Below are 144,179 nucleotides of genomic sequence, written 5' to 3'. Positions count from 1 at the left end.
GGGTAGTGGAATTTCCTCAACTTTTTGAAAATAAGTTTTGGAATGATCATCTCTGTGAGAGGTGAAATGATGATCTTTCTATTAATAGCTTTTAAGTATTTTATGAAGTAATCTGGTAAAACTGACTTCTACCCAATCTCTGCTAGCCTCATTTTATTGGCAGCATTTCATCCGTGGGTTGTTGTTGAGACATTTTTACTGTTTAGCCAGATGGGGCAAAATTTTACATAACTTAAAACATCTGCTCTCATTGCAGTCCAATATGATCATCTATTTATATTTTTGAATTATATTATTCACTTCCTTTTAAATGATCATGAAAATGCTTTCAGAAGGACAAGTTTACATGGTATTTGCCAAAGACATTTAACTTTTTCCTTTTTTCTTGTTTGTCTGCTATTAGGATAAGCCATATTGTGAGTCAAGAATGTAGTGAAATATTTAGATCTCTCTACTACTTTTGAAATATTTGATTTCATAAGTTAACTGTTGTTAATTCTGCTTTCCTATACACACTTGCATATAATAGTTTCAATATTAATATAAAATACAGGAAGTCATTTTAGATTGGACCAATGATCTGACACAAAGTAAAAGTCTTCAAAAAACATTGTGAAAATAATACTGATCCAGAAAGAATGGAAGAAGGGAAATCTATGCAAAATAAGACAAAAGAAATAGAATCATTCCCAGTTAGCTGAAATACTAAAGAATCTGCTTGCAATTCTAGAGACCAGGGTTCGATCCCTGGATTGGGAAGATCCCCTGGAGAAGGGAGCGGCAGCCCACTGCAGTATTCTTGCTTGGAAGATCCCATGGACAGAAGAGCCTGGTGGTCTATAGTCCATGGGGTTGCAAAGAGTTGTACATGACTGAGCAACTATCGCTTTCATTTTTTTTTTTTTAACTTAGACATTAAACTGGCTAATGATAAAAATTACCATTGTATAACTTACAAAGCACTTTTATATATTATAATCAAATTTGGATCCAGATGTTACTATTATTGTCCCATTTCATGGAAAATGAAACTAAAGCTTAAGGATATTTGGCAACCTACCCAAGATCACTGTACTTGTACCACTGGGGCTTATGTTGTTATCAAATCCTCAGAAGACTCAGCTAACCACACACACATGTCCATGACCCCAAGAGGATGACAACCAACCCTTTGTTTTTGGGTTGGAATGCTGTTTACAAGGCCTGTTCCCCCTGCTAGGGAACCATAGTGCCTAACCAAGGGCCATGGTGCCTTTGCCAGTGTAGTGAGTTGAATTATGTTCCCTCCAAAAGATGTGGCAAGTCTGAACTCCCAGTACTTATGAATGAGATCTTGTTTGGAAATAGGGTCTTTGTAGTTGAAATTCCGTTAAGGATCGCAAGATGAGCTCAGTCTGGAATTAGGTGGGGCCCTAAATCCAATGACACATTTCCTTATAAGACACAAAAAAGGAGAAGACACAGAGACATAGGGTCCAGGTAGAGATGAAGAAAAACACTGAAGTTATGCAGCCATAAGCCAAGAAACACCGAGAATTGCCGACAACCGCTAAAAACTAGGTGAGCTTGGAGCTGCAAACTACCTTGGAGCTTCCAGAAGATACCAACCATGCCAACAACTTGCTTTTTTACTTCTGTCTCCAGAACCATGTTCACTGCAGCACCGCTTGCAATAGTTAGGATGTGGAAACAGCTTGGATGTCCACTCACAGATGAATGGTACACACGCGCAAGTAAGTCTTGGTGCATGTGTACAATGTAGTATTACGCAGCCATAGAAAGCAGTGAATTTGAAGCCACTCTAGTGAGGTGGATGAACCCAGAGCTTGTTTTACAGAGTGAAGTAAGTCAGAAAGAGAAAAACAAATATTGTATATTAATACATATATATATATGATCTAGAAAAATGGTGCTGGTGAGCCTATTTGGAGGGCAGGAATAGAGACATAAACACAGAGAGCAGGCTTGTAGACACAGCGGGGGGAGGGGAGGGGAGGGTGGGACAAATTGAAATGGCACTGAAATATACACATGGCTGTGTGAAAAATAAATACCTAGTGGGAAGTTGCCATATAACACAGGGAGCTCAACCTGGTGCTCTGCAGCAGCCTAGAGGGGTGGGCTGGGGTGAGGGGAGGGCTGGGGTGAGGGGTGAGAGGGAGGTTCAGTAGGGAGGGGACATACATATATTTATGGCTGATACACATTGTTATATAGCATAAACCAACATGACATTGTAAAACAATTATCCTTCAGTTATTAATTTTAAAAAAAAACTGTGAAAAAAAATACATTTCTGTTGTTTTAAGCCACTAAGTTTGTGTGATTTGTTTTCATGGCAGCCCTTGGACACAAGAACAGTTGGGTTTTCTGCTACAAACCATAGGAGGAATAGTATGCAAAAGTCATAATTTTGACTACATTTGTTGACTATAGAAAGCAGAAAAAGATGGTGAGATGAATGAAAAATACCAGTAGATCAAAATTAAGAAGCTAAGCTGTTAGTGAAGCAGGGAGTCTTCTTCTCCAGTGCTCCAAGGAGCCGGCTTTCTAGAGGCTGCTTGCCTGTTTTCCCTGGCCTACAGGTTTTGAAATAGGAGGGAATGTGATGGAGGAGACTATGATGCTAGGAAATCCACCAATTAATCAGGTGGCTCTAGAAAAGTCAGATAACTCTCACCTTCATCTATACAGTCAGGGCAGTGGGGTATCCAGCCAGCTTTGAAATTGGATGATTGATTTTCACACCTTGTGGCCTGTTGGTTGGCCCTGCCATTCATCTGGGAGTGAAGAAACCTAAGCTTTGGAACCAAGATCCCTGGTGCAAATCTTACCCCTTTCACCTGGTCAACAACTCTCGATTTTTTTTTTTAATTATGTGATATGATTATATGGTAATTATATAATAATGATTATTATGCTTATTTAGAAAGTTATTGAGTTGTTTAAATGGGGAAAATGCATGTGAAATATAGTTTTGGCACATAGGAAGTGCTCAACAGTGATTTTTATTCCTTACCCCATTAAATTTTAACTTTTCTTATTACTTCAGGACCAGTTTATCATCATATTAACTCAATCTTGTTGTCCTTTCTTGTGACTGACAAGCAAGTTTTTCAAGCTCTTTTTAAAAAATTATCCTTTTCTAAAAAAACTTTTTTTTAATCCTTTAATGAGCTTTCTGGCTCTGTCTTTATCATTTTCCTTGTTACCAACTGACAAGATGTGTATTGAATTCTCTTTAGTTTTGTTTTAAGAGAATAGGTTGAATATATTTTTTTGTTTCAAATTATACTCTCACCAAACCCTAAAACCCAGCCACTCTGTCTTTGAAAATCTCTGAACTAATATTGTAATTGTTGTTCAGTCACTCACTTGTGTCTGACTCTTTACAGCACTCCAGGCTTCCTGTCCTTCACTATCTCCCAGCGTTTGCTCAAACTCTGATTGTGACTTACTGGAAACAGTGCCCTGCTGCTGTCCAACAAATGCTTACAACTGGCATTTCTAACTGACTTTGGAGGTGTGAAGTGCGAGTGAAAGTCGTTCAGTCGTGTCCGACTCTTGGTGACCCCACGGACTACACAATCCATGGGATTCTCCAGGCCAGAATACTGGAGTGGGCAGCCTTTCCCTTCTCCAGGGGATCTCCCCAACCCAGGGATTGAACCCAGGTCTCCTGCATTGCAGGTGGATTCTTTACCAGCTGAGTCACAAGGGAGGCCCAGGAATACTGGAGTGGGTAACCTGTCCCTTCTCCAGAGGATCTTCCCAACCCCAAGAATCAAACTGGGATCTCCTGCATTGCAGATGGATTCTTTACCAGCTGAGCTCTCAGGGAAGCCCTGGAGGGCAGATTTTTTAGAGGAGAGCTTTTTAGATGAGATAACCTGCACCATGAGGAGGGCATGGCAACCCACTTCAGTATTCTCGCCTGGAGAATCTCATGGAGACAGGAGCCTGGAGGGCGCCCAGGCTGTAGTCCATGGGGTCCCAAAGAATCAGACATGACTGAGTGATTCTGTTGTTGTTCAAGCAGCTAGAATTACCCACTTGCATAAACTCAGGCCTGGCTAAGAGTAATACTATACAAACAAACCAGGAACTCATGGTGACAATGCGTAATACACTTTTAAAAGCCTGGATGAACTATGAAGTTCAGTCCTCATTGGTATTTCCCAGTTAAAAGAAAATTATTTTCAGAAGCCAGTGAACCTTTTTAAAATTTTTTCTTTTATTTTTTAAATTGGAGAATAGTCATTTTACAGTGCTGTGTTAGTTTCTGCTGTCCGGCAAGGTGACTCAGGTGTAAGGAAACATACATGCGGTCCCTCTTGAGCCTCCTTCCCACCCCCTCAGTCCCGCCCGCCTTGGTTATTCATAACTAGCACCGAGCTGAGCTTCTTGCCCCGTGCAGCAGCTTCCCACCAGCCGTCTGATTGACGCATGGTGGTGTACATCTGCCAGCGCTGCTTCCTCAGCGTGTCTCTCCCTCTCCTCCCCTTGCTGTGTCCCCAGGTTTGTTCTCTATGTCTGCGTCTTTATTCCCGCCCTCAGATAAGTTTATCAGTTCCACTTTTCTAGATTCCATATATATGCATTAATATACAACATTTGTTTTTCTCTTTTTGTCTTACTTCACTCTATATGACAGACTTTAGGTTCATCCACATCACTACAAATGATCCCATTCCGTTCCTTTTTATGGCTGAGTAATATTCCTTTCTATATATGGACCACATTTTATCCATTCTTCTGTTGATGGACATCTAGGTTGCTTCCATGTCTTGGATGTTGTAAATAGTACTTCCTCATAGGGGCACGACTGGGGTACACTGGGGGTACATGTGTATTTGAATTATGATTTTCTTAGGGTATATACCTAGTAGTGGGATTGCTGGGCTATACGGTAGTTTTATTCCTTGTTTCTTGAGGAACGTCCATACTCTTCTCCATAGTGATCATACCAATTTTCTTTCCTACCAACAGTGCGGTAGGGTTCCCTTTTCTCGACATCCTCTCTGACATTTATTGTGCTTAGATTTTTTAATCATAGCCATTCTGATTGATGTGAGGTGATACCTCACTGTAGTTTTGATTTGTATTTCTCTAATAATGAACGATGTTGAGCATCTTTTCATGTGTTTGTTGGTCATCTGTATGTCTTCTTTGGAGAAATGTCTGTATAGGTCCTTGGCCCATTTTTTTGCTAGGGTTGTTTATTTTTCTAATATGGAGCTTCATGAGCTGTTTGTATATTTTGGAGATGAATCCTTTATCAGTTGCTTCATTTGCAATTATTTTCTCCCATTCTCAGAGAGGTGTCTTTTCATCTTATTTCCTTTGCTGTGCAAATGTTTTTAATTTTAATTAGGTTCCACTTGTTTATCTTTGCTCTCATTTCCATTACTCTAGGAGGTGGATCAGAGAGGATCTTGCTGTGATTTACATCAGGGAGGGTTCTGCCCATGTTTTCTTCTTAGAGTTTTATAGTGTCGGGCCTTACATTTCAGTCTTTAATCCACTTTGAGCTTACTTTTGTGTATGGTGTTAACAAGCATTCCAATTTCATTTTTTTACATGTAGTTGTCCAGTTTTCCTAGCACCACTTATTGAAGAGGTTGCCTTTTCTCCATTGCATATGCTTGCTTCCTTTGTCAAAGGTAAATTACCCATAGGTGTTTGGGTATATCTGTGGGCTTCTCCAGGCTATCCTGGATTCTCCAGGTTGTCCTGTTGCATTGATCACTGTTTCTGATTTTGTGCCAAACTGTACTCTCTTGATGACTGTAGCTTTGTAGTATAATCTAAAATTAGTGAGGTCAATTCTTCCAGCTCTGTTTTCCTTTCTCAAGACTACTTTGGCTATTTGGGATCTTTTGTGTTTTCATACAAATTGTGAATTTTTTGGTTTTAGTTCTATGAAAATGCCATTGGTAATTTGATAAGGATTGCATTGAATCTGTAGATTGCTTTCGGTAGTATAGTCATTTTCATAATATTGATTCTTTCCATCTGAGAACATGGTATATCTCTCCATCTGTTTGTGTTGTCTTTGATTTCTTTCATCAGTGCCTCATAGTTTTCTGCATAGGTCTTTTGCCTCTTTAGGTAGGTTTTTTCCCTAGATATTTTATTCTTCTTGTTGCAATGGTGAATAAGATTGTTTCTTTACTGGTGAATAAGATTGCTTCTTTACTTTCTCTTTCTGATTTTTCATTATTAGTATGTAGGAATGCAAGGCATTTCTGTATATTAATTTTATATCCTGTGACTACTAAACTCATTGATTAGCTCTAACACTTTTCTGACAATAAATATTTCATTTCATTTCTTAGGATGGGAAAGCTGGTCAAATACACTGTCCTGAGCAGGGCTTATGAAACCCTATAATGTGTGATGGAAACTGAGAGGAAGGGAATTAGGGCTTTCATAAGCAATCTGCAGATTCAGTGCTTCTCCGTGATTCCCAGCACTTTTCCCACTCTCTCTACCTCCCCTACTCCACTCCTTTACAGTCCTCACGGACCTCTCTCAGCTCCAGCGATACACATGCCCTTCTGGAGAAGGCTGGTTTTGCCAAGGCCAAAATTCCCTTTCTTTGGCTAGGATAAAGGGTGAGAATTTCCAGTTTAAAAGGTAATTTTTAGACTTATCACAATATTAATTGATAAACTTTTAACTGTACTTTCAGATTATTATAACATTTCCTCTTACATTTTTTATGAGCTTCTCATAACACATTATTGCTTTTAGAAGGCTGAGACTTCAGAGTGATACCTGGCTTGCTTGAGGGAAGTGCAGAGGGGAAGTTTGAATTGAATGCTTTAACTCTTAGTTATATGTTTCTCTCGTTCATTCATATCCATCTATCTACTATCATCTGTCTCCATCCATCTATTCATCCACCCATCTATCCAATCTCATTGCTTTATTGTGACCATACTTCAGTGAGTAGATGTGACTCAGGTTCTAAGAACAGAACACAGGATGGCGTCGTCTTAGCTGGTTGACATCTTCCCAGCTGCAGGGTGCTGTGTGATGCACACCAATCCTCTTTCCACCACCACTGAAGCTGCCAATACCTCCTGAAAGATCATTACAGCCAAATGGAAACTATAAGAAGGGAGAACCACAATGGGAGTGATATGGATAATGAGACAATTTTATGGGGTGGATATGTTATAAAATTTTATTCTCACTTATTCCTAACTCTACCTTTACTGAATAATGTCTGACTCAAATGTAATGTAATAAAAATAAAATGAAATAATTAATTTCACAGTCCACAGGAGGAAATCAAGAGCACTTGGAAAAGGGAGATTTTCTAAGACCGAAAGCCATCAAAATAAGCATAAATTATAGCAGATTTTTATATTGACTAATCATTCCATTCAAAGACTTCTCTTGGGTAGGAATAATGAGGTTTAGGATTCATTAAGCCTTCTTGCAAGGCCAGCAGGGTCAGATTTTTAGTAAATGCTCATTGTAATCCTCATCCCAGTTATCATACTGAAAATTATTTTCGAAACACATGCTTTGTTAAACTTGAATTAAATAAAACCAATAAGATCACTTTTCTTATTTAGAGACTACAGAACTTTTTCTGTAAGAAGCCTGGGAGTAAATACTTTAGGCTTTGAGAACTATGTAATCTGTGTCACAACTGTTTAACTCTGCCTTGGCAGCTCAAAAACTGCAATGGACACAAATGAATAGGTGTGGTAGTGTTCCAAACAATAGTTTTCAAAGACAGGATGTGAGATGGATTTGGTCCACAGGCTGTGGTTTGATGACCTCTTTCTTGGATCAAACTGAGAAGATAGGAAGTGGACCATGATGCTGAGAAAAGCTGTGTTTTTGATGAACATAAAATGCAAGACATGTCTGTATGACTTCCTGGACTCAGCTCCATGAGCCTACCCTATTAATTAATATATATAAATGCCACTCAATGGACATGAGTTTGAGAAAGCTCCGGGAGATGGTGAAGGAAAGGGAAGCCTAGTGTGCTGTAGTCCATGGGGTCACAAAGAGTCAGACAAGACTTAGCTACTGAACAACAACAATAACAATATTAAAAACACCCCGAGCTCATGTTCCCCTCTCTGTGGTTTCAGAAATCTATTTATTCTTCCATAGCAAAGAAATAAAGTCCCAGTTCTTCTCAAGGCTTGGCCTGCTCTATGGGGGAATGGAAACAATTGCAATTGGAAAAGCAAATATTCTCCCTTATCAAAGTTTTAAAATAGAAAGCAGAGAAATAAAAACTTCATTAGTAGCCAGAACTGAGCCTTGGAGAGGCTCATTGGTTTTGAAAGCACCAAATAGGTGAAAAAATGAATGCATCAATCTTTCAGAATCAATGCATCGCTCTGCAAATAGAGCTAACTTTCTGTTTCAACCCCATTCTCCTTTCATCCACCACAGAGACACAAGAAATCAGATCCTCCCTGAGATAAACTACATTCTAGTGCCAAGCAAGGATTCTTGGTATATAGATTCTTAGCAAAATGACATCCATGCTGTGAACTTTAGAAAACGTAACATATGATCCATGGAGAAACCTACTAAATAGATGGGAAGCAAGCAGCTGCAAGCTGTCTTTTTTCAGCACCTGACCTCCGGAGATGCTTAATAAAATAGACTACAAAGTATTACTGTCTCATCAGTGCCAAGAGGCGTGTGTGGAGAGAGAAATAAAGCTATTTTCCAAAATGGGGAATATTCTGGTGTGCTGGTATTGAAATGACAGTTTCTTTATGGGATAGGAGATGGGCAGGAAAACACCAGCCAGGTAGCTGCCCTGGTGCCCACCACCAGTAGACGGTCTATAATGAGATTCAAAATTAGATTGCTGAACCTCGAAGACAAAGTGCTTCACATCTGTGAGATATTCAGCTTGACTTTATAATGAGTTCACCGAGCAGAATGAACCACACTTGAAATCAAATACTTTGCATTCAGGATAAAATAAGTGGGGATCAATCATAGTCAGGGAAGTAGCATTTGCTTAGAATGTAATGATATACTGAGCTTAAGAAAAAAAAAAAAAAGAGGAAAATGAAAGAGCATAGAAGAGTCGTCGGTTCATGGGTGACATGGGTGATGCCAGTGGGCAATATTTGCATGGGCAGAGCTTCATGTATGACCCTCTGCACATGGTAACTGATGGGGTGTGGTGAGAAGTATGAAAAGTTCACACTATCTACCAAAAAAATCAACATGTTTCATTACCAAACACACGGATCCAGTGAAAAAGGAACGCAAACAAACCAAAGCGTTGGCGTTTGGAGCCCAGAAGGGTTTACTGCAGGGCCATGCAAGCAGACAGATGGTTCACGCACCCCCAGACTCTCAGCTCGCTGAAACATTTTAACAAAGCACTTTTAATGGCAAGGTTGAAGGAGGAGGGTGGTTGTTAGCTGTTGCAGACTTCTTGGTGTTGGAATCCTTTGTTCTTACTAGGTCACGGCCATGATGTTTCTGTAAATTTTCAACAAGAAAAATACTATTCTTTGTTCTGCAACTTTTTATCTCTATGTGACTGGACTCTTAAAAGTCAGAGCCTTGAGAAGGATCTAGCTTGTTTATTTCAGGCTGCAGGCCACATTCATTTATAAAAGGGGCAGAACCCACATGACTAAGCACAGACAACAGAGCACAAAGGTTAAAGCAAAAAAGAACAGATCTAAAGTGGAGTCAGATTTGTTTTTCCTAATTACACACATGCCCAGGTTGTTGTTTAGTCTCTAAGTTATGTCCGACTCTTTTGCAACCTGCCAGGCTGCTCTGTCCATGGGATTCTCCAGGCAAGAATACCAGAGTGGGCTGCCACGCCCCCCTCCAGGGGATCTTCCCAGCCCAGGGATTGAGCCCGTGTCTCCTGTGTCTCCTGCGTTGCAGGCAGGTTTGTTACCCACCGAGCACGCAAGCCCAGGAAGCAGCCCTCAACACTACCAGGTTAGGGAGCATCTTCTGAGGTGCTCTTCTCAGAGACTTTGTCAGGTGACGGTCTTGAGTTCCCAAACAAATCAGTCTTGCTAACAAAGCTGTTTTGTTTTCCTGACAGTTAGATTCTAGAGGAAGCCAGGCACAGCCTACTGGTGGATGGCATGAAAGGGTCTGCAAATTCCCAAAACCGAAGTCAGAGGCACCTTCAGCCCTGCCAGGGTCCGAAGAACCAGAGAAATGCAGAGGGCCCAAGGAGACTGCCTCCTTCACCACACAGGGGGCTCACTCCTCAGATTCCTAAAGCATGAGTGTCTGTAACACTCTGCAGAATGGCATGGCCTACACTCCAACAACCCGGGACCTCTGATCCCAGCCAGCCTGCCATGATTAGTCCACCTGCCAGGGCCGGGCGTCCCTCAAGGTAGAGGTTAGCTGCTGGAAGTCCTCGGGTGTGGGTCCACCTCTCCTCTAGCAGAGCCCGTATCGTTACCTGCGCTGCTGTCTGGCGGGGAAATGTCACTGGAGGCCTCATTAACAGCAGACAGGACAGAGGCATCGTGTGACTTCTGGCCTTTCTGCAGGATTTGAAGTTTATATTACAGAAGGAAGGAAAAGAACAGATGTCATGACTTGTCTTTTCCTTTTTCCATCCCGTAGCTGTCACTCACAGGGTTCCAAACAGAATGAAAAGAGCCCAGAGGAAGCCCAGCGAGTCACCTGGCCTGGGACGGCATGCTGGGGTGTCACAGTCCTTGTTTTAACCAGAGAGGACAGTGACCCAATGTCCTTCCCTCCTTCTTTCTCTTTCAAGATTTTCCTTCGACTTGACACAGGCTTTTGGCTGCCGAGATCCCTCCAGATCCCAGCAGGTGCCTGCCTGGGCCAGTACTGGACATGGCCTGGCTGCTCGCCTTAGGCTGTCTTCAGGAATCCTTGCAGAGTCACAGGGGAGCAAGTGAGTACATGTCATCCCCTCTGTTCCTAGCTGTGTCTGCTAATGAAAGCTTTCTTCTCTGGACAGGGGATAGGCTGTCCCATCCAGGGCTCTCTGGCTTCCCAGGAAGATTACAGAGCAGAGGGGAGACACATTTTGGACAGCATCCTCTGGCTGACGCGGCGATTCCTTCTCTAGCCTCACTCTGCAATGCCACGCAGAGTTTCTCATCAGACAGAGGACTAGAAATGAGTTATGAGCTGGAAGAGTTTCAGGGTCAAACAGGATGGGGGTAAGTAGCATACAGTAGCAGTGTTAATCACTCAGTCATGTCTGACTCTCTGCAACCCCAGGGACTGTAGCCTGCCAGGCTCCTCTCTCCATGGGATTCTCCAGGCAGGAATACTAGAGTGGGTGGCCATTTCCTTCTCCAGGGGATCTTCCAGACCCAGGGATCAAACTCAGATCTCTTGCATTGCAGGCAGATTCTTTATCATGGGCCACCAGGGAAGCCCTAGGCAGCATATAACAAAGTAAAACAAGGCCCATGTGTGTCCACAGGAAAAAAAGTGTATCCCAAACTGCCTGATTAATGAGCTTATTCCAGGGCATCGCCCAAGATTGTTATTCTGCAAGGAACATGAAGGGTTAAATAGTGAGCATGATCGTTGCTGTCTATTACAGGTACATGAGGAAGTCCTGTACTTATAACACATACCAATAGCCACTGCTGTCAAGGAGACCAGGAGAGTGTGGTCTCTCATTAAGACAAGTACAGATTGATCCAGGGATTCAAGGGCAAATCATCAAAAGAAGTGCTAGTGTTTTGCTTTTTGTCTCTCTCTCTTTTAAATGTACTCACCTCCAGTTCATTGAATTTCAACCCCCCTCCCTTATTCTCAGACTCTCTTAGGAAAATCCCATGCACTTTTCTGAGTTGAATCTCATTCTGCTATTCTCGCCCATCTTCTTGTTCCCAGGGGAAAAGCCAGGGCTGGAATTCTTGTGTGACTGATAGAGGCTTTAGAAAATGAGATAATGAGGCAGAGAGGCCAACAGAGACTCCAAGGCTTTCCAGCAAAGACGTAACACAACAGCTCTGTCATCTCCAAAGAAACCCTGTCATTAATATGCCGGAGATGGGAGTCCTTGTTCGAGTGGTCAGGCAGGCGGGCAGCGTTTACCGGGTACCTGCAGTGCTGCAGACAACACTCCCTGTCCCAGGAGGAAATCATGTGGGAGCAAGGAACTCTAATAAACATAAGAGGGACAGAGCAAAACAAAGTATCAAAAATGCACTGTGCTGAGTATGCGACTGCAATGACAGGAGCAACTTGAGATCTGGGGCCAGGGGGATTGTCTGGACAGGCCCCATGGGGTTGGGAGAGACGACCCTTGAATGGGATGGCAAATATGAATCAAGTAGAGGGTGGCGCAGTGGTAAGGAATCTGCCTGCAGCGTAGGGGACACAGGAGACACAGGTTCAATCCCTGGAGGATAAATATCATTTGGAAGAGGACATGGCAACCTATCCTAGTATTCTTGCCTGGAAAATTCCATGAACAGTGGAGTCTGGGAGGCTACTGTCCATGGGGTCTCAAGAGTCAGACACAGCTGAGCAACTGAGTGCACACATGAACACGGAAGAAAAAAAACAAAAACACTGAACAAAGATGGTCAGGGGCTGGAGCTGTGAGGGAACCAAGCCCCAGGAAGGCCTTACCGCTCCATCCTGTTCATGCTCCTGTCCTTCTCTGGTCAGAGCCCTGCCCACATGAGATGTATGGTAGCTTGGAATGGGCTTTCTGATCACCGAGCGCCAAAGAACCTGAAGCTTTAGGAACCAAAGATGCCCTAGGTTTACTTAACACAGGTGCATCACCACATCCTCCGTCTTATGAACTGATACTAGAATGAAGTATATGCCTTGCCCTTGCCAACTTAAGTGCCAATCAGATTTGATCAGTATTTAATATCCTCTCAGGCCCTTTCAACTTGACCAGCAGTTCGGATGCCACGTGGCGGCTGACAAATGAAAGCCGGTGGCGATGAAGTCTTTCAGGGCAGCTGTCTCCGGTCGTCTCCCCATTTACGTGATGCACTGGCCATCATCCTCCCGGCTCTGTCCTCCTGCTTTTACCCATTTTGTCTTTGGAAAGTCTCTGGACTCCTTTAGGGTGTCGGGTCGCAACTCCTCAGTTCCTAGCTCACTTCCACTTCCTGGCTTCCCTGTTCCCCGCATATTCGGGGGGGAAGGTGGGGGACCACTGTCATTGGCCACTCTGCTTTCACACTCTGCCACCCCACCAACCTCCCCAAACACTTCATCAGGGGAGGATTCTGACAGACATCTCAGCCAGTAAAATGCTCACACGGACTGAGGGAAACTGAACACTGTGAAAATAACTTTCCACCAGTGATGAAGTAGTTTTTACAAAGTTAATTACCGATAGACTGGGAAGGGACAGGGCTAGGGGATTTCATTACCTTTCAATAATTCCAGGAGTCCTCCACCCGTGGGGTGACTCCTCCCTCATCAGGGGGTATTTGACAACGTCTGGAGACTTTCAATCGTTACAGCTGCATTGGGTGGAGGCAGGAGGTTGCTACCCACCTAAAAGATAAAGGTCAGGGATGCCCCCCAACTTTCTTCAACGGCCAAGACTCATCAGGCATAAAATGCCAGTTGTGTCCAGACAGGAAACAGTGGCTTGTTTGCATTGGGTACATGTAGGTATTGCTTACCTGGAGGAGAAAGAAATGCTTTCCTTAGCTGGACAAAAGGGTGCAATCACCTTGGAAGCAAATTTTCATTCTTGGATCCTCCCTTTACTCAATTTCTAAGAAACAATCTCTACTAGGGATCAGCAAACACTTTCTGTGCACAGTACTGAGTGCTTTTGGCTTGGTGGAGGACAAGAGATGAAACTGAAAGTACTTACACAGCAAGTGGCAGACTTTATTTTTCTGGGCTTCAAAATCACTGCAGATGATGACTGCAGCCATGAAATTAAAAGACGCTTACTCCTTGGAAGAAAAGCTATGACCAACTTAGATAGCATATTAAAAAGCAGAGACATTACTTTGCCAACAAAGTCCGTCTAGTCAAGGCAATGCTTTTTCCTGTGGTCATGTATGGGTGTAAGAGTTGGACTGTGAAGAAAGCTGAACGCCAAAGAATTGATGCTTTTGAACTGTGGTATTGTAGAAGACTCTTGAGAGTCCCTTGGACTGCAAGGAGATAGGAGATCAGTCCTGGGTGTTCATTGGAAGGACCGATGCTGAAGCTGAAACTCCAATACTCAGGCACCTGATAAGAAAAGCTGACTCATTGGAAAAGACCCTGATGCTGGGAGGGATTGCAAACAGGAGGAGAAGGGGACGACAGAGGATGAGATGGCTGGATGGCATCACTGACTCAACGGACGTGAGTTTGGGTAAACCCCGGGAGCTGGTGATGGACAGGGAGGCCTGGTGTGCTGCGATTCATGGGGTCGCAGAGTCGGACACGACTGAGCGACTGAGTGGCTGACACAGCAGGAGAGAATATCCCTGTTGCTCCCCACCAGGTAGGCTTGACAGAGGCAGCCTCGGGTGGAGGGTAAGCTTAGCCATTCCCTACAGGAAGAACCAGTCTCCAGAGGGGTGGTATGTGGGGCAGGTGGCTCCTGGACCGAGATGCCACTGCTGGATGATAGCAGCAAACACCATAATATTCAGATGGCAGTGTGCGCTTGTTCTGGGTGGTCCTGAGGCCCAGTTTCCAGGGGAGGCAGGTGCCAGGGCTGGAGCAGGGACCCCAGGGCAGATGCCTCAAGTTTAGTGTCAGCTTACAGTGCTGGCTGGTTCAAGCGGTACCCAGAGGGGTACAGAAATTGGAGAATTTGGCTTGTGGTCTATAGTTGGTGAACGCTTTACCTGTATCACTGTGGACCTTCTATTTCACCACCTTCATTTTTCTCTAAAAGGGTTATTTAATCTCCATTGGAAGGAAATTTCTAGAGGTTTTGGAAATTTTTAGCAACAGCAGAGTTTAATTCATTGGATTTCATTTAATTGGATAAATTCCTTAAAGGAAAAGCTTCAAGAAACCCTGTTTGGAATTAGAACCCAAATGGTCTGATTACAGAGCACAGAACACTCCCTGTAGCCCTCTCCCATTTCCAGGAGAGGGGTGGTGTTCAATAACACGATTTTTTCCTCCTTTTCTTCTTTCAGCTTCAGTTGTACAAAATCAGTTTACTGTTTGTTTTATGACACATTCTCAACATTGCCATGCATGAATAATTTGTTACTTTTAATAATGTAATAACACCCTCAAATGCCACTCAAAACATGAATTAAGACTTTGGCAATAATCTAAGTCTAAAAATACAGCTCATCTATTTATTTCTTTTCACTTCCCTGAAGTTACCAACATTCTACTTTTCTTTTTATATACACTTACTGCTATGGTATTTGTTCCTAAAAAGTATATATTTCTATTTTAGATGATTTTCACTTCAAAATGCTAGCACGGTATATGTAAACTTTTGGGATACATTATTGCTAAGACCTACAAAGGTTTGTCTAGTCAAAGTTATGGTTTTTCGAGTAGTCATGTATGGATGTGAAAGTTGGACTATAAAGAAAGCTGAGCACCAAAGAATTCATGCTTTCAAACTGTGATGCTGGAGAAGACTCTTGAGAGTCCCTTGGACTGCAAGGAGATCAAAGCATTCAATCCTAAAGGAAATCAGTCCTGAACACTCATTGGAAGGACTGATGCTGAAGCTGAAGCTCCATTACTCTGGCCACCTGATGTAAACAGACGATTTATTGGAAAAGTCCCTGATTCTGGGAAAGATTGAAGGCAGAAGGAGAAGGGGATGACAGAGGATGAAGTGGTTGGATGGCATCACTGATTCGAAGGACATGAGTTTGAGCAAGCTCTGGGAGATGGTGAAGAACAGGGAGGCCTGGCGTGCTGCAGTCCACAGGGTCACAAAGAGTTTGGACACAATTTAGTGAATGAACAACAACAAAAAAGAAAAAAAAAGCAAAAGTTAAGATCTTGGAGAATGGGATGTGAAGGTCTAGAAGATAGATGTTTTTTCTACCCTTTTTCTTTACATAGGTTTTTCTTTTCTAGGATAAAGTCCTTCCTAATTATTTAAACTTTAACCTGGCTTAAAGTTAAGAAAAACTGATACTTTAACTTTTAAATTCCTATTTATAAAGTTATAGCTTTCTATCTATTTATGAATAAAGGTTACATCTCTCATATCTGAGTTTGGTCTTCATTATGTTGATAAAATTTTTGATTGTGAAAGAGTCTGTAGACCCTCTCTCCTCTCCCCTCAGCCTTCCTGACCTGCACTATGATTTAGGATTACAGCAGAGAAGTCTACATTGATTTGCAAATAAAGTAATTGGAATTAGAGTAATGTCTCTCTTTTTTTCTCTAATTGAAGTATGGTTGGTTTACAATGTTCTAATTTCACATGTATAGCAAAGTGATTCAGATATATGTCTATGTATGCTCTTTTTCTGACAGATGCTGAAGCTGAAACTCCAGTACTTTGGCCACCTGATGTGAAGAGCTGACTCATTGGAAAAGACCCTGAGGCTGGGAAAGATTGAAGGCAGGAGGAGAAGGGGAAGACAGAGGATGAGATGGCTGGATGGCATCACCGGCTCGATAGACATGGGTTTGAGTAAACTCCGGGAGTTGGTGATGGACAGGGAGGCCTGGCGTGCTGTGATTCATGGGGTCGCAAAGAGTCAGACACGACTGAGCGACTGATCAACAACAGCAAATACCCCTTTTCAGTTTCTTTTCTATTATAGTTTATTATAAGGTATTGAATAGTTCCCTATGCCCTACATTAGGTGCTTGTTGTTTACCTATGTTATATGTATAGCAACTTATTTATTTATATATAGGAGGTCCTGTTAATTCCAAACTCCTAATTTATTCCTCTCCCCACCAGGACAATCTTTTGAGAGCTCTAAAAGAAGGTGATGTCCCAGGACCCAGAAAATGAGGAAAAGAGAATAGAGATGAGAGAGAAGTCTTCAGGAAAAGGGGCCAGAGTGAGACAGATGGGCTGTGAGATATTTCTGTGGTGTGTATAACTGGTCGCTGGACATGAAGCACACACCACAGTCTTATGTCCCTGGAGGCACGAACCTGGAGAGAGTTAGACGAAGGAGAACGTCAAGGCTCCTGGGATTGCTTTGACTCTACTGTCCCTGGGATGCCTAGGACTAGAGCTTTTTTGTTTATGCAGGGAAAGAAAATGTTATTCAAGGTGACTAGAGTTCTTGAAGACATTCATGTGGGAGATATTTGTATTACATTTAGAATTGCAATAGATATTTGTGATGGCATATAATGAATTGAGTATTGTTCAGAATACTAAATAAATCTAGGGTAGCCTTGAGACGTGTGAGTCTATAGGTGTAGTGATATCAGCATCACACAGATTATCTTCTGTTTCAAAAAATGCATTTTTTGCTTTCAATTATTTTAGAAATACATTCTGAAGTATTAAATAGAATTGAGAGGAGGTGACCAGAAAGGACTAATTTAATCCAATGACAAGTACAATGGAATATATATTCTTAAGAGTACTCATTATTTGGATACTGGAAATTCCACATCCAGACAAAAGCGAGACATTCATTGAACTTTTACGTTTGTGTCAATTAGAATAAGTTTGGCTGCATGTGTCTAAAATCCTCAAATAGCAATGGCTGAATTAACACAGAGATTGGTTTTCATCTCACAGAAATAAGCAGCCATGGACTGATATGGTACTGTGATTAGCAGTTTATCAGAGATCCAGTTTCTTTATACCCACTTTTTTCATTATTCCCAAAATATTTCTCCTACTTCGTGATCCAAGATGGCTCCTAAGATCCAGCGGGTATGTTCTCATTTCAGAATGTATGAAGAAAAAATGGGAAAGGGTCTTTTCTCTTTAAGAATATGCCTAGAATATTTGCCTTTCAATTTTGTTTATATTCAGCCTAATATAATATAGGCTAGGGAAATGTTGCTTTACTCAGGGGAGTCATGTGCCCCACCTTAAAAATCAGAGATTGGATGAAAATGTGTAGTCTCTTGGCATATGTCTCATATAGTTGTAACTCTGAGGCTATATTACCTTAATGGAAATAACATTGACAAGGAACAACCAAATGGTGAGCAAAACAGACAGATCTTTAGAACCTGGCCAGTATCCAGTGAATGGTTTTAGAATAGTAGCCAAACAGATGTTAGTTGTTGCTATGTTTTAGGTAGGACTTCACTAGTCCTTGACATTTAAAACTATATCACCCTGGGGACAAAATGTTCCTCATTGAAAGGAGGGAGAGAAAGAGAGAGAGAGAAGGGGAGGGAGGGAAGAGAAGGGAAAGAGAAAGAGAGAGGAGACATATTTAAAGAACAAGACACATTTCTTTCATTAAAATATTGATTTTTCATTTTAAGTTGGAGCCAAATATCAATATAGGTAAAATTGGTAGTTCCCAGAACTGATGAGAATTCACCGAGCTTAGCAAAATGAATGCATGGCTTGATCTTACTGCAACATATTTAGAGAGAAAAGAGAGTATTGATCAACTCGCTTTAGGACACCATCTATAAGTGACTATTGCTTGTAACCACCTTAATGCCAAAAGTTTATGTTTGCTATATTTTGTTCATTGTAAGGGAATTCAAACTTTCCTGGTTTTGAGAAATGGTCTAATATTAGGGCTGTCAAAAAGGTATACTTTAATATGTAATATATGAATTCTGGGTTGTTGTCTTGCTTCGTTGCTAAATCATAGCTTAGTCTTATATAAGAAAACTAGAGGATCCTCACCTCTATTATACTCTTTAAGTATACTTTTAAGCACAACAAAAGATAATGTTTTACAAAAATCATCTCATTGTTATACCCTTGGTACCAAAGGGTAAAAATCCAACCTTCCTAAAAGTAGAATGAGCCCTAGGATATCTTCACCACTTTTCCTCCTTCAACTTATGTTTAACCTTGTTGCTCTTGTTCAGTCAGTATGTCATGTCTGACTCTGTGTGACCTCATGGACTGCAGCACCTTAGGCTCCTCTGTCCTCCACTATCTCACGGAATTTGCTCAAATTCATGTCCATCGAGTCGGTGATGCTATCTAATCACCATATCCTCTGCCACCGCCTTCTCCTTTTACCTTCATTCTTTCCCAGCATCAGAGTCTTTTTCAATGAGTTGCCTCTTATCATCAGGTGGCCAAAGTACTGAAGGTTCAACTTCAACATCAGTCCTTCCAATGAATATTCAGGGTTGATTTCCTTTAGGATTGACTGGTTTAAACTCTTCAGTCCAAGAGACTCTCAAGTCTTCTCTAGCACCACATTTTGAAACCACCCATTCTTTCCCACTCAGCCTTTTTTATGGTCCAACTCTCACATCCATACATGACTACTGGAAAAACCATGACTTTGACTATATGGACCTTTGTTCGAAAAGTGATGTCTCTGCTTTTTATACACTGTCTAAGTTTGTCATAGCTTGTCTTCCAAGTAGGAAGTGTCTTTTAATTCCATGGCTGCAGTCACCATCTGCAGTGATTTTGGAGCTCAAGGAAATAAAATTGTCACTACTTCCACTTTATCCCTTTTTATTGGCTATGAAGTGATGGCATCAGATGCCATGATCTTAGTTGTTTTTTTTTTAAATGTTGAATTTCAAGCCAGCTTTTTCATTCTCCTCTTTCGTCTTCATCAAGAGGCTCTTTAGTTCCTCTTCACTTTCAGCCATTAGAGTGGGATCATCTGCATATCTGAAGTTGTTGGTATTTCTCCTGGCAATCTTGATTCTGGCTTATGATTCATCCAACCTGGCATTTTGCATGATGTTAAATACATTAAATGATGCATATAACTTAAACAAGCAGGGTGACAATATACAGCCTTGTTATATTCCTTTCCCAATTTTGAACCAGTCAATTTTCCCATGTCTGGTTCTAACCGTTGCTTTGTGACCCACATACAGGTTTCTCAGGAGACAGGTAAGGTGGTCTGGTGCTCCCATATAAGGAAGAATTTTCCTTAGCTGTCTGTGATCCAGAGTCAAAGGCTTTAGTGAAGTCTGTGAAGGAGAAGTAGATGTTTTTCTGGAACTCTACTGCTTTCTCTGTGATCCAGTGAATGTTGGCAGTTTGATCTCTGGTTCCTCTTTGAAACCTCTTCAGCATCTGGAAGTTCTCAATTCACTGCTGAAGCACTGCTGAAGCCTGGCTTGAAGGCTTTTGAACATAACCTTGCTAGCATGTGAAATGAGTGCAACTGTGTGGTAGATTGAACATTCTTTGGTATTTCCCTTCTTTGGAATTGGAATAAAAATGGACTTTTCCAGTCCTGTGGCCACTGCTGAGTTTTTCAAATTTGCTGACATATTGAGTGCAGCATTTTAACAGCATCATCTTTTAAGATTGGCAATAACTCAGCTGGAATGCCATCACCTTCACTAGCTTTATTCATAGCAATGCTTCTTCAGGCCCACTTGACTTTGTACTCCAGAATGTCTGGCTCTATTTGAGTGACCACACCATGATGGTTATCCAGGACATTAAGACATTTTTTGGTACAGTTATTCTGTGTATTCTTGGCAACTCTTCTTAATCCCTTCTGTTAGGTCCTTACCATTTATGTCTTGATCATGGTCCACTGGAGGATGAAATAGAAATCCACTCCAGTATTCTTGCTTAAAGAATCCCATGGACAGTATTAAAAGACTGAAAGATATTACACTGTAAGATGAACCTCCAGGTCAGAAGGTGTTCAGTATGATACTGGGGAACAGCAGAGGGCAATTATTAATAGCTCCAGAAAGAATGAAGTGGGTGGGCCAAAGCAGGAATGGCGCTCAGCTGTGGATGTGTCTCTCGGTAAAAGGAAAATTTAGTGCTGTAAAGAACAATATTGCATAGGAACCTGGAATGTTAGGTCCATGTGCATGCGTGCATGCTCAGCCGCTCAGTCGTGTTTGAGTCTTTGCAACCCTATGGACTGTAGCAGGCCAGGCTCCTCAGTCCGTGGGATTCTCCAAGTAAGAATACTGGAGTGGGTTGCCATTTCCTCCTCCAAGGGGTCTTCCCAACCCAGAGATTGAAGCTGAATCTCCTGTGTCCCCTGTACTAGCAGGTGGATGCTTTACCCCTGAGTCACCTGGGAAGCCCCTCTTAGGTCCATGAATCAAGGTAAATTGAAAGTAGTCAACCAGGAGATGGCAAGAGTGACATCGACATCTTAGGCATCAGTGAACTAAAATGGATGGGAATGCTTGAATTTAATTCAGATGACCATTATATCTACTAATGTGGGCAAGAATGCCTTTGAGGAAATGGAGTAGCCATCATGGTCAACAAAAGTCTGAAATCTGGTACTTAGGTGCAACCAAAAAAAACAACAGAATGATTTTGATTTGTTTCCAAGGAAAACCATTCTATATCACAGTAATCCAAGTCTATGTCCCAACCACTGATGCCTAAAAAGCTGAAGTTGACAATTTCTATGAGACCTATAAGACCTTCTAGGACTAACACCAAAAAGAAGATATCCTTTTCATCAAAGGGGATTAGAATGCAAAAGTAGAAAGTCAAGAGTTACCTGGAGCAACAGGCAAGTTTGACCTTGGAGTACAAAATGAAGCAGGGCAAAGACTAACAGAACTTTGTCAAGGGAACATGCTGGTCATAGCAAACACCCTTTTCCTACAACCCAAGAGATGACTCTATCCCGAAATCAGATTTTGTTCTTTGCAGCCAAAGAACAGCTGCAGCTGTTTTGCAGCTGTATACAGTCAGCAAAAACAAGACCTGGAGCTGACTGTGGTTCAGATCATCAGCTCCTTATTGCAAAATCAGGCTTAAGCTGAAGAAAGTGGAGAAAACCACTAGGCCATTCAAGTACAACCTAAATCAAGTCCCTTATGATTATGTAGTGGAAGTGAAAAATAGATTCAAGGGGTTAGATCTGGTAGACAGAGTGCCTGAAGAACTATGGACGGAGGTTTGTAACATTGCACAGGGGCAGTGACCAAAACCATCCCAAAGAAAAAGAAATGCAAGAAGGCAAGATGGTTGTCTGCGGAGGCTTTACAAATAGCTGAGGAAAGAAGAGAGGGGAAAGTCAAGGGGGAAAGGGAAACATATACCCAACTACATGCAGAATTCCAAAGAATAGTCAGAAGAGATAAGGAGGCCTTCTTAAATGAACAATGCACAGACATAGAAAAAAAAAAAAAAACAACCAATAGAATGTGAAAGACTAGAGATCTCTTTAAGAAAACTGGAGATATCAAGAGAATGTTTTCTGAAGAATGGGCACAATAAAGGAGCTTTTATTGTTTTGAAGCACAATTCATGAAAAAATTGCCTGTAGCTACAACAGAGTCTAAAAAGCACTCATGCTTTAATTGCTTCACATATAACATTTAGTAATTACTGAGTTGACACACTTCATTTATATAAATTTACCCATCTATAATGAAAGCTACCCACATAATTTTCTATTATGAATGACAAGCACACAGTTATAGCATAAGTCTACTTATTTTGGAGTGGCTCTCAAAGAAATCTACATCTAGGTTATATGTATCTTGAAACATCAGGTCACAAAGTGGTTCTTATATCTATTTGGAGTTACTGAAGATTGGAAAAAAATAGAATTTGTCTTATTGTGCAGGAAAGAATTAGCAGATAATCTATAATAATGGTTATAAGTGGACCTTATCTCAGGTTATATTGGTTTCTGTTCAGTTGATTTTGCAGAACTGTAAAATGTTAGATTCAGATAATAAATTCCAGGTTTCCAAATGCTTACAAGAGGAGTGCAAGATATTCTGTAGCTCTTTTTCCTTTTAAAGAGCCTTTTTTCTTTTTAAAGCTCTTTTTCTTTGTCCAAAATTCTAGAGCTCTTTTAAATGCTGTTGGGGAGAATAGCATTTGAAAGAATCGGCTAATAATTGACTCAGGTTTGAAGGATACTAGTAATGATCTTTTATAATACATTCACAGAAGTTTTATTAGTAGGCCAAGTGCCAAAGGAGTGCTGAAGATACCGGTACTCTAGGAAGTGAGTGTTTTTGTGGCTTGAAAGACTGAAGATCAAGAGACCTTCTTTGCAGGATTGCAGTGGATGGATAACTCAGATACAGGTGATGAAGAAAACAGAGAACAACTTTCCTAAGGGTGCAATGAGAAAGCGGGAGCTTGAAGGTAGAGACGAGCAAAACGTGTTCTGATATCTGAGAAAAACAGAGTATTCATCCTAGGGGATGGTAAAAATGGGACTGATTAACTTGATCAGAAAGGCATAAGTTTGGTCATAGATCCTGAATATGACTCACTAAGCTACAGATAAAATTCCAAGTGTTTGATCCAGAAAAGATATAATAAATGTGGTGTTGGGGATGATTAAGCTTCATGTGTTGAGGGCTTGGTGACGGGAGGTACCAGCAGGCTGTAAGGCTATGGTGGCATTCGGATTTGCAAAAGGTAAAATCACCTGGACTTATCGTTAAATCTGTAGTTCCTAGGACAGTGTCTGGCACAGAGTAGAAACTAAATAAATATTTATTAAAGTGAATTGAATTTTTACCAGTCTGGAGTCTGCCCTAATACGAGTATTATTTGTTCATGATTTATGAGTGATTTTCATCACAGATTTTGTGTTTTAATAGGACAGTCTAGAGGGCTACTAAATCTTTCAAATGAAGTAAGCCAGATAAAGAAAGGCAAATATCATATGATATGGCTTATATGTGAAATCTTTAAAAAAATGACAGAAATAGATCCACAGACACAAGAAAAGAAAACTTTACCATTACCAAAGGAGAGAGGCAGGGGAGGGTACAATAGGAGTTTGAGATTAACATTTACATGCTATTATATATAAAAATAATTAACCAGCAAGGACATGCTTTACAGCAGAGGGAACTATACACAATATCTGAAAAATTATATATATATATATGCATGCATATGGTTTACTATACACCTGAAACTAATACAACATTGCAAATCAACTATAGTAAAATAAAAAATAAAGTCATTTAAGCATAAAAGAGATTCCAATGAAAACAGTTGCAATGACAGAATTGATTGATCCATGCATTTATTCCTTCACTCATTAACAAATACTGAGCATCAACCAGGTAATTAGAACTCTGGGTTGCCAGGAGCAGAGAGGTGAGTGAGACAGGCAAGGTCTCTGAGCTCACAGTACAGCACTTTCCAGCATTCTATACACTGTTGTAGTGATTTATTTGGGTGTGGACATACATGACATGTGGGCTCTTAGTTTCCTGACCAAGGATCAGACCAATGTCTTCTGCATTGGAAGCACAGAGTCTCAACCACTGAATTGCCAAGGAAGCCCCTGTTCTAGTGAATTGTTGAACCTGAGGGGGCTGTAGGAACCTCTGAATTTATAGTCTGTCAACCAGAAATATGGGTGACCTGGAGACTCTGATACTGTGGCCGTTGTCTGAAGGAGGGCACTCTTGTGGAGGATGGAGCCCTCTGTGTACGGTGTCTGTACCACCTCTGGGTAGTTAGTGTTAGAAGGAGTTGAATGGAGGCACACCCATGGGGATGGAAACAATCTACAAATGGCGTTGGATGGTCCTGAGTGTTGGGTCAGCTTCATTTTAAGACAGCTTCCAAATGGGGAGGAGAAGGGGAGTAGTTTGGATCCAAAGTTGATGATTCTGTCTCAAATTACATCATGAAAAGGGCTACCTAGGACACCTGCATTCATGGCTCTCCCTTTGGGAGTGGGTTTAAGGAGAGGGTGGAGTGTCAGTTAGATTTGAAATAGAAGGACAGGCAGAAAAGGGAGAGGAAGGAGGGGTCAGAGTGCTGCTGAGTCTGGATCAGCCTTCTTGCATGCTCACAACTCACCGTTTTTAGCCATTTCCCTAATGGGCCACTCAGTAGGAGTGAGCATCCTGTTGAATTGAAGCAGTAAGGAGGGTATAATCTTTGCTGACATTATTATTACTAATAACTTTCATGTTTCTCACTTATTAGTTTCCCAATGTCTTTTGTTTAGTTATATTTGTATTTTTTATTGATGTATAGTTGACTTACAATGTTGTGTTAATTACTACCATACAGATACAGAAAAGTGATTCAGGTTATATGTACATCATACATTCTTTTTTATATTCTTTTCTGTTATGGTCTACCCTAGAATACTGAATACAGCAGGACCTTGCTGTTCATCCATTCTGTGTATCATAGCTGGCAACTGTGAATCCCAAACTCCCCATCCATCCTCTCCCATGTCTTCCCCCTTGGCACCCACCAGTCTGCTCTCCATGCCTGTGAGTCTGTTTCTGCTTCTTAGGTACGTTCACTTGTGTCATACTTTAGATTCCATGTTTAAGTGATATCAGATGGTATTTGACTTTCTCTTTCTGGTTTACTTCACTTAGTATGATAATCTCCAGCTGCATTCTCCAAGTCTTTTATATGTTGCAGCGTGATTCTTCCAATAGCATTCCAAAGGTAGATTCTTATTTTCTGCATTTTTACAAATGAAAAAATTGATGTCTGGAGAGTTGAAGAGATTTGCCTGTGATTTTAAAGGCTAGAAAGACACAGACAAATAAAACTTGTGTCCTTTGACAAGATATCCAGGTATCCTCTGCAGGCCCAAAGCTTGTCTTTAAATTTCACAGCCAGCATTTGCTTAGTTTGTTTCGCTTTTCCCACCCCAATTTACTTGAATCATAACAAAATTCTAAGACTTTATTCGACATAATTATTAATGAGTCCTGAAGGTGATACAATCTATAACTCCACCTTGGGAGCAGTGCCCTGCTTCTCCTCATCCATTTGAGTCCACCCCAGAAGGGCCTGAAATAATAGGAAGACTGTGACTTGAACACCCAGGGAACAAGCAATGAAACAGGATTTTTTTCAACCCCAGAAGGCATTTTATCAGATATATGTACCAAAAAACAATGTCTCTAATCTGTAATAAGGATTCTTTGAGAACTGGTATAATTAGGTCCCTTTTAAAAGAATGATTCCTCTAGAAAGCATTTTTTTTTAACCCTGTAAAATGTCCTTCAGTGAACATCTAAAGGAATATCAGTATACTGAACTTATGAATTTGTATGAGGCATTTTGAAACTGAGTGAGATTTTGCCGAGTGTCAGGGCCTCCATAGACTCATGTTGGCCATGATCACGATTGACTCCTCTCTGTTAGAAGATGGAAGGCACCTGTAATGTCCTCAGCTATTTCGATTAAAAGTCACAACAATTTCCCTTTGAATAACATCACTTTAAAAATATCTTGATGGTGAATTTTTCTTATCTTTAAAGCTCTTTGCTGCTGACATGAGGAACTTGGAAATGGTTTCCTTACAGCAGAAATTTACTTAACATTAAACATACCGAGTAAAGCAAATTTACTACTTTTCTTTAGAAATAAACACAGAAGCAAATGGAATGTGCTAATGTGCTCCCAATTAGCACATTCATTAACGATTATTTTGAACGCAGTAATGAACTTTTTGCTTCTGATTGAAGACAGAATTCACAATGATAAATTAGTGAGTATCTCTGCTGCAAGTTACCAAATTATAGGGCTGAGTGAATACTACTAATAAGATCGCTCACCACCCACATGAAAATGATAAATATGAATCTAAGAAACCTCAAAAATATCCTTCACACAAGAGAAGATCTTTCTTTGGGGGAAATAGCAGGTAAAATTTCATCTTCAACATTAGTGGGTCTTTGTCTAGTTGATTTGTCTGCCCAGTAGTTGGGTATGAGGCATTAGCTTGCCTGTATTTGGATGACGATGGCTCATATTAAACCTAAAGTAAAATGAGGAAATCTCTTCTTTCTGGTTTACGGGTGCTATTCAATGCTGTAGGAACGACTAAGCTTTTGGCACGTTCATCAGTGTAAATGTAAGCTGGTTGGAAGAAACGACTTCAATGAAGATCTCAATAGGAATGGAAGACCAGCAACTGCTACACATTACATTCATCTCTGCTACCGGTGGAAGGGATGGAGGCAACTGAAGTAGGTGATGAGGATGTTGAGAGTGGTGGTAATGATGATGATAGTTATTTGCAATTCCTTCCACTTGCTGAGTTCTTGCTCAATCTAACTATGTGTTAGATAAATTACCTTGCATAAATTTACAAACAATATAAGAAAAGTACAACTCTTTTGTTTCTACAGAGGAGGAAATGGGATGCATCAGATTATTTTTATGGCATTTAGTGCTGTCATGTTCATTTGATCCTCTCTACATTCCAAAACACTGAAAGGCCCCCCCACCCCCACCTCCATCCTTCTGTGTGTCCTTTTATATGGCTACTTCACTGCCACAACTGTCTACTCTCCGAATTAGTTTGCCAACTTTACTTTAGTTCAGTATTTTTGGAAAATATTACAGTTGCATATTCCCTCCTCTCCCTCGAAGTTCTTCAAAGTTAGAGAATGCCTTATACTGCTTTTGAACAATCCCAAGACTCTCTAGAATAGTGCTCTTCTTAGACTAGAAATCCAATAATCACCATTGGTAGGGAGATAAGAATCTACCATGTCTTTAATACTTCTGAAAAATGAGATTCCTTTGCTTCCCTTGGTAACACATCCTGAGGTCTATCAGCATCAGGAAATTTGCCCTTGGTTCTTATGTGAATACCTCCTGCCATTTCCCCTCTTCACTGAATCTTTCAAACATTCTCTGTGTGATGGCCCTTCATGCACTTGAAAGTTTGTTTCATGTCTTCCTTCAGCTGCTCCTCAAGACAAAACAAGGGGTCTTCAAATGATCATTATAGATTTTTAAAAAAATGTTTTCCCTTTAATTATGTTCAAAAGAATTTACATCAGAGAAAGCATAAGAAACTAAACAAGGTAAAACTAAGCTATTTTTCTAGTTTTTTTTTTCTTTGTATTTGTTCTTATAGAAAAATGATGACAGCTTAGGTCCTCTAAAATGGTTGAAATGATCACTTTTGACAGTGGTGACTCGGTTGCAAGGCTTTATGAGCTTGGGTTTTCTAAAAGTTACACTCATAGTTTTTCCTTTCTTCTGTAGAAATTTAGGTAATAGTTTTTTTTTTTTCCTAACAAATTTTTTATTAAAAGTTTGTGAGAATTTTTCTCTTTTTGATTAAAGAGGAAGAGGATGGATAAATCAGAAAGGTGCCAAACCATTTATAGTCGGAAATATTGATCTTTTTAGTCTGTTTATAGGTACATTTTCCCCCTAAGAATATAGAATTTATGTTTATGAAGCTGGGTTTTTTCATAGCAGTAGACTAAGGTGTTGGTGCTTTTAATAGATATGTTTCAGCATTTTCCCTGAACAGACCCAGCCCCTAATCCCTGTTTTAAGTGTTCCCTTTAGTGTCATATTGCAAAATTAATCTTTCCATTTGCTTCACTCCACACCGTTTAATACTGCTTGACTTCGCATAAAGCACCATGACATGAGCTTTAAATAAAAGCTGGCTAGGGCTCAGTTGTGTGTATATTGTGTTTGGGATTAAGAAACTAAATTCGACAGGTAACGGAGTCAGATTTAGCTGCTCCAGGAGGCTAAACTGTGAGGTGTCACGTCAATCATCTGTCCAGGAAATATAAGCTATAAAGGAAAGTGAGATGCATTTCAGATGCCTAATCACACAAGCAAAAGGTTAACTCCTCAAGGATGGGGAGTTTTCAGACTGCTACCTTCATCTCTCATGGGGACTCTGGGAGTTAAGGCCATCATACAAATAGGCTTATTTGCTTCAAGATTAGATAGGTTTCCTAGGAGACTGATAAAGAAACCACTGCCATAAATGGCCAGTCCCTCACATTAAATAAAGGGGAAACAAAACTTTAAAGCAGCGAGGGAATGGATGTGGGGTGTTTAGAGACTTTCCTACATATTGAATAGAAAAAAGGCATGTCAGAGATACAAAAGAAGCAGATTTTGAACTATTTCCCATCACATTAAATACTTGCTCGTAGAAAAAAAAAATTAATAGATACTTGCTCTTATCCCTGATGACCAGGAAGTTTTGAACTCATTTTTATATGCAATCAAAATAAAACTCAATCAATCTACTTTTTGGACAAATTTTATTCTGCCTCTGTGCCATCATGCTATTTTTTCAGCTGTTCTGTCTTATTTTTATTGTAATTCTTTTTATTAAAGGCAGTAAGATGCAATTAATAAAAAATAAAATGTCCTCTACAAATAAAGATTATCTACCCATCTATCTAGTCTGAAGGATGACACAAAGAGTGCTTGGAAATGAATTGCTAAAGTGTATGATTACATATTTAGTCCAGAGTCTCAGCTTGACGTGCAGAGCTTTTACTGTGTAATTCCCATTAATGCTGATTGTCCAATTTAGTGCTTCATTAATGAGCCATAGACCACTTGTACATTTCTGACTTACAGAATCAACCCCATTTAAAGTTTTATCCTCCTGGAAATGTCTTCACCTGACAAGCTGATAATAAATACATTGCATTCTTCCATCCACTTAACCCTCTGCCGTGCGAATCTTGGCTCTCGGCCATTGGCACTCTTTTCTTCAATGTATATAACATTTATAGCAATCATAATTATAAGAGGAGGCATGTAATGGAGCTTATTCTGGCCTAAATTTAGGTTTTGGCATCATTTATTGATAGCTTATGGTGTGCCGGGTGCTGTTTCCAGCAATCTACATGTACTCACTCATTTAATTTCACATAATACTGTGATGTTGCTCCTCTTACTAGCCTCATTTTATTGATAGAGTAAATAAAGCAGGCTACTTAAACTTGCTTCTGGTTATAGATCTGAAGTATGGGAGCTAGAATTTAAACAGGGGAGACCTAGCTTTAGACTTTGACTTCCAAAGCTCGATCTTACAGACTAATTATATATTCATTCTCAGGAAATAGAAAGAGTTTTACAAAGGAAGTGATGAATTAGCCTACAATATCCAAAGCAATTGTATCATAATCAACCTTTACATAAAACTTTTGCTTTTTATTTTCTTGGTAGAACCCTGAGTAACTATACTCAAAATTATTCTGTTAGGTCTAAGGCACCATTCTGTGTGCTATGTCTTTTATTCAGAAAAGTGACAGCTTGCAGAGAAATACTGACCAAACTGAGAATAGAATAATTGAAATTTTTGCCATGGAAAATCATAATGTTGTCATTTGAGTCAATACACTTCGACAGTAGTTAATAAATGATGAATATTCAAATATCACTTGCAGTGGCATCAGTCAAGTAAATAGAATGAATAAAAATATATAAAAATTGGTAGGGCACTTGAGAACTTGACTTTGCTAAGAGGAAAAGACAGAGAACTGTTTCCTGCCTGAAACCAGAAGAAAAAGTAATTATATCTGGAATGTGTTTTGCCCAATGCTGCCCATCAAAATCATACTCATTCTTCAAAGTCTGTATCTTCAGAGAAGCTTTTCTGACTCCTCTAGCCCTCTACAGAATTTTGGATTTCCTTGACATTGCCTCTAAAACAACGCCTTGTTTGTTAGATTTTTATGTATTTCGCTCACATACTCTTTCGTAAATTCTCTGAGGACAGGGGTTATATCTTCCCCATTTTTGTGCATGTTTATAGGCAATCAACAAATGTATCCCAACTGATTGACAGGCAGATTCGGGTGGTCCCAATAATTTTCTACCTTTGAACTAAGTCATTACTACTTTGGAGAACCAATCTGTAAATCAAATGCATTCCATGGGTTGTACCAAGGGGATAGATCTTAAAATTATTGGAGAAAATTAAAATAAAATAACAATCACATATAGACAGTCTAATAAGGAGAGTTGTTTCATTTGGCAAGGCAAGTTGAATAAACAAATTTTCAGTAAATGATCAGAAATCATCCCTTGCAAAATGTAGAATAAGAATATTTTTCTGATGAATTACAGATCCTTATAGCAACTAACCTAAAATATAATTTTAGGTTATAATTGGTTTCACATTATCGAATACAAACTTGGAATTATAGTATATTGTGAGGAATGAAAGAAAGTGATTGATGACAATGTAAACAAAAATAATCTTTATTAATATATTTACTATAATGAAAGCTCAAAGATGCTTCCCTGGTGGTAAAGAATCTGCCTGCAGTGCAGGAGACTCAGGAGATACAGGTTGGATCCCCAGGCCAGGAAGATCCCCTGGAGAAGGGATGGCTACCCACTCCAGTATTCTTGCCTAGAGAATTCCTTGGACAGAGGAGCCTGGTGGGCTAGAGTCTGTGGGTTCACAAAGAGTCAGACACAACTGAATGACCAACACTTTCACTTTCACTACAATGAAAACTGGAGGGTGAGACCATGTCAGAAATACCTTTTAATTATTTGAAAGTGAGGTCGATGTTACTTCATAGAAATAAATAGAAAGACAAACCCCGAAATCTTAAATATATTAACAATTATACATCCTATTTTACTAGTCATTTCTTTTTGTTTGGATTATTGCTTTAATGAAACACTTTCAGGCCACCAGTTTGGCTTTCCACAGCCTTTGATACTGTTTGTGGATGTCTGGATTTAATGCTTAATTGTTTCATTTCTACTTTATATTTATATCCTATTGATCAATACTCTGTAGGTTAATATCCTGATTTATCAATAATTGTCTTGCAGGAATGGCTACTGTGCATCAATTAACAAAATCTGTGCATTCTCAAGTATACAGATGCAAGTGCTGAATTTTGTGAACTTGCAAAGCTAAGAATTAATTAGAATCTTACTAGAAAGTTTTCCCCTAACCCATAGTGATGCTTGAGTCCTAGAAAGAAAGAGTTGACCAAGCGGATGGATCCCATTTCCTTACACCTCATTCTCTTCACTCACTTATGTGGCTTATTAGGTTACGTTGACACATGAGATTGTGGACTGTATACTAAATGGACACAGTCAGCTAGGCCTGCTTCGCCCTATATAGCCCTGTGGTAGATTGTGTCACTTTCCATTTATTTCCCCATCGCTTCTTTAAGAAGATTGCACCTCTCTACTGACTTCAGTCTTTGCCATGGGAACTGGTTTCATCAATGTGAGCTTTAGCAGCCATTGCTTAGTTCTGCAGTTGTGCTTTTCCCTCTGGCATAGAATAGCATGTGTTAGATGGGGTTGCTTCTTCATCCTGGATCCCAGAAGGGAGCCATAATCTGAGTGGTTTTGTAAAGCACTGGGATGCAGGGGCTCTTTGTTCTTGCATCTTAAAGTAATGAAATATAATACTAGCAATATTCCTGTAAAATTCATTTGACATTTATTATAATCCCAGTTGGGAAAGGAGTATGTCAAGGCTGTATATTGTCAGCCTGCTTATTTAACTTATATGAAGAGTACATCATACAAAACGCTGGGCTGGATGAAGCAGAAGCTGGAATCAAGATTGCAGGGAGAAATATCAATAACCTCAGATAAATCAGATGACATCACCCTTATGGCAGAAAGTGAAGAAGAACTAAAGAGGCTCTTGATGAAAGTGAAAGAGGAGAGTGAAAAGCTGGCTTAAAACTCAACATTCAGAAAGCTAGGATAGTGGCATTGGGTCTCAACACTTCATGACAAATAGATGGGAAAACAGTGATAGACTGTATTTTCTTGGGCTCCAAAATCACTGCAGGTGGTGACTGCAGCCTTGACATTAAAAGACATTTGCCCCTTGGAAGAAAAGCTATGACAAACCTAGACAGTATAGTAAAAACCAAAGACATTACTTTGCCAACAAAGGTCTATCTAGTCAAAGCTGTGGTTTTCCCAGTAGTCATGTATGGATGTGAGACTTGGACCATAAAGAAGGCTGAGTGCTGAAGAATTGATGCTTTAGAACTGTGGTGTTAGAGAACACTCTTGCAAGTCCCCTGGACTGCAAAGAGATCAAAACAATCAATCCTAAAAGAAATAAATCCTAGATATTCACTGGAAGGACTGATGCTGAAGCTGAAACTCCAATACTTTGGCCACCTGATGTGAAGAGTTGACTCATTAGAAAAGATCTTGATACTGGGAAACATTGAAGGCAGGAGGAGAAGGGGATAACAAGAGGATGAGATGGTTGGATGGCATCACCGACTCAATGGACATGAGTCTGAGCAAGCTCTGGTAGATGATGAAGGACAGGGAAGCCTGGCGTGCTGCAGTCCCTGGGGTCACAAAGAGTTGGACACAGCTGAGTGACTGAAAAATAAATAATCTCAAGCAATTTTCAAAAATTTTTTACGTTTTCAGTAGTTGTGCTTAATTTTCAAAATGTCTTACCTGTAGGAGATGGTTCATAGAGAAGAAAAGAGGTCATCAGGACATTCATTCTTAGATTTTTATGTAGCACAATAGCTTTACTTGAATTGAGATCTTGGTACATTAATTACAGCCTTACCAGCTCCCAGAGCAGGTAACAAAAGGGAGAGAGGACACAGGACACCAGGCAAATAGGAATGCCTGGTGACTAGGGTGACTACAAATCTTATTTGAGAAGAGTTCAGTTTAGTTCAGTTCAGTTCAGTCACTCAGTTGTGTCTGACTCTTTGGGACCCCATGAATCGCAGCACGCCAGGCCTCCCTGTCCATCACCAACTCCCAGAGTTCACTCAAACTCATGCCCATCGAGTCAGTGATGCCATCTAGCTATCTCATCATCTGTTGTCCCCTTCTCCTCCTGCCCCCAATCTTTCCCAGCATCAGGGTCTTTTCCACTGAGTCAACTCTTCGCATGAGGTGGCCAAAGAACTGGAGTTTCAGCTTCAGCATCAGTCCTTCCAATGAACACCCAGGACTTATCTCCTTTAGGATGGACTGGTTGGATCTCCTTGCAGTCCAAGGGACTCTCAAGAGTCTTCTCCAACACCATGGTTCAAAAGCATCAATCCTTTGGCGCTCAGCTTTCTTTATAGTCCAACTCTCACATCCATACATGACCACTGGAAAAACCATAGCCTTGACCAGATGGACCTTTGTTGGCAAAGTAATGTTTCTGCTTTTTAATATACTGTCTACGTTGGTCATAACTTTCCTTCCAAGGAGTAAGCGCCTTTTAATTTCATGGCTGCAGTCACCATCCACAGTGATTTTGGAGCCCCAAAAAATAAAGTCTGACACTGTTTCCACTGTCTCCCCATCTATTTCCATGAGGTGATGGGACCAGATGCCCTGATCTTAGTTTTCTCAATGTTAAGCTTTAAGCCAACTTTTTCACTCTCCTCTTTCACTTTCATCAAGAGGCTTTTCAGTTCCTCTTCACTCTCTGCCATAAGGGTGGTGTCATCTGCATATCTGAGGTTATTGATATTTCTCCCGGCAATCTTAATTTCAGCTTGTGCTTCTTCCAGCCCAGCGTTTCTCATGATGTACTCTGCATATAAATTAAATAAGCAGGGTGACAATATACAGCCTTGACGTACTCCTTTTCCTATTTCGAACCAGTCTGTTGTTCCATGTCCAGTTCTAACTGTTGCTTCCTGACCTGCATACAGGTTTCTCAAGAAACAGGTCAGGTGGTCTGGTATTCCCATCTCTTTCAGAATTTTCCACAGCTTATTGTCATCCACACAGTTGAAGGCTTTGGCGTAGTCAATAAAGCAGAAATAGATGTTCTTCTGGAACTCTCTTGCTTTTTCAATGATCCAGCGGATATTGGCAATTTGATCTCTGGTTCCTCTGCCTTTTCTAAAATCAGCTTGAACATCTGGAAATTCTCAGTTCATGAGAACAGAGAAGCCTGGCTGCTTCTCGGAAGCCTGCTGAAGCCTGGCTTGGAGAATTTTGAGCATTACTTTACAGGCGTGTGAGATGAGTGCAATTGTGTGGTAGTTTGAGCATTCTTTGGGATTGCCTTTCTTAGGGATTGGAATGAAAACTGACCTTTTTCAGTTCTGTGGCCACTTCCTGGTTTTCCAAATTTGCTGGCATATTGAGTGCAGCACTTTCACAGCGTCATCTTTCAGGATTTGAAATAGCTCAACTGGAATTCCATCACATCCACTAGCTTTGTTCATACTGATGCTTTCTAAGGCCCACTTGACTTTACATTTCAGGATGTCTGGCTCTAGGTGAGTGACCACACCATTGTGATTATCTGGGTCATGAAGATCTTTTTTTGTACAGTTCTTCCATGTATTCTTGCCACCTTTTCTTAATATCTTCTGCTTCTGTTAGGTCCATACCATTTCTGTCCTTTGTCAAACCCATTTTTGCCTGAAATGTTCCCTCGATATCTCTAATTTTTTTGAAGAGATCTCTAGTCTTTCCCATTTTATCATTTTCCTCTATTTCTTTGCATTGATCACTGAGGAAAGCTTTCTTATCTCTCCTGGCTATTCTTTGGAACTCTGCATTCAAATGGGAATATCTTTCCTTTTCTCCTTTGCTTTTTGCTTCTCTTCTTTTCACAGCTATTTGTAAGGCCTCCTCAGACAACCATTTTACCTTTTTGCATTTCTTTTTCATGGGGATGGACTTGATCCCTGTCTCCTGTATATGTCATGAGCCTCCGTCCATAGTTCATCAGGCTCTCTGTCTATCAGATCTAGTCCCTTAAATCTACTTCTCAACTCCACTGTATAGTCATAAGGGATTTGATTTAGGTCATACCTGAATGATTTAGTGGTTTTCCCTACTTTCTTTAGTTTAAGTCTGTTAGTGTTTCCTAATGCTAAGAGGAGAGATGAAACACTGAAGCAGAGATGGGACAAATTTGTGCGTAGCCACAATGAAAGCCTTTCCTCCTGGAGAAACTCTTGTGTATTAGACTAAATGATGCTTGAGGACATGCATAAATTGAGGAAGAGCAGGAAGAGCAGGAAGAGCAAAGGCATACCTGACCTGGATCTTTGTTGCTGGAGCTGTGAGCACCCCTTAGAGAAGCATAAGCTCTGGCAGGTTGAGGTGGAAATGTTTAGAGTTCTTCTTCTGTCATGCGAAATGATGCAGGGAGAGCTGGCAGGCATCAAATGGCCAGGGAAAGACACATGCCAGCATGCTGTGGACCACATGGGCAGAGCATCAGGGAAGCCCTCCTCCGTACCAGCAAGGAATGATGAGACGAGATGTGCCCTCTGTGATGCTTTCAGCAGATACACAGAAGCCAGCAGTGTGTGCTGCAAAGTATCCTAGGAGACTTTCACACAATGGTCTTCCTGTCCAAAAGCATTCCTTACCCAGGTGCTTCTACTCTTCGTGGATCTTTGGGGTTCTATATTTTATATGTAATAGAACAATGATCACTAAATGACCTTGAGTTGAAATGCTTTTTGGTTTTTGTTATATTTAGCAAACATAGATTCAAATTTGAGAGTAGGTTCCAAATAAGAGATCTGTAATGAAGTGTAAAGTGTAGTTGCTCAGTCATGTCTGACTCTTTGCGATCCCATGGACTGTAGTCTGCCAGGCTCCTCTGTCCATGGGAGTCTCCATGCAAGAATACTGGAAAGGGTTGCCATTTCCTTCTCCACTGTTAATGGAGAAGGGATTCCAGAATTTCTACTTGGGGATTATAGCTAAAGGAGACATTTTCCCTTCTCATATGCAAACCAACCAACCTTTATCTTTTTTTTTATCAATAATATCTCTTACTGAAAAGCTACACTTAATTTCTAGAATTCTTCAGTGAGATAGTTGATATTACTGAGATCCTACACAGTGATAAGCCAGCATCTCTGGGAATTATACTGAAATAATGAAATTTAGATCCTCTTGTAAAATTTACTCAAATGTCATATTGCATTGACCTTGGCTATGATAGTAGACATTTTCTTTCATCTTCAACCGAGAGATGGACCCATAGTTGGTTCTCTCTGTGTGTATTTAATGCTCTTTTCATAAACACAAAGAATCCCATCCTTGGCCAAACTTCTTGTCACAATTCTTACATAATGCGTCATTTTGGGGGGATATAGTTTTGGAAACAAGACATATGCACCAATAGTCTCATGAGATTTTTTTGTGTGCTTTAATATATATCCAGCCAGACCATAACAGTCACTCTCCCTTGGGCAGTTAGCTGCCAGATACCACTACTAGGCCTGGGTAGACTGTATGAGTCCTCTGAAGACAGTCTGTGAATATCATTTTGCTTTTACTCAAACCCAGATAATTTTCACACTCTTCATTTCTACTCTTCCAAATATTTCTCTCATCAGAGAGAGACGTGTGTTTCTCTCATTGCAATAAAACAATTTTTCTTCAAAGGACAGAACACATGTTCAATGCAAAGTTATGTATCTCAACCAAAGTCTATCTCTTAAATATAACAGACAACATATGTGTTCTATGAGCTCATATTTGTGTCCTTATTTCTGATCCCTTTTAATTACACCATTAATAATATTTCTTGATTTTAAAGAATTAAAGCAGTGTCCCATTAAGACAGGTTTCAGTTGTTAATAGCTGGATAGCCAGTGCTTGAAAATGGCTTCAGCAAAGATAGGACCAATGTGAATGATTCCTGAAGCTGTAACAAAAGTTAATGTAAGTCATGCAGAATTTTTGGAAATACCTGACAAAGGGTCACAGTTTTTCTCAATGAATGAGAGATGAGTTCCAGAAGAAGTAGGAATCTCTAAAGGTCACCCTTGCATTTGTATCTTGCAGTAGAAGATGGAGAAAAAGCACAATATTGATGTTATTAAAATTTAGATTGGTTATGTGATTTGCACAGAAAACATTGTTTTTTAGAGTTGAAAATCTCTGGGGATTAAGTCTGATGGCAGGAAGGATGTGTAATTTAGAAACAGAAATGTACACTTCCTTCCTACAGTGAAAGGAGGGGAATAAAGAATGTTTTCTGAAGTGACTTTTGCATTCATATCCTTAGGAGGCAGGAAAAAAAAAAAAAAAAAACAAACCACCCCTCCAATTTTTTGTCTGGTTCGTTAATCATATTAGCAATGTTCAGGGGAAACACAAACAGAAATGAAACGCAATTCCAACTGGCACAGTGCAGCATGCAGGGTTTTTAGAATACAACATAAGACTCAATAAAATACAGTATAATTAATTTCTAAGAAAGAAGAAGTGTTAAAAGTTCAATAGAATTCAGTGTTTTAGTGCTCTGAGTTCATTTTAAAGAAAATAAAGTTGCCAAACATATGGAGGTACAAAAATATTTGAAATTTTTATAAGTATATTAGGTAGCTAACACTATTATCAAATTATTCAGAAATTAGAAGTAGTTACTTAAAAGAAAATAAATATTGCATTTATGCAGAGTATAATAATCTATTCTTCTGAGTCAAGGCTTGGTTATCAGCTTTATGTGGCTTACTACTAAATCTATATCTCTAATTTGTCTTTTAAGACTCAGGTTCATGCCCTCAACTATTACTACATAGTGTCATGACTATTTCTCTCATTTCAAAGAACAACTCTCTACATTTTAGACATTACAAATTGACAATCTTCTCTAATTTCCTATCACTGGAAATGACCAGCCTTCCCCCTAGTTTGGAACCTTGAAGATATCTTTGACTGGTGACTTGTCTTCAGCTGAATCTCACAAATCAGTCACTGAATCTTTTCAGTTCTACCTGCAAATATTTCTTTGCTCTCTTTCTCTTTCTTCTCCCACTACTATTCTCTTATGAGTTATTACTGAAGTTTCTAAACTGATTTTTCTGATTCTCATCTTTCTTGCCCTTGTCCACTTTCCTACTGTCTTCTGTTAAATCTTATTAAAACATTAATGTCATAAAAAATCTCCTCTGGATAGATTGGGAGTTTGGGATTGACATGTACACACTGCTATATTTAAAATATGTAACCAAAAAGGACCTACTGTAAAAAAATAATACTATAATGATGAATCATAAATAACATTATAAGCATGCACAAAAGTACATTTATTAAGCTATTTATAGCTTTCTGAGATTGTACATGGAGGAAATTTGATAATGGATAATTAAATGTTTGGGAAATACTTGGGGAGAATAATGTAACATGAGTGATTAAGAGCATAGGCTTAGGAGTTGAAACTACCCAGATCTCATTTTTGGCTTTCCTTTGGAAAATCTAAACTTTAGTTTGTGCATCTATAAAATTGTTGTAATAACAGTATTATTACTGGCATGTAACATATACAAGTAAAATTTATTGTGATTTGTTATATTTTCTTAGATAATCTATAATGTTTACAAACAAAGAAGAGTAGTTATTAAGAGACAAATGATTGGAAACAGGTCAACATATATGCTGGTCAACTTACATTTCATCCATGGCTATTACAAATGAAAAATAAATGAGAGCAAAATTAGAAAATCCAAATGGAAATAATTTTTAATGATATTTTTGACTTATCAAAACACATTATAAAGGGACTACAGCTTTAATAGGGATAGCCTTGTTTTTATGCATTTTATTCATTCCATACAAATTAATTCATTTTAATTCAAATATATTCATTGATTACCAACTTTGTGTAAAGCATTCTAAACAGTGTCTGTCTTCAGGGATCTTGTAATTAAGCAAATATTGTTAAGTAACAATTCTAATCAGTGTATAAGGTGAAAAGCTGGGTGTTCTGAGAGAGTGTATGATGGGGATCTCCATAATCTGTGGGATCACAGATGGCTTTACAGAGGAAGCAAAATTTAGGTTGAAAATCGAGGATGAGAAGACTTTATTAGGAGATGGGAAAGAGTGATCCTGGAAGAGAGAACCATATATGCCAAGTGTCACGAGTGGGAAAGAGTTGAAATTCCGAGGGGCTGACAGCTGTGCTGGGACGAAGGGGAAGTGGGAGGGGGGCTGAGATAGGCAGGAAGGAGACAGAGGCAGGACTGGTTAGACACCACCATGTGATCCAAACCGAGGATTCGGACTTTGTCCTCAGAGCAGCTAGAACACACTGAAGAATTTTAATCAGAGGAAGGACTAAACTTTCACTTCAGTTCAGTGTTTACCAAATGAATGAATGGATGCTACGTCATCTTAGACAAGCCCATCCATTTTAGCCTTTTTTAATCTTTAAAATGGAGGTAAAAATGACAAATCATGAAAATCTTCCAGGGAGAAGATGGAATAATTATTGAAAATATTAGTAAACAAAAATTGAAAGAGAGTGAGAGAATAAGAGATGGAGACATAAAGAGAGAGAATGAGAATGTATGCAAAGCAACACTATAAAACCTGACCCATGGCCCCAAAATATTCAAAATCCTTATATATAGCATGTCTCCTGTCTTCTGCATTGCAGGCATAGTCTTTACCCACTGAGCCACCTGGGAAGCCCCCAACACTGTAATAGGAAAGAACAAATCTGACTCCATATTGGATCTGCTTCTTTTACTTTAACCTTTGTGTGATATTGCTTTAGCTACAAGTTAAGAATATTGCCTATAGCCTGAAATATACAGGACAACCCATTCTCAAGGGTCTGACCTTTAAAGGTATAACTCTTTCCTGTTGATATAAAGATAGAAAGTTGCAGAACAGAGTAACATTTGTCTTCTTGGACATTTACAGGAACATCATGGCTTGACATATGTGGACAGAAGCAAGAACAAAGGATTCAGACGTAAGAAGTATGCAACAAGCAATCACGTCCCCTCCCCTTTTTGTATAAAAGAAGCCTGAATTCTAGCTCAGCTAAAATAGTTACTTGGGATGCTATTCTACCATCTTCTCAGTCAGCAGGCTTTCTGGCTAAAGTCTCCATTCCTAGCCCCAGAAATCTGTCTCTAGATTTATTGGCCTGTCCATGTGGTGAGTAGTATGCGTTTGGACTCAGTAACAACACCATACTGCTGGACTCCTGAGATCAGGGATCACAAAAGGAATATAAAAATTTGTGAACAATGAATAAGAAGACAGTCATCAAAGTTTACCAGTTACGGAAACTAAAAATGGGAAAATTTTTGTATTATTACTTCAACAGATTTTAGATTTCTGAGTTATGTAATTTCAGTTTACAGAGTGAGAGGAAAATATGATGTTAAAAGGAGACGTTATGTCTGTATTCATCTTTCTTTCTTTCTTTTTTTTTTTTTTTTTTTGAATGGATACCCCTTGAAACACAAACCAGAACCTCTGTAGAGAGTCTGTCTGGCCTGCTGAAGGGCCTATTCAGAAAAAGTTTTTTTGTAGAACATTAACTTTATGTCTAGATTTTAAATCAGAAACTCAAGACTATAAGGAAGGACAATAAAAATATATTTACTCTGGGTTTCTGACCTGCAGTAAAGACAGCACCTAATTGTTTTGGTCAGATAAGTCTCCCTGTCCAGTTATAAAAGGTCTACTGAGCAAGACCTATTCTATTGAAAGAATTTTTGAGATGAACAGCCCAGTCAGAAGAAAGCACTAAAACCAAAGTTTAGAATAATTAAGGATAAAATCCTTGCTCTATAGAAGCAGGAAAGACCCCAAGAGAACAGCGTCAAAGGTCATGCTGATACGTTGACTTGTCCTGAAAAGACTGTAATGGATTTGACTGGAATAATCCAAGATGTATTTATTGAGCACCCATTAGGTGACTGGCATTGTTCCAAACAAACCTTCCAGGTGGTGGAAGACTGGTCGTTTTCTGCAGAGAGAAATTGATTTCCTACCTAAGATCAACTTTATGGGGAGCAAGCTATTTATTTTATTTATGGCTTGAACTCAGTTCCCTGCTGTAATAATTCAAATTCTGTAGGTACAGACTTCCTTCTTATTTAGATATTGACTAGAAAGGGAGCCAGCTTAGAGTTGGCCCTGCAGCTACTTGCAGGGGGTTTAGATTTATGCTAATGAATGGGGCTGAAGCTTTCAAGGATTTGCTTTCATTACTAAATCCTCAGGATGGTACTTTCCAACACTGTTGTTTGGGCTTTGAAATAAGAGTGGAAGTCTATATGTTCCATGCTGAAGGCTACTTATTAGGCTCCAAACAAAACTAAATCAAGAAACACCTAATGGAAAAGTTTGGTTTCTTAATAAGATTCTGTATCTGAGTAAACAGAAAGTCAAGCAAAAATATCCAGGAAATTCAGGAAGCAGAGTCATTGAAAGATGAACCCATGCTCATCAGATCATGGAGTCAGAGGAATTCAGTTTAAACTCAACTACATTGGACACTTTGAAAATGTTCTAATTATTAGCAATTGAGTTAAAGAGTCCAAGTTGCAAGATTTCAGGAAGCACAATCTCAGAAGAATTTCTATATTTTTCTGAAGTAAGAAACTTAACCGAAGCTTTACCTTAATCATTCTTGGAACTCATATGTTCCCTTTACTGACAGCAGGAAGCCAGAGACCTTTGTACAAATCAGTTCTCAATGGGGACAGACACACTGCTGAACTACAGCAAAGTTATGGACAAATCCACTTGGAAATAAATCGTAGCAGAATTCGAGAGAAACTACAGTCCTGGGTACATGATTGGCATGCCACCTGAACCATGGAGTCCTTCAGAAATGTAAATATGAGTATCATTGTGGTGAAAAACAAGTGCCTCTTTTTTTAAGACATAAAGTTGATGTTGGGCTTTTTAAAATGAATTTAGAATTAGGTCAAAACTTTATCAGTCTGGTCATTGAATTGTTATGAAACTATTAATACTATTCTTTTTTCCTGCTTATGAAATATCATTTACCTTAATGTTTAAATCCCTTCTCTGTGAGCTGTATGTAATAGCATCCTATTAAATTTGTTTGCATGTTTGTAAAATATGTGAGAATTTTTCAACCTCTTAAATTTTAGATCAGCTGTTAATACATTTAACTTACTCTTATTTTCTTAATGAACTCTTTTAAAGAGATGGTTGTGTCATGTTTTCTTCTAGCTCCATCCTTTATACATTTACACTTAATTAGAACATGGGCAATGCCAAAATTGATTCTTTTTTGTAACTCTCTACAGTACAGGAGACCCAGGTTCGATCCTTGGGTCGGGAAGATGCCCTGGAGAAAGAAATGGCAACCCACTCCAGTATTCTTTTTTTTTTTTTATTAGTTGGAGGCTAATTACTTCACAACATTTCAGTGGGTTTTGTCATACATTGATATGAATCAGCCATGGAATGGATTTACATGTATTCCCAATCCCGATCCCCCCTCCCACCTCCCTCTCCACCTGATTCCTCTGGGTCTTCCCAGTGCACCAGGCCAGAGCACTTGTCTCATGCATCCCACCTGGGCTGGTGATCTGTTTCACCATAGATAGTATACATGCTGTTCTTTTGAAATATCCCACCCTCACATTCTCCCACAAAGTTCAAAAGTCTGTTCTGTATTTCTGTGTCTCTTTTTCTGTTTTGCATATAGGGTTATCGTCATCACCCTTCTAAATTCCATATACATGTGTCAGTATGCTGTAATGTTCTTTATCTTTCTGGCTTACTTCACTCTGTATAAGGGGCTCCAGCTTCATCCATCTCACTAGGACTGGTTCAAATGAATTCTTTTAAATGGCTGAGTAATATTCCATGGTGTATATGTACCACAGCTTCCTTATCCATTCATCTGCTGATGGGCATCTAGGTTGCTTCCATGTCCTGGCTATTATAAACAGTGCTGCGATGAACATTGGGGTGCACGTGTCTCTTTCAGATCTGGTTTCCTCAGTGTGTATGCTCAGAAGTGGGATTGCTGGGTCATATGGCAGTTCTATTTCCAGTTTTTTAAGAAATCTCCACACTGTTTTCCATAGCGGCTGTACTAGTTTGCATTCCCACCAACAGTGTAAGAGGGTTCCCTTTTCTCCACACCCTCTCCAGCATTTATTGCTTGTAGACTTTTGGATAGCAGCCATCCTGACTGGTGTGTAATAGTACCTCACTGTGGTTTTGATTTGCATTTCTCTAATAATGAGTGATGTTGAGCATCTTTTCATGTGTTTGTTAGCCATCTGTATGTCTTCTTTGGAGAAATGTCTGTTTAGTTCTTTGGCCCATTTTTTGATTGGGTCATTTATTTTTCTGGAATTGAGCTGCAGGAGTTGCTTGTATATTTTTGAGATTAATCCTTTGTCTGTTTCTTCATTTGCTATTATTTTCTCCCAATCTGAGGGCTGTCTTTTCACCTTACTTATAGTTTCCTTTGTAGTGCAAAAGCTTTTAAGTTTCATTAGGTCCCATTTGTTTAGTTTTGCTTTTATTTCCAATATTCTGGGAGGTGGGTCATAGAGGATCTTGCTTTGATTTATGTCGGAGAGTGTTTTGCCAATGTTCTCCTCTAGGAGTTTTATAGTTTCTGGTCTTACATTTAGATCTTTAACCCATTTTGAGTTTATTTTTGTGTATGGTGTTAGAAAGTGTTCTAGTTTCATTCTTTTACAAGTGGTTGACCAGTTTTCCCAGCACCACTTGTTAAAGAGATTGTCTTTTTTCCATTGTATATCCTTGCCTCCTTTGTCAAAGATAAGGTGTCCATAGGTTCGTGGATTTATCTCTGGGCTTTCTATTCTGTTCCATTGATCTATATTTCTGTCTTTGTGCCAGTACCATACTGTCTTGATGATTGTGGCTTTGTAGTAGAGTCTGAAGTCAGGCAGGTTGGAATTCTACCAAAAATTTAGAGAAGAGCTAACACCTATCTTACTCAAACTCTTCCAGAAAATTGCAGATGAAGGTAAGCTTCCAAACTCATTCTATGAGGCCACCATCACCCTAATTCCAAAACCAGACAAAGATGCCACCAAAAAAGAAAACTACAGGCCAATATCACTGATGAACACAGATGCAAAAATCCTTAACAAAATTCTAGCAAACAGAATCCAACAACATATTAAAAAAATCATACACCATGACCAAGTGGGCTTTATCCCAGGAATGCAAGGATTCTTTAATATCTGCAAATCAATCAATGTAATACACCACATTAACAAATTGAAAGATAAAAACCATATGATTATCTCAATAGATGCAGAGAAAGCCTTTGACAAAATTCAACACTCATTTATGATTAAAACGCTCCAAAAAGCAGGAATAGAAGGAACATACCTCAACATAATAAAAGCTATATATGACAAACCCACAGCAAGCATCACCCTCAATAGTGAAAAATTGAAAGCATTTCCCCTGAAATCAGGAACAAGACAAGGTGCCCACTCTCACCACTACTATTCAACATAGTTTTGGAAGTTTTGGCCACAGCAATCAGAGCAGAAAAAGAAGTAAAAGGAATCCAGATAGGAAAAGAAGAAGTGAAACTCTCACTGTTTGCAGATGACATGATCCTCTACATAGAAAACCCTAAAGACTCTACCAGAAAATTACTAGAGCTAATCAATGAATATAGTAAAGTTGCAGGATATAAAATTAACACACAGAAATCCCTTGCATTCCTATATACTAACAATGAAAAAACAGAAAGAGAAATTAAGGAAACAATACCATTCACCATTTCAACAAAAAGAATAAAATACTTAGGAGTATATCTACCTAAAGAAACAAAGGACCTATACATAGAAAACTATAAAACACTGATGAAAGAAATCAAAGAGGACACAAACAGATGGAGAAACATACCGTGTTCATGGATTGGAAGAATCAATATTGTCAAAATGGCTATTCTACCCAAAGCAATCTATAGATTCAATGCAATCCCTATCAAGCTACGAACGGTATTTTTCACAGAACTAGACCAAATAATTTCACAATTTGTATGGAAATACAAAAAACCTCGAATAGCCACTCCAGTATTCTTGCCTGGAAAATCCCGTGGACACAGGAGCCTGGTGGGCTACAGTTCATGCAGTCACAAGAGTCGGACATGACTTAGCAACTAAACCACCAATATCATTCTTGAATATTAATAACTCTCTCATCCATTTTATGGGCTGGTAGGTTATTTAATTTTATCACTGACTTTGGCTTGACCAACAAACTTCAACAATCTAGTGAAGGCAATAGAAGACCTTTTCCATTTGAATGTTGAACTTTGGATACTACATGTTTGTTCAAAGATTTCTTTAAAACCTTTTAAAATCCTAGCAGGTCCACAGAAAACCGTGGTGACAACTTACCTAATAAGTGATTATGGAGTGTCTATTACAGTTACTCCTAACAGAAAGGTTGAGGAAGGAGTCAACTTAAACTTTTCTTTTTTAAGTTTTGATTTTGAATTTCTTTGTTAAAAGTGATGAGTGAAAGGAATCCAGTCATCTCCTCTGCCCCAAGATTTTACCACATCAGATAAAAATGACAGAAACAACTAGCTCCTAAGAGGTTCGAGTCATAGTAGCACTGTCCAACTCTTTGCAACAATATGGACTATAATCCCCCAGGATCCTCTGTCCATGGGATTCTCCAGTCAAGAATACTGGAGTTGTTAGCCATGCCCTCCTCCAGGGGATCTTCCTGACCCAGGGATTGAACCTGGGCATCCTGCATTGCAGGCAGATTCTTTACCATCTGAGCCACCAAAGAAGCCCCAGATTATGAGCATACATTCTCAATCTTTATAATTTCTGACTCATATAACAGTGGTCAGCAAACATTTTCTTAAAAGGCCTAGGTAATAAATATTTTAGGCTTTGTAAACCATGGGGTCTCTGTCACATCTCTCTGCCCTGGAGCAGGAAGGCAGCCATAGATGAAATGCAATGATGAGCTCAGCTGTATTCCAAAAGAACTTTCTTTACAGAAACAGACATTGAGCTGGATGTGGCCTGTGGGTACTAGTTTGCTGATCTCTGTGGTAGAATATCATATATCTTACTTAGAACTAAAAAAAAGGAAATATTGCTCTTGAATTGTTTCTGCTGGATCAGGTTTAGGAAGCATCCAGATTAACCATTAATAAGGGGTTCAAGTCTTACTTTCACTACAACTTCATTTTACTTCATTTTTAAATATCTCTCTTCCTTAACCTATATGAAATGTGATAATATGTCTGAAGGACACAGAATAACAGAGTGACAAGAAAGCATGTCAAAGGGTGAAAATGCTTAAGTTACTTTGCCAAGTTTTGCTCAAAGTGTGTTACTTCTCTGCAACACTTGGTTTTCATATTTTCATGGGAGCATTTACCATAATGCCTTATAAGTTGTGATTTAACTGTCTTCTTCTTTGGAATATGGGCTCTTCAAGGGCAAGTTCTATGTATGTCTGTCTTTATATCACTAGAACCTTATGCAATGTCTTCCTCACTCACTATTCTTTAAATGTATGATCATGTAACTCACCAGCTACCCTGACAGTCTTACAATTTCTTCTAGGAGCTTTCCAGGCATCTTCCGGGCATTTTCCATCCCTGTCCCCCTTTTCTGAGTTCTAAAATAGTTTCTGAAGTTACTGGCTAGAATTCATCCCATTTGAATAAATGTCTTAAACAGTAATTTAAAAGATGATCTAACTTGGGACAAGATAGTGAAGGGCAGGGAAGCTTGGCACAGTGCAGTCCACGGGGTTGGATATGACTTAGTGACTGAACAACAACAACAGCTTGGGACATTATGAAAGGTTGACTGAGAATGTCCCTTCTCATGCCAGGACAATTGAACACAATGTTCTAAATGTTTAACTTAAATAAAAATATATATAATGAAATGCAAATATATATATATATATATATATATATATATATATATATATATATGTATGTATGTATGTATGTATATATGGCATATTTTTATGCTACAGTCCATAGGATTGCAAAGAGCTGGACTCATGACTGAAGCCACTTAGCTTGCATATTGAGTTCACCAGGTGTAGTGGCTGCTCTGTCAGGAACCCCTTGGATCCTTCTGATTTCTTGACTTCCATATGCTTTAACTTCCAGAAACTCACATCAGTAGGCAACTCTCTTTGGAGGACTGTCTTCAAAATTCTAGAGCACTTTTGCCTGCTCTTGGCAAGAGCTGGAGAGGCCTGGGAACTTTCACCCCTCTTAATGTGACCCCAAGCAGATGATTAACTGGTATAGAAGCACAGAAACCCAGCAGGCTGGCCCTGAGAGGAGACAGACTCTAAGGTGTAATGTACACTCCAGAGCTTGGGGTCCAGCTTCTGGACCCTTGGGGTCCAGAAAGAGGCTGGGACTTTGCCTAAAATCATACCCTCCCTTGACTGTTGCCCACCACTGACCTACTTCCTCTACTCCATCACTGTTTCTCCAAGGAGCTTTTTCTTACACGTGCAGGCAAAATCTTAATCTCAGAGACTGTTCAGGGAAACTCAAAGATATCCAGCTAAAGAAATACTTCTATTTGGTCTTCTTTGTCTTTTTTCTCTCCCTCCCCGCATCCTTTCCTTTCTCACCCCTGCCTCTCTTACTCAGGCTGACTCTGCATCACTCATTGATATTTTCTGGGCCACACACCCTTCGTGACCTCTGCCATTTGGGGTTGAAATGGTCTTTCAGCACCTTAGCAGCAGGAAGGTTTTTACTGCTGCTGTTTCTTTGGCAGCAAGAGTGTGGCTTCTGCGCTGAGTTCAACCCAAAAAGTGCTTCCCTACTGGGTAGAAGCCATGGCTTGTGCAACGCTCCCTGTTTCACTCTATTAAATATCTGCTCTGGCTGTGTAGTGGTTCTGGGTTTCTATTTTTTTCCCCTTAAGTATACATTCTTATTTAAGTGTAACACACATGCTGAAAAGTGCACAAAGCATGGCAAACAGAGCTGAAAAATGAATGTTACAAAGTAAACAGACCCATGGAACTACCAGCAGGTCAAGAAATAGAACATTCCTTGCATCCTAGAAGTCAGCACCTTACTCTCTCTGTCTGCATGAAGTGAAGTGAAAGTTGCTCAGCTGTGTCTGACTCTTTTTGACCCCATGGACTATAGCTCACAAGGCTCCTCTGTCCATGGGATTCTCCAGACAAGAATACTGGTGTATGTAGCCATTCCCTTCTCCAGGGGATCTTCCTGACCAAGGGACTGAGTCTGGGTCTCCTGCACTGCAGACAGATTCTTTACCTGGCTGATACAAGCTCTTAAATTTAACTGCTGTTCTATAAAATAGTATCACTAATTGTACAGTAAGGAATTCATCTTGCCTGAAGAGGGATCTGGACTCTGATTTTCAGTATGAGGAGGTGATCTCTAGGCCCTGAATGTCCATCCTGTGAGCAGTGTCTTCATTTGCCTGGGAGCTTTGGTCACTAGAAAGTCTAACCATGTGACTTACAGTGGGAGCTTTGAGATTTGTCCCATCATATCTGATCTCTGGAGACACTGGAGAGTAAAGGTATTAGCCCAGACCTACAGGAGGGGTAAGACTAAAGGTCAACCTTGCAGGAAATATACAGCCAAGTCTCAATATAAATTCTGGACACCAGTGGTACCAGGAGGCTTCCCTCGTTGGTAATAGGTATTGTGACACACACATTCCAGGAGAGGAAAGTTCTGTGGACAAGGATGCTTCCCACTGGGGACCCTTCCAGATTCCTCCCTACGCTTCCCTTCCTTTGATGACTATAATTCATGCAGTTTTATTACAGCAAAACTGTAATCCTAAGTAGAGTGTTTTCTGAATTCCATGAGTCTTGCTAGTAAATTATAGAACCCAAGAGTAACTGGAGAGACTCTGGTGGAGACTTGAACTTCCTTGGTGGTTTGGTCAGTAAAGAGTCTGGCTGCAAAGCAGGAGGCCCCTTGCAATACAGGAGATACACTGTCAATCCATGGGTCAGAAAGATCCCCAGGAGAAGGAAACAGCAGCCCACTCCTGTATTCTTGTCTGGGAAATCCCATGGAGAGAGGAGTCTGGCAGGCTACAGCCCATAGGGTTGCAAGAGTTGGGCACAACTGAGCAACTAAACCCCCTGGAATTAGCAGCCAGTGAGTCTGAAGTGAAGGTGGGCCTGGAGACTCTGTGCTTGTGGCTGACCCTTGAAGTGACAACAGTCTTATGGGGACTCTGCCTTGTACCTGTGCAGTTTGCTGGCTTTTTACAACCATAGATATGTTTGGATTGATTTTTGAACTTCACAGAAGTGGAATCATACAACATGTGCATTTTTATTTTCTGTTTGTTTTTTTTAAAGGACATTCTTAGTCTATGTGATATGTAGCTGTAATATATACCATATTCTATATAGTAATTTCACTATAGGAATGCACTTTAACATTTTTATGTCTGCATTTATTTTACTGGTGATAGATATTAGGATTGTTTCTAATTTGAGATTTTTGGGAAAATATCATTATGCTGGGTATGTGTCTTTTGGTGGATGTAAACACTCATTTGGGCTTCCCAGGTGGCTCAGTGTTAAAGAATTCACATGCTGCCTCAACAGTGAAAAATTGAAAGCATTTCCCCCAAAGCCAGGAACAAGACAAGGGTGCCCATTCTCACCACTACTATTCAACATAGTTTTGGAAGTTTGGCCACAGCAATCAGAGCAGAAAAAGAAATAAAAGGAACCCAGATTGGAAAAGAAGTAAAACTCTCACTGTTTGCAGATGACATGATCCTCTATATAGAAAACCCTAAAGACTCCACCAGAAAATTACTAGAGGTAATCAATGAATATAGTAAAGTTGCAGGATATAAAATCAACACACAGAAATGCCTTGCATTCCTATACACTAACAATGAGAAAACAGAGAGAGAAATTAAGGAAACAATTCCGTTCACCATTGCAATGAAAAGAATAAAATACTAAGGAATATATCTACCTAAAGAAACAAAAGACCTATATATATAAAACTATAAAACACTAGTGAAAGAAATCAAAGAGGACACAAATAGATGGAGAAATATACCGTGTTCATGGATCAGAAGAATCAATTTAGTGAAAATGAGTATACGACCCAAAGCAATCTATACATTCAATGCCATCCCTAGCAAGCTGCCAACGGTATTTTTCACAGAACTAGAACAAACAATTTCACAATTTGTATAGAAACACAAAAAACCTCGACTAGCCAAAGCAATCTTGAGAAAGAAGAATGGAACTGGAGGAATCAACCTGCCTGACTTCAGTCTCTACTACAAAGCCACAATCATCAAGACAGTATGGTACTGGCACAAAGACAGAAATATAGATCAATGGAACAGAATAGAAAGCCCAGAGATAAATCCATGCACCTATGGACACCTTATCTTTGACAAAGGAGGCAAGGATATACAATGGAGAAAAGACAATCTCTTTAACAAGTGGTGCTGGGAAAACTGGTCAACCACTTGTAAAAGAATGAAACTTAGAACACTCTAACACCATACACAAAAATAAACTCAAAATGGATTAAAGATCAAAATGTAAGACCAGAAACTATAAAACTCCTAGAGGAAGACATAGGCAAAACCCTCTCTGACATAAATCACAGCAGAATCCTATATGACCCACCTCCCAGAATATTGGAAATAAAAGCAAAAATAAACAAATGGGACCTAATTAAAATTAAAGGCTTCTGCACAACAAAGGAAACTATAAGCAAGGTGAAAAGACAGCCTTCAGAATGGGAGAAAATAATAGCAAACAAAGCAATGGACAAAGAATTATTCTCAAAAATATACAGGCAACACCTGCAGCTCAATTCCAGAAAAATAAATGACCCAATCAAAAAGTGGGCCATAGAACTAAACAGATATTTCTCCAAAGAAGACATACAGATGGCTAACAAACACATGAAAAAGATGCTCAACATCACTCATTATCAGAGAAATGCAAATCAAAACCACAATGAGGTACCATTTCACGCCAGTCAGAATGGCTGCTATCTGAAAGTCTACAAGCAATAAATGCTGGAGAGGTTGTGGAGAAAAGAGAACCCTCTTACACTGTTGGTGGGAATGCAAACTAGTACAGCCACTATGGAGAACAGTGTGGAGATTCCTTAAAAAACTGGAAATAGAACTGCCATATGACCCAGCAATCCCACTCCTGGGCATACACACTGAGGAAACCAGAATTGAAAGAGACACGTGTACCCCAACACTCATTGTAGCACTATTTACAATAGCCAGGACATGGAAACAACCTAGATGTCTATCAGCAGACGAATGGATAAGAAAGCTGTGGTATATATACACAATGAAATATTACTCAGCCATTGAAAAGAATACATTTGAATCAGTTATAATGAGGTGGATGAAGCTGGAGCCTATTATACAGAGTGAAGTAAGCCAGAAAGATAAACACCAATACAGTATACTAACGCTTATATATGGAATTTAGAAAGATGGTAACGATAACCCTGTATGCGAGACAGCAAGAGAGACATAGATGTATAGAGCAGTCTTTTGGTCTCTGTGGGAGAGGGTGAGGGTGGGATGATATGGGAGAATGGCATTGAAACATGTAAATTATCATATGTGAAATGAATCACCAATCCAGGTTCAATGCATGATACAGGCCACTTGGGGCTGGTGCACTGCGATGACCCAGAGGGATGAGATGGGGAGGGAGATGGGAGAGGGGTTCAGGATGGGGAACACATGTATACCTGTGGAGGATTCAAGTCATTGTATGGCAAAACCAAAACAATATTGTAGAGTAAAATAAATACATAAAACTGGAAAAAAGAAAGAAAGAAAGAAAGAAAAGAAAATTAGGAAAACGATGTGCCACGAGGGGGCGCTCCTGGAAACCTTGTCTAGTATTCAGTTCAGTTCAGTTCAGTTGCTCAGTTGTGTCCGACTCTTTGCGACTCCATGAATCGCTGCATGCGAGGCCTCCCTGTCCATCACAAACTCCTGGAGTTTACTTAAACTCATGCCCATTGAGTCGGTGATGCCATCTAGCCATCTCATCCTCTGTCATCCCCTTCTCCTCCTGCCCCCAATCCCTCCCAGCATCAGGGTCTTTTCCAGTGAGTCAACTCTTCACATGAGGTGGCCAAAGTATTGGAGTTTCAGCTTCAGCATCAGTCCTTCCAATGAACACCCAGGACTGATCTCCTTTAGGATGGACTGGTTGGATCTCCTCGCAGTCCAAGGGACTCTCAAGAGTCTTCTCCAACACCACAGTTCAAAAGCATCAATTTTTCAACGCTTAGCTTTCTTCACAGTCCAACGCTTACATCCATACATGACCACTGGAAAAACCATAGCCTTGACCAGATGGACCTTTGTTGGCAAAGTAATGTTTCTGCTTTTTAATATACTGTCTACGTTGGTCATAACTTTTCTTCCAAGGAGTAAGCGCCTTTTAATTTCATGGCTGCAGTCACCATCTGCAGTGATTTTGGAGCCCCAAAAAATAAAGTCTGACACTGTTTCCACTGTCTCCCCATCTATTTCCCATGAGGTGATGGGACCAGATGCCATGATCTTAGTTTTCTGAATGTTGAGCTTTAAGCCAACTTTTTCACTCTCCTCTTTCACTTTCATCAAGAGGTTTTTTAGTTCCTCTTCACTTTCTGCCATAAGGGTGGTGTCATCTCATATCTGAGGTTATTGATATTTCTCCCGGCAATCTTGATTCCAGCTTGTGCTTCTTCCAGCCCAGCGTTTCTCATGATGTACTCTGCATATAAATTAAATAAGCAGGGTGACAATATACAGCCTTGACGTACTCCTTTTCCTATTTGGAACCAGTCTGTTGTTCCATGTCCAGTTCTAACTGTTGCTTCCTGACCTGCATACAGGTTTCTCAAGAAGCAGATCAGGTGGTCTGGTATTCCCATCTCTTTCAGAATTTTCCACAGTTTATTGTCATCCACACAGTCGAAGGCTTTGGCATAGTCAATAAAGCAGAAATAGATGTTCTTCTGGAACTCTCTTGCTTTTTCAATGATCCAGTGGATATTGGCAATTTGATCTCTGGTTCCTCTGCCTTTTCTAAATCCAGCTTGAACATCTGGAAGTTTTTGGTTCACATATTGCTGAAGCCTGGCTTGGAGAATTTTGAGCATTACTTTACTAGCTTGTGAGATGAGTGCAATTGTGTGGTAGTCTGAGCATTCTTTGGCATTGCCTTTCTTAGGGATTGGAATGAAAACTGACCTTTTCCAGTCCTGTGGCCACTGCTGCATTTTCCAAATTTGCTGATGTATTGAGTGCAGCACTTTCACAGCATCATTTTTCAGGATTTGCTCAACTGGAATTCCATCACATCCACTAGGCTTTGTTCATTGATGCTTTCTAAGGCCCACTTGACTTCACATTCCAGGATGTCTGGCTCTAGGTGAGTGATCACACCATTGTGATTATCTGTATTAGAGCCAACCATTTATGAAAGCAGCATCTCCTGGAGAATGGGTTCTGGAAAATAGGCATTTTTATGAAGGATTTATAGCTTCACTGGGCACATGCACAGGGCCCCACTTATTTAACCCAGAGTCCTGAAGTAGGAACACATCCCCAGTGCTGTGACAGCTTGCAGGCTCAGATAAGTTCAGATATTTGTCCAGAGTGCTCAAAACAAGATGTGATTCAGACCTAATAAGTAAATAAGATGTGGCACTGGCCCATCAGGGGGGATTTATAACCTCAAGGACACTGACACTGCCAGCACTAACCATGCGGGTCACTGTGTGTCCTTGGAATTCAGGGTCACGGCAATCTTCCTGCCAGCACTGTGCTTCTGGTTGAGTAAGGAAGTTTCAGGAAGTTCCTGAGTGTGGGAGAAATAGTCCCACCCTGATCATCAAGGGTCTGTGCCCAGCAAGCCCCGTTGTTGGGGAGAGAACTTGTTTATGGGAAGGGGGTGTCTAGAGTTCATGGCTTGATACCTGTCCCCAGACTGGGGAGTCTTTTATCACAAATAAATAACGTGGTATTTTACTTTATATAACATCTTTGACATAATTTTGTCACATGAGTGTGTCACCAAAAGTATCCCTTTTATTGAAATATTGTGAAGATTTAGAGCTCTGGGACATGAAGTACTGGGGATGACTGTCGACTCTGAGATCCTTCCTCTTGGAATAAAGGGAACCCTGAAAATAGAGTTGAGAAGATGAGAAAAAAAAAAAAAAACAAAAGAACTCACCTGCCGATGCAAGAGAGGTGGGTTTGATCCCTGGATCTGGAAGAGTGCCTGGAGAAGGAAATGGCAACCCACTCCCATGGGCAGAGGAGCCTGGCAGATTACAGTCCATTGGTTTGCAAAGAGTCAGACATGACTGATAACCACCACCAACCACTCATTTATCTTGCACTCCTACCAAAGAGCACCAGTGCTGAATCAGAACAGATTTGTGATGCCAATTTTAAGCAATCCCACCCAGCATTTTCCAAATAATTTGTATCAGTTTCCACTCCTGCCAGCATGTGATGAGAGTTCTGGTACTTCCATATTCTAGTCATTCTTGTCAACACTTGGTATTAGCTTCTCCTAAATTTTAGGCCATTTTACAGAGCAGGAATACACTCAAAACTGCATGAAAGAAATGAGAACACTGTCTTTTGTTCAAGTGTAACAATTCAAACAACTTGTGCACAGGAGCAGCAGTGAAATGGCTTGTTACCTGGGAACGGTGGGCTGGCAGAGAGTGGACATCTCCTTGGAAACTCACCATGGAGAACTGAGTGATTTGCAAATACAAATTCCTTGGTGGTCTATAACTGATTAAATGTGAAGATGCTGCTCAGAGATATTACAGCTCACAGGAGGTTGATGGGGAAGCTCTCTGGTACTGATTTTTTTTTGGCAAGAATATAATATTGTATATTGTACATTCAAGCTGTAATAAATATAGAATTACATAAATAATAATTTACATTTATAGTTGCATTATAAGACATAATTATATATTAAAATATAATTATATTGTGTATATATATTATTCTCTCTTTTCTTTTGTCTGCATTTAAAATTTTTTTAGCCCTTTAGTCTTGTCTCTTGGCATTTCTGGTATTTTTTAAAATCAAATGTTGAAACTCGTGAAGAAACATTTCAGAAACTCTAGCTGCTATTTTTCTCCAGAGAGTATTTAATTTCTGTTAAAATTAAATACTATTAGAGTAGAGGCAGGTCACCTTGCTCTAATCAGGAATTGCAGCAATTTGGGGGTAGAGTTAGCCTTTGTGAGCACCTGTCTATTTCCTGCTTACCCTTTTTCCTAGGCTTAGCCGTCACTGCTTTTAATTGAAAACCTGGGTGTTCACCAGGGCCCCTTATTAATGGTGGATGCTGACCTCCAGTTTCTATCCCCCAGCCTTGTGAGTCTTCTGAAAAAGCTCTAGGTTAGCTTTTTAGCCCACGAGCTGATCCATCGGCTTGGTTCAGTGGCCCTTACTATCACAAATTAGGGATTCGCAATGTCCTCACTTCCCTGAGGTTATCTTTTCTTTCTAGACTTGGCTCCTCCATTACTGGTTGTTTTAACATGGACACTCCTTTTTTTCCCCCCTCTAGCTCAAAGGAAAGACTGAAACTCTGAACCACTGCCTTCTGCCTAGAAGCCTTGTCTCTGTACTAAGAAAACTGTATAAAGGAGAAAAAGGGGCTGAGAATTTGGGTTCTGCTCAATGTAGCTCCTTTTATGGGATCTCAGCAAATTTTGTCTTGTCTGCCTCTCTGCTCACTGAATGACCTCAAAGAATGGTTTGGATTTGTTTTGTATGTTATTCAGCTTGTCTAGTGGCTCCCAGTGGAAGAATTGATTGGATACAGTCTACTCTGTCAGAATCAGAAATGGAAGTCTTGTCCTTTTAGGCTTTCCCTTTTTTAACCTTTTCATCTGTTCTGAAGTGCAAACTACTGTTTCCATTTCAAAAGTAAGTTACTTTACGTGGTATTTATTTACCTATTTATTTATTGGTCTCTCTTTTTCAGACCACACTGTTCCCTTTGAGAATCTTGGATATCTCACTTCTTCAAAACAGACCCAAAGTACTTCCATTTTATTAAATATGTGACACTTTTCTGCTTTAGAATGATGGCCCACTATTGTGTGTGTGTGTCCCTTTATGTGTTCTTGGATAGGATGGGAGCTTTTCTTAGGGTAAAGTGTAAACTATATAATTGAATTAAGCTTATCCTTAGCCCTAACCAGATACCTTAAGTACACTTACATTTGTCCTGTAGTTTGTGTACACTAGTTTCAATTCTTTTCAGCTCCTGGTTTGTCTCTATTTGAAATAACGATTGTAATTTAAGAGTTTGCATTAATTTCTACTCTATATACATAGATTTTCCTTTATTTATTTTTTCAGCACTATTATTATGCTCTTGATTAGATAATGCAAGTATAATATAAAACATTTAAAAGATATAAAACAGTGAAAGGCAACTTTCTTTCATTATTGTTCACCTAACAGTATTTTTTCTACCAATAATATTATTGTTCTATCAATAATTTCTCATCCAGGAGCCAATCATTCCTACTTCTGTTTAATGTATGCTTCCAGAAAATACAACATTTGTACTACTTTTAAAATAGTAAATACAAATTTTAGACTGCATCAACATTACCTTGTATTTCTTTTCTGTTTAACAATATATCTTCGAGAAAGTTCCATGTTGGTACATAAATATGTTGCCTTGTTCATTTTAACTGCTACATAGCATTCCATTATTTATATACATGTACTGGGTGAATTTAACTAGCCTTTTATTGTGTTTATATTGTTCCTAGTATGCTATTATGAAATACTACAATAAATATTCTTGAATGTTCATTTTGGTGACTGCATTAAATGATACCCATAAATTTAATTCCTATAGGCTTGATTGTTGGGTCAAATGTTACATGTGTTTGCTCATTCTATTTCTATGGCATCTTTAGTTTTCCAATATTGAATTGCTTGATAAATCTGCTTATGTTCTAGACATGATGAAGCTTAAATCAAATTTGACTTCACAAAGACTCTAATCAAGAATTCTGTTTTACTGAAGATTATTTAAAAATTTTAACAAATCACATATAACCTAGTTTTTCTTTTCAACTTTAAAATACTATTAGAAAAGTGTTTGCAGAAAAGAGTAATTTTATTTATTTTGCTGTTCTTTTTTTAATTACCTTAAATTTTGGTATATTTTTAGCTGAAAGTAATTGTGTAGGTTATTCATGTCCAACAAGGCTACCCTATTATCTTCTCATATTTTCTCAACCACCCAATATGTTCCAGATCTAGCTTCACATACTCAAGACTATTTAATTTTGATCCAAATAAAATTTCACTAGAAACAAACTGGAGAAAAAAAAAAAAGTAATTGGTCAGTGATTGGAAACATGCTGAAAAGCAAAGGGTTCAACAGACCCATATACCTCACCAGAAACTGGGGGCAATTTATTTCCAAGCTTCGTGGTAGACAGAAATCCAATAAAAAAATGCAGTCTTGTTTAGAACGTTCTAATAGACTTTTAGCTTTCAATTGCACAAGAGACTGCAGACAAATGACTGACTCCTTTTTTTTTTTTTCCTATGGTGTTTAAAAAGTTATGGTCCTCCAGCTAGTAGAGAGCTGCCCATGGAAGGATGAGGGAGCTGGCTGTGTGCTACCTGGCAGCTGGGGCTGGGGTATCTCTGTGACAGGGCATTCCCATCACTACACTGGAATAATACCGAGAGTCACCACACGCCTGTGTGCTGTTAGTCACACAGTGGCTTTCTGTGCTATTTTTAGTCATAGTTTTCTCAATTTGCACTCATTTCTCAAACAATATGGTATTTATTGCATGGGGTGTTGTTGCCACATTCTTGGCCAGTTGATGTGTGTCTGTTATGCTGATGAAAAGAAAAGACAGTTCCTGCCTTCAGAAAGTTGTCTTCTAAAGAAAGTCAGGGCTGGATAAAGAAACACACTGCATTATGATAAAAGCTATGGCAGAAGAATAGAGTGTTCTATAGGAACACACAAGGGCCTCTGGGGTTAAGTAGAGGAAGCTTCCCAGAGGAACAGAGGGAAACTCTAATTACTAAATTAAAGACTTGGCTGAAGAGAAGGAGAAGGGATGACAGAGAATGAGATGTTTGGGTGGCGTCACCGACTCAATGGACGTGAGTTTGAGCAAGCTCCGTGAGATGGTGAAGGACAGGGAGGCCTGGCGTGATGCAGTCCATGGGGTCAAAGAGAGACACAACCTAATCACAACAACAACATGGAGAGTATTTTAATAAATTCTAACCTAATACTCCCTTGCCCTAGCTGCAGACCTTAAGATTTCCAAAGAAAGTGACAGTGTTAGTTGCTCAGCTGTGACTGACTCTTTGAGACACCATGAAGGGTAGCCCACCAGGTCTTTCTGTCTGTGGGATTTCCCAGGCAAGAATAGCAGAGTGGGTAGCCATTCCCTTCCCCAGGGGGTCTTCCCGACCCAGGGATCAAACCCAGGTCTCCTGCATTGCAGGGGGATTATTTACCATCTCAGCTACCAGGGAAGCCCACAATATGCTATATTTTATTCTCTCCGCAGTATCAGTGAGCTTATCATACCAATTACTGGATGTCCTGGACTAACTGAAGAATTACAACTCTTCACCCTTCCCAGTAGTCATGCTCTTTGCAATGTGACTTGGAAGTCTTCCCATCAGGAGATGTAGTCTTTCTCCCTATATCCTGTATCAGGGTGAACCTGCTTTGGCAACATATTTTGGTGGAAGAAAAGGTGCATTAGTTCCAAGCCCATGATTCCCTTCTCTTGGAGCACTGCCTGCATCGCATCCAGCCCGGGTTTGCCCATGGAGAATGAGACGCCACATGGAGTGGAGCCAGCTCAGCCCCGTTGTCCCAGCCAAGGCTCCAGGCATGTGAGTGAGCCCAGCTGAGATCAGCTGGCCCAGAACAGCTTGGTCCTCGATTCATGAGACATAATAAGTGCTCACTGTGTTAAGACACTCTATTTTAAAATTTATACAGTCATACTAACATCGAAGAATTGATTATGAGGATGAATAAATATTATATGTGAAACATTCCATTCAAGGACTACCATAGTAAACAATGAAAATTCTTACTTTTGAAGATCAAGTTAAAATCTGAAAATTAGTTTTCTTTTCTTGGCTTTAATGTGCACAAAAAATTCTGAGAAACAATTTGATTAAGTAGCTCAGTGTCTTCAATCTGATTTGAAAGCCCTCTCTGTGATTTTCCTAAGATATTTTTATTATTAAAGTAGTAATATTGTCGTTGTTGTTGTTATTTTTAATTGAAGATAGTTTAATTGTGATCCTTAGCTTGAATTCCACTATAAGGGTCCAGGGATGAAATTAATCTTGTGGTCCATGGCCAGATGGTCACTCCCTTTTTGCCTTATGTCCTTATTAGCTGGAGTCTGCTATCATGATCAACATTCAAATGTATCCTCAAAAGATAGGCTTTACATTGCCAAGGGAGCTGGTTGTGAACATAACAGATAAACAAACTCCTTATAATCTTGAAAATCCCTTATAACCCCATACTCATTGCCCTGAATTTTATATGGGAACCTATATACTATACTGCATTTTTATATAATCGACTGTCCTGAAATACTGGAGAACAGAAGGAGAGGCCAGTTTTTACTAGGTCTGAAGTAACAACAGGAGTCTGGGCTTCTGTCCTAGAGGAAGCATCAGCATTTGGCTTTTTACAGCTTCTTTAAGCTCCTTCAGATAATTTACAGATAACATCTGCTGTGATCTTCAGGTCTTTGCTTGGCTTTCTTAACAGTCCAGATGACTTTTGCTTTGAATCTAGTTATTTTTCACTTTATCCAGAGAGCTACTCTCAGTTCTTTTTTTTAGACTGGAGAAAAATGATGAATTCTTTTTCCTCCAAGTTTTATACTGGAACAATCTTTAGACTTCCCCTAGAATCTGAAACAATCATTAGGGTTCTCCTGGAAAGCTTAATTTCTTTAGTAGGCATAACAGTTTTCATCATGAATTATTAATTCATCAAAACATTGAGGGCTTAGTATATGATAGCTGTTGTAACATGTCTTAGTTTGGGTTCTTTCAAAAGCCGACCCTGAGATAAAGATTTGCTTTCAAGTAGTTTATTCCTAGAAGTAAAACGTGGATGAAACTTAATCTCCCAGAAAAATCTGGTCAAAGGTATAAAACCAAAACTTCAGAATTATTTTATTTAAAGGGTGAAGAAGCTGACACATTTATGGTCAACTCTGGAGTTGTGGGCTGGGCTTCCCACATGGCTCAGTGGGAAAGAACCTGCCTGCTGTGCAGGAGACTCAAGAGATGTGGGTTCAGTCTCTGGATTGGGAAGAGCCCCTGGAGGAGAAAATGGCAACCCTTTCCAGTACTGTTGCCTGGAAAATTCCATGGACAAAGAGCTTGATGGACCACAGTCCATGGGGTCACAAAAAGTCTGACACAACTGAGTATGCATGCACCACGTAGAAGGCAGAGACGTATAAAATTTTCAAAGGCAAACCTACTTTCCAAGATGTTGAGAGAAAGTCCTCAGACACGAAATGCAGGCACTGTCGATTGGAAATCTGTCAGGGGACACTGGCAATGATTAGTGAAATGGGTGGAGTACCAATAGCTTCAGATACAACAAAGCCTTTTATATTTACTATCTCATTTGATCCTTACCATTCTGCGGGGTAGCCACTGTTATCCCTATTTGTTCAAAGATGAAAACTGAGGTTTAGATTAGTTTTGTAATAAGCCCAAGGTTACATGCTAATAAGAGGCAGAGTCAGGATTTAGATCCAAGACTGGAATTACCAATTTCTTAAGAAAGTAATGGCTTCCCAAACATAACACAACTACTATTCAGCAGACCCAGGGCTATGACTCAGGTCCCCTGACTTGCAGATTAATGGATTTTCCAAAGACGTGTCTGTGTCTGGCCATTCTCATTTCCCGCACACCTGCCACTTCTAACTCTGTACCGTGGGAATTTGACTGCCTGAGTCAGTTCTTCTAATATCTGCTTTATTTAGACACTATGGAATCACCAAGGGAAAATCTGTACGTTCCCCTTTCAACTTGTCATCTACCTGTTAGCAAGTCCAGTATTTCTTCTGGGGATATCCCTTCTGGCTGAAGACACTCTATTATCTTTATTGATAATTTTATTCCCTTGAAATTGCTTTGTTTGCTCCCATAACAGAGTCTTTTTACCTGTGGTTTCCTCTTCCTGAATGCGCCTCTTTCTCCTCACCACCTGACTGCCTCTTGTGGGGTTCTTCTGATTTCACGACTTTTTCTAGAAAGCCTTCCCTGACCTTCTTGACCACATTAAATGGAAGCATCATGTAGTTCTCCTTTACAGTACTCTTCATGGTTTCAGCTTAACTTCTCTTCCTGTGTTTCATCAAAGACTGAAAACTCTACCGGAAGAGGGATGATGACATTTTTTGTTTACTATTGTATCCTCCTCACCTAAAATACAGAAGGTGCTCAGTAAATATTGCCGAGTAAATGGATGGATGAAAGGATGCATTTCTGTTACAAGGCATCCAGGGTGTAAAGTTTTGTACTTCACGTGCTAGAAAAGAAACTTGGCCCTTGCTTTAGCAGATCTAACTCTTGGTCATAGCTTATGCCTAACGCTTGAAAAATGCAGCTGTGACCTGGGCCACATCCTTTCCTCTCTGTCAGCATGTCCCTATTAATCCCCCAAATTACCCCAGGATGCATTAAGCTAAACATGCAGCAAACCTAGTTTGTTATTATTTGGTCCCTAAATCACGTCTGACTCTTTGCGACCTCATGAACTGCAGCACGCTTCCGTTGTCCTTCACTATCTCCCAGAGTTTGCACAAATTCATATCCAGCAACAAATCTAGGTGAATCTGTAAACATTTAAAAGGGCGAGTACTTTGTCTATTTAAATTGTTCTGTTCAATTACAAGGAAAGAATATTATCATACAATACACATCAATTAACATTAAAAACACTAATGATTTTCTGAAATACTCAAATTGAAGCTTGAGGCTAGAATTTATTCTCTGATACATCCCCTCACTTCTGCCCCCACCAATGGAAATTTTGTCTCCTGGAGTCAGCTGGGCTCTTCTCAAACCTGTTTATGCCACTTGAACTTAACACAGCACTTGCATATTTTAATTTATTGTAAACCATTGAAATATAGCTCATCAACGGGAAAAAGTGTTGTCTCCTTAAACACTAAGTTGAATGCTTTGAAAAGACTCAATCAAGTCCAAGTGGCTAAATTTATTTTTAAAATGCTGTTGAATTAGTTATGAGCAAGATGATTGTATAAGATGGAAATATAATCATAAATACCTAGGTGGTTTTTGACATCATGAGTTTTCTTAAGAAACAGCAGCTGGAATGATGGAATCATGCATTTTGGTGCCACAAAAATCATGAGGGAAACTTCCATTTAGGAAATGCATATTTCATTTTCTTCTTGTCTAAAATAAGTATAGTAACTCTCAACAGAGAGTTTTGAAGATTTAGATATAGTAATGCTTGTTAAGAGTCTGGCCCAGTGCCTGGCTTGTGGCAAGTGGTTAGTTTATTTTGCCTCCTACTGTGTGTGGAAACATTTTGTAAATGCTGGTGAATGAATCTCAGTTATTGTTCCATGGGTCCAGGGAGGAAGCAGCCAGGAAGGGAGACACATTTGGAAAACCTGAAGATGAATCCAAAGAAGAGAGAGAGATCTGAGGTTATTTGCAAATGTTCTCCAGCATATGGGTTAAATCTACACAAGGCAAGAAGCTTGCAAAATGGTGCTTTTCCCCTTTAACCCAGAAGCCAGTGGAAAAGCTTGATCAGCTTCACCAGAGGAGCAAATAGTTCTTTCCCCGCTGGGTGGGTTCTCAGCAAAGGCTGTAGCCACTGACAGTCTTTATTTGGAAGACGAGGTACAAGGCACAACCCTTGATGAAAAAACAGGTGAGGAGGCTAGTGATGCGTTAAACGAGACAACTCTCCACAAGCCCAGAGAAAATCTTTTAAAAAGTGGAGCGTTTGAAAGTAAATTTAACAAATTCCTCTGGGTCAAGAGCTCAGCCCAGATTGCCGATGAGAGAGGCTTCACTTTTTGCAAACCTACTCAGTTCCAGACTCTCGATGGAGAACAGATCCTACGGGCTCTTCCTGCTAAGAGCATTTAAGCGCTCAGTGGAGGCGGAAGGTTCCGCGGTGACCTCCTCCAAGCCTAACCTCTGGAGGATGGCAAGCAGGCTACACTGGGGACTGACATTTTTGCATAGCTCCTAGGATGCAACATCAACTGTTTAAAACACTGCGAGCAGTGTTGGTCTCTGAGGAGAGTATAGACTGTGGGCAGAAAGCTGGCACTTTGATGACTGCACCTGGCTTGCCCATGCAGTGAAGAGGATAGACTCTGAAAAAAACGTAAATATGAACAAGTCAGCCCACTCTGCTGTCCACTAAGAGGAGGACACGGGGAGGGAAGGGTGCAGCCTGGTTTGTAAAATTGCTTTTGTGCTGATTTTGTGTTGTGTGCTTTTGTGTTGATTTAAAACAGTTTTTGAGGACTTCATGAATTAGTGCCTTAGTCAGTTTGGGCTGCTGTAAAAAATTAATTAACATAGACTAGGTGGCTTACCGGGAACCGGGGAGCCTGGTGGGCTGCCGTCTACGGGGTCGCATAGAGTCGGACACACTGAAGCGACTTAGCAGCAGCAGCAGCAGGGGGCTTACGGGGCTTTCCAGGTGGCTCAGTGGTAAAGAATCGGCCTGCTAATGGAGGCTACTCAGGAGATGCAGGGTCAGTCTCTGCATCTGGAAGGTTCCCTGGAGAAGGAAATGCCACTCCAATATTGTTGCCTGGAAAATTCCATGAACAGTGGAGCCTGGTGGGCCGCAGCCCATGGGATTGCACAGTCTGACATGACTGAGCCACTGGATGCCCCGTGGCTTGTAAACAGTAGAATATATTTCTCCTGGCTTTGAAGGTTGAAAGTTTGAGAACAAAGATGCCCTCGTGGTCAAGTTCTCATGAGAACCTTCTTCCAGATTACAGACCACGGACTTGTTAGGAGGCCCTGGCAGGAAACCCGTGTCTTACTTTCCTTTAAAGAGCAGTAATCCCATTCCTGAGGGCTCCACTCTTATGACCTATTTACTTCTCAAGGGCTCCACCTCCTAACACCATCACAGTTCAGAGTTAAGATTTCAACATATGAATTTGGGGAGGGAGGGATAAAAATTCAGTTCTTAACAATCAGAATTTGAATAGGAATGAATGAGGAAAAGGGAATGAATGGTCTGAAAAAAAAAAAACAACACATCTAATTCTGAATTTTCATTGTTTTAATTTTTCTTTTCATTAAAAATTTTTTTAAAACAGCTTTTTTCTCTGTCTTTCATCTTGCCATTTTTGCCTTAGCAATGAATTCCTCTGCTCCACCGTGAGGGCTTCCTGAGGAACGGGGTGTGTTTCACTTGCCCATGTTGAGCTAGCACCCCACAAGATACGCAGCATGCCCTGCAGCCTCAGAGAAAGAAAGAACTTAATAGGAAAACACTCAAATTAGTCCTAAGGAGGAGAACCTTAACCAACAAAGGAATTATGGGCAAAATCTATGTTTATAAAACCAGTTGTTTAGAAAGCACACCATTCTGAACACTAATCCTTTGTCCATTAAATGCTTTGAGACTATCTTCTCCCAGTCCTTGGTGTCTCCCTATAACACAATAGCCTGCAGAAACACTGGTGTAAATTAATCTGCTTCTACATTTGGCCTGTGCTGAGTCTGTAACCGTCACATAAGAGAGGAACTGAGGGCAGAGACCTAAGTTCTGTTATCTGCTCTCAAGAGTCATGCAGTTCAGGAATCGGGAAGAGAAAGAAAGAGATGATTCCCACCACCCGCCCCCCATCTTTTTAACATCTGGTCTGACCACGAGGCAAGATAGTTGAGTCAGTGAATTATCTTTGGCACTTTCTCCTCTGCTTGTTGCATCTAGTTTGCCTAATTTCCCATTACTTTTCATTTCTCTGTATATTCACTTCACTCTTTTCATATTCCAAAATTGTTAGCTCCCAATTCTCTCCCTTCTGACCCCATTACCCTCCAAGAATAACAGAGATGGTGAATCAACCAAGACATGTTTGCACATTTAGATTCTTAATCTAGATAAGTCTTTGACTGGTAGAATTTTAAGCCATGAAATCAAGTAGAAATTGTGTGTGTGTGTGTGTGTGTGTGTGTTATTTTGGTCCGAGGACTTCAGTACAGAGACAGGTCAGCTTTGCCTAGAATATGATCCAAAATTCATTTTTCTTAATGTGCTTCTGAATGTTCAATATTCCATTTTTCATTAATAATTCAATTTAACAACCATTTAAATGTTCAAATAAAGTTTGTTCAAAATATTTGCCTTCCCTCTTTAAATTCTGAAATGCCAGTTTCTCTGAATAATCCACAGTTTTTTCAAAGTGGTTTCCAAAAGCAAGGGAAATGTCTGAGGTCTGAGGACAGTTTGGCTGGCACTGGCGGCCATTCTTACAAGAGTCTTTTCTATGTTCAGTATTTTGTAGTTGGGAATGACTTGCAAAAATCATATTTGGAATTTTAGAAGCGTATGCACCTCTGAACCCATGTCTAAGGTAACTAGAATTTTAAAATGCAGCAGCACGGTACAAGGGATGAAATAGATCCAGGTATTGGGAAATACACAGGGAATTCATGATAGAAGTCCATGAAAGAGGAAATGGGGCTCCATCCTGGAAAAGTAGGTGATGAGAGAGAGGGACTCACCATGACCGAAGGGAAGAGAAGAGCTGTGAGGGCTGAAGTGCTGAGTGCTCCAGAGCTCAGTAGTGTCCAACTCTCTGCAACCCCATGGGCTGCAGCCTGCCAGGCAACTCTGTCCATGGGCTTCTCAGGCAAGAATCCTGGAGTGGGTTGCCATTTCCTCGTTCAGGGGATCTTCCTGACCCAGGGATGGAACCTGCGGATTCTTGAATGGCTGAGCCATGATAGTTAATAGACAAGGTTAAAATATACATCTGAAAGCTAAATTTGACTTATTTCATAGGAATGATAGTGTGTGTGTGTGTGTGTGAGAGAGAGAGAGAGAGAGAGAAAGAGAGAGAGGGATGGATCTTATTTTCTCTGGAACTTGACTAAAACCACCTGTGAGAAGTGGAATGGCACCCAGCAGCAGTCTTCATGGAAACATCCCTGAGATTGTTTCAGCTGGTCCTTGGGGTCAGAACCATTCTTGCAATAATACTTGGTTGTTATTTAGTATTACATGTATTTCTGTTTAGTATTATGTGTTGACATTTACGCTGATGGTGCAAAAGCAATGATGGGTGAAATTGATGGTGCCATAGCACAAATTATGGCAGGGGCATTATACTCTTCACAGCCATATACTGTCAGCTAAAAAAAAAAAGTACCAGTTTTAGTTAAGAATGCCCTTGAATGGACCTGGTGGGACCCTGGCTAAGGCCCTGAGCTTGCAGTGCAGGCTGGCCAAGTTTGATCTCTGATCAGGGAACAAGGTCCTACATGCCGCAAGTGAAAGATCCCACATGCCACAACTGAGATTTGACAGAGGCAAGTAAATCGTATTAAAGACAGAATGCCCTTGAAGGAGTGAAAGAATATCAAACTGATCAAATGTTGACCCTTGAATATGTGTCTTTTTAATACTCTGTGCGACAAAATGGCAGACTTGCTTAAGATAGCACTGCATACAGGAATGTAGTGGTTGTCTTGAGAAAAACTATCTGTGCTGTTGTTTCAGTTGCACGGTGAACTGGGAGCTTCTTCATGCAGTGCTGTTTTTACTCAAAAGAAAAATTGGCAGATGATTTATGGTTATTTAGACATATTTTGTTAAGATTCTCTCAAAAGTGAAGAAATGAATGGGTCTCGTCCCGAAAAACAATTAACAGTATTTACTGCCAGTGATAAAAATGGAACTTCCTAGTGAAACTTAGAATTTTGGAAAATGTGTACACACCATGGTGAGATTCCCTAATAATTAAGAATTTCTAATGAGATGGTAGTATATTAATGAATGCACTTTTTTGATATTGTGTGGTGAATAATGTCAAGATTTTCCAGATAACTAATACATGTTACAAAGTTGTGTATTGGTCAAAGCCTGTTCAAATTGCAAGACAGAGCAATGAGTTTTAATGTATCAAAAGATAAAAACTTCACTCATATGGTTTCATATACCACGTTGCAACTCATCTTTTTAGAAACATCACTTGTTGAATTTTATTTCTGTTGAGGAAGCAAAGTGGATAGAATATCAGGGAAGAGTGAGAGGGAGCTTACAGCTCTAAAATATATGTGTAATCTTCATAAAGTCTACTTTATCAATATTAATAATGATGAATAAACATTACTTTTTGTTTTCCTCTATTTTCAACTTTTAACTTAATCAAGTTGGTTAACCTGATGTTAATTCACTTATATTTTAAAATTTCTGGTGTATTTTAATCATCTTTTATTGTTTTTGTTTCACTCAGTATTGTTTTCCTTTCTTATCAGAGAGTAGCAAAAGTATTATTGATCCTTTTTTCATTTCCTCTGTTTGTAATATATATATACTCCTTTAATTTTCTTAAAGATTTTTGTTACGTCTCTAACATTCCTATTTGCTCTTTTGTTTGAACAATGGCTATAGTACTCAGGATCTCTTTCCTCTTGTAAAACTAAGACAATGAACAAACCATTTCAAATTTTGTCATCACAAAATTTTATTTGCAATATTTTAAGATCAATACAATGTAATAATAACAGCTTTTTAAATATAAAAGTTATTAGTTATTAATAGATTTGACATTTTCAAACTAATTTATTTACTATTCATTGCTCCTTTTACCAAGTCTTTCTTCTAGATTTATTTCCTCATGTATACTATGAGAAATCTTAATTCTTTTTGCCTTGTAACTATCTACCCCTCTAGGTTATCTTTTTGTTATCATTTTTGTTTCTATTTTAATCTGTCCTGTATTTATTTTTGTAGTTGTATACATATTTTTCTGTCTTTCTAATATAAAACTTTGTATATACTCTTTATATTCTAGTGTGTTTTTCACTATATAACACATCGAGTAAGTAACTCCGAATAAGTTCATAGAGATTTGTTAATCTTTTTAATAGCATTATAGTATTCTATTCTATAGGTGAACATTAGTTTATTCAAATAGTCTCCAATGGATGGTTATTTCTAATATTTTGATAAGACAAATGTCCACCATGAATAATCTTGTACATACATTGTTGGGTTTTATTGAGATATAGCCTTAGGATAAATTCTTAGTAGTGGAATTGCTGGGTCAAATAATAAATACACACTTTATGGTTTGATTTATTTTTTAAATACCCTGAGGTTGAATTGTGTTACTTAAATCTGAATATTTATGTTCTTAATTTTTTCCTAAAATGTTTTAGCTATTATTTCTTCAAATACTGCTTCTGTTTATACTTGGATCTATAGTTTATTAGAATTTCCCAATACTGTAACACTTTTCTTTCATATGCTTTAGTTTATTGTCATTATGTACTGCATTTTAGATGAATTCATTAGGCATATCTTCCAATTTAGTAATTTTCTTTCAGTTGTGTCAATTCTATATTGGATATATTATATATATATAATCTATTATAATTTTTTCAGTGGCTATATTTTTGTTTTTCTGATTTTCTAATTGATATATTTTTATAACTACTAATATTTAATCCATCCCTGCCTCTTCCTTCATAACTTCTTGTCCTATTTAAATGTGTTCTTTTTTATTGTGGTAAAAGTCATATAATATAAAATATACTATTTTAACCACATTTAACTGTACAGTTCAATAACACTAAGTATATTCACTTTGTTTTATAACTCTCACCATCATCCATCTCCCAAATTTTTCACCTTCCTACACTGAAACTCTGTCCCCACTGAACACTAATTCTTATCCCCCTCCCCACACCTCACACCTCAGCCCCTGGCATATACTATCTGACTCTGTGACTTTGACTGTTCTAGGTAACTCATATAAATGGAATCAAGTAGCATTTGCCTGCATCTAATGTATACTGGGTTGCATTTTTACAGTTAATTGTCCTGCAGGCAGATCGCACCTTTCATTTCCCCTCCTTGTGCTATACTGCAGCTTCTCCTTAGTCATCTGTTTGATGCCTGCTGGTTCACACATGTCCAGCCCACCCTCCCAGTTTACCCAGCCCACCCTTCCCCCTCTGGTGTCCATGTGTTTGGTCTCTACATCTGTCTCTGTTTCTGCTTTGCAAATAACCTCTTGTTCTTGATCTTAAGCATTTCATCTCTTTCAGGTCTTAGAGTATGTATTTTAAAATTGTTTCCAAGCTTGCTATTTTAATTTCTTGGGACATAAATTCTTCCATTTGATGAGTATTCTGTCTGTCATAAAGTTAGTTTCTTCTTGTTCTTTGAAGTATCTGTTGTAGCTACTCCTGAGTAGAAATTTTATTGCTGTTTGCTTTCCTACCTTGGTCTCACCCGTCCTTGTCTGAAGGTTCTGATACCATGTCACTCAATTTTTGGGGGGTTTCCAATACCAAATTATGTCATGTTGCAAATTGAGAGCCTTTATCATTTGGGAATATTGCTAGAACCCATCTTTGAACCATCATGTAGCAAATTACTCAACTTCTCTAAGATTATCTTTTTTAATCTAGATAATGTAAGTATTAAAAGCATACATCTCATAGGATTGCTGTGACGCTTTACTTTGTTACTATACATGAAGAACTTAGAACAGTCCCGGCACACAGGAGTCACCATGTAAGCATTCATTATTATTTTATCACCATTATCACAATCCCTGGCATATTGTTGGCACATAGCAGATATTTCACAAATGGGCATTCTGGGTATTACTTCTACTCCTTGGACTTCTGGTGTCCTCTAACTTTCAGGTCATGTTACTGCACCTTTAAAGATTCCTGTTATCACACACTGTCTCTGTTCCTTTTTGAACTAACCCTGATGAGACAAATTAGGTGGTTTCAGGGGACACATATCAGGACAGTATTGTCTTCCAAAAGTGAATCTCGGGCTCTAGGAAAGGAACAGTGTTCTTCATTCTACTGAATTCAAATCTCTTTGCACTCTGAGCCAGCATAAGTCAGGAGACGCCAGTGAAGAGTGGGCGATGGTAGTTGAAAAACAGATGCTTTGTTGGCCTCATGTATCCTCAGTTCCTAAGAATTACTTCAGTTCCTATTGTATAATTAAAGCTAAATATTAGTTTCTATAAAGCAAGTAGTAGAAATTAGAAAATTAAATTCCCAGAACCAAATACCTGGCCTTACTATTAATGTTAGGCTGAGAAAACCCTCTTAGACAACAACGTAAACATTGAGGGTAATAGTTAAGATCCTAAGCCTTAAAGTCAGTCTTCAGGGTTCACACTAAACTTTTTTACCTCTTGAGGTCTATGTTTTCTCAGGAGCAAAGTGGAAATGATAATAATATGGTTATTTTGAGTTAAAATATGCAAAGCACTTGGAACACTAATTAATATAAGTTAAGTACCAAATAGATGCTTATCATTATCTTGCTATAGATTTTTGGCCAGAGGAGGACTTTGAGGAAAATATGGGGCTTTGAAAGAGGAATTCTAAGGACAATGATTTAATTGATAAGAAAGAAAGCCTATCAGATTAGTTCAGTTGTGAACAAAAACCAGGGAGTCTGCAGATGGGTGTTTAAAGATGAGGACTTGGCTGAGTGCAGCATGGCTTTCCTTTTAGATGAGACAGATCTCTCTTGGCCACAGGGAGGTTGATGGGAGTGGGGCCTTAACTGGTGCTGTTCACATGTGGGGAGTCTCTGCAATTTTTGTCTGGATCTCCTCCACCACTTTTGGTCCTTTCCTGGGATTGTCTCCCAAGGTCTTGTGTGTTGAGGCAGTGTTTCCCCTTCCCAAGCCATACAAATGATCATAGCCCAGGAATATGAGCAGGTGTGAGTAAAAGAGGAACCACTGAAACCAGTGGACAATTGGAAGATTGCAGAAGATACAGCTGAAGTCCCTACTGAGAACTTTTGAGGATGAATCACACAGTTCCTGCTATTAGTCACAATGTCACTGGTGGGCAAAACAATGTTTCTTCTGCTCTTCTTTAAACCCATGGCATAGGGAAGTTTGTCACCTATTTATAAATGCCTATTTTCCATGTAACTGAAAGTCTTCTATGGAATATATCTGGTAGACCCTAAGTTTTAAAATAAAGTTTGCATATCTGCGGGGGAAGTTAACTCAGGGTTCTACATTTTTTAGCACTTCTAAAGTTTTCAGCATCAGAATTGAGTGTGTTGAGGAAACCAAAATTGAGAAAGATACATGTACCCCAATGGTCATTGCAGCACTATTTACAGTAGCTAGAGCATGGGAACAACCTAGATGTTCATTGGCAGATGAATGGATACAGATGTTTGGTGCATATACACAGTGGAATATTTCTCAGCCTTAAAAAGGAACACAGTTGACTCAGTTCTAATGAGGTGGATGAACCTAGAGCTTATTAACAGAGTGAAGTTTCAGTCAGAAAGAGAAAGATAAATATCGTCTACTAACACATATATACAGAATCTAGAAAGATGGTACTGATTAATTTATTTGCAAGGCAGCAATGGAGAAACAGACGCAGAGAAGAGACTTATGGACATGGGCAGAAGGGAGGAAAGAATGAGATGTATGGAGAGAGTAACATAGAAACTTACATTACCATATGTAAGATAGATAGCCAATGGGAATTTGCTCAGATGCAGATGTCTCAGGCATCTCAAACAGGGGGGTGGGATGGGGAGGGAGATGGGGGGGAGGTTCAAGAGGGAGAGGATATGTCTACACCTGTGGCTGATTCATGTTGATGTTTGACAGAAAACAATAAACTTATATAAAGCAGTTATCCTTCAATTAAAAAAATAAACAAATTTTTAAAAAATATTTTAAAAATACTTAAAAAAAAGAATTGAGTTTGGCTTATTCAGCAATTAATTTTTTTTCCAAATGGAAGGTATTAAGGAAGAAGATTATGTATTAATCAGCATGACAATGTTATATGTGAAGAAGTATCATGAAGAATGCTAGAAAGGAATTAAGCTCAAATAATTCTGTAATCTGTAGGCTGATTTTAAGGTTTCCAATTCCAGGATACTGAAAACATCAAATACTTTCTATGATACAGGGCCAACATCCTCATTCAAATGTAAGTACACAATTGCATTCTAGGGCCAAATGTAAATACTTTTGGATTGCCCACTCAAGCAAGGTGGATCAAGCTTTTCAAACTTTCAAGTGATTGATAATGGTATTAAAATTAAATATCCCTCCTCTAAATTCTCTGAACCCTAGATTCTGTTTCTGGAGTTAAACAATCAAAAAAAAAAAAAAAAAAAAAACCAAAAAAACAAAACACCCAAACGGACTTGAAAATGCACTAAAACCACCAGAGTTTCATGTTGAAAAATTGGAGTTAAATATTTCTTATTCAAGGATGGGGAGAACCCAGACAATTTCTTTTGGCAGATTTTACTTTAGCTCATCAACCAGAGAACCTGAGGTCTTTGCCAAAGAAATATGCAAATAAGTGTTTGATTAAATAAGACGGAAACTTTATTGCTGAGGTATGGCTTTTCTTTCCGTTTCTAACTTCCTTCATTTCATGCCCACTGAACCAATTCTAACTAAGACCTCCACGACTTTCTGTAGGACAGTGACCCTCTGTTTCTAAAGGAAGCCTGCTAGTTTCCTGTGAATACAAGACCAATGGGTGAACTTCGGTCATCCTCCTGCAGGTGTGAGGGGGACAGGTGTGGGGGAGAGGCATGGAGGAGGGGACATGGGGGAGGGGTGTGGGGAGGGGCGTGGGGAAGGGGGCGCCAGGGTTCCTCATGGATATGTCCCGAGTGAGACACTTCAGGAGAAATAAGAAAAATCCATCCTGTCAAAACTTCATGTGCCGCTGCTTTATCACCGTGATTACACCGAGGTTTTGCTTTAGAGAGCCCTGGATTTTAAATTGAAAGTCAAATATAATTTGCCATGAGAAACATGAAGTGAGTGACTAGAACGTCGCTAAGGAGGCCCAGTCAGGGGGATCAGTGCCTGTGATAATGAGCCTCAGTGCAGGGTGGGTCTCAGCGGGGTGGGAAAGGCAGGTTGGCAGCCCAGGGTTTGCTCAAGGGCCACAGGCTCTGGATTGGTTCCGATGGTGAGATCGCTAAACTGGGGAGAGTCCATTCAGTTCTTTGGCTGTTGGGGGGGCAGCGATATTATTTTAACTCCTATGTAAAAACTAAACAATGCAGCAAAAGAGAAACAGGTTGAGTTGAGAAACAGCACTTTAGGGATATGAACACATATTTACTGAGTGCTTCACTGGTGCCTGGAATTGTGATTGGTCCTTTCCATATCATTTCTTAATTAATACTCACTAAAGCTATGATCAACCTAGACAGCATATTAAAGAGCAGAGACATTACCTTGTCAACAAAGGTCCGTCTAGTCAAAGGTATCATTTTCCCACTGGTCATGTATGGATGTGAGAGTTGGACTATAAGGAAAGCTGAGTGCCAAAGGATTGATGCTTTTGAACTGTGGTGTTGGAGAAAACTCTTGAGAGTCTCTTGGACTGCAAAGAGATCCACCCAGTCTATCCTAAAGGAAATCAGTCCTTAATATTCATTGGAAGAACTGATGCTGAAGCTGAAACTCCAATACTTTGACTCACTGGAAAAGACTCTGATGCTAGAAAAGATTGAGGGCTGGAGGAGAAGGGGATGATAGAGGATGAGATGGTTGGATGGCATCACTGACTCCATGGACATGAGTTCAAGTAAGCTCCGGGAGTTGGTGATGGACAGGGAGACCTGGCGTGCTGTAGTCCATGGGGCTGCAAAGAGTCAGACACTATTGAGCAACTGAACTGAACTGAACCAATAGGTTTTATGTCCACATTTTGGAAATGAGGAAACTGAAACTTTGAGAAAGGAGGTGACTCATCAAAAATCTTACATTTAGAGCAAAGTGAGGGGAATTAACTTTTTCTGGGCCTCTATTAAGCAATTCTAGGTTGTCTTCTGGGCCTAGTACAAGCATATATTATATCTGAAAGTTGGTATTAGGGTCATATTTTTTGCAGGAGAACCAACTGAATCTCAGAGAAAATAAATAGATTAACCCAGGGTGAGAGAGGCTAGTCAATGAAGAATTAGGTTTTGAACTCAACTTCACTGATAGGGAAGCCTATCCTTTTACTTTTACTTTTATTTCATGTTTAAGAGAATGATGGGATGCTGAATAGAACAGGGAGCTCAGTTCAGTGTTCTATGATGACCTATCTAGGTAAGATGAGGGAGGTGGGAGAGAGGCTCAAGAGCAATCAGCTATATATACCTATGAGATATGTGTATATATGTATATATATATAGCTGATTCATGTAGTTGTACAGCTGAAACTAACACAACATTGTAAAGCAATTATACTTCTATTAAAAGTAAATAAAAAAGAAAGTGATGGGTAAGCCGAGGATGAATTGATTTTTAGAGAGCCCTTCATCTTCGAAGTTGTCCTGAGTATCTCTTTTTTTAATCTCAGAAGATAGCTTACTGCTAAAGCATTTCTGGTCCTTCTTTTTGGACTATCTTACTTGTTACATCAGGATTTTATAGCAGGCTTGATTTGACCCTAATAGGTATAGCAATGAGGTACATAGCAAATGCTATTAAATTTTCTCTCAGGTTACCTCAGAAGGCAGGTTGATGCACTCTTCTGCCAACTTTTGTTCCCTCACTGACCACCTCCAATCCCTTCTGGAAATTTAGATAGCCTAAATGCACACAGTTCACCCACTTGATGTTCAAAGAGGGTTTGCAGTCACATGACCAGTATGGAAGAGATGAGGTGGGTAGTTGCTCTGGTCCCATTAAGTTGTTTGAAAGACTTGGTTTTGTGTCGGGAAGGCTGAGCTCTTTCTGTTTGCTGTGTGCCTTGCAGGAGGCCATCTGGGAATTGTGCACGTAAACACAAATCCTCTCTAATTTTGGTAGCATCTCAGTGGGGTTTGTTCAAGTGCTAAGCGCTTCAGGTTTATGATTCACTGTGGTTGCTCATAATTCAGCAGGAATTTTTTTTCCCCTAGGAGTCTTAAATATGGATGCAATGGCAGATGCAAAGTTCCAGTAATAGAAATAATGAAACAGGTAAATGTCAGAATTGTCTGTCCCTTAATTCTGTTTTGACCAAACTGGGCTTCAGTGACTAAGGACTCAGAACTTCCCTCTCAGGCCCTAGCAGGGTGGATGGGAAGCCTGAAAACCCATACATTCAATTCAGAAAGCCCAGGGCTTCACTCTTGAATTGGTTGAATTTGAGTAACTTAATAACTCCCCTGAAATGATATTTCTTCATCTGTAAAAGAATCCTTATCCCTTTCTCAAAGGTTAAGAATTAACATGACACATCAAACGTGGAAGCAGCTAGTTAAAGACTTAACATGCATTAAAGGTTGGATGAAAGATTCTCTTGTTTGATGAAATCTCCCCTTGTTAATTGTGTGACCTTAGGTGAGTTACTTAACCTTTCTGAGTTTCGGATTCCTCTTCTGTAACACTGTGAAAATAATACCTAATTTATAGTGTAGTTATGAGTATTAAATGGCAGAGTCTAGGTAAAATCATCTAGCATTGCAAGCACTCCTTTATGGCAGCTTTTATTGTTTCAAAGCCTTCCAGATTAAAGTAGAAAGGGCTCAGGTCTTACTAGGGTAAGCACAGCCTCCTGGTTGCCCTGGCCAGAATCTGTTCTGGCAAAATTATTCATGGAACATTCTTTACACTCAAATAATTTCATATAAATTCTCTGATCATTTAAAATATAATTCATATGTGGAGAACAGGCTGATCTAGGAAAAGGAGAGAGCATAACAGTAATTTCTCACCCATGAGTAATGTTTGTCTACCCGTGGGGTAGTTTGTTATTAATAATTTGGTCTTATGAGGTCATTGCTTGTTATTAAGTAGATAACCATCTGTGAGTAAGAAACTAAATGCAGAAAAAAATGCACCGGCAGAGTACTTGCATTTTTCCTCATTTTCCACCTAATAATATCCATTTTTCAAGACCACAGAGCTTTCAGGCTGCCCTGTGCCTGATAAAGATGCCCTCCTGTTGTTCAAAAGGGGGAAATGTAAGTCCGCTGGCTACCTGCATGGCATCCTGAACTTGCCAGTGTTTCTAAGAAGGTGGCCTCTCCTCACCCACCCCTCACTCCCAGCGCCCATCCCTTCTCTGACTTTTGCTTCTGGAATCTCCTTGTTCTGCCGATAACCTTCAAACGGGGAGAGTGATGGTGGTTAATTTCTTCCTCAAGATCTTAGCAAACTCTCCTGCCTCCCTCCTGGCGCAGGGGTACAGAAAGGCAGGCACCTTCGTCTCCAGACGGCGTGAGGGCAGGGAGGAATGCGCTCCCGACTCTCCCGTTGGCACTCTGCGCTGGTCCCCGCCCCGCCACATCCTGTCTTCCTCATCCGGGGAGGAGCGAAGGAGAAGCAAGTGGGAAACAAAATGGTGGTTTTATATCCTTAAGGACCACCAGCCTTTGATGAGGCAAATCTCAGGTGAGCTGGAAGCACCAAGAGAAGCAGATATTTGCTTTCACTCTCCACGAACCCTGACCCTCTCCTTTTCCTTTCCAGTCCCTTTAAGCTTCCTCCTCTAGAGAGGGAAGAGAAGTCAGTGATCATGGGGCCCACTCTTATTGCCAATGATCATTGTCCCACTCCTGGAGTGGAGCCCCTGATTTGGTCCTTTGAAATGTAGGTTGTCTTTCTTAGCCATCACTGTGTGGAGCTGGTAGGATCTCTCTGTTACACATGTAGTGGACCTTCCATTTAACTTCCTTCAGCATAATAGAGACTAGGCAGTAAGTCTGAAAATGTGTATTACGAGATATGTTTTTAAAATATCAGACCATCCACAAAAATAGGTAAATCAAGAGTTGGCAAATATGTTTTGGTAAGGGTCCAGATGATGGATATTTTAGACTTTGCAGGCCACAGATAGCTCCACTGCATAGCTTCCTCCTCTTGTCTTCCTCCTCCTTCATTTTAAGTTGTTTTGCTATTGCTCTGGCTGCACTGGGTCTTTGTTGCTGCTCGCGGGCTTTCTCCAGGTGCAGTGAGTGTGGGCTGCTCTCTAGTCGCCGTGTGCTGGATTCTCTCGCTGAAGAGCATGGGCTCCAGGCGCAGGCGCTTCCCTGGTTGCCCCACAGCATGAGGGATCTTCCGGGGCCAGGGACTGAACCCGGGTCCCCAGCACTGTCAGGCAGATTCTTAACCACTGGACCACCAGGGATTAAATCCCTTCCTCCTCCTTATTAACGAGACCTTTAAAAAGTAAATATATGTATTCTTTCAGGCCATAGATAAGCTTTCTGCTGACCAAATTTGACACCTGGGGTGTTATTGGCAGCTCCCAGTATAAAGGATAATAATAAAAAAAAGCACCAAGAGTATCTCCCTCTCAATTCAAGAAACAGAAGAATATCATTAATATTGAAACTCATCTGTATCTATCTTTACTGTATCCCTTTTCTTTACTCTGGGAGTTAAGCACTAGTTTCCCTTCTGAGTTTATCATTCCTTTGCTTTTCTTGACAGTTTTACCTTTCATACATGTATCCCTTGTATTGTCTTTTATGTGTGGCCCTCGGTTGTGTGAACATAGCACAATTTATTCATCCATTTTCCTGTTGATGGACATTTGTTTCCAGCTTTTACCATTTATAGAAAACACTCTTTTGTACATCTTTGTAAATATGCTCAGCCTATAACTTTTATTGTCTTTTAAAAAAGTGTTTGAGAAACACAGAAGGGAGATGTGACTTAGACAGGAAGTAAAATTGACATTAGATGTGACCTTTCTTAGAGTTCCCAAGTTCAAACCCTGACTGACACCTTTCCTTTATAGGACAGCCCTTACTTATAGAGTACCACTTCTAGACCTTCCTTCTGGAATATTTCCAAGGAGGGAGCAGTGTATGGGTGTATCCACTCCCTTCCAGGCACGTCCTGCACACTGACCCTGAAGTGTGGACAATGCCTTTGGCTCTAAAAATAAATTTAAAGGAACTTCCAGAAAATAACTATACAATTTTTGTGGGTTCTGATATATTTGGTCTTAAATAGCATGAGAAGTACAGACCATGTGGTATTTTAACTTCGTCTGGATTGAGTTGTAAACAAGCTCAGTCTAATATTCTTCCTTTTTACAGTTTCCCCTGGAACATGCAATGAAAAATCACATAGACAGGAGTATGCCTTTTTTTCGGAATATGCCCGTTCCTGTTCTACATTGGTTTTAATTGTCAGTTATATAATGTCTTAATATTAGGCAGGACAAATCCTTTCTTCCTCAATGCTTCTTTTAAACTGTGGTATCATATACGTTTTTGAAATGATATGTAGTATGTTGCTTTGTTTGTAAAATCTCTTGTTTTTCACTGAATTTATGAATCTATTATAATCCCATTTTTTTCCCCACACAGTGGATTTGTCTTCTACATCTTGACAATTGAATTGTCCACAGTGGTTTCCTATACCCCAAATTCTACGTCTGTCAGTCTGAAACTGAGAACTGTTCTATTAAGATGGTCTTATGGTAAATGATCAAAACGGCTGCCCTCTATTTTGCTGGAGTCACAGAATCAGCCTTGTGCAGTCAACTCCTTTCCAATGGCTATTTGTTTCTTTTCTTCAGAAACGACTGGACAGGGACCAGTTTTGGTCTGGGTTGTCTAGATTCAACATACATAGAGTAAAGGTATACTGGGTTAATTTTACATTGTAATTCCAGTGTTAAACTCTGCTTAAGGTGGGTTTGATTCTTTCCTTAGAAGCCAAGCTAAGTGTCACAGGATTTCTGTTAGGTCCAAATTAATACCACTCAACCTGATCTCATGTTACTTCTTCGCTGCCACATTTGCTATTTAAGAAGTTAAGGGATGCAGTGTAAAGATTTCTGATCCAAATCCTGCAATGACAAAGTTATATCTTTAGGAAATTCCATTTTTCCAAGCACTGGAACATAGAGATGTTACTTACCTTACTTCATACTCATGGTTATTTTTCATGCATTTTATATCACTATGCTAACTATTGTCTTGATGGACTGAAATTCTTTTCAATACCAAAATAATACCAGTTGAGAAACATCTGTGAGCAAAATATACACTCGTATTTTTTTGCCTACTTTCCAAACATAATATTTTTTTTTCCTTTTGTATTAACATCTAAACACCTTTTGTTGATTGGTTCTCACCTAATATTGATAGTGATTCAAACATCCAATCCATCTTGGCAACCACAAAATAAGCCAGTGCCTAATATTACAGCAACTACATGTGAAATCTCTTCCAGTGCAAAAGCTTATTAACATTTAAAAAGAACTAGATCATTTATACTTTGGCTACAGAGTCAATGGCTGCTGAGCAGAGCTCACTGTCTGCCATTCGCAACCTTTTCCCCTCTTTTGCATTTACCGAATCCCTTAAATACCAGCAGCCTACTAAAAATTCTCACATAAATGCACCAAAATGAAATCCCATCTTTAGCTCCAGCCCTCCCAACCCATTTCCCTCGTGTTCATATAACACTGAGGGGGCTCATTTTCAGCAAATTGTCAAAAGGAAAGGTGACAGTCCATTTAGCAGTCAGCTAGTTGCTCATTGGTATCCAATGAAAATGCATCAAAATTTGAGCACTCCCGATTGAACTCTTTGAAAAGTGAGCATTCTACTAGTTTAACTCTGCTGTAGGTGGAGCCCTGATTGAGGTCTCACAGCAAGATGAGCCATCATCCAGGGCTTTCTATTTTTTTTTTATTTTATTTTATTTTATTTTTTTATTTTTTATTTTTATTTATTTATTTTTATTATTATTATTATTATTTTTTTCCAGTAGGTTTTGTCATACATTGAGGGCTTTCTAATGTTGATTCTTGGCCCAGAGCTTAAAAAAAAACAAACAACTCTAAGTTCACTGTTTTTCTGTCTTTGATTTTCTCCTACAAGGGGTACAAACTTGTGAGACTGTAGGCAGTAGGTCATCCATCATATTCTGACCCAAGAATTAAAAAAGGACTACCTTTTACCTTCTTGTGAAAGTCCCCCAGTCTTGTCTGACTCTTTGCGACCACATGGACTGGAGCCTGCCAGGCTCCTTGTCCACGGAATTCTCCAGGCCAGAATACTAAAGTGGGTCAGTTCAGTTCAGTTCATTCGCTCAGTCATGTCCGACTCTTTGTGACCCCATGGATTGCAGCATGCCAGGCCTCCCTGTCCATCACCAACTCCCAGAGTTTACTCAAACTCATGTCCATTGTGTCAGTGATGCCATCCAACCATCTCACCCTCTGTCGTCCCTTTTTCCTCCCACCTTCAATCTCTCTCAGCATCAAGGTCTTTTCAAATGAGTCAGTTCTTCGCATCAGGTGGCCAAAGTATTGGAGTTTCAGCTTCAACATCAGTCCTTCCAATGAATATTCAGGACTGATTTCCTTTAGGATGGACTGGTTGGATCTCCTTGCAGTCCAAGGGACTCTCAAGAGTCTTTTCCAACACTGCAGTTTAAAAGCAGTGGGTAGCTGTTCCCTTCTCCAGGGACCTTTCTGGGGCCTCTACATTAAAAAAAAAAAAAAAAATGACGGGGAGGTAGAGGAAGGTGTGAACATCAGAGAGAGGGAATTGTAGTAAGAAGTGGTGATTTGTCATCAAGAGAAGCTGACCTTGGTGTGATCTTTCCAGAAAGAGTTATGCTCCTTTTCATACATTGGTGCACTCAGCCTGGGGACTGTGCCTGCCTCTGAAAGTAAGCACAGTATTCTTTCTGCAGAATTCTACAGAGCTCGACCAGACTAGGAAGTCATTTCAGTGTAAAGATTTGAATTAGGACTTTCTCCAAGGCTCAATCCAACAAAAAAAAAAAAAAAAAAAAAAGAAGAAGAAGAAGAAAAATAAAGGGGGTGATTTTTTTTTTCTTGAGGGTAACATTTTTAAGCACTTCCTACTAAATGCTTTTTGAATGGGTTGTAAATAGTAATAACCTTAAGACAAATGTGGTGGTGTTCACCCAGGAGCCTGGAAATATATCACTTATTCTACCTTTGACTCTGAATCCCAGGTTCTCCTCACCATTGCACCCTGAACTCTCCAATTCTTAGTACGAAGAAGTCCCAAAGTACTAATGGTGTCTTGGAAGGAAATAGTGTTGTCCTAATTTTTCAAAACGGAACAGGAAAATAGGTCAAGATGAACCTTCTGAAATCATTGAATTGTAACCATTCAAAGGTTTTTGAGAAAGGTATGGAAAAAGTAAAGAGTGAGCTAGCTTTAATGAGGCTAAAGTGACTGTGCAAATCTCATTTGCCAGAAATATTGTATCTGATCTGAGAAAGGGACATTACTTTCTTATAGCTGTGGTTCTTTCATGCCAAGATACTGTGGCAACATGGTGGGTGAGGTAGAGAAGACACCTTCTTGAGTGTTAACAATATCAGTGCATAATTAAGAAGAGTTGAATTGGATCTGTTAGGTGTCTCAGGGTTGCTAGAATGAATACCTGGGGAAGGAAGATGTAGAAAATAGAGGAGGCAAAGTCTTTGGAGATGGAGCAAAGAAGCAAACTTTGTACCTCGGTCAGTTGTCTAGTTCCTAATTTTACATCTAAGTAGATTTGGAAAGGAAGAGAAAGAAAAAATAGGATCTCAGAAGCAGCTAGGTTTAACTATATGAGCACACAACTTCCCCTTTCTTGACCCTACTCTTTATCCTCAGAAAAGATTTCTCTATGTCTGAGAATAAGGAGGCCTGGCTTCTATAGCTCTCTGCTTACACTTAATCAATTCCTTTATTTCTCTGTGATTCTGTCCTTCATTTATTTAATAAACATCTTTAAATATTACCTTTGTTCCTCTGTGGTGATTCTGTGCTTCTCATGTTCTGTTAGAGCATATCCTCTGTGAGGACAAGGCAGGTTCCTAACAGTGTGTGGAACACAGTTGGTACTCACAGGACCAATAGTTGCATGCATGGGTGATGATTTTTTGTGGGATTTAGTCATCTATTGTGGTTTTCCCATTTGTAGGTCAAGTACAGTACATAATATAACATATGTGGGCTAATTGTTGATTGAATGAGTCCTGATTCTGTAGTTTTCAAAAAATGCTTATAGATAGTATTATAATAACTGGGGCTTCCCCAGAGGCTCAGTGGCAAAGAACCCACCTGCCAAGCAGGAGATGCAGGCTCAATCCCTGGGTCAGGAAGATCCCTCGAAGAAGGAAATGGCAACCCACTCCAGTATCTTGTCTGGGAAATCCCAGGACAGAGGAGCCTGGTGGGCTAGAGTCCATGGGGTCACAAAACATTTGAACACAACCTAGGGGCTAAACACAACAACAAAAGTAATAACTACTGAATTTCCTCTTGTACATGGTCTTGACCACATATGTCCCTATTGGTCATGATATAAGTTCCCAGCATGGTTTGCATGCAGTCAGCTCACCATGAAAACCATGAAGGTGAAAAAGGCCAAGAAGAGACAGACAGCAGGGGAGAGGGAACAGAGCTCCGGCTCTATGCTGCCCACTAGCAGGGGATGGGGTGAGATTACCTCATCTGTCTGCATCCACATCACTCATCCTGTTGTTCTATTTGTTCCCGCAGTCCTGCTTTACTCGGGGGCTTTATATTGACTGTTTTGAGAATCTTAGTCCATTATGCTGGCTCTATTTTCCTATGGCTAATCTGGACCTTTAAGACCCTGAAGGGTCCTCTTCAATTTTTCCTGTAGGTTTCAGGGGATAGCTTTTGTGCTTCTCAACAATTCCGTCAGTTACCATGTGGCATCTGTCATGGGCCACCCTCTCCCTGGTTCACCACTCTCGTTTCTGCTGGTAATCCCTTTGATGGCAATTCTCTCTGCTTCTTGTGTTAGTTGATAGAGTTGCTGTCACAGAGTACCACACCCTAAAGTGACTTAAACTACAGAAAGGTATTGTCTCTTACTTCTGGTAATTAGACGTATGAGATCAAAGCCACACTCCCTCTGAAGGAGCTAGAGAAAGAGCTGTTCTTAGATAACTTCTTAGCTTCTGGGAGTTCCTCCGTTGTTGCAGTAAAACTCCAATCATCACGTGGTATTCTTCCTATGAACATGACGTTCTTTTTATAAGGAAATAGTTGTAATGGATTTAGACTCCACTTTAATGATCTCATATGAACTTGAATACCTGCAAAGACTGTATTTCCAAAGGAGGGCACATTCATAGGTACTAACCTGATGTGTAGAGCCGACTCACTGGAAAAGACCCTGATGCTGAAAAACAGAGCAGGAGGAGAAGGAGGTGACAGAGGATGAGATGGTTGGGTGGCATCACCAACTCAATGGACATGAATTTGAGTAAGCTCCAGGAGATGATGAAGGACAGGGACCCTGGCATGTTGCAATTCATGGGACCACAAAGAGTCGGACAGGACTCAGTGACTGAACGAAGAGGGGTTTGAACCTCAACATACTTCAGTTCAGTTCAGTCACTCAGTTGTGTCCAACTCTTTGTGACCACATGGACTGCAGCACACCAGGCCTCCCTGTCCATCACCAGCTCTCAAAGCTTACTCAAACTCATGTCCATTGAGTTAGTGATGCCATCCAACCATCTCATCCTCTATCATCTGCTTCTCCTCAGGCCTTCAAAACAGCATTAGCTGTTTTCCAATGAGTCCACTCTTCACAACAGGTGGCCAAAGTATTGGAGCTTCAGCTTCAGCATCAGTCCTTCCAATGAATATTCAGGACTTATTTCCTTTAGGATGGACTGGTTGGATCTCCTTGCAGTCCAAGGGACTCTCAAGAGTCTTCTCCAACACCACAGTTCAAAAGCATCAATTCTTTAGTGCCCAGCTTGCTTTATGGTCCAATTCTTACATCCATACATGACTATTGGAAAAACCTTAGCTTTGATTAGACCGATCTTTGTTGGCAAAGTTATGTCTCTGCTTTTTAAAATGCTGTCTAGTTTGGTTATAGCTTTTCTTCCAAGGAGCAAGCATCTTTTAATTTCATGGCTGCAGTCACCATCTGCAGTGATTTTGGAGCCCCCAAAAATAAAATCTCTCACTGTTTCCATTGTTTCCCCATCTATTTGTCATGAAGGGATGGAACCCAATGCCATGATCTTAGTTTTTTGAAGTTGCATTTTAAGCCATCTTTTTCACTCTCCTATTTCACTTTCATCCACATATTTGGGAGGATACAGTTTGACCCACAGTGCTTGCCTTGGTTGCTCCCGGGAGCAGAGTTACAGCTGCGCGGGCACCTCATTCCTTCCCCAGTTTGCAGGCCGCACTATCTGAGTCCTGGTTGGACCCCTTCCTGTCACTGCAGGCTCTTTAGATATCTTAAAGTAGCAAAGGTGTACTGTGTTCTCTGGAGCCCCAAACTTGTTTTGAGGGGGAATGCTTTTCTCTTCTTTTGCACAGCTCTTTGTTAGCAGTCTATCCAAGGAGTGAAACTTCAGTGAAATTGTTAGCTTCTTATTCTCCACCCTCTCTTTCCTGAGAACCCAGATATCTGTCTATAGGATTGTTTGAAAGGCAAAATTTGAAGGACAGACTCCTGTGGTCAGCAAAATGACCCTTCATTTCTGACACTGATGCTTTGCAACTGTCTAGTTTCTTTCCTTTCATGGATTCTCTGCCAGGATGTCTTCATCCAATAGACTTCTGAAAAGCTTGCTGCTCTAATCCGTCAACTACAATCACCAGTTGTTACTATTGTTCTTGTCCAAACTGGGATTCTTACCACACGTAAAACTGAGATTACTAAGAAATATATAAAATAAATTAAAATATTATATAATGTATATAATAAATAAGAATGTATATATTTCATTAATAGAATACAAGAGAAAATTTATTCTTATGATTAATCCAATAGCTATAGGAAGCATGTTTGATAAGTCATCATACATTTTTGAAAGAAAGTAATAAACTAAGAATAGGAGGGAACTTCGTTAACCTAATGAAGTATATCTTAAAAAAAGAAATCCAGCAGTAAACATTATACTTAATGGTCAAGTGTTAAAAAACATTCCTTTGAAACTGGAAACAAGAAAGGCAAAGGGCAAGCATCAGTTTTACTTGATGTGTCCTGGGCTTCCTAGCCAATGCAGTAAAGAAGAAAAAAAAAAAAAAAAAAAAAAGAGATAAGTTATTAAGGATTACAAAGAAAAAAATAGTAATGTCATTATTCACAGATGATATGCTTGTGCTTTTAGAATATTCAAAAGAATTTTTGGAGAGTTTGCAAGTTTGCTGAGTATAAGCTGACATTTAATAATGTATTACACATTGGCAATAAACAATTAGAAGTAATAATAAATAATTAGAAATTACAAATGACTGAGGATCCCAGATGGTGCCAGTGGTAAAGAACCTGCCTGCCAATGCAGGAGACATAAGAGATGCAGGTTCAATCCCTGAATCTGGACAATCCCCTGGGGGAGGGCATGGCAACCCACCCCATTCTTGCCTGGAGCATCCCACGGACACAGGAGCCTGGTGGGCTAGTCAGTGGAGTCACAAAGGATTGGACATGACTGAAGCAACTTAGCACACGCAAGAATCAATTTAACAAAGGACATGCAAGATATGAATGAAGGAAATACTAATGGAAAAAAATTAAGAAGATATAAATAAATGGAGTGATATATTTGTGGGGCTTCCCAGGTGGCTCAGTGATAAATAATTCACCTGCAGTGCAGGAGTTGCAGGTTTGATCCCTGGACCTGGTAACATTCCCTGGAGAAGGAAATGGTAACCCACTCCAGCACTGTTTCCTGGGAAATACCATCGACAGAGGAGCCTGGCGGGCTATGGTCCATGGGGTCACAAAGAGTCAGACACGACTTAGCGACTAAACCATGACAATATTATGTTCACAGATGGGAAGACTCATTACTGTAATGTTGCCAGTTCTTTTCAAATTAGTATCCATCTTTAATGTAGTGGCAATAAAAACATAGACAGATTTAGTGTGTGTGTGTAACAGAGAGAGAGGGGAACAAGTTGATTCTAAAAGGACACGAAAATGCAAAGAGCAAAGTGTATGAAGCAAATAAGTTTGCGAAGGACTTGCCCCTCCAAATACCACTTGATTTAAAGATGTAGCAATTCAGACCATTGGTTTTTGGCATAGGATAGACAAACAGGCCCCTGAAAGTGAGTAAAAGTCGACCTACACATCTATGGACACTTGAATTATCATAAAAGTGGAGATAACTGGGGAAGGACGGCCTTAATTAGTGGTCTGGGTGAACCGGACATTCACACTGGAAAAAGTTAAACTTGATCTTTATTTCATATGATAAGGAAAATTTGTTTTCAGCAGGGTGTATATGGCAATGTAGAAGACACAACAATAAAGCTTATAGAAGATAATGTAAAAAAGTATCTTCATTGCCTCAGGATAGAATGCGGCCGTTGCTGTTTAACTGCTAAGCCATGTCCAACCCCTGGTGACCTCATGGACTGCAGCCCGCCAGGCTCCTCTGTCCACGGGATTTCCCAGGCAAGAATATAGGAGTGGGTTGCAATCTCCTTCTCCAGGGAATCTTGCTGATTCAGAGATTGAACCCACATCTCCTGCATTGGCAGGTGGATTCCTTACCACTGAGCCAGCAGGGAAGCCCCGGGATAGGACAATCATGTGGAAAAAGATGAATAAACTTGACTATACTAAAATTAAGCATTTCTGTTCTTTAGAAGAAACCCTTAAGGGAATGAAAAAGTAGGCATTCCCTGGTGGCCTAGTGGTTAGGATGCGAGCTTTCACTGCCTGGTACACGTACTATCTCTGGTTTGCGGATAACATCTCTGGTTTGCGGATAACATCCTGCAAGATGCACAACATGGCTAACAAAAAAAAAGAAAAAAGAAAAAGTAAGTAAAGAAGGTGAGAAGCTATTTGAAATTACATATATAATGCAGTGTCATTTAAATTAATAAAGAAATATAAAAATGGACAGAGCCTTTAACAAGCATCTCAAAAATATGACATCCAGTACCTTGTTCAGTCTCTCAGTCGTGTCCGACTTCTTGTGATCCCACGACTGCAGCATGCCAGGCCTCCCTGTCCTTCACTGTCTCCCAGAGTTTGCTCAAACCCACATCCATTGATTTGGTGATGCTATCTAACCATCTCATCCTTCGTTGCCCCCTTCTCCTCCTGCCCTCAATCTTTCCCAGCATCAGGGTCTTTTCTAATGAGTTGGCTATCTAATACCTGGTGCACATTGAAGAGATGTCAATCTCACTAGTAATCAGAAAAATGAAAAATGGCAGACACCTGTGTGAATGGCTGAAATGAAAAAAAAAAAAAAAAAAAAGACTTGCAGTACTAGGTTTATTAAGGCAACAGGAACTCTCCAACACTGTTGATGTAAAATGGTACAACCGTTTGGAAAAGAGGTTTTCAGTATTCACTTAGACTGAAGATACATGTCATGATGACCGCCAAATTCAGCCATTGGTTATATAACTGACAGAAATGCACGCCTACCTGCTTCAAAAGACATGCATAAGAGGGCTCGTAGCAAATTATTTATGATAGTTCTAACTCAGAGCTCCTCAACAGTAGGATGGGTAAATGAATGGTGATACAGTCATATAATGTAAAATAATAAAAGTATGCTAGGCAATGAAATGAACAAACTACAGTATCAGGAAAAAAAATGTACATCTTAAATATAACTTTTTAATTGAATGAAAGAAGCCTCATATAAAGAATTAGTGTTTCATGATTCCATGGGTATATAGTTCAAAACAAGCACGACTGAACTTGGTTTTCGAACTCTAGAAACATGTGCTCTTATGAAAAACCTACAAAGAAAAATGAGAAAGGGATCGATACAGTGATCACCATAGTGGTAAACTTTAGGGCAGTGGCAGGTGGTTCTGAAGCTGGATGCAGTAGCCCTCCAGGTTTGGGCAATATTCTGTTTTATGAGCTATGCAGAGTTGCAGAGGAATTTTCTCATTCTACAATTTTCTGTAATGATATGAATTTCCCCAGTAAATTTCCTTTTTTCTTCTCTTTCTTTAAGGAATGTATGCAAAATTCCAGGCCCCCAATAAGTGCTACCTACACAGATAAGCATTTCCCTACCTCTTCTGATTAGCTCTGCACAGCTCATCTTAAAAAGCAATGAATAACCTTGGTGTGAACACACAACACGACAGACACCCATTCCCAGAAGAAAAGTTGCTGGGAGCATTAGCAGATTGCAGAGACGAAAGATGTTCATTCCTGCCTCATCTGATTGCCTCTTTCACTAGCACCAGAGTTGTCACACCGATGACTAGGCCTTTCAGAGCCAGTGAGCATCCCTGTGCTTCATAATTACTGAAACACATGTGCTAAGTCACTTTTTGCTAAGCCGCGATGAGAATTCTCGGTGTTCAATCGCCCTCAAAATTTCTCATCTCTTCCCTGGGGTGAGGTGCTTTGGTTTAGCAGCTGCACATGGGGATTGCATTTAAATCATTTAAGGTCTGAAGTTCAATATCTCCTGAAAGCAGCCTCCCTTTTTTCAGCATCTCTCTTCAAGAACACCTGGATTTTCTTTTTTTTTTTTTCTTTCTTTTTTTTTTTAACTTCAAAGTGAGGGATATCCTCCTAGGAGGTAAAAAGCTTTGGAAATGCATTAATTCTTTGAGGACACAGTATGTCTCTGCTTGCCTCCTCCCAGACTGTTAATCAGTCCTTGTCAGTAGCTCTTTTAAATCATTAGCCATCCATTTCCCATTTCAGCAACAAGAGCAGTGACATGGTAAATCAGGTGTGTGGACAGCAAAAAGTCAAAAGTCATCAAGGAGAGTACCTGAAAAGTCAAGGCCGGTTTTACTTTTAGACAATGTATCCCCTATGATGAGGCTTCCCAGGTGGTACTAGTGGTAAAGAACCCATCTGCCAATGCAGGAGACAGAGATGTGAGTTCAATCCCTGGGCAGGGAAGATCCTCTGGAGGAGCAAATGGGGACCGCCCCCACCCAGTATTCTTGCCTGGAGAATCCCATGGACAGAGGAGGCTGGCGGGTTACAGTCCATGGGGCCACAAAGAGTCGGACACTAAAGAGATTTAGCACAGCACAGCCTTTATGATACAACATAGAAGCCCCCTCCGAAATTTCTCCAGTGACCACGCCGCTGGTCCAGGGGGTGCTCAGCTCCTCATGAAACGATTAGAATTATGTCCCGTGCCATGTGCCTGGCTGCTCAGTGGTGTCTGACTCTGCTGCAGCCCGCCAGGCCCTCCGTCCATGGGGTCCTCCAGGCAAGAATACTGGAGCGGGTTACCAGGCCCTCCCCCAGGACATCTTCCCAACCCAGGGACTGAGCCTGGGTCTCCTGTACTGCAGGCTGTTTGAGCCACCAGGTAAGCCCAGGATTACGCCTTATGATATACATTTCCTTAGAGTCCCATCACACTGACGAACATAACTATGCTATAGATGCAGGGCATCCGAGTCTTTCCTGAAAGCAGTTTTGCTGTTGTTGTTGAAAAGAGAGAAAGAAAAGCTGATGGTATTTGTGACTGAAGCAGAAAGGACATATTTTGGATGCCCCAAACAAATCACATCATTTAATGGTCGTACTAAGATCTAACTCATCCATTGTGAATTGTGACTGTCTGTTACTCTGACTGGGCTGGGAGTACAAGAGGTCACTGTCCATTACTTCAGAATTAAATCAGGAGTTTGGGACAGTGGAAGGGGACTTGGAACAACAGAGGTCATCATACTGAATCAGTTTTAGGAATTTCAGAAATACTGTATAGAGGTGATAGAACAAGCTCCCATCTGTACTTTCCCATGATGTGACGGAATAGCTTTTCGAGGCAGTATATTTTGATAAGTATTTGTCAAGCACGCACTGTGAGTCAGGTCCTCCCTGGTACTGTCTAAGGACTTCCGAATGGGTGGCTAAGTCTGAGTCACTGCACTGCCTCGCTCATCACTGTGCATGGAGTACCCAGGGCCTGGGGCTGTGCATACTAAACACCACAGGAGTTTGGATGGAGAGTGTCAGGAAACAGCGAGGAGCCTGGACTCTCCCCAAAGTGAATCTGTAGGCCTGCCTCCCAATGTGCAGGCAGTTCATTCATCTTGGGATGTTGGCTGTAGTTTGCCAGTCTCTGCAACTCCTCTGCTTTTTTTTTTTGTTTTGTTTAATTCCACAGAGCTATCTGCAACTGGTGAAAAATGACCCACTGAAGCTGGTGAATGTTCTCCACAGCTTTCCTCTGACTTCACACAGCTGTGACAGACGGTGTCCCAGTGGGGTCGGCACAGCTCATCTGCCAAGAGGAAGTGTTGCCATGATGGTCCCCACTTCAGGTCTGGGGCTCAGCGTCTGTCTGTTCTCACCAGCTTTTCATCCCCCTCAGGAGCTGCACCTGGCTGGAACTTGGCAACAAGAGCTATTGACTAAAAGACTGGAGAAGCTTTTACAGCTCATGCTATAAATCTAAAGGGGGTTCCAGGGGGTTGAGGTATCACCCAAGCCAACCTTCACACTTTAGAGAGAGAGACTCTAAGGCACAGAAATGGAAGGTCATGCTACTAGTTGGTGAGGAGATAAGACTGGTCCCTGGTCAGTGCTATTACTGTTGTGGGTTCCTTACGTGATTATTCACCTATTTTGTTGGCTACCCGTGAGATTTGCTGAGCAAAAGGTTATCTATTTTGAGGAAACTTTCTACTTAGCACTTAGTCCCATGTAATACTCCTGTTGCTTATTATTGCTGACCTTTGGTTCATTGTGTTAAAAATGTTCTTAAGCTTTTTAAATATATAAGATGATACATGCTTTGTATTTCCAACCAGACTGCCTCACCCAGCGGTCAGTACCAGAGGCCATACAGAGTAATGGGAAAGACTTTGGATTTGGGGCCTGACACATCTAAAGTGGAATTCTGATTTCTCATTGACCAATTATAACGATTTTTACCTGTCCTTCAAAGAGAAAATGTCATCAATTTTTGTGAAGTTCCATTTATCATCATTTTAATAGTCTGTGTTTTTGTGTCTTGTGCAAGAAACATTTGTGCAATCCAAAGTCACAAAGCTTTTTAATATCTTATTCTAGAAGTTTAATAGTTTCAGCTGTTATGCTTAGATCTGTTATCCTCTTGGAGTTAATTTTTGCATATGCTGTGAGGTAAGGATTGAAGTTTACTTTTTTCCCTATAGATATCCAGTTGTTTCAGAGTCATTTGTAGAAAAGACTTATTCCTCATTGAATTACCTTGGCACCTTTGTTGAAAGTCAGTTGACCATAAGTGTGTGGGTTTACTTTTGGACTCTGAAAATGTTTATGCCACACTGTCATGCTTACTTACTTACTGCAACTTTGTTGTAACTTTGAAAGGAGGTAAGAACTCTAACCTCACTCTTGATTTCATGATTATTTTTTGGCTGTGCTAGGTCATTTTCTCTATTCATATACATTTTAAAATTAACAAGTCAATTTCTCCAACAAAGTCTCTTAGGAAACCATTGGAACTATATCTGTATACCCAATTTGGGATAATCGCCATCTTACTAACCTTACTAACCTTCTGACCACAAGGATAGTATAGCTCTCTGAAAGAGTTTGCATAGTATTGGTATCATTTTTTTCTTGAATGTGATTTTCAAGTTCTTATGATAGAATTCACCAGTGGGGGCATTTGGGCCTGGAGGTTTCTTTGTGGGAAGATTTTAAATGACAGGTTCAGTTCTTCAACAACAACAAGGGCATTTGCCTTCTGCCTCTGTGGAGACAGGACCCTGTGCTGCTGCAGCTGCTGACCTTCAACACCCCTTGGAGGGTATTCAGGGTGAAGAGTGAGGCACTCTGTTCCCAGGGGAATTGGTGGAACAAGTCTTTAGAGCAGTTCAGTTCAGTCACTCAGTCATGTCCGGCTCTGCGACCCCACAGACTGCAGTATTCCAGGCCTCCCTGTCCATCACCAACTCCTGGAGTTTACCCAAACCCCTGTCCATTGAATTGGTGATGCCATCCAACCACCTCATCCTCGGTTGTCCCCTTCTTCTCCTGCCGTCGATCTTTCCCAGCATCAGGGTCTTTTCCAGTGAGTCAGTTCTTCACATCAGGTGGCCAAAGTATTAGAGTTTCAGCTTCAACATCAGTCCTTTCAATGAACACCCAGGACTGATGCCCTTTAGAATGGACTGGTTGGATCTCGTTGCAGTCCAAGGGACTCTCAAGAGTCTTCTCCAACACCACAGTTCAAAAGCATCAAATCTTTGGCGCTCAGCTTTCTTTATAGCCCAACTCCCACATCCATACATGACTACTGGAAAAACCATAGCCTTGACTAGACGGACCTTTGTTGGCAAAGTAGCGTCTCTGCTTTTTAACATGCTGTCTAGGTTGGTCATAACTTTTCTTCCAAGGAGTAAGCGTCTTTTTATTTCATGGCTGCAGTCACCATCTACAGTGATTTTGGAGCCCAAGAAAATAAAGTCTGCCACTGTTTCCACTGTTTCTCCATCTATTTGCCATGAAGTGATGAGAGTGGATGCCATGGTCTTAGTTTTCTGAATGATAGAAGATCCCAGACCTTGCTTCTCTTCATATCTAGAAAAGCACTAAATCCTTTCATGGTGACATCAGCTCCTGGTGACTAGCAGACAACCTTTGTAAAGTAAGCGCTTGGTTACATTGAACTCCCCCTTCATCAGAATCTTATACATTGACCTTTCCCAACTGCATCTTTGGAGTAATCTGTCAGAGCTATCTGAGGTGCTCTCTCTTGGGATACAGTACTCATTTTGCCCCCAAGGAAACTTAACTTGCAAAAAAAAAAAAAAAAAAAAAAGGTCAGTTCTTAAGTGATATAGGGTATTCAAGTTTTTCTTCCTTTTGTATTTCCTGTATTGTAAAAAAAATTATTCATCTCACCTATGTTATTACATGCATTGTTATATTGAGTTTTTCATATCATTCTGTTATCTTTTCTATGTATGTAGGCTCTGTAGTGTGGAGAAGGAAATGGCAACCCACTCCAGTATTCTTGCCTGGAGAATCCCATGGACAAAGAAGCCTGGCGGGCTACAGTCCATGGGGTTGCAAAGAGTCAGACACAACAGAAGCAACTTAGCCCCCATGCACGCACACAGGCTCTGTAGTGATAACCCTCTTTCAATGTTGATATTTAGATGTGTGTTTCTCTTTTTTCCTTGAGCAGTGTGGGTAGATGCGTATTAATTTTACATATTTGAGATAACTAATTTTTGGTTTTATTGATTTTTGTTTACTTTTCTGTGTGTTTTCTATTTCATTGATTTATTCCTTTAGCTTTATTATTTTCTTCCTTTCACTTAGTTGGGTTCATCCTTCTGTTTGTCTAATTTTTTTTTAAAAGATGAGAGCTCAGGTAATTAATTCTTAGACCTTTACTTTTAGCATAGGCACTTACACGCATCACTGCCTCTCTGAACACTGCTTTAGGTTCATTCCATAAATTTTTATACTTTATATTTTTATATTTCTCCTCAGTTTTTTCAGTGGTCTTGGGTATTTGTGTGTGTGTATATATATATATATATATATATATGTTGTCATATATATGCATATATAGAAAGTGCATTGAATATGTAACATTTTATATTTTACTTACAAATAATATTTTATCACTTACTGTAAAAAAAATTAAAAATTTCAATTTTATAAAGGAATTAATAGCTTTTTTTTTTCAATTGTTCTTTTTCAGTCATACCAGTATGCCTTAAAGAAGCAAGAACAGTAAAACTTTACTCTTTAAAAATTATTTTGGGGTAAGCTGATAAGCTGGCACCTAGGAGAGAAGTCAGTTTGGTATTCTGTCATTGAATGGGCTGACTATGGGGATTGAGGAAAACAATTTTGGCTGTTGCAGAATCTCAGTAAACTCTATGAATCCGACCGTGACATATCGATGGTTGGGCATCTCTGTGGAATATCGCAGGGTCCTCCATCTGCACCTCCACCTTTGCTCCCTTCTCTCATCTGAATGTCTTGGGAGGGACAACTGAGTTCAGTAAAAAGTCCATGGAGATGGTAGGTCTGCTTTCCACAAGTTGTTAAAAGTTGAAAAGAATTTCCCCTATGATTAAACTTTAATCTCCTGGAATTTAGTTTAAAAAATACTTATTGGAATATGTTATGGCTATTACACAGCTTATTAGAATATCTGTACTTAGTGGAGAGTGTGAAAGTGGAAAGAACATACACAATATAGGCAAACAGCTCATGCTTTACTCATGTGATGAAGGTCAAGAGATCTGACTTTCCTGAGCTTTAGCTTCCTCTCTGGTGAACAGAAGTGATACTTTCCATGTTATTGCTTAAATTTTTTTGGACATAGTTTAGGTATCAGACATGTCAAAGCTGCTATTTTTGTTGTGGAAACTTCCAGTTCAGTTCTTAGACTTGCCTGCTTTTGAAGCCATCCCTGCTTTGTAGAATTTCTCAGTGACTATCTCTTTAGGAGGAAGTCCTAATGGTACACTCAGGACTGAATTGACAATGTAGGGGGCAAGCTGTTTGGCTACACGAGATAGCAGCAGGTGTTGGAAGCCGCTGGGGCACTGTCATTATAGGCAGGTGGCGTGATGTAGGAGTTAAGAGCAGGGCATCTGGAGCCAGCTGTGATCCTGCACAGGTTGTGTGTTCTTTCTCTGTCTCAGATCCCTTGTTTTAAAATGAAAATAACATCATTGCCCTTATTGACTGTTGCAGAGATCAAAGAAAGTAATATGTGTAAAGCAGTTATATTAGTGTTTGGCACATAGTAGGCACTACGGACTTGTTAGGGATGATGGCAATCATGATGATAATGAGATGACAAGTAAATTTCTGTTGTCTGGTTATATGTTGTCTTTTCCTTCATATCTATTTCTAGTTTTCTTTTTAATAAACTAGACCATGTGACAAGCAAGTAAGTTAAGAGAGACATACATGGGTGACATTTTGGAGAAATCCTTGACTCAGCTGGCAGTTGGGATTTAATACTGAACAAAGGAACTGGCAGGGTGGACAGGTCTGCCCTGACTTGTGGGAAAGCACAGTCATGAAAAACAGGGGCAGAAAGAGGATTGATGGAAGGGCTAGCATGTTTGAGGCAGCTTCATTGTTTGTTGAGAAATCCCACTGGGAGGAGAGATGAAGGGTCTTGCTGTAGCTCTCACTACTCCAAAGAGAAGAGGTAGGGAATAAGGGAAAAGGATTAAAGGCCTCCCTCATACTCCTGAGGGATTCAGTTTCTTCATCAGCTCTAAGGTCTTGGGTCTGGCGCAATGCCCGGCCTTGGGACTCAAGAGAAAAACCGAAGTCAGCTGTGCTTCTGGAACAGGCCACTTGAAGGGGATGAGGTGACTCTTGTATAGCTAAGACCCTCCCAGAGTAGATGCTCCCATGTGGTTTCCAGAACCACAGATCCTCTCCATGATTGGGAGGCAAATCAGAAACCTAAATAGGAATTAATGAACCAAGACAGACTTCACAGTGGCAGGCTAAGTCAGAGGCCAGGGCACAGAAAGTGGCTGTAGAATTCGAGGAGAGAATTAAACATTTATGGTAATCATTGGTGAATAGAAAGGAAGCAGAGAATATCACAGATGACCTAACCTAATCAGCCACAATCTATGGCTGCTCTAATTTTTGAAGATTTCCATTGAGTCAGGTCTTGGTTTGAAGATATGTGGTTAAATCACTGTAAATTGGCTTGAAAATCTCATTTTCTCCTAAATTTGAAAGCAGATATGAAAAAATCTATATACAGTTGTTTGCATTATTTATTAGTGATTTCTTGTTTCTTTTTTTGTGGGACAAAATTCAAGTTAAATAACTTAAGGAAACATTTTTAAAAAATCAGAAGTTTCATGGAGAGAGAACTTGACAACTTTGAACGACTGTCTCAGATAGGTTTACACCCCCCGCCCCCCGGTTTGGGCCAAATTATTCAAGATATCCTTAGCATAAGCTGACGGTAATAGGAGTGGAAAAAGCAGCAGCCTGTTGAGGAGAACAGTTATCTTTCTTCCATCTATTGTTTTATTTCTGTTCTCTGAAGCTTCGTCAGAACACCAAGGACGAAACATTCTAAGAGTTTTCTCTCCACTGTTGTGGGCAGAATGAGTGGGCTCACCTGCCCTTGTGGGTGACCTGATATGTCTGCTCGCCGAGGCTGGTCCTCCCATGTGTGTATTGGAGTGAAGAGAAGTAGATTCCAATACGGTGGTGCCGATAGTCCATAACTGAGCCTTAACTCCTGTCTCAGCCCTTAGATAGGGTTGCTACATAGTTTTACTGAGCAGAAAAGCTCTGGAATTCAAAGACTAGTGCATAATTGAGCCTAATGTGAATGCGAAAACGTGCATGCGAGTCACTTTATAACATGGGGCCCTCTTTCAATGGCTAACTGAAGCATAAGTGGAAACTTAGTTGCTATGAATTGTACCATCAGACACCACAGGAAAGGTTTTTAAAATATCTGATGCCGGGAAAACAGATGAAATATTTTGGGCAAAAAATTAAATTATTTATGTTATATACTAAACCAAAAATTAGTTTCATGTAAATTAAATAATAACCACAACTGATTGTGTGTTTATTACGCATGCTATATTTTAAATATATTGTTCATTTAATATGGACAACAGCCTTTAGAGGGCACCATTAACACTTTGGGGCTTCCCAGGTGGTGCTAGCGGTAAAGAACCCGCCTGTCAAAGCAGGAGATGTAAGAGACATTGGTTTGATCCCTCCAGGAGAAGATCCCCTGGAGGAGGACATGGCAACCCGCTCCAGTGTTCTTGGCCAGAGGATCCCGTGGACAGAGGAGCCTGGCGGGCTACAGTCCATAGAGTCGCACAGAGTTGGAGACGACTGAAGTGACTTGGCATGCACACACGTTATGACCACATGAGAGACAGGGAAATAGACATCCCGCCTAAAGTCACTCAGCCAATAAAGGGCAGGGTCAGTATCCATACAGTCCATCTCGATGAAGAATGTACATGCCGCACACCCAAGTGGACTTCCCTAATGACTCACGGGACAACAAAGGAGATCAAACAAGTCAATCCTAAAGGAAATCAGTTCTGAATATTCATTGGAAGGACTGATGCTGAAGCTGAAACTCCAGTACTTTGGACACCTGATGCAAAGAGCTGACTTCTTAGAAGAGACCCTGATGCTGGGAAAGATTGAAGGCAGGAGAAGAAGGGGACGACAGAGGATGAGATGGTTGGATGGCATCACCGACAAAATGGACATGGGTTTGGGTGGACTCCGGGAGTTGGTGATGGACAGGGAGGCCTGGCGTGCTGCAGTTCATGGGGTCACAAACAGTCAGACACGAATCAGCGACTGAACTGAACCGAATGACTCGTGGAACAGTGAGAAATCAACTCACAGGTATTTATCCTTTCTTGATTGGGAAGGATTTTTGTAAGCATAAGGTAATTGAAGAAACAACTGAAGAAAAGACTGATAACATAAAAATCAAGCATAATGAAAAAAACCTAAAATCTGTAATTCCAAATTTAAGGTAAATTAGGCAAACTGAGAAAAGTATTTGAAACATGCATGATAGCTAAATGATTGTAGCTGTTATTTAACATATTCAGTACTCTAAAAATCAACTGTAAGATCTCAGAAACATTTTCAAAATTCAAGGAAACATAATTCAGAAATGAAATACAGATGGCAATTAACGTGAAAATATTTTCCAACACAATGAGATGCAGTTTATCACCTTCAGACTTGAGAAAAGATGCCGTGAAAAAGGCATTTTCATATACTTTTTGTAGGTTTGTAAATTAAAAAATATTTCTGGAAAGCAACTTAGATATAGGCATCAACAGCATAAAAGAATTAAAATGTTTTGAACTTTTGACTCCACTTCTGGAGTTTTTCTTCCTATGGAAATAGAATTATGTATAAAGTAGGGTGTCAGAGAATTAAATTTTTGGTGAAAAAATTATATAATATTCTCTCAGTTTATTAATCTCTAAAATGAAAATGACACATTTTAAAAAATTAATTTTTATTGGAGTACAGTTGATTTACAATGTTGTGTTACTTTCGCTGTACAGCCAAGTGAATCAGTTACACATATACACATACCCACTCTTTTTCAAAGATTTTTTCCCATATCGATTATTGAGGAGTACTGAGTGGATTTCCCCCTGCTGTATGTTAGGTGTTTATTAGTTACCAATTCTATATATAGTAGTGTATATGTCAATTCCAATTTATACTTCTTTTACCTTATTAACTATAAGTTTGTTTTCTACATCTGTGACTATTTCTGATTTGTAAATACGTTCATTTGTACCATTTTTTAAGATTCCACTTATAAGCTATATCATATGATATTTGTCTTTGCCTGACTCGCTTCACTCAGTATAGTCTTTAGATCCTTCCATGTTATTGCAAATGGCTTTTTTGTTCTTTTTTATGACTAACTAATATTCCACTGTATATATGTACCGTTTCTTCCTTATCTGTGAAACTAATACTGACGGACAAATCTGCAAGATATAGTGATGTGAAAGAGTTAGCCTAGTACATGGAAACTACACACTTGTGATTTATTATTTTTTTGTTCATTGTGTTATTGTTTTAATCATAGTTTTATTTATGAACAAAAATAGTAGAAACAAATATGAATGACATTTAAATATACATCACATATTCTAAAATGTAAAAGGCAGTTATCCATTTGATTATAATTTACACTGTACTCATGGAAGGAAGCATGCCAAAATGATAATATTGTTAATATTTGAGGATTTACTTGTATGCTTTAAAAAACCTTTTTCTAAATTTTCTAGCCTTTAAAAAATGGAAATGCATTTCTTTGCCATTGTAAAAAGCCAAGTATATTTATTGGTGGGGCAGAAAGTGAAAAATCAGTCCTGACTTTAGCTTTCGGAAGCAGAACTGATAGGAAGACTGCAGCTGAGGGTGTCTGGCTGGAGTGGGGTGGAGCGATCTCCATCTTGGTATCTGTAGGTAGAGGCACACTGTGTAGACTTGAATCTCTGGACATTGATTAAATCTTTAATGAGAGAAGCTGGAACTCTAGCACATTTATTTTTCCATGAAGAATTGGAGAAGCCAAAGGGAAAGAAAGATGCATCTTTCAAAGTCTCCAAACTCAGTGGTCCAGGAGAGATCGTTGGTAGTAAGGAAATATTTTTAGATTCTTACTACATGCCCGACGTTCTTAGTCTTGGTGGCAGTTATTCAAGGCATGTGTCCTACTTTTAAATTTGGCATGTTGTGACTTATAAACTTAAAGGATCTAGTGAGCAAAACAAGAATGACACTCACACAGACATACACACAACACATACGTACTGTAGGGTTTGGACTGAGAAAGAAGAAAAGAATTGGTGGTATCAAAACCAGAGGGTTGAAATTAGGTGTATTCTGTCTTCTAGGTTAGAAGCTAAATGTTGAAGAAGAGCGGAAGATTCAAGCTGGAATCATTTCCAATTACAGATATGGGAATAGTATAGTTTGAAATACAAAATTATACTTTTATTTTTTATAATTCCTTATGTGGCACTATTTCCTAATTGCTGCAAGAAGGATAGATATAGGCAGGGATGTTAGGATGGGAGCACAAAAGGGAAAAAAAAATTACTATTTAAATTTTTACTAAAAATGAAGTTTTTTGTCTCCACTGTGAGAAAAACATTCTGGCATTTACTGACAAAGATCTTTCTGAATTCCAAAAATCTGCCCTTTGCTTGCCCAGAGAGGAGCCGAGGAGACTTGGATCACAGAGCATCCCTTAAGCTACAGCGTAGGAAATGTTGAGGAAGTAAGCTAAGGAAGGATTATAGAAACTGGAGGAGGAGGCAGCAGATTTCTGTCCAAAGGATAGACGTGCGTGGAAGGAGGGGAAACTAGATGAGGTGCCCCCGTTTCCTCTGAATGAAACGAAAACCCCCTCTTTTAGGTCTCAGCCACGAGATGACGGAGATCTGACCAGAGTCCCCAGACGTCCAGGAGCAGCAGAAAAGCAAGAGCAGAAGGAAGGGGATGTCTAGACAGATTGACCTGCAAAAGAATCCCAGACCCTGTGGCCTGCACAGGGTCTGCCAGGGTCCTGGTGGCTCAGACGGTAAAAACTCTGCCTGCAGAGCAGGAGATGTGAGTTTGATCCCTGGGTCGGGAAGAGCCCCTGGAGAAGGAAATGGCAACCCACTCCGGTATTCTTGCCTGGAGAATCCCATGGACAGAGGAGCCTGGCGGGCTGCAGTCCACGTGGATGCAAAGAGTCAGGCACAGCCGAGCAGCTAACACTTTTCACACTTTTCCGATGTACCTGGTGTTGACGGTATGTATATGCGTGGGCCAAGAGGACCAGTGACCATCGGCAGCCTAGGTGTAAAGATGCAAAGGCTACGGAGCAGCCTGGGACTTCGCAGCCGGAGGTACGTGTGTGAGGGTGTGCTTCGGCGGCACATCCAGCCAAGTGTCTACACGTTCAGGTGGGACTGGGTGTTACTGGACTGGCAGCCAGGCAGGGCTCACCGCGGATCCACATTTCAGTAGGCAGCAGCGCAGACCGCCCAGGAACCAAAATAGGCCACCTCCACGACAGTGGAGAGGAGGGAAGCCCCCAGACTGAAACCCATCACTGCGACAAGTCACACGGTCCCCTTGTGCCAGCGGGAGGGGGACAGAGGCGAGGAAGGAAATAGCTGCTGAAAAGGACTGATGCTGCTCCTACAGGGGCTGTGAAGATGGGCAGATGATTTACCACTGGCGGAGCAGTTCTTAACCTTGGCTGTATGTTAAAATCATCTCGGAAGCTTTTAAAAGTTCTTATGAAAAACAAATAAACTCCTTATGGCCAAGCCCAGTTAAATGAGAATCCCTGGAGGTAGGATCCCGGCCTTAGTATTTTTAAGAAATCTTCATGTGATTCAAAAGTGCAGCCAGATTCCAGGACCGCTACAATGAGGAAAAAGAAATTTGAAGGACTTTTGAAAGGAAGTTATCTTTAATTGGCAAGTTTAATTTAACTTAGTTTTTCCTCCATTGCTGAAGTTGTCCAGAGCACAACTTTTCTAAAGAAAATCAAAAGAAAATGAAAGTCCCCATATCTGCATGAGACTATCTTCTGCCCTGCTCCACATAATGAAAATGAGCTAATGCAACACCGGCTGCTTTCTATTTGCCACCCATCAGTTCAAGTGTTTTATACCTAACAATTCATTTAATACTCATGACAATGTAGGAAGCAGCACACTTAATATTCCTACTTAAGATAAGAAAACAGTCTCAGAAGGTTAAGTACCTTTTCTAGTTCCATCCCATTAGAGTCAGAGTGAGTATTCTGTTTCTACAGCCTGGTTTTTGCCCCGCCAGCTGCTACCACACATCACTCAAGTGATACAGTATCCTTCTATGCTTTACTGTGTGATGGGAATATCTCTGCCCTCAATTTATAAATTGAACTAAAACTTTCACAACAATTGTGTGGCTTTTTAATAATGACAGTATGTACTTCTATTAGTATGCATTTGTTTATGCCTACATCTATCAAAAGTTTGTCAATTATTCTAGGGAAAAAAATAAAGCTTTCACACATCCTGGTCATGGTCATCATTTTTATTTCTGCTAGTATTTTTCCAGCCTTCAGTATATTAGAATATTACTTGATAATGCTAACCTGTTGATCTTACTTTAATGATGCCAAACTCAAATGCCACCACCTCCGTGAAGCCTTTTCCAGCTGCATAAGGTGTCAAAGAGTGAATCTCTCTGCTGTGTTGACTGTCACAGAACTTTGCTCTTCTTTTATCACATTCATACACAGTCCATATTATGTTACTAGATAGTATTATTATCTTAACACCTCTCCCTTTTTTTCTTAGTTCTTCTGATACATATTTCTTTGAGTAAGAACTATCTAACTTAAATTATTAACACATTGTCTTATTCGTGTTCAATACCATATATTTTAGTGAAATGCCATGCAAATGGTTGTGATTCAACTTTAACATATATGAGAAAATAGTTCCCCTTCAGAACAATAAATACTGCAAATATAGAATTGAAAGAATTTCTAATGGAAGATATTGAGTGCAACCTCTAGCCAAACAGGAAAACTCTAAGGTGAATAGGTCAAAGTATTTCGTTTTACTTTTCATTTCTTGAATAACTTGAGGTACCTTCAACTATTTCAAAATTGTGTGTCTCTCAAAATAACATGCTTCAGACTATTTGTCTTAAGCTGCCATATGGGAAAAGACAATTTTAGTTGAAGTTTCTTGTTCTTCCATATTCTCATGACATATTCTCCTTCTGAATTTCAAAAGGCAGCATTGTCAAACTTTACCAGACAAATACATATTTAAAAAGATCCCGTGATTAACAGGTAATTTTTTTTTTCTCAAAATTTAAAGGGTTATATTTTTAACTGAACTGACATTTGAATCGCTACCTTCGGATTGTTGGGCTTTTGTCTATGAAAATCGCGTTTGGGTTTTTCTTGGGGCACAAATATTGTTCACTGTGATTTCTAAATTCCTATTTCCCGGGTTGTCGCTGGTAAAGAAACTGCTTGCAGTGCGGGAGACCTGGGTTTGATCCCTGTGTTGGGAAGATCCCCTGGAGAAGGAAATGGCTGCCCACTCTAGTATACTGGCCTGGAGAATTCCATGGACTGCAGAGTACCTGGGGTCGAAGAGTCGGACATGTCTGAACGACTTTCACTTCTCTTCACTTCAGGATCCAATTCATTTTGATTTCATATTTTCTGGATATTTCCTACCTTAAAGAAGTAACAAGAGGATATGTGTTTTCCTTTTTTTTACCTTTTAGGCTTTGGAATTAATGCCAAAAGCATAGCAAGTTTAAGAGTAATTTCCCAGATTTGTGCATGTGTCTGTGGATACACTGATATTGAAACAACTGGTGCTGAATTGGCTGGGAAATAACACACTTCAAATTTAATATCTACATGAAGTCACAGATATTTGGTAAAAAGACAGATTAATCACCTGAAGGTCAAAATTTTCCTTATGACTTATGCTACAGACCAAGAAAAAATAATTTTAACTTCTGTAAATCTCTGCATCACTTTAAACATTTTAAATCTTCTTCTGCATTTTTCTTGTACTATTGATGTGCCTTTCAGAGATAACTATGCTACTAAAGTTTGAGAAATATTTGCTAACTCTCAGAAGACAGCAAGGGCTCAATGGTATATTTTGAATTCTAGTTCAATTACTTTATGATAAGGAATTTTCTTTATTTGCAAATGAGTGCTGCCAGTTGAAGGTAGAGTTCAGCTGTTTATATACTAACATGCAGCAATTATGATAAAACAAAACTCATTCTAGAACTCTGTCGTATCTATGGCAACCAGAATTAAATGAGTTCTCTTCGAAATACAAAAAGCCACCCCAGCAGGATAGAGTAAATATTATCTCTTACTGATTTATGAAGCTTCCAGATGATGAAAAGTGGTTAATACATTTCTGTCATGAAACACATTTGTTAGGGCTTCTTCTTATTGGTAGAGCCATTGTCTATTTAAATAATGTCAGCCAGATATCATTAATTTTTACATCTTTTTTTCCAATCACTTTTGCCTTCATTACAAGAAGCTCTCAGCTTTCCAATTATTTTCTGTATTTTATTTGGGAGTAACAAGAAGAATGCTCGACTTAAGGGGCATTTTTGATTATGTTTGGCTAAAATCTGACTTGACCAAAGATTGTTAGTACAAATGGACTGTACATTTATTTTGTGAGAGAATTAGTTGATTTTGATGTTTTTTTTTTTTTTTTTTCACTTGCTTTTGGACAAAACCTACAACTCTCTTGGCTTCAGGTGGATGGTGCTTGCAGTGGGATTTGTTGGAAAAGGAAAATTAAACTTTTGGTAATTTGTTCTGTAAGTAGACTAATTTAAAATTCAATTCAAGTAATAATGTGAGGCTAAAATGGAACAGCATTATGTAGCAAGATTAGAGTTTCTGTGTCCCAGAGGCTTTGGTGTGCAGGTATCAGTGGGACTCTGCATGCAAAATACCAGCACGTACTGTACCCACTTCTGCCTTTTCCTGAAAATCAACTCAATACTTTGTGTCTTGATTAAAAGGAAAAGGTCACTGTGGATTTTTTTTTCCTCCAAAATACTGACAGCAGTTATTAAGAATGGAGCATCTGCAAACCAGGGTGTAGGAGGCAAGACACATACCAAGGTCCTAAGAACTTTAGAACTTGCTGTTTCATTATAAGTATTTTCCCATGATTGTTTCTAGTCATGTTGTGTCTCAGTGGAAACGATGTGGTGGTAAGTTAGGAAATGTGTTTTCTCAAACCAAATCACTCAGTCATAGTAACAAAGCAGAGAACTGTAACTCTACGACACTTAACTACTTTTCTACTCTTGTGTCTCTTAACTTCTAAAAAGACTCAGTTGTTAGGTTGAACTTTTAGGTGTGTCTATATCTTAAGAACTGGGGTTTATTTAGCGTGTCTGATCTGTCTGATTTGTGACTAGTTTTTCCCTATTACTATAAATATAGACATTCCTGAAATAAACTACAGTCAACCCAAGCATTTGCCCAAGAAAGAAAATACTAGAAGAACCACAGGATTGCCTTCTCTGCTCCTGATGCTGCTGTCCCTGAAGTTTCTGAGTTTTACCAGGGCCTCTGTCCACCGTGTCAAAGCAGTCTCCTAAATGCCATTGCAATCTGATCCTTTCTGCCTGTCTTCTGAGGATCACAGAGCTCCAAAGTTTTATAGGCATTTTTATTACATTTCACAGCATTGCCATGTCAGGTTGACATTCTGCTTCGAACCACAACATATGAGAATTGGAGGGGATTTCAGAGATCACCTAGTCTAAGCTGTTCATTTTGCAGATAAGAAATTGAGGCTCAGAGAGGTGAAGTGAATTGCTTAAGGTCACACAGCTCATTAACAGCACAGCTGGAAAAAAAGACCCATGCTCTTCTAACTCCTAATCCCAAATTCTTTCCATCAAACCTCACGACCTTAGATTTTCTCTTCTGTCCACAGGAAGGCACTTCCAGTCTACCTTTAGCCCACGAGCCTACAGATGGAAGGTAGAATTACCCATGCCCAAACCAGAGCTCCATCCATTACTGCCCATTACATATCTTCTCAGTTTTAAAGGGAAAAAAACTAGCCTGCACTTTCTGCTTTTATATTCATTATCTCCTCTGTGTCTGTTAGTTGCTCTCGTTTTTTGGTAATGCTTTTACTGATTAACTTGGTCTCTGCAATATAAAATGGTGAAATGCATTATCCTGGGTAAATGTGATGTTATTAATGTGTTTTATTCTAGTTATGGGTCATTATTTCCGATAGATGTAATCGTCCCAGTACTGAGACCTAGCAGGTGGTCTCACTAGAAGTTATAACAGTTTTCTTAATGGTCTGGTAAGAATGTCATTTTCAGGGCAGCAAGGGCAGAGAGAAATTGGTCCCAGAGCTAGCTTGCTTCTATACTCATGCCCAAGCTTGAGCAAGCAAAAGTAAATACATATTTTCCTACTGATCAGCTGAGTATTTTTTCTGCCTATCTATTTTCAGTAAAAGTCATGAGGATCTATGTTTATTTATTTCCTATTTATTGCCTCCCCTCCCCCAGTACTACTACTAATAAACCTGGCAAGCTTTGCTTTTCTAATTCTTAGAGGAGACAGGTCTCATTGCCTCCTGAGAGGAACCAACACCCATTAAAGCAATGAGATATGATTAAATCCATTTGACCAGGTGAAAGACAGGCTGCTGGGAAGTAGAAATCAAGAGACAATTTTTCCATTAGAGGTAGCTTACTCTTGAGAGAAGCTATGATAGCTATTGATGAGAGAAGTAGAAATTGTATATTTAAATGTTAACACCTTAGTGTAAGAGCATGCATGCTAGAAATTATTAAATAATTATGTATTATTAAATAATAGCACATCTTACTATCAATGGCATTTTAGGTTCAATAAGATACAGCACTTAGCCATCATTTCATAAAACTAAATATATCTAAAGCTAGGAGATTTGGAGAACCTAGTCTAGTTTCTTTATTTTATATTTGAGAAAGTATGTCTAGAGGAAACTAAGTTGCCCTTGATTACACAGCGTTCTTGTTTATGAAGGTGACAAGTCAGGTTTTAGAGGTCACCACTGATGACTGTTCTGAACCTGGCTTGTTTAAACAACATACTACCATTTTTGTCCATATGGTGATATTCTTTATTTCTTCTAATATATAAGGATATGTGTGATCTAACAAAGTAAAGTGATAAAATTGTACTTATATTTAGGAAACTCCTAGGAAGCATAAAATCATGGCTTTCCAACAATAGATTTTAAGTTCTTGGGGGAGTTGGTGAGGTTTCTTAATATTTTAAGAACTATCATTTTTGGGCAAGGAAAGGATAATGTTCCTTTAACATCTAGAGAATTTCAGATAAACAACACAGGCAATAATCAGTGGCCTTGAGAATAAAGTAATGTGGTTTAATCTCTTTTCCACACTGCTATCTTCTATCTATAAGTATTATGAATATTCCTGTGTTTTTAGTCTTGGAAGTGAGTCAAAATTCCTCCTGCTTTTCCCTTTTTTAATAGTGATTTTAATGTTTATCCAAACAATGCACATATGTACTTCTGAAATCAAAAGATATAAAAGGCTTAAAAATAAGTAGCATTCTCTTTTCCTAGACTTCAAACTCCAGTATTGCCCAGAGACAGACACCACTGTTTTCCTAGACATCTTTGGCATTTCTGTTATACCTATCAATTCAGTCGCTCAGTCGTCTCCGACTCTTTGTGACCACCTGGACTGCAGCACGCCAGGCCTCCCTGTCCATCACCAACTCCCAGAGTTTACTCAAACTCATGTTCATTGAGTTGGTGATGCCATCCAGCCATCTCATCGTCTGTCATCCCCTTCTCCTCCCACCTTCAATCTTTCCCAGCCTCAGGGTCTTTTCCAGTGAGTCAGTTCTTTGCATCAGGTGGCCAAAGTACTGGAGCTTCGGCTTCAGCATCAGTTCTTCTAATGAACACCCAGGACTGATTTCCTCTAGGGTGGACTGGTTGGATCTCCTTGCAGTCCAAGGGACTCTCATGAGTCTTCTCCAACACCACAGCTTGATATCTATCAAGTAATAGATTAAGACATGACTTCCTTCTTGTAGAACCATATGTTTCTTAATCAGCTTTATTGAGGTATAATTGACCTACAATAAATTGTGCAAATTTTAAAAGTCCAATTGCATAAGCATTGGCAGGTGCACTGACTTGTAAAACTATCATTCCAATCAATTAGTGCATAAACAATTCCCACTCAGAATGTCTCTGTGCCCCAACATAATCCCATCTTGCCTCTACTCCCTGTAACCCCCTCGCCTTCCCCCTGACAACCACTATGGTGATTTACTGTCACTATAAACTAGTTGGCATTTTCTACAATTTTACGTAAATGAATCATGTAGTAAGCAGTCTCTTTCTTTCTGGTTTCTTCCACAGAGCATAGTTATTTTGAGACAATCCATATTTTGGCACCTGTCAGTAGCTCATTTCTTTTATTGCTGATTAGTTTTCCATGGGATGAATATGCTATAACTTGTTAATTTGTTTTAATTATTTACTGCACATTTGGATTGTTTCTGCTCTTTGGCTATTGCAAATAAAGCTGTTAACATTTATGTAGAAGACCTTCTATGGAAATGTGCTTTTATTTCTCTTGCATAAATATCTGAGTGGGATGATTTTGTCATACGGTGTATGTGTGTGTGCTCAGCTGCTTAAGTCATGTCCGACTTTTTGTGATCCTATGGACTGTAGCCCGGTGGCCCACCAGGCTCCTCTATCCATTGGATCCTACAGGCAAGAATACTGGAGTGGGTTACCATTCCCTCCTCCAGGGGATCTTCCTGACCCAGGGATGGAACGCATGTCTCCTGCATAGCAAGTGGATTCTTCACCCAGTGAACCACTTGGGAAGCCCTTGTCGTAGAAGTATGCTTTTCAAAGCGGTTATACTATTACTATCTACATCCCCATTTCCAGTGTATGAGAGTTTTGGGCTTTCCAGATCCTCACCAACACTAGGAATGATTAATTTTCTTTTAATCTCGAATGCATGCATGCTAAGTGACTTCAGTCATGTCTGACTCTTTGCAACCCCATAGACTGTAGCCTGCCAGGCTCCTCTGTCCATGGGATTATCCAGGCAAGAATACTGGAGTGGGTTGCCAAGCCGTCTTCCAGGAAATCTTCCCCACCCAGGGATCGAACCTGTCTCTCTTACATTTCTATCTCTTGGATTGACAGGAGGGTTCTTTACTACTAGGGCCACCTGAGAAGCCCTTTTTAATCTTAGATATTCTAATAGGTGTGTAAATGTATTTTGTTGTGATTTTTAATTTCCTTTTACCTAATTACTAATGATATGAAATGGGATCAATAATATGACAAAATGAGTGCAACACTCATCTTGGGCACAAAACCTGAGAGGATGCCAAGAAAGCCAGGAATCACGATAAATCGACATGTACACACTGCTGTATTAAAATAGATCTTGAACAAGGACTTGCCCTGGAGCACAGGGAAAGCTGCTCAGTGGAGGGGGGTTTGGGGGAGAACGGATGCATGTGTGTGTGACTGAGTCACTCTCCTGCGTACCTGAAACTATCGCAACACCATTAATTTGGTATACTCCAATATAAAATAAAAAGCTTTAAAAAAGATGGATAATAGTTAAAAATAGAAAAATACTGGAAAATACCCACAATGAACTATCAAAAAAAATAAAGACTGAATTGATACGACTGACTTTTCCTTTTGTTTCAGACTCCAGTATGGCATGGTGCTGCACGTATTGAAGGACTTTTGCTTGTATTTATTTACTATCTTTATTATATTATCTTTACAAAGAGTCTATTTAAATCTTTTTTTGCATGCATTTATTTACTATCTTTATATTCTCTTTATGATGTATCTATGCAAGTCTTTCACTCTTTTTTCCTTTAGATTTTTTTTTATTGTTGAGTTTGTGATTGCTAGTCCTTCATTACATATGTGTTTGCACATATTTTCTCCCCATCTGTGGTGTATCTTTTCTCAACAGTATCTTCCAAAGAGAGAAATTTCTTAATCCAGTGAAATTAAATTACTGATTTTATTATTTTCTAACTTAATGAATTGTGATTTTGATGTTGAAAGAAAACTTTGCTCAACCAAAAGTCTCAAAAGAGTTCCTGCTATCTTTTCTGATGGAAATGTTACAGCTGTAGGCTTTATAGTTAGGCATATGACACATTTTGATGGTTAATTTTTGTATGGATCAAAGCTGGTTTTTTTTTTTTTTTCATATGATTATCCAATTGTTTCACCTGCATTTGAAAAGACTGTCTTTTCTTCATTGAAACATCTTTGAGAAATCTGCTTTCTTTCACAGAATTTTGTTATTCTCCTTCAAAGATGTTTTGGCTATTTCAAATCCTTGATCATTCCATATGAGTTTTAGAATCAGCGTGCCAGTTTCTACAGAAGAGGCTGCTCAATTCTGACTGAGATTGCACTGAATCTGTAGATCAACTGGAGAAAAATAAGAACCATAATTAATCTGATCCATGATGGTGGTGGTGGTTCAGTCACTAAGTCGTGTCTGACTTGTGACCCCAGGGACTGTAGCCGGCCAGGCTCCTCTGTCCATGGGATTCTCCAGGCAAGAATATTGGGCCGGGTTGCCATTTCTTCCTCCAGGGGCTCTTTCCCACCCAGGAATGGAGCCTGGGTTTCCAGCACTGCAGGCCAATTCTTTACCAACAGCTATGAGGGAGCCCTTCTGATCCATGAACATGGTTTATCTTTCTATTTTTAGATGCTTTCTTTGACTTCTCTGATGACTATTTTGTAGTTTTAAGTGCATAAGTTTTGCACATCCACATCAGATTTATCCCTATAAATTTAACACTGTTTGATGATATTGTGTTTTTAATAACTTCAATTTTTGATTGTTGCTGGAATATAGAAATGCAGTTGATTCCTATGAATTAATCTTGTATCCTGTAATCTTGTTAAACTTATTTATTAGTTCTGATACCTTTTTGATAGAGTCAATAGATTTCTTTTTTCCATAAATGATCATACTGTCTTCAAATAAAACACATTTTACTTCTTCCTTCCCAGAATGCATGTTTTAAATTTCTTTTACTTGCCTCATTGTGCTGGCTGGCAACTTCAGTACAATGTTGAATAGATGTGACGAGAGGGAGCATCTTTGTTTTATCACTGCTCTGAAAAAGAAATTATTCATACTTTTGTCAGTAAATATTTTGTTAGCTATAGGTTTTTTATTTTTTGGAGTGGGATCCCTTCTGCTTCTAGTTTGCTAAGAGTTTTAAATTAGAAAAGTATAATGGATTTTATCAAAATTATTTAAATTTATTGAAATGATCATAACTTTTTTCTTATTTACTTGTTAATATGATAAATTACACCTAAGAATATTCAACTAATCTTCCATTCCTGGAATAAACTCTACTTCATTGTGAGGCCTTATCTTTTCTACATAGTATTAGGTTAGATTTCCTAAAATTTTTAAATGATTTTGCATCTATATTCATGAAAGTTATAGAATTATAATTTTTTAAAATATTTTTGTCCAATTTTGGGAGAATATGCTGGCCTCATAGAATTAATTGGGAATTGCTCCCTTTATCTATGCTTTCCTAGAAATTTATATAAAGTTGATATTATTATTTCTTAAAAGTTAGCTAGAATTCACCAGGGAGGCCATCTGGTCCAGAATTTTCTGTGTGAAGAACATGTTAACCTAAAGTTCAGCTTAAAAAAAAACGTAAAGGGCTATTCATATTATCTATTTCTTCTTCAGTGAACTTTGATAATTTGTGCCTTTTAAAAGCAGTTTTTATATTTCATATAAGCTGTCATCATTTTTTTCTTTAAATGCCTTTAGAATTTATAACATTTTGCTTCTTTCATTTTTCACATTGGTGATTTACTTCTATTTTTTTTTTTATTTCTGATCAGTCTTTTAAGATATATATCAATTTTGTGGATCTTAAATAACCATGCCTGGATAGCTCAGTCAAGAGAGCATATTTGCATTTTTATTGTTTTTCTGTTTTCTATTTCATTCATTTCTGTTCTAATCTTTACTATTTCCTTTTTTAACTTTTATTTTAATTTGCTCTTTTTTGAGTTTTTTAAGGTGAAAATTAAGGTTATTGACTTGAGACCTTTTTTCTATTGTAATCTAGTTTATTCAGTGCTATTAAATAAATGTTATTACTGTCATTTAAGTACTACTTTAGTGCCTTCAAACTTTGATATGTTGTGCATTCATTTGAATTTCATTCAAAATACTTTATAATTTTATTTCACTGTTTTAATTTTATTTTTTATCCATTGGTTATTTAAAAACATGTTATTTAGATTCTAAATATTTCATGATTGGCCACATATTGATTAGTTATTGATTTCTAATTTAATTATATTGCCATTAAGGAGCATAGGTAGTTTGCACACTTTTCAAATTACTTAGACCTCTTTTATGGCCCACAGAGTGGTCTTGTTTCATAAATATTCCATTTGTATTAAAGGACTGTGTGTGCTGCCATTGCCAGGTGGAGTTATTAGGTCAAGTTGATTGATAATGTTTTTCAAGCATTCTTTATATTTATTGATTTTATGTCTACATATTCTCTCAATTATTGAGACAGGGGTATTGAAATTCCTAACCAAAACTGCAGAATCTAGACTGTTTTTATCCTATGGCTGTTATTTCTACATAATACATTCATTATGCTGGTCCTGGGCAAGACAGAGTTTAAAGAATTCAAGTCACTCTTAAAACTTCTGGACCAGAAATGGCATATTTGGTTGATAAGACATAATCACATGGTCCAAACAAGGAAAGCTGAAATATATGGCAGAGGAAGGGTCACATGGGATCATTGGTAAGCAATAACCATGTTTTCCATAATAAATTTTATCCAAAGTATCTAGTGAGAAGTACTCCCATCTTTATCACAGTGTAGTATATAGAGATGACTTTTTACATAGACTCCAAATCATAAAATTTTATACTGTCTCATGCCTCAAAATGCACATCTCAGACCTAACAAATGACTTTATAACTTTTAAAAGATAATTAAAATTCTAACTTAATGAAACCTTTGAAATGGAACAGAGTCATTCCCACCTTAAGCGTTAATCACTCAGTCTTGTCGAACTCTTTGCAACCTTATGGACTGTAGCCAACCAGGCTCCTCTGTCCTGGTGGGACAGAGGATTTTCCAGGCAAGAATTCTGGAGTGGGTTGCCATTTCCTTCTCCAGGGGATCTTCCCCACCCAGGGATTGAACCCAGGTCTTCCAAGTTGCAGGCAGATTCTTCACTGTCTGAGACAGCAGGGAAGCCCCCATCTTGAGAAACAAAATAACAATGAACTAATTTTTGTCATGTGTACCAGTTTGATGTAAATAATTATATGTAATCTTTACAGAGACCATATTTTTGGTCCCAATTTCTAAGATTATGACACTGAACCATATATATACAAGTAATTAATACATGAACAAATAGCTAAAAAATTAGCCGAATTATTCTTTGGACCCTCATGCCACATCTATTTATGATAAAGTTCATTTTGTAGGTTTTCTGTGTTACTACTAATAGGAGTTTATTCTTTTGCTCAATTACTGAAAAATGGATTCAGGGAAGGAAAAAAATGATAAAAACCACTTACACAGTTGTGTGACACTTGTGTTTCAGTTAAGTGACAGTCGTGTTTCACTTGAACTGATAAATGTATATGTGTGTGTGTACTCAGTTGCTCAGTCATGTCTGACTCTGCAACAACCTGGACTGTAGCCCACCGGGCTCCTCTGTCCATGGGATTTTCCAGGCAACAATATTGAAGTGGGTTGCTATTTCCTACTCCAGGGGATCTTCCTGACCCAGGGATCAAACCCATGTCTCCTGCATTGGCAAGTAGATTCTTCACGACTGCGTCAGCTGGGAAGCCAATAAATGTATATGGTAAGCAGTAATTCAGGTATCTCCAATAAATAAAGTTATGTGATCTGTTATAAGCATATTAAGATAGCTATCATTAATATTTCAGAAAGCCTATCATGAAGGAAAAGACTATGCTGGTTATATATGGCCCAGATAATCCCTTTCTATAGCACCATGATTGAAACACACACACACATAAATATACACATAGGTATTTATATATGTATACATATATAAGGAACAGTGGTAAAAAATCTGACTGCCAATGCAAGAGATGAAACAGGTGCAGGTCGGATCCCTGAATCTGGAAGATCCCCTGGAGAAGGAAATGGCAACCCACTTCAGTATTCTTGACTGGGGAATCTCATGGACAGAGGAGCCTTGTGAGCTATAGTCAACGGGGTTGCAAAGAATTGGACATGACTGAGCATGCACACACACATGTGCACATATATAGATTATAACATTTAAAGTAGATGTTATGTATACACACGCATGTTTGTGTACAGATATATATGCATAAAAACATACATGCATGCATATGTGTGTGTTTTCCATGCTCAGAAGATTCTTAGGTTTCTTAATCCCCAAACTGCTATGTAGGAAAAAGAGCACCTTGAATGATTTAGAGCTGATTCTTCCAACCTTTAGTGGATGCTGTTTTGCCAAGAGGAGCTAGAACTCTGTCTTCCCATCTGTAACCTCAGGGTGCCTCGCCTGTGAGGTATGGTTATTATGATTCTGTTAAGAAGGTAAAAGACCCATAACTAAAAAACCTCAAGCAGGAGGGAGTTACTAAGATCTCTCACATAAGCAACAGAAACATAATTCTCTCTTTAAAGGTCAGGTTGAATGTTTTTTATTTCATTGCAAAAATACTGAGTAGAAAGAAAGAAATAATGTGAGACACAAATTAACCTTGTCAACATGAATAGAAAAATCAGCAGGGATGAATTAGGTACTATTCTATATTGAGCTGAAATCTCTCTTCAATGTTTGGTCGTTTTGCTTAACTTTTGTTTCATTTTTAAACAATCAACTCTCAAGCTTCAGTGTGCTTGAGAAGTTTAAATACAGTAAAAGTGTTGATAGCAAGGTAGACATGTCAGAGCAAAAAAGTGTTAAAATTGACAGGAAAATGATCTTCCTTCTTGTACATTTTAGTTTCAATTTCTCAACTTTCTATCATATATATATATGTATATATATATCTATATATATATATCTTTTTGAAGTATATAATTTCCTTTCTTCCTTCAGAGTTGACATTTTGCTTTCTCCTTTTCTTCATAGCCTGTTTAGATGTTCCCCCTTGTTTTTGTTCTATGCAATTAACACTGAGCAAAGTCGTGTATGGTACTATGCAGCTTTTATATCCATGAATAGAATGAAAATCTGTGTCTGCTCTTTCAAGCTCTGAGAGTCTGCACTTGATTTTAGGACTTGACAGTCACCTTTCAGCAATTCTGTTTTCTAAAGGTAACTCCACGCCAATACCGTGTGTAGAACAGAATCAGCCACATACATTGTATAGATTACAAGGCAATTAAAAGTGGTTTTACCCACTACAATATTGTAAAGTAATTAGCCTCCAACTAATAAAAATAAATGGAAAAAAAAGTGGTTTTAGAAATATTTTCTTTAGGAGAATACCAAAAGCATCTCATTAAAGAAATATTTATGATCTTGTTTGAAAAAGGGTCCTTTGCTGTGATAGATGTGTGAAATGATACAAGATACTGCATTTCTCTACAGTAGTCTCTATCTCCAATTTCCGTCTCGATCTCATCTCTTTTTCTTTCTCTATCCTTGGAAAACGGGCTGGTGCATAGTGCCCTTGGATGTGAATTCAAAACAAGTCAATGACTGCAATCATATTAATGAACCAAGGATAAAGATTTGACTATCTCCTCAACCTATGTGTACTGACATTTTCAAAGGGCTGAAGTTCAGGTCCAAACTAATGGAGCTGTAAATAAAGATGCACATGTTTGTAGCCGCAGGGTCTGTAGTATGTTGTTGAATTATGCTGATTTAATTCAGTTAGGGTCATGGTCATAGTTTCAGTAATATCTTGGCTGCTTTTTTTTTGTCATTAGTAAATAGGATGAAAGAAAATTCATAAAGTGAATTTTTTGTGTATTATTTTTCAAAGAAAAAAAAACCACAACAATATTCAGACTCTAAGAACTGAAAACTCCAAAGCTTTAAGTGGAAAACCAAGGTAAAACATAAAAGGCTCAGTTTATAAGATTGAATTGGAGGTGGATAGGAGGCATGCACGTAGGTATCTTGATCTGTGGTTTTGCAGATTGCCGTGCCCTTGTTGGCATCTTTATGGAGATGTTTCCCTAGTGACTTATTCTCATAAAGAAATAACAAAACATATAACAAGGTATCCTTTGCTTGTGGACTTACCTGAGTGAAGCCCTGACCAACGTGCTCTGCAGCTTAATATGCCTTCTGTTTCTCTTTGTGTGGTCTTGCTATCTCTGCAACACTTCCACCTGGCCCCACATTTTCTCTAACATTCCTTACCCCCAGTACACCCAGCGCTGTGCTGTACTTGGTCGCTCAGTCGTGTCCAACTCTTTGTGACCCAGTGGACTGCAACCTGCCAGGCTCCTCTGTCCTTGGGATTCTCCAGGCAATAGTACTGGAGTGGATTGCCATTCCCTTCTCCAGGGGATCTTCCCGACCCAGGGATTGAACCCAGGTCTCCTGCATTGCAGGTGGATTCTTTACCATCTGCGTCACCAGGGAAGCCCGGTACACCTAATATACTCACCCGATTTAGTTCACCTGCTTCTTCACTCTTCATTCCTCATCCTTGATCCACACTTCCTCCTCTCCCAGCCCACATCTCGACTGTTCCCCTGACCACAGAATCTTCTGCCCATTTTTGGCAACAACCTCATATACTATCCAGACTACCAGGGAAATGAGAGCAGATGACTCTCTGTTTATAGAAGTGCAGCGTGATGCAAAATAGGAGATATTTTCCCGACCACCCAGATGTGTATACAACATGGATATCCCAAAGAAAGTAAAAATTATGTGGCATATTTTTGAAATTTGGGAAAATAGAGAGCAGCAGTCTGCCATATCTCAGAACTCCTCTATGGGGAATATAGACAATAAGAACTGAAGCTCCAACTGATCCCTGACAATTGAACAAGATAATGAGAGCTAAGACATAAAAGGATCTCGACTAGAAGCCAGGCTAAACTGGGAGATACCCCAAGAGTCCTTACAAATTTATGGTGCCTATCTTATCAGATCAGAATTAAGGAGCTTCTGATAAATCACCTTGAAATATTAATTTATAAATGAGAATAAAGCTTGTACAGAGCAATGCAAAATTTTGGCAGGAAGTTTCTGAGCAAGATTAGTAGAGATGGGATTTCCTAGGCGAGAAACACTCCTTTTAGTTCCTGTGGGATGAGCGTGCATCAATATCGTTTTTCAAATTATTCACCCAGATTTTGTTAAGTGTTTCGGGAGTATAGTCCCTTTTCTCAGTTATTTTGTTGGCTTGACAGCTTTGCACATTTGAGGAGACCCATGGTGCCAAAAGAAAGTAAAAGGCACTATTATTTGTCTAGCACCCAATCTGTGTTATGCTAGTTCTAGACCCTTTTATTATCACTGTCTTCACAATAACCCTACAATGGGGCGTTATTCTCACTGTTTGAATGAGGTTCAAAAGAAGTTCTTGGTGGGGTTACTCACCTCCATCAGGCCGACAGTACAGTATGTCAGAACTCTTTTTAACACAATGTATGTCCTGAATATAGGGGTTCTGCACAACATTCTCAGTGGTTTTGATGTAGAGATAGATGTAGGTGATGTAGGAAATAGATGTAGGAGATCAATGTCCAGATTGGATATTTACAACTAGTCTCCTGTGGCATTTCCTAAGGCAAGAGATAGGGGAGCCTCAACTGAGGAATTTACAATCATCCTCTCATTTACAAATAGCTGGTCCTTGCCTCTTGCAAACATCTCAAGGTAATAATCATGGCAAGGACAAAGAGAGAGAGGAAAAAACCCTGTTGGAGTAAATCATTAAGGGATCTTCTGCCCTCCTCTTTTTAAGACAGGGAGATACTAGACATGCACAGAAAGATTCTCTGTGGGTCAAAAGTCAAGGGATAACGCTGAGCTGTAATGAGTCTCACTCCTCTCGGGAGCCTTCACTTTAAGATCCAGTTTGGCTGAAGAGTGCATGTATACCCCAGCGGAGGGTCCTGAGAGGAATTAACCATGGGGTGGGGAGTGGGGTGTGGGGGTGGGGATAAAGCAAGATGATTGGCTGGAGGGAAGACAAAGACTCAGAAAACTGCCATCTTATAAAGGATTTAAACTTCCCAAAGGTGTGACTCTCTCCATGAGTTCACCTGTGCACCTTTCCATGTGTCCTCTTCTTGTCAATAAACTTTTTACTTTATGCTTTACCTTCTGCCTCCTCCTCTGAATTTGTTCATGACTAGGCAGGCAAGGACTAGGGACTCTAGCCCTAACTGCTGGCTCCTGTGGTCCAGTGGTTAGGACTCCTGGTCTGGGAAACTAAGACCTTGCTTCCATCATTTCCAGTCACCTCTCACTGCTGCTTGCTGCAAGCTACCTTTTATTGTTTGTGCATCTGAAATCAGTTTTGCTTTATTATTTTTTTAACCTACAGACTTAGGCAGTATGCAGAATAGTTCAAGTCTGAAAATGCAAAAAAGCAAAATGGCTGTCTGAGGAGGCCTTACAAATAGCTGTGAAAAGAAGAGAAGCAAAAAGCAAAGGAGAAAAGGAAAGATACACCCATGTAAATGCAGAGTTCCAAAGGATAGCCAGGAGAGATAAGAAAGCCTTCTTCAGCAATCAATGCAAAGAAACAGAGGAAAACAATAGAATGGGAAAGACTAGAGATCTCTTCAAGAAAATTAGACAGACCAAGGGAATATTTCATGCAAAGATGGGCTCAATAAAGGACAGAAATGGTAGGGACCTAACAGAAGCAGAAGATATTAAGAAGTGGTGGCAAGAATAAACAGAAGAACTGTACAAAGATCTTCATGAGCCAGATAATCACGAAGGTGTGATCACTCACACTCACCTAGAGCTGGACATGGTGGAATTTGGTCAAGTGGGCCTTAGGAAGCATCACTATGAACAAAGCTAGTGGAGGTGATGGAATTCCAGTTGAGCTATTTCAAATCTTGAAAGATGATGCTGTGAAAGTGCTGCTCAATATGCCAGCAAATTTGGAAAACTCAACAGTAGCCACAGGACTGGAAAAGGTCAATTTTCATTCCAATCCCAAAGAAAGTAATGCCAAAGAATGCTCAAATTACCGCACAATTGCACTCATCTCACAAGCTAGTAAAGTAATGCTCAAAATTCTCTAAGCCAGGCTTCAGCAATATGAGAACCATGAACTTCCAGATGTTCAAGCTGGTTTTACAAAAGGCAGAGGAACCAGAGATCAAATTGCCAACATTCACTGGATCATCGAAAAAGGAAGAGAGTTCCAGAAAAACATCTATTTCTGCTTTATTGACTATGCCAAAGCCTTTGACTGTGTGAATCACCACAAACTGTGGAAAATTCTGAAAGAGATGGGCATACCAGACCCCCTGACCTGCCTCTTGAGAAACCTGTATACAGATCAGGAAGCAACAGTTAGAACTGGACATGGAACAACAGACTGGTTCCAAATAGGAAAAGGAGTACGTCAAGGCTGCATATTGTCACCCTGCTTATTTAACTTATATGCAGAGTACATCATGAGAAATGCTGGACTAGATGAAGCACAAGCTGGAATCAAGATTGATGGGAGAAATATCAATAATCTCAGATATGCAGATGACACCACCCTTACGGCAGAAAGTGAAGAAGAACTAAAAAGCCTCTTGATGAAAGAGAAAGAGGTGAGTGAAAAGTTGGCTTAAAGCTCAACATTCAGGAAACTAAGATCATGGCATCCAGTCCCATCACTTCATGGGAAATAGATGGGGAAACAGTGGAAACATTGGCTGACTTTGTTTTTCTGGGCTTCAAAATCACTCAGATGGTGACTGCAGCCATGAAATTAAAAGACCTTTACTCCTTGCAAGGAAAGTTATGACCAACCTAGGCAGCATATTAAAAAGCAGAGACATGACTTTGCCAACAAAGGTCTGTCTGGTCAAGGCTATGGTTTTTCCAGTAGTCATGTATGGATTTGATATTTGGACTATAAAGAAAGCTGAGCACCAAAGAATTGATGCTTTTGAACTGTGGTGTTGGAGAAGACTCTTGAGTTCCTTGGACTGCAAGGAGATCCAACCAGTCCATCCTAAAGGAAATCAGTCCTGAATGTTCATTGGAAGGACTGATGCTGAAGCTGAAACTCCATTACTTTGGCCACCTGATGCAGAGAGCTGACTCATTTGAAAAGACCCTGATGCTGGGAAAGATTGAGGGCAGGAGGAGAAAGGGACGACAGAGGATGAGATGTTTGGATGGCATTACCGACACAATGGACATGGGTTTGGGTGGACTCTGGGAGTTGGTGATGGACAGGGAGGCCTGATGTGCTGAGATTCATGGGGTTGCAACCAGTCGGACACAACTGAGTGACTGGACTGAACTGAATGTAATTAAAATCATTCAAGATTTACTACTTTAACATTCAAATTTTTCTTTTTTTTTCTTTTCTTTTTACAAACTAATAGCTTTCAGTTAAAAAAAAGGGGATATTCTAAAAGAATATAGAAATTAGCATCTTCATTTGCTATTTATATATGAGCTGGATATCACAACAGAGCAACAAGGTCATTGCATTTTTTTATGTTAAGAGTCTACTTTTTCCAAGTGAAGAAATTTACGTAGTTTGAATGAAAACACATAAACAATTGAAGATTAAGTTTTTCCTAGGAAAATTATGTCCCATTTTTTATTTAGAGTGGGTTCAATATGATTTTTACCTCTGTTTGATTCTGTCTTAACTATTTCACCTCTCCTTTATTCCTTCTAACTGAAGTGAAGGTTCTTGTACAAATCCCGTGCTCTGAAACCTAGAGATTGGCAGGCGGATCTCCTCTGTGATTGTCTTCACCTCTACAAGCTCTCAGGCCAAGTTCCTATCCTGGAGCTGCTCAGCATCCATTCACTGAGGTTTTCCTCTTGACTTCACATAAAACACCAGATGCGAGCAGCTTGAATTAAAGTGGGTTGGAAGGAAAGGCAGAAACAATGTTTAGCCAAATCACATCCTTGTCTCAAATCTTTGAATTAATTTTGTCTTTTTTATGTTGCTGGCATTGGTACATCTCTTCCCGTTCAAATCATTATAGAGTGTGCCTCACTGTTGAGCCGTTGTAGGCTTGGATCCATTTTTCTTCTTAGAGAGTCTTGGAGAGAAAAGTCCTCCCTGTTGGCCCCTTTGGATGTTCTTTCTGAATTTTTGGCTACTTCCAGAACAGGATAACTAAGCCCAGTGAGCCGTTCCTACTACATAGGCAGGTGCTTGCTACATGCACATCTGAGATGTGTACAAGAACTATAGGTGATTCCTTTCACCTTGAGAATCACGCAGGCCAATGTTAGGTTTCTAAGATTTGTTTATTTTGGAACAATAACGACACACACAAGTGCACTAGACCCTGAGTTTCTGGAAGGGATGGGGCTCTTAGGAGGGGAGCAACAGTTGCTTTCTCCCCACTTCTGCAAGTCCCATGGAAGCCTCTGTGAAGTTTCTGTGGACATGCGGGACTTGATGGATTGACTGTGCTCTCTCAAGAGCTTGCATATCATCTGCTTTACTGATCTGACTGGGAGACATGTTTGCCTGTTCTTTCAAACCTGATTCTGTAGGAGGTGATCCATTCAACGTTTCCATTTGCTTAACACATCTCACTCTGGAACTGAGGCATCATGGATCAATGGGACAATGAAATGAAGTAGAAATTTCACTGATTCTATTTCATGAGATCAGAACTGCTTCTAATTCTTGGGAAAGGAATGAACAAAGATGACCTTTAGGAAGCCTTCCTGCTGTTGACTTAAAAAAAAATAGTCACAACCTAAAAATTGAGCGTTATGTTATATTTGGCTGGAATTTTTAGGAGTTCAAGCCTGGGAGGCAGCACCTCAAGTGACTGTGAGTGTTCCAAGGAGGCAGGGGAAGGAGTTGGGTTATATACAAGTTTTTAACAAGGGGCAGGTAGTCTGAATATCAAAAGATTATTGTTAATTAAAGAAAATAAGATATCTCAAGTTAAGGAACTTAGCACATTTTTTATGGGAAGGTGTAAGAGTCTGGGCCTTTTGAAATCTTTTTTTTTTTTTAATATGTATCTCAGATATCTGGGGCCAGAATCTTGCATTCCCCCCTCCCCTGCCACTAACACCTGAGTACTCACCATGGGGAGTGGTTGATGGCTGTGGATTGTGAATTGTTTTTCCTGGATGCCCTCCAGGCTTAGAAATTCACATTTGGAGGACCTGAATCACTGATTGCCATGACTTCTTTGTTTATTGATAGAGAAGGAAATATTCTATTACTCACTGCTCTGCATTGATTGTGTCTTCCAAAATTCATTTGTTGAACCCTAATGCCCAAGGTGATGGTGTTTGGATGAGGGACGTTTGAGAGGTGGTTAGGTCCTGAGGGTGATTACTCATAACTTTGAATAGAGCCCATATGAAAAAAGCCCCTGAAAGGCCCTTGCTCCTTCAACCCTGTGAGGACACAGTGAAAAGACAGCCTCCTGAAAGTAGGCCTTTATCAGGCATGGGATTGGCCTGATCTCTGACTTTTCAGCTTCCAGAACTTCCAGTGACAAATGTCTATTGTTTAAGACAGTCAGTATATTGTATTTTGTTATAGCATCCCCAAGGGAATTAAGGCACTTCCCAACTTGGAAAACCCAAAGTTTTGTTATAGCTGTAACTGTGCCAGGCCACTAAGGAATCGCAGTTTAACCAACTTACTGGTGAAGCACACAGACTTATGACACAGTCCAAGCATTAAAATTAAAAGTAATTTTGTATTTGGAAAGCACTTTCTACGTTAGAAAGAAATCTCATAAACATTTTCTCATTTTACACATGTGTAGACAGAGAAGGTCCCCAGCTTATGACTTTTTGATTTTGCAATGGTGTAAAAGACACACACACTCAGTAGCAACCATACTTCAAATTTTTTTTACTTTTGAACTTTTCCTGGGCTTGAGATATGTGGTACATACTCTCTGGTGATGCTTGGCAGTGGCCACAGCTCACAGCTTGCCACAAGAATATGAGGATAAACAACCAATACATTTAAAACTCTTGTGCACTCACCCATTCTGTTTTTCATTTTTGTATGGTATTCAATAAATTGCATGAGATATTCAATACTTCTCTATAAAATAGGCTTTGGGCTAGATGATTTTTTCCAACTGTGAATGTTCTGAGCATGTTCATGGTAGGCTGGGCCTTTAAGCTATCATGATCAGTATGTTAGGAGCATTAAATTTTTTGACTCAAAATATTTTTCCTTTAGCAAGTTTATTGGGATATAACCATATTGTTAGTAGAAGAATATTTGTGTAAATATGAACATATATGCATGGCAATGGGTCCCAGAGGGATATATAATTCCTACGAAATACCGTCTGTTAGGTTGTTGTAAATCTAAGTAGTTTTCAAGGAAGTTGGCTGGGTTGACTAGTGGAATCTATCTCAAATATCAAATCATTCCCTCGGAAAACACATAAAACTCCCATTAACTGGTATTTTAGTGGAACCAAGGATAAGAGTTTGGGGAAAGATTTTACACAGAGGAAGTTAAAGGTAATGATCAAGAAGATAACTCAGTCCACGGAAAGTTGGGAGTTAGCTGTTAAAGGCAAAACTCAGCTCTGATTATGTGGATAAGAGGAATAAAATGCAGTCTGTGTTTATTTTCATCCCTGGAGAGACAAATAAGACAGAAAGAAAATGACTTTTGGACTAAAACAGAATCTTAATAAAAGCCACAATGACAATACATTGGAAGCAGAGTTTAATTATTGTTTTTCTCTGCATGAGTCGTTCTTGGCCTTCTTTGTAAACTTCCTAGCACTTAGTTTAGATTCTTCTTTTATCCTTCATCTGCTGACGTTATTTACATACAGAATTGTGATGTGTGTTATCCTATTATTAAAATAGAACTGGATTTTAATTAAATATCAATTCAGGATCACAGCTTCAAGCTACTTGCCAACACTGATGGTGATCAATAGATGTTGAACAAAGAAGATAAATGGTTTTTCTGAATAGCCCAATATTTTTCATTCCCCTCTTTTCCTTCTCCAGTTTCTCTGCCTTCCTATTTCCCTCTAGACTTTTTCACTCATCCCCCTTCTCTCTTCCTCCACCTGCTTAATTTTTCATACACGGCATAAATTTAATTTCCTGTGTGCTTTCACACATTCTGTTGTGTGCATTCAAATATGGGGAACCAGAGATGTTGACTGCCAGATCATCACGTTTGCTAATTCACAAATCTACTTCCAGTTGCCAGTTCCCTTGGATTAAGCATCTTTGAAATGTTTCTATTATGTGCTTGTTTCAGAATTATAAAATGTTATTTGCTTGATTGTGTATTTATTTTACAACAATTAATTCACCCTGAGCATTTATTTGGAAAAACCATTGCTTGCAAGAAGTAAACACTTCTAAGTATTCCTGAATATTATACTTAATTATCCTTTTATTTTTGTAACTCTACATCATTCCCTTCCAAGTTTAGCATTTTGGTCAATTTAACTCTTGCAGAAATTAAAGCTCTTTGTGAGAAACATTGCTTAGGAAATTTCAGGACTGTGGATTTGAAAGGACTGTGCTGAATTGGATATATGCTTTGTGGAATGAAATCTTTGTATATTATAATAACAACATCATGATGGATTTGTTCACATGCACTAGTTTGCTTCCTTCTGTACTTATGCATTCATATATTTTTGCAAGACTAACTGAATATAAAAAGAATTTAAAAGCTGTTCAATATCACATGTGGTAGTAATTCACCATCCCATCAAGCCATGAATATGAGTTTACTTATGACCTGAATGTGTACAGTCCACAAAATTTATTGAGATAGTAACCCAGATTATGTATGTAAAGGTTGAGGAAGCTCTATTGTCTTATCCCCAACATATATATGCACACATGTATGTTTGTGTATGTGGTAACTATACCATACAGGAATTCGAGATTTTAAATTTTCTTCTCCTGATTAAGAATATGAGTTCTTTAAAATTTCTCATATTTATCCACTTTTGCCTCTTTCTGGGGGGCTTCCGTCGTGGCTCAGACATAAAAAATCTGCCTAAATGTAGGAGACCAGGGCTTGATCCCTGGGTTGGGAAGATCCCGGGAGAAGGGAATGGCAACCCCCTCCAGTACTCTTGCCTGGAAAATTCCATGGACAGAGGAGTCTGGCAGGTTATAGTCCATGGGGTCACAAAGAGTCAGACATGACTGAGTGACTAACACTTTCCTCTGTTCACCTCTTTCTGAGAGAACTTTCTTCTTTCTTCTCTTCTTTCTCCTTTGCTTGCTTAGGAAGATTTCTATTTACCTTTGCCTCTATACAAGCAATTTCCAGAGTGAATTGCTGACTAGCTCCGTGTACTTCTGCTTAGGTTTGTTCTCTTGACTTTTGTGCGTAAGTACTATTTCTTTAAGAAGCTCACCATTTTACACACCCCTTATCCTTCAGCTGAACACACGGCTCCTAGCAACCGTGTTCATGATTTCTCCTCTTCACTGGCCTGGACTGATGCTGTTGTTTTGCTTCACTACTACTCTGACATACAGTGACTGATTCTCTTCCCTCTTTTGTCCTCTTCTTTATCTCTTGGGAAGAGTATTGGGAAACCCGTCATAATAACATTTTCACGAGGGTGGGTGTTGAGGGAGGCTGGTCTGCGCTGCTGGGGTGGGACTGTGTGGACTCTGGCTGATGTGCATGGATGGAAATTATTCATGAACTTGCTTGGTAAGCAAACCTGTGACTTGCTTCCCCACTGGCCAATATGGCTGAAGTATATTTTGATGGTTTGTGAGATGAATGAAAGTGTGGGTGAAATATTTATGTGCAATTCTGAAAGATTCAGTTGAGATAGAAAGCAAGTGATTTCCTAATAGTCCAATGACTCTCTCTCAATATATATATATATTTATATATATGTAACAAGGAAAAATGGTGGGATAAAAAGTACAAACTGAGGAGTCAGACGAACAGAAGAAAAAACATCTTACTGAGGAAAGCAAAACTTGAGAATATAGAAGAGTATGAAGGAAAGATACGAAGACTGAATGAGGATGTTAAAAAAAAAGTGCTTTGGGTACTTCCCTGGGGGTCCAGTGGCTAAGAAGCCACCTTGCCATGCAGGGAACATGGGTTTGATCCTTGGCCAGGGGACTAAGCTTCCACATACTACAGAGAAACTGAGCTCTTATGCCACAACCACTGAGTTTTGTGTACTCCAGAGCCTTTAGGCTACAATTAGAGAGTCTGTGCACCACAGTGAAAGATCCCACGTGATGTAACAAAGATCCTGCATGCCACAACGAAGATCCAATCCAAACAAAAATGAATATTTTAAAAAATGAGTTTCGAAAATAAGCCATAGAAGATGATGTTGGAAGTCCTAGAGATAATTTTTTCTGTTACCATAACCTTTGAAATGGTAACTCAATTACATGTGATATTCAAAAATCAATCAGTGGTGTCAACTAGACTGCAGGATTGAAAGGAAGAGAGAACTCTGGAGGGGAAGTAGAATAGAGCCTTCAGACACAATGAATGAAACAAATGTTCCTCTGTCCATGGAATTTTCCAGGCGAGAAGAGTGGGTTACCATTTCTTACAGCAGGGGACTTTCCTGACCCAGGGATGGAGCCTGTGACTCTTGTATGAGGAAAGAGACATAAGGGTGTCACGTTATCCTAGAGAAATACTCTCCAACTCTTGCCAAGGCAGGATTCTACTGAACTTGAGTGAACTTTAATCAAATAACAAATTAACTCCTTTTTTGGGGGGGAGGGAAATAAGAGGCATTGATGAGAATGATGGAAGGCGCCTGAAGTCCTCAGAAGAGGGGCTTTGCTCTCAGTCACTCACATTGAGACTTTTGCACTCTCCAGGCCCATTCTTTGCAGTTTGATGTCCAATCATGCTCATTTTGGAGTAGACTATTTCATAAAAATACACAACTTGTTTGAACATTACTGACATATTGGCATATTTCTTTTCAAAAATAGAAATCTGCTGTTGGTGAGAATGAATCACCTTATAAAATGAGTCACCAAATAGCAGGTTAATAGAGCCATTTAGAGAAGAGCAGAAGTAGCTTTAAATATGTATAATCCCTCCACATGCCCTCACCTCACAATTATGACACACACACATCCACATTTTGGGGTATATAAATAGTCAGGTAGATTTCTTCTAAACACAGAAAAGATAAACTTTCTAGGTAAGTGATGACTTTAATTGGTTGACATTTAAGAGGCTTATATTAGGTAAGGAAGCATTTTGTCGGGTGGCTGATTGAGCCATTTAACTTGGCTGCTTAGAAAATTAATTTTGCTCTCTTTTTTTTCTAACAGAAATAACTGTTTCCTACCTGAGACTCTTTCCCTCCCACCTCTTCTCTGTAATTCCTAGACTGAAGTGAAATTAATTACTGGGCAGATCATCAATCATTATCTATGGACAGTAGGAAACAGGTAAATCATGAAATTATGAAACTCTTAAGAGTCATCCATTAACTCCAGTAAGTAGATGGCCAAGCCCTTCTCAAATGATTATTTATTAAAATATTTATGGAGCATAGATCTTATTCTGTTTAAGTTTTGTTTGTTTGTTTGTTTGTTTTCCAGGCTGTATGGAGTGGAGGAGAAAGGAGACAGAGAAATGAACAGCTAAACTGAGATCATTGGGGAGGGCTGGTGTGCTGCAGTCTGTGGGTCTCAAAGAGTCGGACATGAGTTGGCGACTGAATGACAACAAAAGAAAAATATAACTATTTTCCACTTTTTCATACTTGAAATATTCTATCCTCAAGCGAAGTAACTATTTTACTTTATTCAAACCAAAATGAAGCAAAAGGTTGGTGCATTAATATTCTAGATCTATATTCTGGATAGACTGATGTGTCAAATATTTCCAAGATTAGGGTTGTCCTCTTTACCAGTGAAATAGTACAAAGTAAAATATATCATTTGGTATTTCAGAGAAAATCATACTGTAAGCAACTCAGGGTCATTTAGATTGAGGATATTTGTCTTTAAATAAACATGCTTATGCCTCACATTTGAGATGAAATCACACACCTGTGGGTTAGTTTGCCTTATTCAGGGGATATCCCTACCTAAAACATAGTCCTTTCGCCTTGGGTTTATCCTGTTTGGGACTCTCTGGGCTTCTTGGACTTGGGTGGCTATTTCCTTCCCCATTTTAGGGAAGTTTTCAGCTATTATCTCCTCGAGTATTTTCTCATGGCCTTTCTTTTTGTCTTCTTCTTCTGGAACTCCTATGATTCGAATGTTGGGGCGTTTCACATTGTCCCAGAGGTCCCTGAGGTTGTCCTCATTTCTTTTGATCCTTTTTTCTTTTTTCCTCTCTGCTTCATTTATTTCCACCATTTTATCTTCTACCTCACTTATCCTATCTTCTGCCTCCGTTATTCTATTCTTGGTTCCCTCCAAAGTGTTTTTGATCTCATTCATTGCATTATTCATTTTTAATTGACTCTTTTTTATTTCTTCTAGGTCTTTATTAAACATTTCTTGTATCTTTTCAATCTTTGTTTCCAGGCTATTTATCTGTAACTCCATTTTGTTTTCAAGATTTTGGATCATTTTTATTATCATTATTCTAAATTCTTTTTCAGGTAGATTCCCTATCTCCTCCTCTTTTGTTTGACTTGGTGGGCATTTTTCATGTTCCTTTACCTGTTGGGTATTTCTTTGCCTTTTCATCTTGTTTAGATTGCTGTGTCTGGAGTGGGCTTTCTGTATTCTGGAGGTCTGTGGTTCCTTTTTATTGTGGAGGATTTACCCAGTGGGTGGGGTTAGACGATTGGCTTGTCAAGATTTCCTGGTTAGGGAAGCTTGCATCAGTGTTCTGGTGCGTGGAACTTGATTTCTTCTCTTTGGAGAGCAATGGAGTGCCCAGTAATGAGTTTTGAGATGGGTCTATGTGTTAGGTGTGACCTTGGGCAGCCTGTATGTTGATGTTCAGGGCTATGTTCCTGCGTTGCTGGAGAATTTGCGTGGTATGTCTTGCTCTAAATCTTATTGGCTCTTGGGTGGTGGTTGGTTTCAGTGTAGGTATGGAGGCTTTTGGACAGTCACTTATTACTTAAAGTTCCATGTAGTCAGGAGTTTTCTGGTGTTCTCAGGTTTTGGGCTTAAGTCTCCTGCCTCTGGATTTCAGTTTTATTCTTCCTGTAGTCTCAGGACTTCTCCAACTATACAGCCCTGATAAGAAAACTTCTAGGTTAATGGCTAAAAGATTCTCCCCCATTAGGGACACCCAGAGAGGTTCACAGAGTTACATGAAGAAGAGGAGAGGGAGGAGGGAGATAGAGATGAGCAGGAGGAGAAAAAGGGGGACTCAAGAGGAGAGAGACAGATCTACGCAGCTGTCTGTTCCCAGAGTGTTCTCCGTAGCCCAGTCACCTACAAAGATTCACAGAATTGGATTGGGAAGAGAAGGGGAAAGGAGGAAATAGAGGTGTTCTGAGGTAGAAAACAGAGAGTCACGATTGGGAGAGAATAATCTTCGGTTTAAAAATAGGGCTTCTCTTCTTTTTTTTTTGTACGGTTATAGTGTATTGAAAATGAAAATTAAGGAGTAGTAGAGGAGTACTAGAGGACTTTAAAAGAAATAAGAGAAAAAGAAAAATAGAAGAAAAAAAGGAAAGGAAAAAAAAAGAAGAAAAAAGAAAAAGAAAACAAAAAAAAAGAAAGGAAAAAAAAATTTTTTTTCCCCTAATTAAAAAAATCGTAAAAATCTATGGAAATGAAAGTTAAGGAGTAATGGGGGAGTGATAGGGGATTTAAAAGGAAAATAAAACAGAAAAAATAAAAAAGAAAAAAAAAGAGAAAAAAGTAAAATTATATCTAGGAGTTTCTTTGGAGCTGTTGCATTCAGTGTGGGTTCGGCTCAGTTTGAGATAGCTCCTCGTTCCAGCTTACGCTTCTTGATATCTACAGGCCCCTTCCGGTGTAGTCGGTGTTTTCTACAGGGATTTTAATCTGTTGCACCAGTCCCTTCTGAAGCGGTTCCCTTTGTTTATTTGGCTTCTGTTTGCCGGTCTCTTCAGAGCCTCATTTCCGCCCTGACACAGGCGGGCGGAGGTGGACTCTTATTCAGGTAGCTGGTTCCGTCGCTCTGCGGGGAGGGGCTTGCGCCGCGGGGACGGGCTGGCGCTGCGGGGAGGGGCTGACGCTGCTCTCTCCGTCTGCGCTGCTCAGGCTCCAGGCTGCTCTATATGGAGCGCGCCCCGCGCTGCGCGGGGTTCCAGCCCTCGGGTGTTCCACAAAAGTGCGGAACGAAAAGCTGCGCCCGCTCTCAGTGCCTTCCCCGTCAGAGCGGTCCAGGCAGCCAGGGGCTTGGTGGGCGCACTCTCCCCAGGTGTGGCGCGCCCCCTCCCTTCCGCGGACCCAGTCTCAGTTTCCGCTGGCGCCAGTCGGGTGCGCGCGCCTTCTGCCCTCCACGTCCCCAGCCCCAGTCCCCGCCCGCGCCGGTCGGGTGCCTGCGCCCTGTGTCTCGCCGCGACCTTCCCCTCCCCCCTGCCTCCTGCCTCCGGCGGGGCTTGGCCGGTCCGCAGCCTGCGAGCTCGTCTCTGGACCCTCTCGGTCTCTTTGTTCTGCGAACGGCCGGCAGTGTGTTCGGGCCGGTTAATTTACTCTCTCTCTTTTGGTCTCCCACAGTTCAAGTTGGCAGCTCACAGAAGCTCCCTCCGATTGTCCTCAGGGCACTCAGGCCCGGACCCTACCCCAAGCAATGCCGCCTAAGACTTCCCGGGACGGATCTCCGTCCTTAGCTCTTTTGTCTCACTTTTTATCTTTATATTTTGTCCTACCTCCTTTCGAAGACAATGGGCTGCTTTTCTGGGCACCTGATGACCTCAGCTAGCAATCAGAAGTTGTTTTGCAAAGTTTGCTCTGCGTTCAGTTATTCTTTTGATGAATTTGTAGGAGAGAAAGTTGTCTCCCTGTCCTACTCCTCCGCCATCTTGGCTCCTCCTCCCCCAACATAGTCCTTTCAAGTCTGACTTGCTAATTGGAATGTTTATCTTCAGAGTCACTTGGGTTTTTAGTTAAAACTGTAGGAAACCCTTATTTAAATCCAAATATGTGACCCCAAAGAACTGATTCATCAATCCACTGTATTTTCATAAAGAACACTACACCAAAGAACAAAAATGTCACACAATTGCCAGGAAAGGAATTTTGTCAGGCAGTTGGGTGGGTAACATACAATTTCATTCATTCCTCAACACAACTCTGAGACTAGCAGGGACCTGGGCCTCGGACCTGGGACCTGGGACCCTTTGCTGCAGTGCTTGCTGCTGCTGCTGCTAAGTCACTTCAGTCGTGTCCGACTCTGTGCGACCCCATAGACGGCAGCCCACCAGGCTCCCCCGTCCCTGGGAGTCTCCAGGCAAGGACACTGGAGTGGGTTGCCATTTCCTTCTCCAATGCATGAAAGTGAAAAGTGAAAGTGAAGCCGCTCAGTCGTGTCCGACTCTTAGCGACCCCAGGGACCACAGCCTACCAGGCTCCTCTATCCATGGGATTTTCCAGGCAAGAGTACTGGAGTGGGGTGCCATTGCCTTCTCCGTGCTGCAGTGCCTACACCTGGACAAATGTCTCCTGGAACAGTAAAATACAAAGAAACTATAAGGGACCACAAAGAACTGCATGCATGTGCAGTCGGGATAAATTATGGACCACAAGGTACAAAGACACCAGAAACCCAGCTGCCACTAAGAACAGGGGGCAAAAGCAGGGTACTGCATGTGTTCCCTGAATGCAAAACCATCAAAGGTATGAACCAGCCATCTGAGCCACCTCTCAGCCCAACTTCTGGACCTGCCCTTACCCTCACCCCATAAAAAGGACCAGCTCGGGGAGGAGCCAAGATGGCGGAGGAATAGGACGGGGAGACCACTTTCTCTCCTACAAATTCATCAAAAGAATAACTGAACGCAGAGCAAACTTCGCAAAACAACTTCTGATCGCTAGCTGAGGTCATCAGGTGCCCAGAAAAGCAGCCCATTGTCTTCGAAAGGAGGTAGGACAAAATATAAAAGATAAAAAGTGAGACAAAAGAGCTAAGGACGGAGATCCGTCCCGGGAGCTCTTAGGCGGCATTGCTTGGGGTAGGGTCCGGGCCTGAGTGCCCTGAGGACAATCGGAGGGAGCTTCTGTGAGTTGCCAATTTGAACTGTGGGAGACCAAAAGAGAGAGAGTAAATTAACCGGCCCGAACACACTGCCGGCCGTTCGCAGAACAAAGAGACCGAGAGGGTCCAGAGAGGAGCTCGCAGGCTGCGGACCGGCCCAGCCCCGCCGGAGGCAGGAGGCAGGGGGTAGGGGAAGGTCGCGGCGAGACACAGGGCGCAGGCACCCGACCGGCGCGGGCGGGGACTGGGGCTGGGGACGTGGAGGGCAGAAGGCGCGCGCACCCAACTGGCGCCAGCGGAAACTGAGACTGGGTCCGCGGAAGGGAGTGGGCGCGCCACACCTGGGGGGGGGTGCGCCCACCAAGCCCCTGGCTGCCTGGACCGCTCTGACGGGGAAGGCACAGAGAGCAGGCGCAGCTTTTCGTTCCGCGCTTTTGTGGAACACCCGAGGGCTGGAACCTCTCGCAGCGCGGGGCGCGCTCCATATAGAGCGGCCGGGAGTCTGAGCAGCGCAGACGGAGAAAGCAGCGTCAGCCCCTCCCAGCAGCGCCAGCCCTTCCCCGCGCCGCCAGCCCCTCCCCGCAACGCCAGCCCCTTCCCGCGGCGCCAGCCCCTCCCCGCGGCGCCAGCCCCTCCCCGCAGAGCGACGGAACTAGCTACCTGAATAAGAGTCCACCTCCGCCCGACTGTGTCAGGGCGGAAATGAGGCTCTGAAGAGACCGGCAAACAAAAGCCAAATAAACAAAGGGAACCGCTTCAGAAGGGACTGGTGCAACAGATTAAAATCCCTCTAGGAAACATTGACTACACCGGAGGAGCCTGTAGATATCGAGAAGCGTAAGCTGGAACGAGGGGCTATCTGAAACTGAGCCGAACCCACACTGACCGCAACAGCTCCAGAGAAACTCCTAGATATAATTTTACTTTTTTCTCTTTTTCTTTTTTTTTCTTTTTTTTTCTTTTTTCTTTTTTATTTTTTCTCTTTTATTTTCCTTTAAAATCCCCTATTACTCCCCCATTACTCCTTAACTTTCATTTCCATAGACTTTTACGATTTTTTAATTGGGGGGAAAAAAAAATTTTTTTTCTTTTTTTTCTTTTTCTTTCTTTTTTTTCTTTCCTTTTTCTCTTCTATTTTCTATTTTTCTTTTTCTCTTATTTCTTTTAAAGTCCTCTAGTACTCCTCTACTACTCCTTAATTTTCATTTTCAATACACTATAACCTTACAAAAAAAAAAAAAAAAAAGAAGAGAAGCCCTATTTTTAAACCAAAGATTATTCTCTCCCAATCGTGACTCTCTGTTTTCTGCCTCAGAACACCTCTATTTCCTCCTTTCCCCTTCTCTTCCCAATCCAATTCTGTGAATCTTTGTAGGTGACTGGGCTACGGAGAACACTCTGGGAACAGACAGCTGCGTAGATCTGTCTCTCTCCTCTTGAGTCCCCCTTTTTCTCCTCCTGTTCATCTCTATCTCCCTCCTCCCTCTCCTCTTCTTCATGTGACTCTGTGAACCTCTCTGGGTGTCCCTAACGGGGGAGAATCTTTTAGCCATTAACCTAGAAGTTTTCTTATCAGGGCTGTATAGTTGGAGAAGTCCTGAGACTACAGGAAGAATAAAACTGAAATCCAGAGGCAGGAGACTTAAGCCCAAAACCTGAGAACACCAGAAAACTCCTGACTACATGGAACTTTAAGTAATAAGTGACTGTCCAAAAGCCTCCATACCTACACTGAAACCAACCACCACCCAAGAGCCAATAAGTTTTAGAGCAAGACATACCACGCAAATTCTCCAGCAACGCAGGAACATAGCCCTGAACATCAACATACAGGCTGCCCAAGTCACACCTAACACATAGACCCATCTCAAAACTCATTACTGGGCACTCCATTGCTCTCCAAAGAGAAGAAATCAAGTTCCACGCACCAGAACACTGACGCAAGCTTCCCTAACCAGGAAATCTTGACAAGCCAATCGTCTAACCCCACCCACTGGGTAAATCCTCCACAACAAAAAGGAACCACAGACCTCCAGAATACAGAAAGCCCACTCCAGACACAGCAATCTAAACAAGATGAAAAGGCAAAGAAATACCCAACAGGTAAAGGAACATGAAAAATGCCCACCAAGTCAAACAAAAGAGGAGGAGATAGGGAATCTACCTGAAAAAGAATTTAGAATAATGATAATAAAAATGATCCAAAATCTTGAAAACAAAATGGAGTTACAGATAAATAGCCTGGAAACAAAGATTGAAAAGATACAAGAAATGTTTAATAAAGACCTAGAAGAAATAAAAAAGAGTCAATTAAAAATGAATAATGCAATGAATGAGATCAAAAACACTTTGGAGGGAACCAAGAGTAGAATAACGGAGGCAGAAGATAGGATAAGTGAGGTAGAAGATAAAATGGTGGAAATAAATGAAGCAGAGAGGAAAAAAGAAAAAAGGATCAAAAGAAATGAGGACAACCTCAGGGACCTCTGGGACAATGTGAAACGCCCCAACATTCAAATCATAGGAGTTCCAGAAGAAGAAGACAAAAAGAAAGGCCATGAGAAAATACTCGAGGAGATAATAGCTGAAAACTTCCCTAAAATGGGGAAGGAAATAGCCACCCAAATCCAAGAAACCCAGAGAGTCCCAAACAGGATAAACCCAATGCGAAACACCCCAAGACACATATTAATCAAATTAACAAAGATCAAACACAAAGAACAAATATTAAAAGCAGCAAGGGAAAAACAACAAATAACACACAAAGGGATTCCCATAAGGATAACAGCTGATCTATCAATAGAAACCCTCCAGGCCAGAAGGGAATGGCAGGATGTACTGAATGTAATGAAAGAGAATAACCTACAACCTAGATTACTGTATCCAGCAAGGATCTCATTCAGATATGAAGGAGAATTCAAAAGCTTTACAGATAAGCAAAAGCTGAGAGAATTCAGCACCACCAAACCAGCTCTTCAACAAATGCTAAAGGATCTTCTCTAGACAGGAAATGCAGAAAGGTTGTATAAACGTGAACCCAAAACAACAAAGTAAATGGCAACGGGACCACACCTATCAATAATTACCCTAAATGTAAATGGGTTGAATGCCCCAACCAAAAGACAAAGATTGGCTGAATGGATACAAAAACAAGACCCCTATATATGCTGTCTACAAGAGACCCACCTCAAAACAAGAGACACATACAGACTAAAAGTGAAGGGCTGGAAAAAAATATTTCATGCAAACGGAGACCACAAGAAAGCAGGAGTTGCAATACTCATATCAGATAAAATAGACTTTCAAATAAAGGATGTGAAAAGAGACAAAAAAGGACACTACATAATGATCAAAGGATCAATCAAAGAAGAAGATATAACAATTATAAATATATATGCACCCAACATAGGAGCACCGCAATATGTACGGCAAACGCTAACGAGTATGAAAGAGGAAATTAATAGTAACACAATAATAGTGGGAGACTTTAATACCCCACTCACAACTATGGATAGATCAACTAAACAGAAAATTAACAAGGAAACACAAACCTTAAATGACACAATGGACCAGCTAGACCTAATTGATATCTATAGGACATTTCACCCCAAAACAATCAACTTCACCTTTTTCTCAAGTGCACACGGAACATTCTCCAGAATAGATCACATCCTGGGCCATAAATCTGGTCTTGAAAAATTCAAAAAAATTGAAATCATTCCAGTCATCTTTTCTGACCACAGTGCAGTAAGATTAGATCTCAATTACAGGAAAAAAATTGTTAAAACTTCAAATATATGGAGGCTAAATAACACGCTTCTGAATAACCAACAAATCATAGAAGAAATCAAAAAAGAAATCAAAATATGTATAGAAATGAATGAAAATGAAAACACAACAACCCAAAACCTATGGGACACTGTAAAAGCAGTACTAAGGGGAAGGTTCATAGCATTACAGGCTTACATCAAGAAACAAGAAAAAAACCAAATAAATAACCTAACTCTACACCTAAAGCAATTAGAGAAGGAAGAAATGAAGAACCCCAGGGTTAGCAGAAGGAAAGAAATCTTAAAAATCAGGGCAGAAATAAATGCAAAAGAAACTAAAGAGACCATAGCAAAAATCAACAAAGCTAAAAGCTGGTTTTTTGAAAAAATAAACAAAATTGACAAACCATTAGCAAGACTCATTAAGAAACAAAGAGAGAAAAACCAAATTAACAAAATTAGAAATGAAAATGGAGAGATCACAACAGACAACACTGAAATACAAAGGATCATAAGAGACTACTACCAGCAGCTCTATGCCAATAAAATGGACAACTTGGATGAAATGGACAAATTCTTAGAAAAGTATAACTTTCCAAAACTGAACCAGGAAGAAATAGAAGATCTTAACAGACCCATCACAAGCAAGGAAATCGAAACTGTCATCAAAAATCTTCCAGCAAACAAAAGCCCAGGACCAGATGGCTTCATAGCTGAATTCTACCAAAAATTTAGAGAAGAGCTAACACCTATCTTACTCAAACTCTTCCAGAAAATTGCAGAAGAAGGTAAGCTTCCAAACTCATTCTATGAGGCCACCATCACCCTAATTCCAAAACCAGACAAAGATGCCACAAAAAAAGAAAACTACAGGCCAATATCACTGATGAACACAGATGCAAAAATCCTTAACAAAATTCTAGCAAACAGAATCCAACAACATATTAAAAAAATCATACACCATGACCAAGTGGGCTTTATCCCAGGAATGCAAGGATTCTTTAATATCCGCAAATCAATCAATGTAATACACCACATTAACAAATTGAAAGATAAAAACCATATGATTATCTCAATAGATGCAGAGAAAGCCTTTGACAAAATTCAACACTCATTTATGATTAAAACTCTCCAGAAAGCAGGAATAGAAGGAACATACCTCAACATAATAAAAGCTATATATGACAAACCCACAGCAAGCATCACCCTCAATGGTGAAAAATTGAAGGCATTTCCCCTGAAATCAGGAACAAGACAAGGGTGCCCACTCTCACCACTACTATTCAACATAGTGTTGGAAGTTCTGGCCACAGCAATCAGAGCAGAAAAAGAAGTAAAAGGAATCCAGATAGGAAAAGAAGAAGTAAAACTCTCACTGTTTGCAGATGACATGATCCTCTACATAGAAAACCCTAAAGACTCTACCAGAAAATTACTAGAGCTAATCAATGAATAGAGTAAAGTTGCAGGATATAAAATTAACACACAGAAATCCCTTGCATTCCTATATACTAACAATGAAAAAACAGAAAGAGAAATTAAGGAAACAATACCATTCACCATTGCAACAAAAAGAATAAAATACTTAGGAGTATATCTACCTAAAGAAACAAAGGACCTATACATAGAAAACTATAAAACACTGATGAAAGAAATCAAAGAGGACACAAACAGATGGAGAAACATACCGTGTTCATGGATTGGAAGAATTAATATTGTCAAAATGGCTATTCTACCCAAAGCAGTCTATAGATTCAATGCAATCCCTATCAAGCACCAACGGTATTTTTCACAGAACTAGACCAAAGAATTTCACAATTTGTATGGAAATACAAAAAACCTCGAATAGCCAAAGTAATCTTGAGAAAGAAGAATGGAACTGGAAGAATCAACCTGCCTGACTTCAGACTCTACTACAAAGCCACAGTCATCAAGACAGTATGGTACTGGCACAAAGACAGAAATATAGATCAATGGAACAGAATAGAAAGCCCAGAGATAGATCCACGAACCTATGGACACCTTATCTTTGACAAAGGAGGCAAGGATATACAATGGAAAAAAGACAACCTCTTTAACAAGTGGTGCTGGGAAAACTGGTCAACCACTTGTAAAAGAATGAAACTAGAACACTTTCTAACACCATACACAAAAATAAACTCAAAATGGATTAAAGATCTAAATGTAAGACCAGAAACTATAAAACTCCTAGAGGAGAACATAGGCAAAACACTCTCCGACATAAATCACAGCAAGATCCTCTATGACCCACCTCCCAGAATATTGGAAATAAAAGCAAAACTAAACAAATGGGACCTAATGAAACTTAAAAGCTTTTGCACTACAAAGGAAACTATAAGTAAGGTGAAAAGACAGCCCTCAGATTGGGAGAAAATAATAGCAAATGAAGAAACAGACAAAGGATTAATCTCAAAAATATACAAGCAACTCCTGCAGCTCAATTCCAGAAAAATAAATGACCCAATCAAAAAATGGGCCAAAGAACTAAACAGACATTTCTCCAAAGAAGACATACAGATGGCTAACAAACACATGAAAAGATGCTCAACATCACTCATTATTAGAGAAATGCAAATCAAAACCACAATGAGGTACCATTACACGCCAGTCAGGATGGCTGCTATCCAAAAGTCTACAAGCAATAAATGCTGGAGAGGGTGTGGAGAAAAGGGAACCCTCTTACACTGTTGGTGGGAATGCAAACTAGTACAGCCGCTATGGAAAACAGTGTGGAGATTTCTTAAAAAACTGGAAATAGAACTGCCATATGACCCAGCAATCCCACTTCTGGGCATACACACTGAGGAAACCAGATCTGAAAGAGACACGTGCACCCCAATGTTCATCGCAGCACTGTTTATAATAGCCAGGACATGGAAGCAACCTAGATGCCCATCAGCAGATGAATGGATAAGGAAGCTGTGGTACATATACACCATGGAATATTACTCAGCCATTAAAAAGAATTCATTTGAACCAGTCCTAATGAGATGGATGAAGCTGGAGCCCATTATACAGAGTGAAGTAAGCCAGAAAGATAAAGAACATTACAGCATACTAACACATATATATGGAATTTAGAAAGGTGATAACGATAACCCTATATGCAAAACAGAAAAAGAGACACAGAAATACAGAACAGACTTTTGAACTTTGTGGGAGAATGTGAGGGTGGGATATTTCAAAAGAACAGCATGTATACTATCTATGGTGAAACAGATCACCAGCCCAGGTGGGATGCATGAGACAAGTGCTCTGGCCTGGTGCACTGGGAAGACCCAGAGGAATCGGGTGGAGAGGGAGGTGGGAGGTGGGATCGGGATTGGGAATACATGTAAATCCATGGCTGATTCATATCAATGTATGACAAAACCCACTGGAAAAAAAAAATAAAAATAATAATAAAAATAAAAATTAAAAAAAAAAAAAAAAAAAAGGACCAGCTCACCCTCCATGGCTGGGTGAGCAAGCCAGAGAACAAAGGAAAGCCTTTTTATTTAACCTGTTCTTGCTCCCCATTGCTGCAGTAAGGGCCCTAGTGAAGCTTTGCCTGAATTTCTTGTCTGGCCTCTGATCAATTTCTGTTGATTATGGAGGCCAAGAACCCTGGTCAGTAACAACTCCCTGAGCTATCATCATATTCCCTTTTTACGGATGAAGGACATGTGAGATTAAATAATTTGCCTCAAATCACACAGTCAGTAAATGTTTTATTTTTTTTTTTTTTCTCTTCAGATCTCCATGTGATGAATGCAATTTTTTAAAAAGATATGGGCACAGTGAAAAGGAAAGCTTTTTCTCTTAAAATATTATTACCGCACTAGCACAGTACCCCATGGAGAAAACTCCCTCAGGTGGGAAAGTCACACGGGAACTGCACTCTTGTCGCGGCTGCGGAGGAACCTGCTCCTCCTAACGTTTTCTCATTTTAGAAGGTGAGGGGGTGGAGGCAAAGAGTGAAAGGTGACTGGGAGGTAAGAGTCACACAAGTTCATCTGAGAACAGCAAAGCGTCTGTGGGAGGTTAAGAGAGAACCCAAGTTCACCAGTGAACTTATGTTGAATGAAGGATAAACCCAGAAGGCAGGGGCCCAACTCCATGGAAGCCTTGTTTTCCTGGCGAAAGAGTATTTACAGAAACAAATGGGGTTTACAGAGAAAGTCTTAGCAATAACAATTTTCATGTCCAAGTTTGTGGCAATTTTTTTGATAATCTTTGTTAAAAAGAAATTTGAATTTCTCAAAAGAGAAGGCTGAGAGGATGACTTAATTACTATCTTCAGTGTATGAGGGATTGTTACAGTATTCGGAAGATGACAACCAGCTGTTCTCTGTCTCTAAAGAGAAAAACAAGAGAAAGTGAATTTGCAAAGTGGCACAGACTTAGACTGGAGACAGGAGAGAACATGATTATTACATATTTTCTTCACCACTGGGGCTATTTTATTACCAAGTGTGGTAATGAATGTCTTTGTGGGGCAGGGATGCTGTGGACCTTTCTAAACTGATCTTTGGGGTAAATGTCTGGTCCACTCCTCTCCGTCCAGGCTAAAGGTCTACAGTATCAGGGAAACAGTTACCAAAAACACATTTGAGATGGTTTTGGCACTGTATGAGTTTTATAGTCCCCTTCGGATCCTCTTTAATACATAGAAGTTTATTTTTTTAAAACTTCTTACTTTATATTGAAGTATAGCCAATTAATGGGTTCCTTGGTGACTTAGACAGTAAAGAATTCACCTGCAATGCAGGATACCTGGGCTCAGTCCCTGGGTTGGGAAGATCCCCTGGAGAAGGGAGTGGCTACCCACTCCAGTATTCTGGCCTGGAGAACTACATGGACAGAAGAGCCTGGATGATTGCAGCCATGGAGTTGCAAAGAGTAGGACACAACTGAGCAACTAACACTTTCCTAGGCGATTAACAATTTTGTGATAGTTTCAGGCAGACAGCACAGTGGCTCCGCCATACATGTACCTGGATCCGTTCTCCCTCAAACTCCCCTCCCACCCAAGCAGCTGCAGAGCATTGAGAAGCGTTCCCTGTGCCCTAAGCAGGTCCTTGCTAGTTATCTGTTTAAAATGCAGCAGTGTGTACACGTCCATCCCAAACTCTAACTTCCCCTTCTTCCCATGCTTTCCCCTGGGCGGCCATAAGTTCATTCTCTAAGTCTGTGAGTCTGTTTCTGTTTTGTAAATAAGTCTTAGATTTTATTTTTAAAAATGTTGCTGTTATTGCTTAGTCATTAAGTTGTGTCTGACCGTGTTGTGACTCCAAGGACTGTAGCCTGCCAGGCTCCTCTGTCCATGAGATTTCCAAGGCAAGAAAACTGGAATGAGTTGCCATTTCCTTCTCCAGGGGATCTTCCTGATCCAGGGGTTGAACCCACATATCCTGCATTGGCAGGCAGATTCTTTACCATCCGAATCACCACAGAAGCCCATTAAATAATAATAATTCCAGGTAAAATTCGGTTTTCCCAAACATGATTATTACATTGATAACAGACTTTAATATATACCCCCTCTCTTCACTAAGACTCAATTTTGAACATTCATGATTACAGAAAATTATCTTAAGAATTTTCAATCACTAGTAAACTTCCAATATGTCTTTCCTGCCTCTTGATAATCAATGATATGGGATTGATACATAGATAAAGAAAGTTCTTATAATAATAAATATATTTTTAATTTTATTGTTATTATTATTATTTTTTTTGGATAAGATCTCTTTGCAGATTGAAACTCACAGCTGTAACTCTTCCAACCTAGAGAGGAAAAGATTTTGGAAGGTGTCTGTTGATTTTGTAGGTGTGTGTGTTTTTAAGCTCTGAGAAACCATAAAGTGATGCAAAATCACCTAGGTGACTCCATATAGGGAAAGAGTAACTTTGGCACTCTAGTCAAAGTAATCAAAATCGATATTTTTTCAAGAAGGTAAGAATTTGAAACTGTGTTGAAATAAGACAGAACATTTTGTTATCTTAAACTCACATTTCTCCTTGCATTTTTTAAAGTGTTTTCCCTTTTCTCTGGTTTAATAAAGGTTGCATAGCATTTAAGTACACATTTAATAAATGGAATTTAACAAATATATGAATATCCATTTTTTAAATAATTAATCACAAGTAAGCTCTTTTCTGATCATTTTCGGTTAAAAGACAAATTTCCAATAGTGACTTAAGTTTTTGAAACCGTAAATAATGGTAAAGATTTAATTCTCACCTAATGAGATTTGTGGCTTAGTTAGCAGCTTTATTTGCATGCACTTAAAAGAAAAGTGTGATAGTTCATCACCACTGATCTATTCTTATATTTCTATGTATGTGGAATAGAGGGGCAATACTTTTTAATAAATGCAGAATTATCTATTTTTTCTTAAGAAAACCTTCATTTCACTTGATACTCTAAAATGGCCCTCTGAGTACTTTGTGATGTCAATATGAGTTGTTTACCTGTTTGCTAATAGCAATCAGATTTCTTGTTAATGGCCAGCTTGTAATTGAATGCTGCTAGCTAGTCATTAAAACCCAAGAGATCAGAGAAAACAGTTTCTCAGACTTGTGGCACCTTGCACTGGAGGTTTTAAAAACATCTCTCTCTATACACACACACACACACACACACACACACACACACACACATATCTTTTAACATTTGCTTCTAGAGTAGAAGGGTACTCAGCACTGCTGTTCTGTTCGCCTTACATATTACATTAAAATCAGCTCTCTTTTCTTGCTGAATTTATTTTAAGACAGCTAACAGAGATAGCTGTCCCATGGTATTTACAGAAACAAGCAGGCACCCACAAAGTTTCAAGTTTCACTCTCCATACCTCTGCTGGAGTGCTCTGAAGTCTGTCTTAAAGTGGGAATCCAATAAGTGGAGAGTCTTGACATTGCCAATATTCCCTACCACCTTTTCTTAGCAAACTGGACTTTTTTTAATGTTCTAATATGGCATTTTCAAATTTTTCTCTTCTCCTCAGTTTCTGTTTCCTCCACCTCACAACATACTCAAAGAGGAAGCTGAGGCAATAGAAGGAGAGAAATCTCATCTTTTCATCTCTGAGTCCAGTGGTAGAAAAGAAGGTAGACTGAGAAAAAGAAGGCATTCCTTCCCTAAAGAACACTGGGTGACCCCCAAACACAGACCCCTCATCCGTTTGTAGAGTTGTCACGGCTCTGCTGATTCCGTCCCTTTGGTCAGCATAGAGAGAATTCGATACTTCTGTCTGAGCAACTGGGACATCTCAAGAGCTCATTTTAGGAACTGTGCCCTGGCTCCCAAACACCTAAATTTAAATCACTATTACACAAAGTCCACATTTGGGGTATACACGAGAACACTCACCGTTATATTTCAAACATAACCCTAAATACATATATGCATGCTTGCTAAGTCACTTCAGTCTTGTCCAACTCTTTGTACCCTGATGGACTGTAGCCCCCCAGGCTCCTCTGTCCATGAAATTCTCCAGGCAAGAATTCTGGAGTGGGTCTCCATGCCCTCCTCCAAGGGATCTTCCCAACCCAGGGATCAAACCTGAGTCTCTGACGTCTCCTGCATTAGCAGGTGGGTATTTTTTTTACTACCTGCACCACCAGAGGAACCCCAAATATGCACACATGTGTGTATTAATCCCTCAGTCATGTCTGACTCTTGTGACCCCATGGACTGTAGCTCACCAGGCTCCTCTGTCTGAGGGACTCTCCAGGTAAGAATACTGGAGTGGGTTGCCATTCCCTTCTCCAAAATACACACGTAGGTACAATCAAATGCAAACATCTGGACATATTCTATATGGACATCCTTCATAGAGATTTAGAACATCTAAGGGCTTTGGGTTATGTTTCCAGAATCTGATAAGAAAATTTCTCATTCTGATCCAGTCAATAAAGCAGCAAGTTTTTCCAAGGCTTCTCGAGGGTTGATTGCCAGGCAGAATACATTTTTAAAACTTTTTTGCCCTTTAACTTTATTAAATGCCTGACATTTACCAACATTAGCTGATGGCAGAAGATGAGTCTTGCTTCGTGTGCTGTACCCTGAAACATGATGCAAGACATAAAAAGAAATCTGGACGGAAATGTTGCCATTAGTTTGGAAGTTGCTGTTTAATCTGAGTTATTTTGGGGCAGAAAATGACTCACAGAAGTTAAGTGTTCATACAGATTGTGATATTGTAGGAAGCTGGCTTGG

The sequence above is a fragment of the Dama dama genome, chromosome 30 (genome assembly GCF_033118175.1).
Source record: "Dama dama isolate Ldn47 chromosome 30, ASM3311817v1, whole genome shotgun sequence".
In the NCBI taxonomy this organism is placed as follows: domain Eukaryota; kingdom Metazoa; phylum Chordata; class Mammalia; order Artiodactyla; family Cervidae; genus Dama; species Dama dama.
Note: the sequence above shows the minus strand (reverse complement) of the source record.